The 122,505-nt window shown below is 35.1% G+C and overlaps 9 protein-coding genes across 12 annotated transcripts; 6 read left to right on the top strand and 3 right to left on the bottom strand.

The window, feature by feature from the left end:
• Positions 1–2,689: 2,689 nt before the first annotated feature.
• On the top strand, positions 2,690–6,861 carry LOC128180613 (leucine-rich repeat-containing protein 63-like). The gene is made up of 11 exons (XM_052848743.1): positions 2,690–2,776; positions 3,058–3,760; positions 3,932–4,166; positions 4,395–4,483; positions 4,641–4,726; positions 4,921–5,004; positions 5,114–5,265; positions 5,409–5,492; positions 5,625–5,769; positions 6,073–6,167; positions 6,330–6,861. The coding sequence occupies exons 1-11, from the start codon at positions 2,756–2,758 to the stop codon at positions 6,553–6,555; spliced, it is 1,920 nt and encodes a 639-aa protein (XP_052704703.1). The 5' UTR covers positions 2,690–2,755; the 3' UTR covers positions 6,556–6,861.
• Positions 6,862–7,419: 558 nt separating this feature from the next.
• On the top strand, positions 7,420–11,697 carry LOC128181342 (SPRY domain-containing protein 7-like). Its single transcript, XM_052849708.1, has 5 exons — positions 7,420–7,544; positions 7,631–7,747; positions 8,588–8,748; positions 9,765–9,867; positions 10,111–11,697. The coding sequence occupies exons 1-5, from the start codon at positions 7,433–7,435 to the stop codon at positions 10,206–10,208; spliced, it is 591 nt and encodes a 196-aa protein (XP_052705668.1). The 5' UTR covers positions 7,420–7,432; the 3' UTR covers positions 10,209–11,697.
• A 160-nt stretch (positions 11,698–11,857) lies between these two features.
• LOC128181343 (mitochondrial fission 1 protein-like) lies at positions 11,858–14,852 on the bottom strand. The gene is made up of 6 exons (XM_052849709.1): positions 14,754–14,852; positions 13,783–13,981; positions 13,144–13,276; positions 12,607–12,686; positions 12,396–12,501; positions 11,858–12,307 (listed from the first exon to the last, which is right to left on the bottom strand). Exons 2-6 carry the CDS (start codon positions 13,825–13,827, stop codon positions 12,219–12,221), a joined length of 453 nt encoding a protein of 150 aa, XP_052705669.1. The 5' UTR covers positions 13,828–13,981; positions 14,754–14,852; the 3' UTR covers positions 11,858–12,218.
• Positions 14,853–15,972: 1,120 nt separating this feature from the next.
• On the bottom strand, positions 15,973–19,109 carry LOC128181815 (F-box only protein 36-like). Its single transcript, XM_052850356.1, has 5 exons — positions 18,968–19,109; positions 18,631–18,742; positions 18,185–18,357; positions 17,820–17,954; positions 15,973–17,591 (listed from the first exon to the last, which is right to left on the bottom strand). The coding sequence occupies exons 1-5, from the start codon at positions 19,100–19,102 to the stop codon at positions 17,523–17,525; spliced, it is 624 nt and encodes a 207-aa protein (XP_052706316.1). The 5' UTR covers positions 19,103–19,109; the 3' UTR covers positions 15,973–17,522.
• A 1,550-nt stretch (positions 19,110–20,659) lies between these two features.
• Positions 20,660–26,355, top strand: LOC128180977 (heparan-sulfate 6-O-sulfotransferase 2-like). The gene is made up of 2 exons (XM_052849194.1): positions 20,660–21,239; positions 24,885–26,355. Exons 1-2 carry the CDS (start codon positions 20,752–20,754, stop codon positions 25,477–25,479), a joined length of 1,083 nt encoding a protein of 360 aa, XP_052705154.1. The 5' UTR covers positions 20,660–20,751; the 3' UTR covers positions 25,480–26,355.
• A 5,336-nt stretch (positions 26,356–31,691) lies between these two features.
• LOC128180051 (guanine nucleotide exchange factor DBS-like) lies at positions 31,692–62,577 on the bottom strand. Of its 4 annotated transcripts, none has more exons than XM_052847850.1 (26): positions 62,439–62,577; positions 54,988–55,074; positions 54,328–54,442; positions 53,960–54,050; positions 53,468–53,581; positions 52,896–53,012; positions 51,167–51,426; positions 50,686–50,800; positions 50,202–50,324; positions 41,067–41,258; positions 40,480–40,671; positions 40,008–40,232; positions 38,640–38,800; positions 37,994–38,060; positions 37,649–37,764; positions 37,413–37,482; positions 37,154–37,249; positions 36,847–36,939; positions 36,258–36,386; positions 35,721–35,924; positions 35,408–35,500; positions 35,216–35,294; positions 34,940–35,024; positions 34,381–34,582; positions 33,969–34,176; positions 31,692–33,599 (listed from the first exon to the last, which is right to left on the bottom strand). In XM_052847850.1, the coding sequence occupies exons 2-26, from the start codon at positions 55,061–55,063 to the stop codon at positions 33,523–33,525; spliced, it is 3,300 nt and encodes a 1,099-aa protein (XP_052703810.1). In that variant the 5' UTR covers positions 55,064–55,074; positions 62,439–62,577; the 3' UTR covers positions 31,692–33,522. The 4 variants fall into 4 exon arrangements, with proteins under 4 accessions (XP_052703810.1, XP_052703809.1, XP_052703808.1 ...); XM_052847849.1 differs by lacking the exon at positions 62,439–62,577 and adding an exon at positions 59,105–60,933 and having other exon boundaries at positions 34,940–35,021; XM_052847848.1 differs by lacking the exon at positions 62,439–62,577 and adding an exon at positions 59,105–60,931.
• Positions 62,578–62,598: 21 nt separating this feature from the next.
• Positions 62,599–69,975, top strand: LOC128180052 (dynein light chain Tctex-type protein 2B-like). Its single transcript, XM_052847852.1, has 5 exons — positions 62,599–62,755; positions 66,854–66,987; positions 68,787–68,856; positions 69,107–69,170; positions 69,726–69,975. Exons 1-5 carry the CDS (start codon positions 62,685–62,687, stop codon positions 69,771–69,773), a joined length of 387 nt encoding a protein of 128 aa, XP_052703812.1. The 5' UTR covers positions 62,599–62,684; the 3' UTR covers positions 69,774–69,975.
• A 766-nt stretch (positions 69,976–70,741) lies between these two features.
• On the top strand, positions 70,742–74,662 carry LOC128180698 (myosin, essential light chain, adductor muscle-like). Its single transcript, XM_052848827.1, has 5 exons — positions 70,742–70,912; positions 72,705–72,851; positions 73,256–73,423; positions 73,759–73,845; positions 74,300–74,662. Exons 1-5 carry the CDS (start codon positions 70,885–70,887, stop codon positions 74,356–74,358), a joined length of 489 nt encoding a protein of 162 aa, XP_052704787.1. The 5' UTR covers positions 70,742–70,884; the 3' UTR covers positions 74,359–74,662.
• Positions 74,663–76,668: 2,006 nt separating this feature from the next.
• Positions 76,669–115,369, top strand: LOC128180697 (cohesin subunit SA-2-like). The gene is made up of 33 exons (XM_052848826.1): positions 76,669–76,742; positions 77,393–77,476; positions 77,691–77,790; positions 78,114–78,236; positions 78,603–78,776; positions 79,136–79,340; positions 80,487–80,638; positions 80,770–80,843; positions 86,963–87,086; positions 87,283–87,381; positions 87,995–88,074; positions 88,332–88,554; positions 89,051–89,165; positions 90,162–90,265; positions 90,549–90,638; positions 90,733–90,822; positions 91,752–91,811; positions 92,053–92,196; positions 92,409–92,479; positions 92,662–92,749; positions 94,022–94,195; positions 94,925–95,081; positions 95,498–95,631; positions 96,034–96,204; positions 97,886–97,962; positions 98,134–98,262; positions 98,948–99,126; positions 101,165–101,324; positions 102,817–102,936; positions 103,301–103,418; positions 105,583–105,624; positions 113,339–114,408; positions 115,114–115,369. The coding sequence occupies exons 2-33, from the start codon at positions 77,394–77,396 to the stop codon at positions 115,367–115,369; spliced, it is 4,986 nt and encodes a 1,661-aa protein (XP_052704786.1). The 5' UTR covers positions 76,669–76,742; position 77,393.
• The last annotated feature ends 7,136 nt before the right edge of the window (positions 115,370–122,505 follow it).

The raw sequence follows: 122,505 nt of genomic DNA, 5'->3' as shown, positions 1-122,505 counted from the left end.
TGTCACTGAGGAAAATAATTAAAACACGGGTTACAACAAGGAACAAAATGAGAAATAACAAACAAAATTTATTTTTACTGATTTTAATGATCATTATTAAAAGGTAAAGAAAAGATAAAACATAATTGTATCTAGATAAAAAAAAACGGCGTTGTGTTTATCAAAATATTTTAATACAATGTAAGTCTGTTTAACATTTTATTAATGCTCAGTGGTAGTTTGTTTAAGTGTATAAGAGTGTCCACGGGTTGCATTTAACAATGATGACAGATGTGTGGTTCCTTCTGCGCTCGCCCCAACGGTCACACCGTAAAACATATTAGTTTTAAAAACACACACCTTGCTAACAAATTTTTCTTTACACAAATTAATAGCGAGCGCAGCTCGCCGGCGCGGACTATAGTTGCACATTCATTCAAGGGATTTTTTTGTCGTCAGTAAATCGGACCAGTAATGCATCGTTTTAATCGTCCCAGTAGTTCCCTGTAATCATGGCAATTTTTATCGCTTCACACTCTCACGAGAATCAGCAAGACAAATTTAGACAGTAAAAACAATAACGATGTAAGCGACATACAGTCAATGTTACCTCTAAAGTTCACCTCAGTACACTTTCAATCAAAAATAATCGTGTGACGTCACAAACGTTTACACATTGATCCGATATATTTTTTCGGAGTCAGTAAATTTTGACCCACAATTCATAGTACCAATGGTTTCCAACCTCACGTTCCAACATCACGTTCTCCCGAGAATCAAAGTAAAACCTTTGAAAAGCTTATAAGATGTGTAATTTTAAGAACATCATGCTTTTTAAGTAAATAAAACAGTATACTTCGCATACTTTTATTTCTCAGGGGAGTTTTAAAGAGTAAGACGACACTTAACCAACGTCAGCTTTGACGTCACAATAAGCACTGATAAGGGGAAATTACTCTAATGGAAGTTATTGTAATCTGCTGAAATGACCAAAATCCTCTTAAAATCTTGCAAAGGCTAAGATAAAGAACAGCTGACGAATAAGGACATTTCTTCAGATACAGGAAACAGTTGTAAATTGCACTAATTTGGATGAATGCTCACAAATATTTTATTCACTATAATTACGGTAATTTCCTGAAACGTAACGTTATACGTAGCAGCTCCTTTTTTTAAAGGGGGTGGGTGGGTGGATGGCAGCCTCATCCAAAAAATCTTTGCAAGCAAAAAGAAAAATAAATCATGAAAATTCTAATTCTTCAGCTCTTTGCAGTTCAATGGTTTCTTTATTTTCACTTCCATTTATTACATGCGGGGGGGGGGGGGGGGGGGACAACACCATGTTCTTTTAACATGATAAGCAAATATTTTTAAGTGTAAATTAAAAATAAAATTAAACATTAATTATTTTTTTTTAAGTGGAGGGGCAAATCCATGGTAAGTCGATTTTCTATGTATAAATTGACAAAAATGAAAAAAATTTTAGCATGGGGGGAGCTCTATGATGAGTCAAGTTTTATATGTAAGTTTAAGAAAAAATGTCTACTGCAAAAAAAAGGGGGGAAATCAATCAATCATAATCACAATCACTTTAAAAGAGGAGATGCAGTGCAATGAATATTTATATATTAAAATCTTTATTATTTAACAACATTGTATCTGAGATTAAACTATTGTTCTACATATAAATAAATAAATTATAACAAATCTTATGAATAATGAAAATTTACTGAAAAATAGGTATGTTTTATTTTTTGTTATTCAAATTTCACGTTGTTGATTTTATTTTATTAATTTATTATAATTCATTGTTTGATCACATGTTGTGCTCGCCCCAACGGTCGCACCGTAAAACATATTACGCAACTATTAAAAGCACATCCTTCGAATTGGTCGTGGTGAATAGTTAATTATGATTTTTAAATAAACATTATTTCTCCAAATAAACCTACAACAGAAAAAATACCAATTAATGTTTAACTCAAAGTCTCTGTTTATAGCCCTTCCGGGCTTTATGGTATTTGATCTCGTGACCAACCCGTATTTATATCCCGATATGCATCCAAAAATGAAACCTTATTTCTTAACTAATTACATAATATAAAAAAATGAATTGTATATATGGTTCGTATATGATATATATCACAGGATACGTATTACGTCTGCAGAGCATTTTCAAATCAAAATTTTAACATTTCTTTAGAAATTATAAAAATAACTTTCCAAGGATTTTTGTAATGGGACTATAAATTTTGTTGCAGTGTTTCAAAATTTTCGATAAATACGTTATTCTGCACACTAGTATTTACTTTCATTAACAATACATCTGTTAAAAGGGTGTTTTTAAAGATACATGTACCTATTGATAGTCTGAAAATTTTAAGTCATGAGTTAATGACAAAGTACAATTTATAGATAGATAAACCGAAACTGATTGATACATAAATAGTGAGATTGAACGTTTCAAGTCTAAGCTTATGTGTATGATATAAAACTTCCAATCTCTAAAACAAGTATCAGTGCATGAAGAAACCATACGCAAAAAGAATTATTTTTCGAGGACATATAGATCTTGATCTTATAAGTAAGTGGAAAAAGATAAACGATTATTTTGGTATTGTCAGAGAATTGAAATGTAGTATGCTATATTATTCTAAATGATAAATAAGAAGTTCTTGTATGTAACTAAATCATGATTAAAATATATATAGACCTACCTCCGAATAAGAAAGAGTAAGACCTACTGTGGGTATGTTGATATGGTGACAGCGTCAAAATGGCGGCTAATGGACCATCGGTAAATTTGTTTAGATATTTTAAATTGATCATTTTTGTGTTCTTTATCGCAGGAGTAACAATTTTTAAGATGGCATCTATAAACCAGTAAAATTTTTAACAAAAGAAAGTATAACTTCATTTGTGCTTGATATATCTAAATAATAAATTCCATCGTTTCACTTTACGCAGTTTTATATTGCGTCTAATGTACGTTAAACGACACGAAGATAAAACATATTCACTTTTAATGGTTTACATGCAATATAAAATCAATGAAAATTCCAAAATCTTTTATTTTAGTTGCTGGAATCAAAGAAAGACAAGAAGAATCTAATAATCAAGGGTCATGGCAAGGGAGGGGGAGGGGCAAAGCTCCTTCGCAGACCTAGGGCTCCTAAATTACCTCCCCTGGAACCAGAACTACCACCTTCCCCTGACAAACCTTTTTATGAAATTTATGACTTTGAGCAAGAGACTGATTTCAGTCACAGACATCTTCAGTCCCCCACGCCCAGTGTGGTACCTAGTCTTGTATCCCCTCCCCCTTCAGAATCACACCCTGCTGGAGGAGCGTACTACAGAAACAATTTTGGAATATCGCCACACAGTAATGGATCATACCTCCACAAAGATGACAAAAAGTTTGTGCTTGACCCCATTTACAGAGAAAAAACTAGTCTTGGTACTTATGTTGATGGTAAATCATTAGTAAAACCGTTTAAACCAAGAGGACCGGAGAGTTTTCCAACAAGACTTCCCAAAAAGCCAGGCGAGATTTTACAAATGGATAATGTAGAAGATATAAGGTATCATCAGCCACCTGCCTTTACTTTGGACAATTTTGTTTATCATCTTTCAGAACTACGAAACATACCTGTACGCAAAGTCAGGAATATATTCTATTCAAAGCATAACTATAAAAAGTTAACAAAACTATTGGCTGAGAGATATATTCATCCCACTGTTCAAGAGGAAGTGAAGGTGATGGAAATGACTCCAGAAGGTGAGTGTAAAAAAACAAAAATAAACATTGATTCAATGTGTAGTATATGGCATTTTGTTTATTCAGACTCAGTAGACAAATTTATCAAAATGCTGTGAGAAACAGTTTCTTTTAAAAAAAAAAAAGTTTTAACTGCACAGATATATGAGATGTTAAACTCTTGATTCATAGCTCAGAACATCCCTCCATCTGAACCCAGAATCCCGCAGAAGCAGCTTCTGATTGAAATGGCAGCCATGATTAAACAGCATGTACGAGACCTGATGAACACCGAGGTCAAGTCGGTTATCCGACCCCTGAGGAAGTACAGCCCCTCCTACGCTGATGATAATGTTCCCCACACGGAGATCATCTTGTATGAGGATGACACGTTCGATGTCGCCAGTCACTCGGCCCAAGAAAGACAGTAAGTGAGGTGTAATGTCAATGGTAAAATTTCCTGATGGAAATGTATGCTTAATGAGTTTATACATAATATAATGAGATAAATCAATTTAAATCATTAATCCCTCAAGTATAAGTATGTTGGCATTATGCCATGATTATGGATAGCCAAGAAATCTAATAGTGTTATTTTTTTATAAACATATATTTTTGATAATTATTTTTAAAATATTTATGTGGCTTATCGCAGGGATACAGAAATTCCAGGGATGGATTCAATGTTTCACTCTGCCCCATCTAGATATTTCCAGGGAGCTGGGCGAAGTCAATCCCCTTTTAGTAGGTTTTCACTCTGTATTAACATCCTCTTAGTCTATAAAATAATTAGCTCTTCTGTAATGGCTTATGATACAGAAATGCTAATATTTTGATCATCAACAACATCTATCACCTTCATATATACTGAGCTACAACAATCATATCTTTCTTTTTTAAGCTGCACCCTCAGAAAATGCTATTTCTCCATCTGAGTTGGCCATTCTTGATGCTCTGATAAATGGGGGGAAAGCTCTTAGTCTCAAGGTGGGTGAGATTTATGATGTATGAATATGTAAGGTGTGACTTAACTGTTAACTTACATGTAAATTATATTATTCATTTAAATCTCTCTAATGGAACAATTTGATGGTAATGAAGATATCATAATCTTCTTTCTTTTAATAGCCTGCTGTTTTTCATAAATATAAAAATGTTCAAATGGAATTCTTGATTTTTAGGCACACTTCATAGCAGAAATGCCTGACATCTCACCTTTGATAAGGACAGTCACATACCTCAACTTGTCCTTCAATGATTTCTCCGTGAGTTTATAATACACAAAAAAGTCCAAATTAATATTTTTCTAGAGAATATATTGCTAGAACATGCTATAACTTAACCGCAATTAACTCCTGATTTTTCATATGACAGATATTCCCACGGGAAATTCTGGAGATTCAACAGCTTGAAATCCTGAAACTTAGAAATAATCCTCTCCGAGAACTTCCCTCGGACATCCACCGACTCCGGAACCTTCGGATTCTAGTCGTGTCCTTCTGTCTTTTGACCAACATTCCCATGGGGTACTGTGTCAGATCAACAGTCAAACAGTTTTTCCTGTGAACATAAATGATACTGGACCTGTATTAGGGTCTTGCATATTTGTTCCTATCTGTATTGGAGTTGATTTATGGATGCATTGTTAAATCCTGGATGTGTTTTACAGGTTGTTTGCCTTGCCGAAGCTGATCCATCTGGATATTTCTTACAATAAGCTGACCTTCATTCAAAACGAGATTGCCAACATGAGGTACACCCAAAACCAAATATCAACAGTAAAACAGCTTGTCATTTAATGTTAGAGTTATTGAGATTTCTTTGTTGTGGACGTTAATCTTAGGAGAAGCAGTGTTGATTAATCCCATATATTTCTCCTCCTCAGAAACTTGCGCGAGCTGAACATGGAGGGGAACCAGCTGCCAGCCATGCCGTGTGGAGCCCTGCTCCTGGACCTGTTCTACCTCAACGTCAAGAACAACTTCATGCACCCGCTCTTTTGGAAGGAGCACACGCAGAACCAGCCACAGGTATTGTATTGTTTCAGTTCGTGCTTCACCTTAAATCTGAGCCGTAAAAAAGCTCTGAATAAACGTGTGTCATTATTTTTTCTCCTTTGCTCTCTTGTGTTCCCCTGAATTCTCTCCCTTGTACAGACAATTATTTGCTGTTTACAAGTGATCTAACTAACTGTCATCAAGACACATAATTCTGTTTTATGCACATGTAACATAGCTGACGTACATTACATGCACTGTAATGTAATTATTTACGGTAGTTAAATCCATTATTTAAGCCATTGGTTAATGTGATGTGTTTGCTTTGTATTTCAGCGTTTAATTGACATGTGTGCCTTGACTTTGGTGGAAGGGGAAGTAATCAATGACAAGGATGTCCTTCCAGAGTCTGTTAAAAAAGTCTTGGCAAAGTAAGTAATTCTTAGTAATAGCCGACAAATGTATTTCAACAATGCTTACAATTTACTTTATCTTTTGTCTGTATTGAGAGCTGTATATTGCTGTAACAGTAATTATAATTATCCTGAAACTTGAGTGAGTATGAGTTAATTTCTGATAAAATCTTTTAACAGTCGGTCGGTGTGCGATTGTTGCCATGGTGCTCTGTTTGGCCCAGGTCTCCGAATTATTCGTCCAGTCAGTAAACTCCATGGAATTAAAAACCTACCGTTCCTCTTTCGGGCATGCTCACCAAGCTGTTTACAGGTCTTCAAACACAGTAAGGACACATTGTCTGAGATCCTATATGGAGTGAAGTCTACTCCTAGAGGCGAAGAGGAGGAGGAGGAAGAGGAGTAAAGGGAGATAATTCTTAAAGATAAACGTCTCCAAAGGTAGACCACTCAAGTGGATGCTGCTGCTTGAGAGACCTAAGGCGCTGTTATAATCGAGGTCGGAAGGAAATAAAAAATGAAAAAAAAGACAAGGAATACCTATAAGTTAATTATTGACTATGCTGTCCTAGGGTGGAAATAAATTAAAACTTACATATTTCTTTTTGTGCAGTTTTGTGCATTGCTGTTTGAAATGAATTGTTGAATATATAGGCTGTTATATGTTACAATAATAAAAACATCTAAGACAATGAAGATGGTTTCTTAGAGAGAGAGAGAGAGAGAGAGAGAATTAAATTAAGAGAGCTAGAGAGCTGCTCATGTCATTGTCTGTCTAACTGGTATCCAACCGCACCACTACCAGAGTCGTCTATTGCAACACTGTATTTGAGGTGAATAGCTTGTTACTTGTACCATAGACATTAGTACAGGTGCTATGAACAAACAATATTATATAAATTGTATACAGGAAAATTTCCAAGTAAGGATCAAGACTGAAAGATGATTACTTTTGTTTTCTAGGAAAGGGGTCCTTTGGCATTTTTTTTCTTGGGGGGACTATACCATGTGGATTTGATTCATCAACATTTTTGGAGGGGGGTTGGGGGGGAGGGAGTGCACTGGACCCCCCCCCCCCCCCCTTGATCCGTTCACGCATATGAGGTTACCGTAATTTCTAGTGCAATATAGATGAATACGATAATTTTATATGAAGTTAATTAAAAATATTCTTAAATATCTTAATAGTTAAAAACATTGAGTTTTTATCTTCCCAGAGTCGGGCATTGAGAATAGTTTTATGAATGAGTTAATGTGTAATCACCTCACCGGAAGTACCAAGAATGGCTGCTTGTTTTTGCTGTTTTCGCTGTTGTTGGGATGGAACCGGCTTCAGCTCGGGACACATACCCTTAAAAGAAATTCCAACCGTAAAATTAGATGCGTCACTTATGGGTATCTACTTTTAACCATCCAATTCTTGCTGTATGTTGAAAAAAAAATTAAAGAATATCAATGTGCAAATGTTCAACATTTTGTAGGCAATGATGTCGTAATTGTGAAGAATGGGCGTAGAATCTGTGGAACAGGAGCAGCTCTTTCCAATGCGCCAATTGCGCAGGATAAAGCATATTTTGAAGTAAAAGTACAAAGCACCGGTAGGTTTTTAGGGGGGTCGATGCGTGTCATCAACAGCTGACCAAGTCATAAAAAAAGTTACCTTTGGCTTTGATGAACAAATCTCTACGAGGGAAGATATTTCTGGTATCAAAAGACCTAAGAATTTAAATTTTTAAATGTTATTAAGTATGTTGAGTAGTTAATATAAAACATATTGTATTCCCTTTTCTTTGTGACGGCCAGACCGGTTCAAATACTGGCGCCAGATAGCTCAGTTGGTAGAGCACCTGACTAGAGATTCAGAAAGCCCGGGTACAAAACCCGGTCTGGTCCGTCATTATTTCTCCCATCCGTTATATTTGGTGCCATGACCAACCCCTGGAACTGACAGGTGAACTCCTACCAGGGGAAGAGCCTGGGGTTATCTTGGGGACGAAGATCATTTAAGGGGGAAGGATTGTGACGGTCAGACCGGTTCGAATACTGGCGCCAGATAGCTTAGTTGGTAGAGCACCTGACTAGAGATTCAGGGGGCCCAGGTTCGAAACCCGGTCTGGTCCGTCATTATTTCTCCCATCCCGTTACATATTTTTGTACTTGACACTATTAAGGTTCAGCTCAACATTGATTTTATGATATCCAATTGACATATATAACATGTTTAGTATATATCCACCTAATATGAACTCTTAGTGATATTATTTGTACTGGCATGCGACCAGTTCTGGCCGGGTCCCATTTTTGTGCATTGTTTCGGGGGGGTTTTTCGTATATAATTTTATGTGCTGATAAAATGACATAACAATGCATTGGCAAGAAATGGTACTCAGCAAGAACTGGTCGCAGGCCATTAAGTCTGGAAAAATCTTGTATTAAAGGTGTATGGGGAGTTGGACTAGCCTCAAGAAGGTGTAATGTGAATGAAGTACCTCTCGGAGAGAACACAGAATCCTGGGTAGTTAGGCAGGATGGAGCAATGTATCATGACAAGCAGCAAAAGGGCAAGCTGCCAGAAGTTCCCCAGGAAGGGGATGTACTGGTAAGATCTGTCATACATGTAGGGGTGTACTAGTAAGATACGCCATACATGTAGAGGACGTATGGTTAGATACATCATACATTATGGGATGTTCTGGTAAGATCTGTCGTACATGCAGACCTTCCATCAAAATGTGTATGGTAAGTATGATTTCCATCAGCACATCTAGTGGTACATATAGAAGTCCCACAAAAAGGAAATGTATATGTTCAAGACCTGTGGACATGTCATTATTTTTGATTGAAGATTTTATTGGTATTATTTATAAGGCCCTGCTGTGCAAGCGCCCTATAATGATCGGTCTGTGCATTCGTCTGTCCATTCGAGATCACTTGTCAAGGGGACATCTTCCCATCTTGGCCCAAACTTTACCTACAGAGTGCCTTTGGGTAAATGTTATGCAGTGACCTTGACCAGGTTTCTAATTCTAAGGTTAAGGTCAAAGCAGAATTAGCCAAAAATCCTTGTCTGGATCTTATATTCTCTCCCCTTGGTTAAATCTGGCGTGTACTTCACCCACATAGTGCCATTAGTCAGAGGGTGTGCAGTGACCTTGAGTGACATTTCTAGGTCAAGAGTCAAGGTCATACCAGTCCATGCAAAAAAAAAAATCACAGCATATTTACTCTCCCTTAAGCCCTATCTGGCTCATACTTCACTTAAACAGAGCCTCTGGGTAAAGGGTGTGCAATGACTTTTAACCAAGTTTCAATGTCAAATGTTAAGGTCATAGCAGATCTCTTAGATATCCAGTATAAGACTTCAAATTAATTCTCATTGGCTTAATCTTGCTCATATTTAACCCCAAGAAAACCTGATCGTAAGAAGTAATGAGCTTGACTTAAAGTTCTATGCCAACCTAGGATTTCGAAGTCATAGGTCAATGTCAAAGCAAAATCCTCCAAAATATATTAATGCTTTTATCCTGTTTTTCCATTATTAGAGCAAGACGCTTTGAGATGGTAACTATCTCAATGATGTCTAGTTTTAGTTTAATGTATTGTTGTGTTTTGCAGGGTTTAACCTATGACCATGTACAACTGAACTTCTACCTGAATGGGAAACCTCTGCCCTGTCCATTCACAGGGATGAAGGGGACACTATATCCCGTGTTTTATGGTATTCCAAAGTATTAAACTTGTTATGTATACAAAGCTTCAATGCATGAACAAAAAGTAGATTTAAACAAATAAAATGAAAAAGTAACATACATGTACCTCTCTGTATGTACTATCGGCAATACAATACATATTTAAACTCAAAGGGGAAAAACATGCTTTTAAATACAAATGTATTTGCCATTCATCTAAAATTCCATTCCCAACCCTTCCTGACATAACTTACCCGCTTGTCTTGTTCTAGTGGATGAGGGGGCTGTGATGGACGTCCAGTTTGACAAATTCTACCACCATCCTCCTGACGGATTCGACAGCATCATGATAGAACAGTCCTTGTTGTGATTATACGTTTGTCTTGTTGACAGACTGAGAAAGTGGTGCTTTTAAGGCATGGACAATTACAAGGTTTTTTGTTGGACAGGTACATAGAGGAGGTTGTAATCTTAATCACTGTGTAAATGTGTGTCATCACCAGGAAAAGGGTGATGTTACAATGTACCAGTCATAGGTGACATTGTACATGTATATGTATTGTGTCTTACTGTATATTATCCATGATTGTATAGGCCAAATGTCTACCAGGCCAGAGAAACAAATACATTGTATATGTACTTCCTACATTAGAGTTTAATGACACATGCCATCCTAGTACTGTTTTACTGTTTTCAGGACCATTCCATTTGACAATGTGATAACAAGATCATGGAATTATTGAACAGTTTTCTGTGTATGTACAAAAGTGCAATATATGACGAGTGTTTTTAGGCTTCATCCTTGTACGATTTATTCTTTTTTGAGGACACATGTACTATCATTCTGCTTTGGTTACATATATTTTGTATATTTTAAGAACATTATGCTTCGGAACAAAATAATATTTTTGTGGTTTTTGTTTTATCCTGCAACTACCCCTTGCATTGACCAAATAAAGGTAATCCAATAAACCAAAGCTATATTCAGTCAATGCCTTAATATATTCTTGTGCATTTATTCGACGCTCAAATGCATTGTGACGTCTTTCTTGCTTCGTTTACGCCATGTCATCAACTGCATAGAAATTTATCAAAAAAAGCTTGTTTGAGGCGTAAAATGTGATTTTATGTTGCAGGATAAACAAAATACATATAACTGTCATGAAATATAAGCAATATTCAGGCAAGGGAGAAATATGGAATCATGATTGTAGTAAAGATAGATAACTCTGTCAGAGACCAAGCATTTTCACACTGTTTACCAGGATTAGATACTCTGAATCAGACATACTTCCACCTCTTCATGTCTGTTTTAGTTATGTGTATTTGTTAATTGTGGCATGCTGGGTTTGCAGGGCAGCAAACAAAGACAAACTATATAATTCATGTTCTTTAAACATCATTTCATATCATCAAATCATCTTTTGCGTTACATAGTATATCACTATATGCATCAAGTGTATTCCTTTTGGTTAGGATAAATGATATTCCAGAGCCCAAGCAGTTAAGTTTATTTAAGTTATTTTGTGACCCTTATATCCTTAATTTTAAAACGCATATTGGGAAATGACCTATGTTTTATTTGGCTTATATTTGCTTCTTTGAAGAAACATTGTAAACCTGGTAATGGTCAGAAACTGTTTGAAATCTGGCAAAACATTTAAACCAAATATTGTAAACACATTATATTTACTGGCATATTGTTGAAATTAAACTGTAATATGAATTTAATATCTGCCACATGAAGTGTTAAGAATCATCACCATTTTTGTTTGTTTTTGTACTAGTCTTGCATATAAACATCTGCTGTTTGATAATCTTCAACACTATTTAATAAAATAAATGCATAACACATCTTTTCTCATTCTTGTTTTTACTACAATCAATCAGTGTTATATCAAAGCACTGAGTTTTGATAATAAATGATTTTCCTTTTTGTTCATCAACATAATTTGTTGCTATAACATTTTTACCTGGGAATGAAAAATTTGACATGCACAAACAACAATTCAAATACCAGTAGTTTACATAATTTAATAACATACACTGTACAATTCATGTACCATGACAAAACATCTTAACAATAAATCCATTTTACCGGTAATCACTTTTAATACTTATAAAAAATAATAATCAAATCATTGTATTAAAACAATTAACTGAAAAGGAGTCTTCCTACCATAGCAACACTCATTACTTCACAGCATTATTTAAATTTTTAGATTAAATTCAAATAACAAATCTGGTCAGTCAATACATTGTAAATGATTTTCTGTCTTGTCATTTGAGCTTCTATTTATCCAATTAAACATTTAAAATGTGAACATCTTCTCTCAATTTCAGGCTGGTTGGCAACACAGCCTTGTTTTGGTCGGCAGCGTCATTTCTTGGCCAAGGCTATACCTAGACTGACCAGTCCCCCAAGCGCTAATGCCGCCCCACCCACAATCGCCATACCCATAATCCCTTCTGTAAAAGAAATCAAATCTTAGTCACATCATCAATAACACCATTGAACTGTATGGTTTCATAAACAGAAATTTAGATGAGATCATACCTTTGGTCATTTTCTTATTGATGAATTTTTCTAATTGTAATGCCTGATGATTTCCTGGTTCAATTTTTAGAAGAGCTTTAACATACTTTAAAGCTTGGGGATACTCCTACAGATAAAATGTAAGGAATTAAAAAAGATGTCTGTTTTGTAGTTATATTTCATATCACAAAATCTTTAGACCCATAAATAATTTTTCATGAAACAAACTTGCCTTAATCCTGGTGTAACCAACTGACATGTAATATAAGTAATCTCTACGGGCACCATCATCTGATGCTCTCTTGAATAAATCTACAAAATATTAAATGACCATTGAATTTAATAAACTACCAATCATCCATGGAATACTGGTATTACTGGTAGTCATGAGGAAAAAAAATGTCTTTCAAAGTTGTTGCTACATGAGGGATTTTCTTTTGACATGCAAATGAAATAATCAAGATTTATGTGTAATACAACCAAAATCATATGACATCCATGGAAGAAAAAGATAAATTTTGCATTTGAAGTTTTTGTACTCCGTAAATTTGGAAGTCTTTTGTATGTGAGGATCAAGAACTGTAACTCTAAAGCATGCGATACAAATTTTTCCATAGAGTAAGAGATCAGAGGACGTAAAGAAATGGAAAAGAATTGTCCATTGCATATGATACATGCAATGTAGGGGAGTGATAAAGACTTGAGTAAGAGATCTGCAATGAATGGTGTAATACACAATACTGATAAATTGGGCACCTCTTATCCGTACCTTCTAAAAGAGCCACTCCCTCCTTCATATCATCAATGTATTTGCTCCTCACGAGACACCAAGCATATTCAAACTTGGCTTTCTCACTCACTTGGCCTCGCCGTACTTGTTCATTGTACATCAACTCAAACCTCTGAATAAATTGAAAGAGAAAAGTAATTTATCAACAGCATCTGAAACACTTCAATTTTATTTTCATAAATCAGCTGTAAAATGAAAGTAAAAATAAAGTTTTTAGTTTTACATGAGAAAAAGATCTATATCTAGCTTAAAATCTACTAAACGAAGATCAATTCTATGTATTTCCCTTATCTTTTTAATGAACGGCGAGTATTAAAACTGAACAAGTTCACAGATGTAGGAGGAACTACCGGTTTGTTGAATTGTGGCGTATCCCAAAATTTTAAAAGATTTGCGAAGCCTTTGTTGTAAATGTGGGAGGGGGCATTAAACCTTTGTTACTTGAGAAGCAAACCTCGTTATGTATTGTATAGTGTTTTTCCTTCACGAAGATTTGAATAATGTTTATTTATATAAACTTGTATTGCGTAGGTCAGAGGAAATTCGTTAACATGGTTAACAAGGGTTTTTCAATTGACAGGATGTTGTCTATTTAAAACCATATTTGTTTATGTTTACCTTGAGATCTGCTGGATCAACTTCTTCGTTTAGAATCGATTCCATGAATACCAGTTATTTGCTGAGCTTTGTCTTTTTAATGTTTTCCCGAAATTATATTCGGCTGTCGGCTGTAGCCGTCATCGACTATCGGAATACCTTGGATTTCTACAATACCTCCATGAGGCGCCGTTCTAAGTTTGTCATCTCGTACTTCATACTATTCGTAAAGTAAATCAAAGAACTGAGAGGCTCGATAGTAAAAGTTGAATAATACATAGACCATTTCTTCCAATATATTGCGGTCACTGAAATATTTTGAACCAAATGAAGTTTAAAAAAAAAAAAATGATTATATGTTAATGTAGCAGGGGTATTTGTGAGTGTTAAAGAAATCAAACAAACGCCTGTTCGGGTTCTGGGCAACTCAAGTATTTACTGGGAAAGATAGTAAAAAAATGAATAGCCCTACAATGAATAACAACAATATAAATATACGGCATAAAAATATTGCAATAGGAGCAAGTTGCGCTAAAGGGGAACAACTCTTTACATTATTTCATTATACATGTATGAATTACGTTTATTTATCAGTTCATGTATCTAAAAAATAGGTTTACAATGATAAATGTCTATATAGACATCACTATATTATTCTGAATCATAAAACACAGTTAAACATACCATTCTATGGGAATGCGCACTCGTATAGTATTATGACTCTATGGTAGATATATACTATCTGGTATGGCAACTACAAATTATTGTAAAGTTTACATTAATAAACTTTTACTTATGTTCACAATATAAAGGGGTAAAAACAGTGAACATATTCATGTTATTCTTATCTATTAAAATGTTGATATCTCACAAAATTATCAACTCTTACTGTGCATGAGCTATTGATTTAATTTGGCAAAATTATAGAATTCACTGTTAATGAAATGTTGAACTATTAATCAAAATTATTAGAATTAGTACTGTTAACTTACCAAGAGGTAGAGTTTGTTACGTTTCAAAAGTCAGCTTTCAGATTACGGAAAAACTCCACTCTCTTTGATGTGACAAAGAAATATGACAAACCAGCTCCAAGAATTTGGAGGGAAATATCAACAACCAATAAAATCAAAGAAGACAAAACTAAAAACCAATTGAATACCTAGATACATTATATATTTGGCCAGAACCTTAATTACAACCCTAAAGCAATTTATTTCATGGTCAAGATAGCTGCCTGTTCTATTCAATTGACCATGACCAGATTTTTGAGTTTATTAAAGATTTTATTATATACTTTAGTATTAAGTTTATTTGTACAATATTTAATACATAATTATATTAATTTAATTATTAATAAATTAATTACTTTTATTTATAAATTTATTAATTTCATAATTAAATTAATTAATCTGAAACTCCGACATTAACACTAAATCAGGTATGAATACAAGTGAAAAGCTGTCAATGTGACAGCAAACCGGGTTTTCTTTTATGTGAACTGTATCCATAATCCATGTCAACCCTGAATTGATAAACACTACCTACCGTATCCAGTGAGATGGAGTATCCTACATGCAATATTTTGCCAAAAAATGACAAAGTTCAAAAGCTGGTATTTTTTTCATTAATTATCAGAAATCAATATCCTAGCAATATGCACACTTTTAATATATATACAATTGATCTACAAAAAAACAACTTCTTATCTTGAAAACAGTAGGAGGAGTTTTCCGTACAATGAGGGTACCTTTTTGGCAGCCGCCTGCCTGCCATTTTCACCATTTATTAATCGGATTTTTACGTTGGAAAACCCGGTCAATAAATTATTTGCATTTAAAATACACATTCTTAGTTTTCATTTGTCAAATATGACTGTGATTTACCCTAGGTGTGCGACCAGTTTTCACTGAGTACCATTTTTTGCTTGTACATCAATCGTTACATCATTTTATCAACAAATAAAATTATACATGATAAAAGTGACACGACAATGCACTGATGAGAAATAGTACTTGGCGAGAACTGGTTGCACGCCAGTAATTAGTTGATAAATATTAGAATGAGAATAATGTGTGACTGAGATTGTCATAGCATCATATTCACAAGTCAATATCAATGCATTGTGAATGCAATTACAGAGATACAGATAATAATGTAAGACCCTTATGCAGTCCTAATCTTTGCATGTTTATGGAAATAAGACAATTGACAAATGTTTTATCATTATTTATTCAATAACTAATGACAATTGTATGGTATTTTATGCACACGTGACCAAGTTTTATAAATTCACAGATTTGATCATATCAACTTTTATCTACTAGAACTTACATACACAAACAGAGAAATTTATTTCATATTCTGTACCCTGTGCTCTGTGGGAAAAGCCCCATATCGTAATGGCATTGGCACTTGACTCCTGACTATCTAGGTCACAACAAATGAAAGAATAAATAAACTCATCAAAACACTTTTAAACAAAATGTTTGGCATTTCAAGAATTTGTTAGCATGTACAATTATCTTTTCTCACTCATAGTTTTCAAAGTGAAGTACAGATTTTTATTTTAACTCAACAGAGGCTCTGTATACATTAAAGCTAGCTAGGTCGATGGAAACAGAGAGCAAGTTTAAATAAAGATATGTTATCCTATAAAATATATACATTTAACAAATTATGCAAAAGTTCTTACTACCAGTACAATATATTCTCCTTTTCCACCTGCATATACAGGTTCAAATTATTTTCACTGTGCCATGCTTGCTTATTTTGCTATGATAGAGAAAAAACCTCTTCCACAAGACTTATAATTACTATGGCAACCAATGGAGTCCAGAATAATTGCTCCTGCTATGATTTCACTTAATTTTTACTACGGTTATATATGCATATCATAGGAGCAACAAGCATCATTATAAGAGGAGAGAGTGCCATCATAGCTATATATCATCACTTCATCATAGCTCTATCATCACTTCGTTGAATGTACTCCACCAGTTGTTAAAATTAGCATATGGCACTCATAGCGTTGAGCAAAAAAGAGTAAAGAGTCTCAGGTCTAATAGTCAAGGCACAAAATGAAAGTTCTCAGTAACATGAAAAAGCACTAGGTAATTAAAAAAAATTAAAAGTAGCTAACAACATCAAACCCATATTTCATATAGAACAAAAAGTTTGTTGTAAAAACAATTGTACTGAATATAAAAACTAAGATAAAGCACTTTTTTTTTTTACATTAACATGTCCCACAAAACAAATGGAAGAATATTGAAGGCAGCAAAGAAGGGAGGGGCTTCTACAGTGTTACTGGTCAATTGGACGATATATGAAAACACCACAAAATACAATACAGTGAGGGTCTAATGGGGAACAACAGTGAATAAATGCATTAAATAATCAACAATGGCTTTGTATGCATGCATTATAATGGCTTCTAAACCACTAAAACCAGATCAAAATCCAAACAGATACACGGTGGAAGTTCACTCATAACATTGTCAACTGTTTCAACCTTAAATGACAATCAAGGCATAAGTTATAAATAAAACACTGAAATCACAGAGGTAATTGTTCATCACTGGAAAAGTGGGAATGAATTTGCAGTTTAAAAAAACCTTTTAACATGTGCAAACTAAATAAACTTTAAATTCTCCTGGATATAAATGGTCCAGAGTGGATAATCTGGCTTGATTGTAGAAGCTATCACAGCAGCTGTTGTTTTGGACGGTGTTAAACAAATTCCACAATGCTTCAGCTAAACTTTATGCAGTCTCCATCTCTGTGACAAAGGCATGGCCTCCTTCATGTTTCTTGAGCCTTCGCAGCTGCATCTGTAACCAGACACCCGGTCAATGGTGAACAAGCATTTACACAGATATGTAATTACTAAGCACAAAAATGAAATAATTTATGTTTTTTTTAATCTTATATAGTTTTATGGTCATAATTTGATATTCTAGTGGTATAACTGCATGTGCAGCAGCACTCTGATCAAAGGATAAATTGTTTATCCATTATAATGCAAAGATTCATTGCATGATTAGTGACCTTCCATTTACCTGTAACTGTAGTTTATTGGTGAAGAAAAGACGCCTCCAGCCTTTCTCTGCGGCAAGCATTTCGAGCTCTGGAGTGATGGGGGTCTCGCTGTATCTACGATAGATCCTCTCCCACAGTTCACATGAATGGCAGAGCTATGTAATACAAAAAGGCATTGATTCAGATGTTTCAAAGCTCAAAGAGCAAAGAAAAATAAAGTTTAAATCAGTCCTGGACTAAGTCAGACAAGTGTCATTGCATCTAATGAATTCATATCTATAAGACAATGGCTGGACAGTTATAAAAATGAGTATACCCCACCTTCATCAAATCAGAGTTTATCAGTGTCCAAGCTCTATGTATGTAAAAGTACTAAAAAACTAACCTCTCTGAACATTTTACAAGTCCTTCCCAGTCTCTGAATGTCCTCCAAGTCTAAGTTAAGAATAATGCGGATCTGTGCTTCACGGGGAATTCTGCAGATGTAATCTAGCCTACCCTCCTCTATACCCAGCAAATAATTCAATGTTGGTTCTCCAGCTAGTCTCACTATTTCACCTGTAATCATGCATCAGCAACATATTGCAGTCAGTAATTAAAACTCCATAACTTACTTGTAATTTTACTGAATGCTATTAACCTGACTCCCAAATAAATTACATGTTTGCAACAAAACATATAAGTATGGTTGTTCATTTATTATAATCATTGGTGTTTTGTGGGCATTTACATGTAAATATTTAAAAAATAATAGCGTTAATTAGCTTTCCTGTTTTTTGTGAAAGATGAAGGGATCACACCCAACAATAGGATGAGCAGTATATTACTCACTTTGACACCTGTCATCGTGTTTAAACTCTTCGTATGTATTCTTAAACTCGTAAGGTGGAACGTGCGAGTCTGCTCTTGTGGGAGGTACAATTTTCCACACTCGGAAAATAAACTGAAATCATCAAGGCTTTTTATTAAATACAACTTCATCGAATCATTTGCTTAGAAATGAAAATGAAATATTATTTGATTTTGAATTGACTAGATGCTAAAAACTGCGTCGCAAAAGTCGCACTTCATTCGTCCTTAACCTTCATAAGTCCGCTGTTTACTTGCAAGTCTTATCTTGCAGGGGAAACACATGCATAAAGTTTAACAAATATATGAATTAAATTACCTGCGTTGGGGTAACAAAAACGTGATAAAAGTCTTTCGAAGGAGCATTTGCAACGTCTGTATAGTCAACTAAGGCCTTGTGTTCATTTAACCACACTGGGGAAAACTTCGCCATCTTGACGCTATTTGTTGTCATGGGCCGTACGTTATTAAACAGCTCGCACGCGATCAAATTCGCGCTAGTGGTCTTGGTGCGTTTTGTCATCTTTATTTTGGTCAATCAGTTAGCAAACACTTTATCTCGTTTTTATTTTTGAACTTAATAAGATGTGAGTTTTTATTTGCTTTCATTGAAATTTACTGTAAGATTTTCAGTTATATAACAGCAGGAGCAGGATGGGGATGAACAGTGCTCAGCAGGAGAATAAGGGTGCAGATGCATGATGCTGGAGGAAGAAAAGTTGAAATAGCAGTAACACAAGAAAAAAAGAAAGTGAGAAGGAGGAGATGGAGATTGATGAGGAGGAGGGGGTGGAGATGGATATGGATGAGGAGGAGATGGAGGTGGACGAAGAAATGGAGGTGGACAAAGAGATGGAGGAGGATGAAGAGATGGAGGAGGAGATGGAGATGGACGAGGAGATGGAAGAATGGAGATGAAGGAGGAGATAGGAGGTGGTGATAAGGGAGAAAAAGAAGATGATGGAGGAGGAGGAAGAGGAGAGGAGGATGAAGAAGATATGCAGGAAGAAGATATGCAGGAGGAAGATATGCAGGAGGAAGATATATGCAGGAGGAAGATATGCAGGAGGAAGAGGAGATGCAGAAGATGAAGTAAGAGGAGGAGATTCAGGAGGAAAAGGAGATGAAGGAACAGGAAAGGAGATGGACGAGGAGGATGAGAGGAGATGCAGAAGAAGAAGATGCATGAGGAGATGCAGGAGGAGGAGAAAGAGGAGATGCAGGAGGCGGTGGAGATGCAGGATGAGGAGAAGGAGCTGGAGATGCAGGAGAAGAAGGAGGAGAAAGAAGAGATGCAGGAGGAGGAGGAGGTGTAGGATGGGGAGGAAGTATAATGCATGCAGAGTAGGAAAAGATAAAAACATCCCAGGATATACAGGAGAGAAATGAGAATAAGCTAAAAGGGAAGATGTTGGAGAAAGAGTTTTAGGAGAAGGAGGAAGGAGATAAGGTGGAAGAATAAGAGCGAATGAGAAAAATTAGAAAAAAGAAGAAGGGGCATGCTGCAAGGCTGAAAAGAATAAAGAAATGCATAAAATTAAAATGCAGGATGATAAGGAGGAAGAAAAAAGGTAGGAATGATGCCACAGAAGGAAGAGGAATAAGTACTAGGGGAGGAGAATGTGAAAAAATGCAGGAGGAGGAGGAGGAGGAGGAGCTTCAGACAATTGATAAAAATAGAAAAGAGACAAACATTGTTAGGGAGATTTGCAAATAGATGAAACTAATTTAAACAATATACATATACGTTATTTCTTTCCTTTTTCTTGGGGGGGGGGGGTGCAGAAATACTGGGGGGGGGGGTTATCCATTTATTCCAAAATCCAAGCATAACAAATATTATTTAGTTATAAGATCAATCTAAATTCTCAATTCATCATATGTTTCATCAATTTAAAACGCTTTATTAGGAGCTAGCTCAGTGTTTAATTCAAATCGAAAAATTCTGCAAATGTTATAAATAAGGTGAGACGAATAAATAACGTACGACTTTACCAAAATACATCGAAATTGTCATATCCGGTTTGTAAAGCAAATTGTGTTATTGTTTGTCAAAGTGCATAATATTCTATTCAGATGACCTTCTAGAAGAATGAACTGGCAATGTCGAGGTGCCAGAGGAAGTGGATAGTCACAGGCGTGGCCATCGCTGTAACCACCACCTTTCTCTTCATTGTCTACACAAACAACACATACCAATCTAATGGCACCAACAATTTGCTTTACAAATACGTGCAAACGTACAAAAACGGGGAACTGATACCTAACAATTTTGCTCCTTATGTTATCAATCGTGAATACACGCTGGACCTCGAGGATGAGGATGTGATCGTGTTTCTACACATACAGAAGACCGGCGGTAGTACCTTTGGGAGACACCTGGTGAGGAACCTGGACACAGGCCTGGGCAAACCATGTAACTGTGTGAAGGGGGTGAAGCGCTGCGAGTGTCTGACCCCCAAGAAAACTCTATGGTTATTTAGTCGCTACTCCACGGGATGGGTGTGTGGTCTTCACGCGGACTGGACAGAGTTGAAGAGTTGTGTGGAAGAACAGATGGACAAAAAGGAGAACATGCATCGGAAGAGAAAGTATGATAAGCTTTCTGTTATACAAGTTGCTTGATTCTAACTTACCATTTATAACTTACCATTTATAAAGCTTTCAATTAATTTTACTGAATACATGATTAGATCAGGCTAAACTTTGCGAGGTAAATAGGTCTATACAAAAGAGTTTTAGGAAAGGAATAATTAACAATTTTCATGTGTCATGTGTAAAACAATGTAAAATATGGAAAGTATAGCTAATGCATATTTTGTTAGGCCTTCCACCATGATCATGATCATTAATCTATTGGGTTGATATCTACAATCCACTGGAATTGCAACAGGATTAAAACCAGCAATGCTTACATTACTGGTGTAGTAGTTGGGGTTATAAGAACCATTGATATTGGCCCAGATAGCTCAGTGGTAGAGCTCCTGACTAGAGTAACAGGGGTCCCGGGTTTGATTTCGGGTCCAGCCTTATTCACACAGAGTATAGATAGTGCTATTGGTCTTAATATTTTTCAAGCAATAGGAATATATAAATAAAATTCCTGGCGAGGTGAACTTGTGTTTCTTCTTCTGGATCAATTTAGGGTTCCTCCTTTCTATTTATTACACTATTATCAAGCTCCTTGGACAAATATCCATATATATTTACATTTTCCAGTGTCTTTGCCTGTGATAACACTACATATCGATTTTGTACTATATAACTCATAAAGCCAAATTGAGGCGCCAGCGCCTGCAGGGTTTGCTTATTTATATTTAAATATTTAATCGTACGATGGTTTTAAATTATATAAGTATAAGTAATAAGGAATCATTCTTTGAATATTATGAGGTGATTATTTCGGTTGGGGCGTGATCCAATCTATCATAAAGCCCTTCTGGCTTTTTTGGATTTGATCACACCCCGACCGAAATTATCACCTCATAATACTCAAAGAATGATTCCTTATTTATTTAGCCCAATCATTGTAACAACATCAGTGATTACATTATTATTTATGTTTTTTACATGTTGTTAAATCAGGGACAGAACTGAAGGTCATGGTGGGACATTTGTGGCCTGGATCTGTCAGGGTTTTTGTTTCAGTAACCCTCATAAAAAAACAGCACACCACCTTACTTAAACATATCACGATTGACTAGTATTCTAAAAACACTATTTCAAAATGTTCGCATACTGTATAGGGAAATATTTGCCCCCATTTTAATTTATCCTTTCACCTTCGTTATCAGAAGATGAATTTAAGGCTGGGTGAATTTCAGTGTCTCGGATTATCTTTCATGAAACACAACAATGTCTTGGCGAATTCATGATAGGGCGAAACTGTTTGCAAGTGAAGAACGGCAAAATTATATGGGGTGAAAATAACCTGTGTACAGTATATAAATATGTATGGTAAAAAAGACATCTAAAAGTGTGGGAGTAAAAAATGTGGAAGATTTGACTAGGGCATTTTATTTCTCATGACTCTGTCTAATATGTATGCTAGGTATTTTTGAATCATGAAGATCAAAAGCTATTGTATCACAGCATGTTATTTCTTTGCCAAACTGATAGGATCAACTTAGTACATGTACCGTATAACTTAATTCACTTGAAAAGAAGCATATTTTTATTTAATACTGCATACTTGACTTTGCAGTACACCCCAGAAGTGACCTCATAGAAGTGTCTGATGATTAAAATTGACAGTTTCTGTACATGGTACTTCCTTAGTTTCAAAAATAAATACAGTGTATCTCTACACTGGAGGCGTTGACTAGAGGTCACCTTGCTCTATTTTAAAATTTATGATAGTTCGTTTATGTTTTTTCTGCATTATACAAACCACACAGACTGAGTTATTTCCCTATTCTGTAATAAATAACTGGTAGTTTTACAGTGGATTTTCCCATGTTTTTTGAGAGAATTTTTTTTATCTATGACATTAAACAGTCTTACATTTCCAAATTGAAAAATGAATTTCACAATAGAAATGATGAATTCTTATATAAGTTTTTTAGACTAAACACATTGATACTTTATGCCTTGTTCAAGTAGAACGTGTTCTCTGTGAGGAGATAGGTAAATACTTGGTGGTATGTTCAAAAACTGATACTAAGCGACAGTATTATCACCACAGGCGTAAATCAAATTTTATTACATACACATGATGCAAGAGAGAGAATGTTTTTATGCCAAGTAAGGACTGACTTCACTTGACATTTCACATTAATTGTAAGTTGGTGTTCAGAAGTGTCTGCATTATCAGTGAGATTTGAGTGGCTCTTAGTGAATTGTAAATGGTGTAAAAGACAGAGTGTATTATAAGTTATCATTGTTATCACAGGAAACTGCTCAGACCGATCCCCCTGATCCTCCCACACTCATCCTCAGTGGACGAGCTTTCACTTTGAAGCCGACACTAAGGCTCTACAGACAGAAGTGAATTTATTAGCAAATCAACATTATCTCTCTCTTATCTCTGAATGTTAGGAAACATGTCCCTTGTAGTACAGTAATTGAACTAACTAATGTTTTTAGTAACTGCTGCAGAAACAAGAAAAGGGGTTTAATTTTACAATCCATGTTAATATTAACAGGAACAACAAAGTTCCCAAGATTTGGCCCTAGGAGGAACTTAATCCATTTGGTATTGTAATTTTCTGAATCAGATATAATTATAGGACCAAGTATTTTAAATGTCAGATATTGTATAATATCTTACCACCTGCAAATTGTCAGGAAATTATTGGCTAAAAGCAGTCACATGGAGACCATGTAAATTCCATACACAGTCATTACGAAATATATCTCCCCTTGAGCATTATGGGGTCATTCTTAGAGTATTATGATGTCATATTTTTTACCCAAATCAATGCTTATAAAACCTTACTTTTTAATGTTATTATTCATAACTTGCCATTTCTATAAAGCAGCAGGTAATATTTTATTGTAACATGGTTTGTAGTTAACCTAATATGGTTTATACGTGGTTAGTAAATTCCATATTAGGTCAACTACAAACCATGTAACTAATACATGTAGTATCTTCCAGATATCATAACATCCATTTATTTGATTATTTATGTTTCCAGATATAATCATGTTCTTGGATATCATTTCATCCAAATATTTGATACATGCATTGTTATCTCTTTATATCATTATATCCTGTATTTGATTTATTTGATATTGATATACTGTAGAAGCACATATTTTCGTTGGGTCAAATTATGGTTGTTTTTAAACGAAAAAAAGATTTCGTTGGCATTCAATTTCGTCATATCGTAATCTCTTTGTATTCATTAATACTTCTGTTAAAAATTTGTCATGGATTTAATTTCATTGATTTATACTGCGAATGAAATCATAGTAAATGAAAATAACAAAATTAAATCTCCAACGAATATTTCTGCTTCTACAGTATCTTCCAGTTTTCATTATGACCATATGTTTAATCAGTCTAAAATTTTAGTATCTTTCACATATCGTTACTATCATACATTTTACCAGTCTTTTATTTTGATATCTTCCAGATATTAATAAAAACGATCATAATTTTGATCGGTCTGATATTTGATATCTTCCAGATTTTATTTATCCATGTATTCAATATATCTGATATTTTTAGTATCTTTCAGTATTCTTTATGACGGTATGTTTAATCAGTCTGATATTGTAATATCTTCCAGATATCATTATGTGTCCATCCTCCGTGACCCTGTGAGTAGGTACTTGAGCGAGTGGAAGCATGTTCGTCGTGGTGCTACATGGAAGACGGCCCGACTCTACTGTAATGGACGACAGGCCACGCTGAAGGAGGTTCCGTTTTGTTATGAGTCGGAGAACTGGCAAGGAGTGACGCTGAACGAGTTCTTAAAGTGTCCTTTCAATCTGGCCAATAATCGCCAGACGCGAATGTTAGCCAACCTGAGTAAAGTAAACTGTTACAACAGCACAGGGATGTCAGAGGAAGAACGCAACGCCATGATGTTAGAAAGTGCCAAAGAAAACTTACGCAATCTCTCGTTTTTTGGTTTGACTGAGTATCAAGTGGAGACTCAGAAATTGTTTGAGCATGTCTTTCATATACAGTTCATAAAAGATTTCTATCAGCTGAACGAGACCCACAGTATGAAGACCAGACCAACCTCGGAGCAATGGAAGAAGGTCATTGAACTAAACACGCTGGACATTGCCCTGTATCAGTATGCCAAAGATCTCTTCCTGCAGCGAGTCAAGGCCATGAACGAGGAACTCAACGACAAGTCCCTCTTCCCAGAGTAGAAGATCGTGTAGATACTTGTTGCTTAAATATTTTTGTATAGAAGAAAGCGAGGTGGTAGATATAGGCTTACTGCTGTGCTGGGCTAGGGTATTACTGAGACCCTGGTCACCAAGATAGAGCTAAAGCGCCAAAAGACTTGACTTTTACAGTAGATTGACTTATTTGTGAGATTGTTCATGCACTTGATCAATTCTGCCAAAATTTTGAACTAAAATCAAAGTAATTTATCATTTTTCAGGTATTCACAACTGTTGAAAATAACCTATAGCTAGAATTTACTAGACCAATATGGAAACATGAAAATACCAAAGGAAAATTTTATTTTTATATTATTTGGTTAATGTAACATACCGATACATTTTTTCAATTTAATTTTGGACATGTTATTTTTTTTTTTTAAGTAAGTTCTTTTTACTTGATTCTTTTAAAGAGCAAGGGACATGAAAAGGTTTTTATAAAATCTCTTAAAAGCATCTGCAGTTTATAATTTTACGAGACAGTGATTTTTAATGGATTGAGCGGATGAACGGATTTACTTCTGGTTATATAAAAGAGTCTTGTTTTTTTGTCCCAATCTCATGAACTTTTTAAAATCTGTAATAGCTATGAAAATGTGTTTGCAAAGTTTGTATGTTATCTAATAGTGAAGCTTGTTTTACATATGTTATTAGTTTTATGTGTAAATTTGTATTATCTGATTGGAAGAGATTTTTGCTTGCCATAGTATTGTTTTCATGTGATATGTATATTTCTACAAGTTTAGTGTGAACATAAGCTTTTAAACATGTTGTTTACCATGAGCCACTATTTTGCTTAGAACATCAGTAGATTATTTTATCTATCATAAAACTTACAGGTTATGTGTTCATACTTGATGCACTTAGTTTTATTATGGCTTTTTTTAGTGGGCTGATTTTAAACGGAGATTTTATTATGACGTTAGTGACAATGGTGTTGATATGTAATTAGTGTATTAGGTTGTAAATGTGCAATTTTAAAATATGAATTATTGATTGTGAGAGTGTTCCACCCTCTATAGTGTAGCATCAGTAATTACAAGAGGTTGGGGGGGGGGGGTAGGTAATGCAAATCAAATCTTGACTGCCAGACCTCCATTAGAACAGTGATCTATTGTTTTGTCTAGATGTTAATTAGCTTGGAGCAGTCAAATGAGGGGCCAGTCATTGATGGGGCGCTTGGATTACGTCAGAAAGTCATGGACTCATGGCAATACACATCAGGCCCTGGGGCCATAAAAGTTAGATGAGCTCACTTTTGATCTTAGTCTCACTTTTAGGAAATGAACATATACTGTGGAATCATTAAATTTCGTGGGGGCCAATTTTCGTCAATTGCTGAAATTTTATAGGTTCGTGGGGACGTAATTTCGTTTATTTTTTTATGCCTACAAAACGAAATATGACTTTATAACCCTAATATTTAATTCGTGGAGGATGTTAATTCGTGGATGAGAGGTACCCACGAAATTTAATGATTCCACAGTAGTGAAAAAGTGAGAATGAGGTCAAAAGTGAACTCGTCTAAGTTTTATGGCCCCGGAGCCAGTTGTATCTTTATCAGTTAAAGGCGTCATTTTATCCAAAATTAAACATATCAAAACTTTGTGGGGGATTTACTGTGGATTGCATTGAGTTGATGTAAGGGAGTAAAAAAGGCATCATACACATAAACTATGATATAATTTGCAGAGATGTGTATATACAAAGTAATATATACGTGTATATATCAAACCTGTGATTGAGAATGATCTGACATTATTGAGATTAGAGAGAGAGAATGAGAGAGGATCATGAATGAAGTCAGAGAGGAGGAATTTAAGGCATTAGTTGAGGAGACATTAGAAATGGCCTATATTCTACATTATATTTACCCTCATCTTCGCTAGCCAAAGGGTTTACAATCCACTCTGCTCCTCTAGAGTGGTCGTAAACCCTTGGCTTGGGAAGATGAAGCAAACATAAGAAAACTGAATTGCAGATTCACTTTATATGGGTGGCATATCTCCCTCTGTGAATTGGGATCTCAGATTTATACGATCAAGCAGGGACCATGACGCTTCATCAGTCATTGCTGCTTTGGCGTTTTATCCTACAGACCTTTGTCAAGGGGAAAAGCAAATTCATTTTAGTTTTGCATTTCATTTGTGTGTTATTTTTGATACATTTTTAATATATGCATATTCCACGTTGTTTAGGTGCTTTCAAATAATTTGTAATGACAGTTTACTGCTGTTTTCATCAAAGAGCAATAAACCTACACATGTACAGTCAGGGGGCTATATATCATTATCATTAGACTCGATGGTCTGTCAATTTGTAAGATTTTTTAAGGTTATTCATGATCAAAACTGAAAGAAAATTGTTTTATACATACCGGTGAGTGAATTAAGGTTGATTTATTCATGTAAAATTGAACAAACTTTGTGAATGTCAGTATGACTTCTTTCTAATATGTAGAAATAAGTACATGTATTATAGCACTTCTTTCTATGTAGAAATGAGAACATGTATTGTAAACGATAAGAAGGCTGGATGGCAGTGGTTATATTTTTGGACCATATCAATCTCCATCAGAAGGAGAGCTTTGTGTGAAGATATAGAAAAATATCTAAATTTAAGAACTTATTTTTGGGGGGAATTGTACTTTATTAAATAATTGTGTATGGCTTTATATTAATCATTCTTTAAAGCTTTGTGTGAAGATATAGAAAAATATTTAAATTTGAAAACTGATTTTCGGGGGAATTGTACTTTACTAAATAATTGTGTATAGCTTTATATTAATCATTCTTTAAAGCTTTGTGTGAAGATATAGAAAATTATTTGAATTTGAAAACTGATTTTTGGGGGAATTGTACTTTACTAAATAATTGTGTATGGCTTTATATTTATCATTCTTTAAAGTTTTAAGACAGATCTGATGATTAATTTGTTGACCAACCAGCCTCCTTAATGTTTTACTTCAGAAGAAATTACAGAAGTCGAGGAAGAGTATGATGCACAAAGCTAAATCTGTTACTGTAGATTCTTAATTATTCCGTGATATTACTGTTTTGCATATAATAAGTCTCGAGAATATAAAATCTCAAACGCCAAATTTCTTGTCATAGTTTCATTTGGTTTACATCTCTTTGAAAAATAAAAGCGAGATTTTAAAATTTGAAATGCTAGTACATATACATGTATGTGCTTCTTGCGATTTTACATGGATATTAATTCTTTGCTCTTAATTAGGAATCTGCAGTATATGATACTTTAATTCACGCTTCCTCTCACTGCTTGTCATGACATTTTGTTTACTGTGCCAGTATGATCGATGTTCATTTACTATGTTAGTATAAATAGGTGCTTTGGTTTAACCCACATAGGAATTTGTACTTCTTCAATGTTAAGGGCATTGTCATGTGTCTTATTGCTTTGAATACTGTAAACCAACCCATTATTTGCGACAACTTTATTTTGTGATCTGCTGGAGAAAAAACTGGTTTGAAAAGACTTATTTCAACAATCAAGATATAGAGAATCTGGAAATTAAAAGACCAGGGAAATTTGATGACTTTCACTTAGCAAGAAAAATTCAGATCAATGATGTTTTTTGTGATAATTTTTCCCACACGAATAAAAGTTGGCTTACAGTATTACAAAAAAAAATTGTCCTTGGGGTCCTTGTTCCATTTCCCAGCCAGTTTTAATTAGATGATGTTCGCTGCTGTAGCGGTTTATGTAGTTGTTTGCTTCTGTTGGAGCTATAATTAGCATCAAGCCACCATTTTAACTTACTCAAAAAAATATTTATATGGAGCACTGTACAACCAACAGCTGAAGCCATAAAACATCTGTCAGTATTACACAATTGGTGTCGCTGTATACAACATCCAATATTTATTTTGATTTTATTGTTTTTTACAGATGTAAGGTTGTTAAAAGTAATGCATTGATTTTATTTCGATTGAATCTTGAAGTAACTTCCGTAAAACATTTTATGTAAAACTGTTGTCACAGTTTGTTAGTTGGTTAATTTATTGTATATTAACATCAGTACATGTAGATAATGCTACATTAACATTGTTCCTTAAGATATTGATGAATAAAATATAAAATGAGCAACAAATTATCTTCTGGTTTTCTGCTTGAGAAAGATGACCCGTGTTCAGGTTCTATACATACCAATATCCTCCACCTGGTATCACCTGTGTTTCTGTTTGAGATGAAGATAACAATCTATTTTATGATTGCCTAATGTTGTTCAGGTGAGCAATGTGACCTATGGACCTCTTGTTTTGTTTGAGATGAAGATGACCAGTACAGTAAAACTCAATTATTGTGAAGTCCTAGGGCCCAATGGATTTACTTCATTATATCCGTAATTCCTTATATCCGTATAACGAATTTGTAATACCCGGTAATAACTATAGCGAATTTCTTTTATACATGTTTTCTTTCACCAGACTATAATTTTTGCTAATTTAGGCTTAAAATAAAAATACATTCTTGTGTTAATTACCTTTAATAATTGGATTGTGAATTGAAAAGTTCATATGAAAATAAATTCATTAATTGACAAACTATTATGTTAAATAGTAGTGCAAACGTTTTAAACTGTAAAAAAAAAACCGATATAAAAGTGCAAAATTTCGTTATTATTAATCTCTACGGGACTCAAAATCATTTGCTATATCCGTAAATTCATTATATCCGAATTCATTATAAGCGTAAAATGTTGCAAAGATTTGTTAAGAATTTTACCGGGGACTCAAAAAAACTTCACTATATCCGAGAATTCGCTATATCCGTGTTCGTAACAAACGAGTTTACTGTACATTTGTATTTTGTTCTGTACACACAATATATACCTGGTCCCACCATCACCTACTTTCCTCAAGTCTGAGTTTTTACCTCCAGTTTATGCGCTTTTCTTTCAGGCATTCCAGTTGAGGACTGAGTTGAATGATTTGAATATTTTGGTGACTGCAGGGCCTGTAATCTCAGCAAGATTTGTCAAGACTGAAAAATTTTGTCTGATGAGATGTCTGTCAAAATTTTTCAGTCTTAAAGAATCTCGCTGAGATTACAGGGCCTGGTACCAGGTTATACATGTACCATACGTGGTCTCCTCAATAATTGATCTCATAAATCTACATGGAATATCAGAATTGACAGTTTAATGGATGGCTAAATTCATGGACAAAGGTCGTGATGAGATGTGTCGCATGTATTTTACTGCAACGAATATTCAATTTGAAATTCATGGATTTTCTCATCAACAAAATCCACAATAATTATTATTCAATGAATTTTGATTACTAGTTGACCCCAGTTTGTATATGTTATATGGTCCCTGTGGTACAATTTTTGGATTTAAAGCAGCGATCACTGTTGTACATATATATATATATATATATATATATATATATATATATATATATATATATATATATATATATTATATATTATATATATATATATATATATATATATATATATATATATATATATATATATATATATATATATATATATATATATATATATATATATATATATATATATATATGGTTATTTCTGTAACTACAGTAAAATCACGCTTGACCTGTATCATTGGTTAACCCCCTACCCCACCCCCGTTCTCAAAGACGGTAAATGAGACTAGTGTTAACAATTCATACCATGGTAAAACACGCTTAAAACGAAGTGCCAGGGATGGGCGATTTTGCTTTGTTATAAGCGTACTTACATTTGTCAAGTTAACAACATGTAATAAAGCCACTGGGAATGTAGAACCATTTTAACATGAGCTTGGACTTTGGGTAGTTGTGTCAAACAGCAATGTGATGTAGGCCTGTCTATTTCTGCATGCAGTGATGGCAACTCGGCTATGGCTCATTGTATTCAACAAGATTTGTCTGGCTTTTGAGATAAGACTATGCAATCCGTGCATATTTCGCTTGAAACCGCGTCATTTTAAACTTGTTTTGATGCAAGAAATAGATAGCTATGCCCTACTGAAAGTCCAAGGTTTTGTTAAAATGGTTTTAAATCACTTCGCTGTGACTGTCATTTCATTATAAGGGTGTTCGCTATTACCATGTTTTACTGTAGATGTACAGTGATAGTTGATTATATATTACTGGAGTAGCTTTTCTTCATCAAAAATCATTGCTGTATTAAATACAGAACAACAAACTCAAATGTAAGATTTTATCAATTTTACTTTCATAATTTTAGAAATAATGAAATCTCCATAACAACTGACATATATTCTATATATATCTCACTGGAAACAGGAACAATGCAATAAATAATTCTACAATAAAAATACACATATAACAGTTTGATAAAAACTCCTAAAATGGAATGGTTCTAAGTTTTGAAGCAAACACCCTTGGGTTTTTGGACAAAGCTTAATTTGGTTTTTTTTTTACCATGCTGAAAAATTGAGCCAATAAAAGTAAAAGTGCTTGTCTTTGCAACAAAATAATTCATCCAAAAATAATGGCCCGATTTTTATTTAGAAAGATAAGAGCAAAACAGGATGAAACAAAAATAAATTCCCCCAAAGATCGATTTTATAAAAATAGTCACTTCATCGTAATCTTCCTCATGATAAATATAGATGTCCAACCTTCACGGAAAATAAAAAAGTTGATAACTACATGTATATTAAAAAAAAAAAAGTATTAACAACCATAATATAATCATAGAAAAGATATGCAATAATTTTTTACACAGCAAATTAGCAAAAGTAGAATATGTAATTTGTAGTAAATATATATAAAATTCAATCGTATAATTTCTTCAGCAACCATTTTTGAAATTTCATGGCACTTTTTTCAAACTCCATCATTAAATAAGATTTCACTATGGCTTTTTTAATCTATTTCTGTGTTAAGCTGTCTGTCTATTTGTCAATCTGTCTGTCTGTATGTCTGTCTGTCTCTCTTTCTGTCTGTGTATTTTTATCGCAAGACTTACGGCCATAAACATAATTGTCATCTGTCGTTTGTTTTGCTGCTACAAGCACTTAATTACTAGGTATATATAATATATCACAGAAAAAGGACACGATAATGCATAGTCTCAGGAAAACAGTACACTTCAGGCCTAACTCTACCCAGCACAGAAACTGACAGCAGCAAGTACAGAATAATGCATACCGGTAGTACTACAGCAGAGAGAGAATGGTAAGCTCTACGTAACCAAGGATACACTGGGGGCAGAAATGCGTTAGAATGTGTAAAGATTCCATACTGTTGACCACGTGGTAAAGGTGGCCTGCAGAGCAATATGAACAAAGACACACAGGCACAAAATGCCACAGATTTCTTATAAAGTAGACAAACAGGCATAAGATGATTTCACATTACATTCAGTGTCTATAACATTCATAAAATCTGCTATCTAAACAATCAATAATGTATAACATTGGTTATCTTAACAGAGGTAAAATTCTATAAATAAATAAATTGTGGAATGCTGTTTATATGATGAAAATAAGATAAACAGTAGGAAGGACTTCCTTCCAAACAGACATGAGATTAATAAGATTATCTCCATCCATAACAGCAAGAGATTATTGCAGACAAAAATTGTAAGACTAGAAGAACAGGAGGCTCCCCATTTAATCTCCATGGAAACTGGAGATCAAACGCAGCCTCCTTATAAATGTCACTCAGATCATCAACAACCCGGGTCCTCCCAACTCACAAACAGCAGCTCTATTGTGGATAAATCAAAGACTTGGTTCATAAACATAATTGTTTGTATATAAAAACATGGTTGATCCAAAGCACAGGAATGCTCCAAGCTACAGGAATGTTCCATTGTTCTATGAATATTTCATAGGTCAAGGAATGTTTTTAAAGTTAAATAAAATTTCTCTGATTAGAGCCAAGCTCCAGGAATGTTGCTGTTTCAAGAAGCTAGCTCACATTGCTTCACAAACTACAGGGAAGTTAATAAAGAAAATCATGGTTGTATTGAGAGACCGCTGTTGCCAAGCATATCCAAGGGCAGCAACTCCTGTCAGACTGTGGATTCATCGACAGGACTAGCAGTGTATACACTGGTTAGACTTGATTTGTAGTCGTGGGGACTCGAATCTGTAAAAAAATTCAATAACTTAAAAATCATACATATTTATTTACATAACTAAACAGTATTGGGTTTTTTTTAAAGGTAAAAGATTTATAGTACTTTGTTTTCATCCATATTATTTGAATACCAATTTTCAAGATTTTGTTGTTCACTTGATCTACCAATGATATTAAAAACGTTAAATAAACTACAATTAACATGTTTATAGGATCTTTGGCCACAAATTTACTGGTAGCAGTCACAAATTAATGCAACCCTGTAATTGTGATTTTAGAGAAAAAAATCCATGAAAATTTACGCCAAGAATATTTAAGCAACCACAGTATTCTTTTATCTGAGGTTGGTTTATTTTCCTATAAAGGGAGTGAACTCACTGATACTGGAGAGAGAGTTATCTGTCACAGGCTCCATGTAAGTGGAGGGGACCCACCCCTCTTGCTGAGTGATGGTGTGCTGGGCGTACCACCAGCCTGTGGACCCCATCTTTGTAACCTTGACCACGTCCCCCTCCAACAAGGTCAGCTCTGTAGGGTCGCTGGCCGTATAGTTGCCAAGGGAACGAAAATGCTGCATGTAGACTGGCTACAAAAGTCATTAAATAAATGTTCAGTCTTGTTACTTAGAATCTATTCTACAATAATATAAATCTCCAAAAGATACCAGTTTGTAAAATACATAAATTAACAACATCAGTCTACATTGAAAACAAAAGGATCTCAAGATATTGGCGTAACAACTGATATACCTATTAATAGACAGGTGAGGAGTAGGTGTGATGAGACTTACCTGTTTATAGACAGGTGTTGAGTAGGTGTGATGAGACGTGGTTTCCTCCCCCTCAGAGAACTCGTCCGTATCCCAGCCCCCCTCGTCCTCCCGCGTCCCTCGGGGTGGGGACTCGGGGGACATCATCTCCAGCCCTTGGGGTACAGTGGGAGCATTATTGTTGAATATCATGTGGTTATGTGTTCTCCAGTTGTCTACATACCTAGACATACAAAATAAAAAGTTTATTCTATTTGAATAAAAAATTGTGTAGAAATTACTGTAAACATATTTTTATCTAGAGTGTACGACATCTAGTGGAGATTAAATTTTATAGTAAGCATAGATTTATCAATTTTTTTGCATTTGTCTTTCCAATAATTTTCATTAATGCAATTAAGCATAGGCTGCTTTAGGCTAAATAGCATACACAGCTAAATGTAATGATTAAATAGAATGGTGTATTCTAACAAAATATTAAATGAAAATCTTCGCATCTGATAATTTATATGTTTATTTTTTTATAATATGGCAAAAAAAAGATAAAGAAACTTTCAATCAATGAGTAGCTTCCCCTGACCTGTGAGAACTGTGTCCGTTCCTTGGTTCCTGGTCCGGGACACGGTAATCATATCCTGTATTACCAGGATGCATGTGATTGACTGCTAAATAAAGATAAAAATCCTTAGCAACAGGATATAAAACTACACCAAAAACCAACAGATCATCAAATATTAGGCTATTTCACTGTATTTTACCATTAAAAACTACAGAATGATTCCTCATGCTATTTTACTGTATTTTACCAGAAGAAAAAGTTGCAATGGTGAAGAATCTAAAAACATTGCCAATTTACCTTTGATTTCATCAAACTGGTTCATTAAAACTCTTTTGATTTCTTTAACCCACATTTCTTTCACAGCCAAACTAGGGGCCTGGAAGTTGAAATAAAATCACCAATCATTAACGTGTTTCCAAATACCCATATACATATTTCTAAAACTGATATTCATAAGTATTCATATATAAACTTGGAATACGGTCTCACCTGAATGATATACACTTCTTCTCGCCCCCGAAGCCACAACTCAAACTTTCGCTTATCTCCCTTGACATTTTCTGTTAAGCCTACCTGGGACAACTGTGAAAAGGTAAAATAAAAATTAAAAATTAAATCAAAGTCCACCAACTAAACATTTCCTGTATTGTTTATGAATTATTGTTATCTGTATAAAAACTGAATAATAAATATTATAAAAAAAAAAAAAAAAAAACTAAACATTTCTGGTTATATCTACTATCCTTTTTAAATAGCCTGTAACCAATGACACTTTGCTGGGTTCATGACCCCTGACCCTGACCTTGAGGAGGTTCTTGAAGCTGTAGATGACCTTGTCTGTACTGTTGAGGTCCTCCCGCCGCTTACACAGGAGGATGGACTTCTGGTGGAGGAACATTTGTCGCTGCATGGGTTTGAACCGCAGGTCCTTCATCTTGCCCTTGTGTTCTGTGGACATCTGGAAACTCCCCTGCATGATCAACTTTCCCTGCTCCGACAGGTTACCCTGGATAAAAGTGAACAATGAAAATGTAGCCAGATTTATATCTACAAAGCAAAACTGCAATCTTTGAAATTTTCTATGTGCTTTCAAATACTGTGGTTTTATCAATAACCATTGGTCTAAAAAAAAATTTTTATGTTAAGTCATTTCAAGAAATTAAATGCTCATCAAAGTAAAATCAATGACAACAGATGCATTGTTAGAACCACTGACCACAATTATACAAAAATAAGTTTCCTAAAACTTGTAAATATTACTAAATTTACAAAATTTATGCCCACAAATCTTGATGAAATCAAAGTAGACCTATGTTACAGATGATTTGACAGAACTTACAGGAAATCCCTGTATAGAGACTTGGTGCATGCTGTCATTGACGTAACGGACGACCTCCAACATACAATCCAGGGCCTCCTGGAGGTGGGCCTCGCAGACCTTGTCATGGTCACTGAACCGTAACATCTCCTATAAATAGAAATCACAATAACTGAACCGTAACATCTCCTATAAATAGAAATCGCAATAACTGAACCATAACATCTCCTAAAATAGAAATTATAACAACTAATATAAATATTATAAAACATTCCTTGACCTATTTTATAAAAGAAATCATGATGATAGCTAAACAGTTTTATTTCTAAGACTCTAAACTGTCATTGAAATTTCTTGTGATGTAGAGTGGAAATACAATAAAAATCATGGAACTGTTTTTATGAAAGTCCATATGACATTCTTTGATGCAAAACTTATTACCAAGGTATCAAGGTCTGAATTACATGTATCTTGTTGATTTAGACGTCATATTCACAAATGTCAGTTTTGAAGCTAACTCTTCTTCCACAATGAACCTGATGGATTCACAGATTTCATAAGCAATGTGATTTATCAAGTTTATGCTATGCAGGTTATTGCTTTGTGTTACCTTTAATAGCAGCTGGTACTTGGTGATCCTTTGTACAGGCTTCAGGAGATAAGCTCCCAGTGGAAGTTTGTGACCAAGCCTTCTCTGGCATTCCTGGAATTTACAAAATAAACTGAGTCTTTGGAAATTACAATGCAGTAGTTAACGAGGCGACTTTGCTTCAACAGTATATGAAATCAATACAATTTGCTTCAAAAGCATATGAATTCAACAAAATATCAAGAATACAGATAAGCTGTCTGTGATGGAAGATTAACTGTCTGTGGGGTGAGGAGAGATTTCTGTGGGTGATAGGGTGAGAACTCACCAAAAAGAAGGGGTTCTGGTCGCCGACCTGATTTCTGAGCGTCTCTGACCGAGTCTTATTCTGACAGTACACACTGTATAAGTGGAACTCTTCTTTCTGGAAAATAAAAAACTCAAGATCAAATGATGGTAGCCAGTTGTTTTAATTGTCAAATGAAAAAAAGGAAGAAATAATTTAACTTGATCATAATAACAGTTCTTGCTAGTTGTTTGAATTGTGTGACAGTGTGTAGTTATTGGTATTGTAAGGAGTTACTGACCCTATTGGTAAAACACTGCCCTACTTTGGCCGGAGCATCATGGCAGTCCTCTAGTTCATGTAAAAACTTACTGTGAAGAGAAAAGCAGATATCATGTATCTAAGAGTAATCTCCCTTTTTCAGTATGATAAATTTTAGGTAATAAAAAGACATCTTTAGTTTCTAAGACTAAAAAATCAAAAATATAATCACCACGCAGAATTCAATTGCAATCTGCATGAATCTAGAATACTAACTCTTTATGAAATCTGTAAATGTCTTTCAAGTTTCCAAACAGGATGTCCTTTTTGCTGCGGACTGCGTCTGGAACTAAATGCCTCATCTCCGGCTCATCGACTTTATCCTGGTAACCCTGTCATAGAAACACATAGAAACACATCACAAGTCATATAAAATGTTCTCTTGGAAATAGCTTCCTTAATTGATTGTTCCAACTGATATTTTACATTTACTATCTTTTTACTTTAAACTGCAAGATTTATTAATTTATTTCTTCACAAGTATTTGTAACTGTTGACAATAAATTCAAACTAGAGGAAATGCATATGAGAAAGTTTTAGACATGAAGCAAGAGAACTTACATGGACAATATCCGCCAGTTGTGACACGTAGGTTTTCTCTGTTTCTATCAGCTCATTCAAAACATGCCTGGAAAACATTCAATAAATAATTACATTCTTACTGTTAAAATAAATATAACATAAAATGGTCTTAGAATTAACTAGTCTCCTGAAGCAACTCCTTTTGAATCCTCCATCAAAGATCAAGGTTCCTCAGTGTCTAAAAATTTTTTTCTGGTATAAAATCTGCATGAACAGTGTATCCAGTGATAATGATAAATTGTTGAATTGACAGAAGCAAATGATGGAGTATAAATAGTTTCAAATTTCATTCTGAATCTTGACAATTTTCTCAAGAATAATTAACTCAAATTTCCTTGCTGGCTCTTTGTGGAGATTAATTTAATTTTAACAAAGTACAGTAAATTCTGTGGATAACCCTTGTTAACAGTAAAATGGCTGATAAAGAACTCTGACTGATACACTGTCATGAATGGAAAATTTTCAATATTTACCCAAAATTACAATAAATAATTGTAAAACCCACAAACCTCCGCTTGGCAATAATTACAATAATGGTAAAAACAATAATTAAAAAAACCCACAAACCTCCGCTTGGCAATAATTACAATAATGGTAAAAACAATTATTAAAAAACCCCACAAACCTCCGCTTGGCCAGCAGCATGTCAATGTCTGATATGGAGGATCCAAGAGACATGGAGGACAGCGAGCTACGAGTCTGCTCACTTCCCGAGTCCGAGATGTTACTGACACTACTCGCCGGCTGATGAGACATTCGAGAATGAGACTGTGCCTCGGGACGTAACTGTAACACAGAAATCACATATCACTTGAACTAAATTTTTTTCATAATTCACTGGAATTCAATTCTATCATTTTAGTGCAGTGTTTAATAGAAAATTTCGCAGAAGTCATGCAACATTATAAGTGTTTCTCCCACAGAGTCATTCATACCCAAGTACCAACTCATATATCACAATTTCTCTGATATTTACGACTATATCTGTAAGGTAACGAACCCATCATACAGTCTGTCTGAGTGAGCATTTGTTCACACTAACCAGACAATGAGTTTTAAACCACTTTAATGGCTGATTAAGTTTTCTTTCAAAACCGTTATTTCACCTCAAAATAAACATCTGGTAGATATAAGGAATTTAATAAAGCTGTTTGTTTTAGATATCATTAAGTGATCTGCTACATAGATCACGGGTACGTGACCCACAGCTCGGGAGATTCTGTGGGGCGGCATTAAGAGGCTTATCCTTGGTCCCATTTACCTCCCTCTGTCACTGACCAGTTAGACAGGTAACAATAACTAGGTACGCTGCCAAGTCACTTTAAACTTCACCTGAAGAAGTTTTATTACAGACCTACCACAGACCCCCCAAAAACCTGCTACCTTGTTCGCTGCCCCCTGAACAAGCTGTCTGGAGTCATGAGAAACTTTATGACAGTTCCTTATATACGTAAATCATTTTAATGAGTAATTGGTAATTATCTGGCCTTGCATATGGGAACAACCTCTTAAAGAAAGTTCAGATCTTTTGTGGAGACATGGTTTTATAAAAAAGAGTTCATGAATTATGTGTTGCGATGACAAGTGTAATAATTATTACAGCTTAATTTTCCTGTTACTCCATGTTTTACTCAAATAACATGAGATTATTATAGTTGGTTTGTATTGAAGGTTTAAATTTCATGAATATTTTTTTAAAAACCTATCATAAAATATAAAATTTCCTGGCATATTTACTGTTTTCTTACAATTTGAATATTGTCTATATAGTACTGACATATTATTTAATACTGACAATATACTACGTTTAACAGTAAATATGCACTATACAGTGTATACCACTGACTCAAGATTCAGTATGTCATACTAAGAATTAATAAAGTACTCAGTTGCAACCAAAAACAACTTAGAAAATACAAAGAACTTGTCTTTGGTCTGTGTTTTGGAGACTATAACAAGCTATTACCACAAGGTTTAGCTGTCAATCACTTACCCTGGCAGACTTGTGGTAGATATCGAGCGGTTTGTTGGCAGTGTCATTGTTGACCTTGGCTTTGATTTCCGGCCTGTCGGTGGTGCTTCTGTCCTTGGGGTGGACAGCACGGACCGGCCCGCTGGAGGGCTGGCGGTTATGGATGTCGGCCTGGAAACTGTGCCGTCTCCTCTCACACATTGCGTTCACATCCTCCATCTTCTTCAACACTTTCTGAACCACAGTCTAAAAAATACAGAAAAATCAGTCAAGGTAAACAGATTCTTAGCAAAAAATACAGCAATTTTGAAAATCCTATGTGACTTAAGAGAAGACTTTATAGCCCTAGTTCACATATCTATCCCTTCAACAATCAAACACCTAAACTTTTATAAATTTTGAACAAGGTTCTGATTTGAAATTTTTTTAAAAATTATTTATTGGCAGATTCTATTTTGTGATATTCTGTCTATAGGTAATAATATAGGCTCACTCTGGTTTCGGGAGTGATCATGCTCTCAAACAGCTGCCGGAACTCCTTGGGGTTGTTCAGTCGAAGCTGATTGGACGTGGACATGAAACTCTCGATGTCCTCGATGGCCGACCGTGTGTCCTCGGCCGAATGGCAGTGTTCTGGGGGGAGGTTAGACAGAAGCTCCACCCCTTTATTGCACCACTTGTTGGCCTAAAATGGAATTCATTGATTTGTTATTCATTTAAATAAAAAAACCACAGTTACCGGTAATTTAAAATATGTACACAGATTTTACATCTTGCTTTTATTTTTCAGACAGTTGTGAACTTTTCCCTCCAGTTTATTTCTATATTACAGTAATTTAAAAATTGTTTTGGATTTGCCTGCTGACAAAGAGGGAGAAAGGGGCGAAAAATAAAGTTGGGGTGAATATATCCCTGTTTACAGCATATGAAATTACAAAAAAAGATTGACACTCATGATTTTTTAATATTTTGCCATTTAATTCAAAATGGCAGAATCACTGAATTCACATAAAATAAGAAAACTGGTATACAACTAGAACCAACTGTTAGTTGGAATCGTAGAAAACGTTGACCCCTGACCTTATCTATTCTGTCCTGGAGATCATGTGACTTGTTCAGCATTTCCCTGCGACGTCTCAGCAGTGATTTGTACTGGTCACACATTCGCTGGAGCTCGATGCACTTAGGGCGAATTGAATCGACTGCATAGCTGTCCTGGGTTATTAGCTGGTCCCCTGTCCCGCGCATCTTATCTGCCTGCTCCAAGTCCTTCTGTGAAGAAAAAAAAATTTAACCTAAAAATATCGATAGATTAATTTGTAATTAAAGTAATGGACCTCAACAGAAAGAGCTCAACTGTTCTGAAATAAATCTCATTACAAGCTTCCAATTCTTTATGAATGAATTTTTTGCTCATTTAATTTCAAGTGTTTTATACTTTTTGTTACTGTGATAAAAGTTAAATAGCGGATATTTGGATTTTTAAAGACAATAAAAATTTGACCAAAAAGGAAAAAACCAACATATATGCTTTACAATTCTTTCTTATGGCATACAACACCTAGTTTGAGTTTCACAAAAATCTGAATTAATGCACTTTCATAATCTGTTAAAAGGACACAAAGTTTACATTTCCTAAACACAAAGTAACGGAAACATCATTCATGAGACTCCTATTGTGCCTTAAATTGTAAACACTCACAAATGAAAGAGAATACCTGATTTCATAATGCTCAAAATTTTATTAATAAAGAAATTCTGAATCCTAGTCCTCAAGGAACTTTGTCCCGATTTCCTGCTCAGCACAAGAATTCCATTGACAGGTTGACAAGGACTTAGTGTGAGAAATTTTGAGTTGAATATTACAGTGTACTATCAAATCTTCCTCCAGAATGGAATAAAGCTTGTTTTTGTTCCATCAAAATTATTTTCACATTGTAAAAATTTGGTAATATCTTTGTTTTTTTTAATAAGGAATATGGTAAATATGATTATCTGCTATTCATAAGTTTACCAACTGAAGTTAATAATTGAATTCAACCTCAATTCTATGAGAAGAAATGGCCCAAGGTATAAATACACCACCAACCTTAGATCCAGTTACTTATGTCTCGCTGAATTCAAGGATATTTTTGTTCTTGTTAAGATCCAATTATCTTTAAGAAATATTTCTGTTAGAGATTGCTGTAAATCCTCCCAAAATAATGCACATTATTTGTAACAAAGCCAGACACGACACAGTAATCACGAACACCGTTAATGACACAACTTAAAGAAATACGGCTAACAGAACTACGCAGTGTCGGGGGGCTCCCTCTTCTCTCCAGAAACAGGAAGTTAAGAACATGGACAGTCCGGGAATCCACACACAACGACAATGCCGAGTAATAAAAACCTGGTAACCCTATGACCTTAATTCACAACTGATGTCACCATTAATGGGACAAGGTAGGGATGTCAGTGTTACATCACGGCTACAAATGAACTCTCACACCTTTGCAAGATCACCTGAAGTACACAGGTACAAATTAACTCTCACACCTTTACATAATCACCTGAAGTACACAGATATAGAGGACTGAAAATAAAATGGTAAAATGTTCGTTATGTCTTTAGTCTGTTTACATTTGGTCCCTTTCCCTGTTTCACTACTCACTACTTAATATTGGTTTAACTTTTAAATTATCGAGTGTATCAACTTCTGATCTTTTTGAGTTTCGAATAAAAAGAAATGCATTTTATAACATGATTATACCTGATTATCGAAACTCTCCATAAACTGTGCACTATAATACCAAGGTATTTATTTATTGAGGAAGATTTCTTTCAAAGGAAGTCAAAAAAGTGAGAGAGAAATTGTTCCTTCATACCAATACATAAAATGGAATATACTGAAAATTGACTTCGGCACTTGATATAATTGACTGTTGTTCTCCAAGGAACCCAGCACTATGGCACACCATCCATCAAACCAACTTACTTCACTTAATAGACAACAACACTCTACACTGAGTAAGTCCTCAGATCTATATGTCCTCTGTCAGGTCCCTTAACTCTGCACCATCAAACATATTATCTCCCTTGAGTACCAGGGAAAATGAATTCTACATCATTAAATCATCATTTGTACGTAATTAAATTGTCTACACTGGCTAGAAGTGGGTATACTGAGTGGGACCTAATTACTGTTAATTACATGTACCAATCAAATCTTACTAATTAAATAAAGTTTTGTCATTTACTGATAAAGCGCAATTGTTATTTCCATGTACTGCCAACTGAGGTCTTTGGCATTGGTACCTCTTGGGAGACTGGAGCTTTGATGAATGACCAGCATCTAGTCTTTTTAATTACATTAATAGATTAGATTTGTATGCAGCATTATTACAACTAATTCTGAATCTACTTACACAGAACATTATGCAAAAAGAACAACGATGAACACATATGCTTTAGGCCATTGCAGAGAGCTCTCTTCACATAGATAACTTCGGTGTCCAATCAGTGCTTTCATTGGAGGATTATGCCTGTGCACTCTTTATCACCACACTAACTCACAATATTTACAGGGATATATATGATGTAATATCTGATATAGAGTATAAATTAACCAAAATGGAAAAACCTGCAGTTTCAACAACCCTTGGATAACTAATCATAATTGTAAAACATTGCTCCAACACTCCCTGTTTCTGGACCCAAAACTGTATAGACCACAGATAAACTAAAGAACAATTTACATAAACATGATAAAGAACCAAGCCCTCAAGATATTGTTAATTTGGTTAATGAATGACTAAAGGTTTCAGGGACTGCATGGGTGTACCATATAATGGAGAAACTGCCCCTGATTTATTCTTGCGAATTAACAGAGTTTTTTCCCAGTACAGGGTAGCTTTGTTTACGTTGAGGGTAAAACAGAGGGACCACTAGGTGTCAGATTCTGGGTTAGTGTGTGAATCATTAACACATCAAACATCCTAGCCCCCAGCCAGGGTGTTACAGAGAATGCTACCTATCAGCTCTACATCTGTACATCTCTTTGTGTTAGCTAAGCATTGGTGACAAATTAATTACAGATTCCCTTCAGGGCTCAACTAGGGGTAAGTTTAGGTCAGTATTAATGGACCATCTAAGGGAGATAATCATGATGGGCCACCATGGGGAGATAATCCTGTAACATAACGGACCCTGCAGGACCTATGCCCAGTGACCATCCCGATCACAACCAATAGATCAGCGTGTTACAGGATATAGATAGGTTAGTTTACACCTGACCTCTGGTCAGTTTCTCTCTGTTACCTGTCCACAGGTAGGCTTCCAGGAATAAAAGGACCAAGGGATAATTGGTCCACGCTTGACCCCTCTCTCCAGCACTGCCTGACTGGTCAAGTACAAAGTTATCTCCCTTAGATTAAGCTGATTATGGAGGCATCACAAACACACACTTGACGAGAGAAACAGACAAACAGTGGCATGTTCATGTAACCCACCTCCGAACTTTATGTATACATAACCACTCGTTGGTGTTATCTGTGTAAATGTCCCAACTTAATGGGGCCTGGTCCATCAAAACACACAACAGATTTGTATTATAACATCAAAATCCTGTATCTGGGGGTCTGGATTTAATTATCATACACTGTCCTTCAACTGCCTTAGGAATATATTAAGACGGCCATTCTGTATTTTTAGATAAAAGTACAGGTGTATCATTGATAATGAATGAACTCCCTCTCCCCCTATAACAAGAAGATTACTGGTCCCGGTCTAAGAACCATGTGTTTTTTATCTATCAAGCATGCTGTTGCAAACAAATGAAAACACACAAACTAAGACAAAGTCAACCCCCTTATAAAATTAAGTCCTATGTCATATGAAACTATACCTGAGTAGTCCTATGCCAGCTGGGCAACATAATATTCCAGCACGTGTAAATTCCCATGCAACACAAGAAATCTCAACATAACGAGTTCCACAGTCTGAGCAAAGTATTCTTAGTCTGTGTGAGGGACGCTAGCGTTTTCTACCCTGATGACTCAGAACAATACACGGCCTCCCCCTTCAAACTCAGGTGTATTATTTTCATTTCCGTTTTATAAACAGGTCACAGGTATCTCAGGTAAAGACTACCTGTTTCTTTTATCTGCACTAAGCACATCACATCTGATTCAATAGGGTTCCAATGACAGGTAAAACTCTCACTTCACATCGACTTTAAACCGCTGAATTTGTGGGATAATCGATCACAAAGACCTGACTCTGACTGTATATTCCAGTCCAATTTGATGCCTTCTTTGCATGTCTGAGCAGTTTGAATTACAAAGTCTGAATGACAAGTGACAGTGACTCGGCTCCTGGTGAAGTTTACCAATTGAAACCTCACCACAGAGTTCTCCGCTTACTGGGATGGGAATATCGTCAGTGCAGACAGCGAGCAGCAATGACAGGGGCAGAGAACGGGACCAGAGCTGAGTGGGCTGGAGTTTTTTAGTATACAGGAGGATGGTATACACATAGACTGACAGGAATGAGAAAACAAAGTCACAGGAAGTGATAAGCAAGTTCTCGTAAATCTGCTAGGAACAAAAAAAATGTTGTGTGGTTTTTTACTTTACAATTAACTTACCTGATACAGGTTAGGAACACAGGACGTGGACCATCTCCATCGGCGATACAGAGGCATGCTGCACTCTACTGCAACTACCACTGGATAATCCAACAAATCCCAACTCTACTGGACTCAGTTATCCAACAAATCTCAACTCTACTGGACTCAGTTATCCAACAAATCCCAACTCTACTGGACTCAGTTATCCAACAAATCTCAACTTCACAAAATCCAGTTGAATGTTGGATAATCCAACAAATCTCAACTCCTCTGGATCCAATTAACCACAGGATAAATCAAGAAATCTAACTTCTTCACACTAAGTTCTTGAGCAGTCAGATGATCAAACACCAACACATAACTTTATTTTATGCACCTTAAATTCCAGTACATGCCAGGGTTAACTTCATACCTAAGTCAATTATAACACGCAATGACTAACTGTTGCCACACGTCGACACTTAATTGTTTAAAAAAACACAGCTATTAAATCAATATCGACACATGATAAATATTTAAAGAAACCTGTCCTAATACAGATGATGTTACACAATCCTTTTTCAGCAGGACTTGCTTATTATTCTAAATCTATTATTCGATCAAAATACAGTTGTTTGAAACTGCATAAACGGCAAAAGCACAGCAAATTATTGAGTATTTGCTCTGGTAGCAGAACATGTTGAAACAACCAGTATGTAATCCTGACGCCTTTTGTCCCCAGTATGTGATCGGCAGATTGTGTATATATATACTGCCGTAAATTTTTTTGTTTCCTTTATTTCTGTTTGTGCAGTCGTACCTTTAAAATGGATGATTCTTCTACTGGTTACCTGTCTCTATGTCACAAAGGAGAGCTGAGAACACGACAACTCCACAACACTCCCGATAAACCAGCACACACAAAAAATCACCACCACGGAAGATTGGATCAATTTGATTCATAAAAAATCTGACTAGTGAAATAGCCTGTCCGAATGTCTATAGAGGACGCTGTAAAATACAGTCTAAAACACAAAATGTATAAATCCTAAATCACAGTAGAAAATAAAATACAAGCTCTTCCAATTTATGACCCTTCTCAGGCCCAGTGTTTTATAAAATGATATAACTTGTCACATTCTCCAGAGGTATATACATTATTATATACAATTAGTCCTATCACCTCAGAATGTATAGCTGTCCTGAAGGCAACTTCACTATAACCACGACTAAAAACTATTATCGCTTCATCTCTGAACTCACTGAGACCTTGTCCGCTGACTTCCAGCCAATTTATGACAGGCAAAAAATGGAAATTGAATTAGGTTCATGCATATTGGATTTGTAGCGATGTGTCGGTGATTATATCCCCAAGTCCAGCGAATCTCAAGCAGTGATTGATCAGTGAAAAGTCAGTAGAGGTAATGTTACTCCATTGAGGTAATGTTAGGCCGATATGTAGGTCCTTGTAAACTGACAACTTTATTGCTACATGGAATTATGTCAGACTCTGGCATTATCCCTGCAGTAACTGATTTCTCCCAGTGTCCTTAGGAAATCCTGCCGATCATCGAACTCCGACCCAACCGTTATATAGGTCTAAGTAACAGTAGTGGAAACTTGACACAGAAGATTTTAAGTCACCAGATATGCTCCATTGGAAAAAAATCATTTAAAGCAACAGAACATTTAATGTTTTATGAGTATACACAAGGCAAAGCTGAGAAATGTATTTTGACAGGATAACAAGTTCTGAATGGTCGAAACAATTAAAGCCCCAGGCTGTCCAACCTATTATCTTTAATCACATCAAAATACAATTAGTCCTTTACACTCTCAAGTTGCCAAAACACATATAGACCATCTCAAGCCCTGACCAGGGAGGGGGCCGTTACACAATCCCCAGAGCACCTAATCTCACAGCCTTTTATTCTTAGGAAGATAGATATACCGGCGATATCTTGTCCAAACATGGAACATAATGGGCGAAACGTTTCCCGTAATCTTTTGGTATTACCGAAAGGGAACTCAATTATCGCTGAACAATGATTGAAGACCCATGTCTCTCGCATGCTTATACTTGTCTCTTTAATGAGCGCATAATCAGCATCAAAAAAAGGGTGTCAACCCAGCCCCAAGGATAATGAGTCATTGATTACATAACTCGTTAGCATAACCTATTCCAATTATAATGTGTTGTATATCTATTCAGCAAAGGAAAACCTGAATGAAATGTGATTGTAGTTAATGACATTATGATAAAAACTGAAAGGTTTGGATACCATTCATTAATATTCCTGAAGAGCTGTACATGTACTTTATAGGAACTCGATTCATGATGACTTTAATAAGAGCCGCTATCCATCTATCATCATTTAGTGTGTTTTGAATTTTATGAATTCTCTCAGATTTGTCACATAAAGTCCTTCATTTTCACCAAGATCAATCAAAGCTTATTCATGTAGCTTTTACCTTTTAATTATGAAATGATACCTACTTCACAAATTATTTAATCAATGATTTGATATGTATGTACATTTGATTACATTCACCATTCACTGAAGTAATTTATATATAATCAATCATTTTTCATCGAATATAAATTCCCTTTCCCCAAAGTAATAAAAAATGTCAAGAAAAAAATAACAGAAGCTACCCAGTGCCTATTCAAATTCTTGATGAGATTTAAAAGCCTGTCAACTTAATGACAGACACTGACAGGTTGTTCTCCAAGTTTCTGTCCTATATTTCGGCAGTGTTCGTTTTTTGACCCAATTATTGCATTACTTGGGTACTGGTCTGTGAAAAGAACATATATGATAATAGTGCCAAGTAAGTGAACCTGATATTATGTAGAAAACTGTTTATGTATCAAGGAATTCACATTTAATTGGACCATACTTTGTGTGTATGCTATTATAGCAGAAAGAGTGCTTAATTAAGATTAGTTACACAAAGCTGCTGTTATTCTCTTTGGATTTTGAGAGAGAGAGAGAGAGAGAGAGAGAGAGAGAGAGAGAGAGAGAGAGAGAGAGAGAGAGAGAGATTTACATCTGGCAATAGACATTTTCTCTGAATCAAAGAATTTTCAGGATCAACGCTAGATTAAGTGGGTGGATGGGGTGGGGGGGTGTTAGGATGTAGGGGTTGACAAGAAACATTTTCCCTGTATATACACTGGATAAGAGACCTTAGAAAGAAAGGGACTTGTTTCCTCCTGATGATAGCCGGCAGGTGAAAGTGAGACACAAACACGAGATAGCTGAGATAGCCGAGATAACAGTGTACATACAGATACCAAACCCAGCTACTGGTGAGATAACTACTCCTAGTGGTATGCAAATAAGGACATGAATGAACTAGGGGGTGTCTTTCCTTTAAATCATCTCTTATAAAGGGGAACTTGTATTCATACCAGATTAATGATGTGCATTATTGCATTTCAATATAATCTAAGACGTCAGTTCACACTCTACCTAGGTATGTCTCTTTAACACCTGTCCCAGATAGGCAGGTATCAACAGGTGTTTCTTCACTTACCTGTTCGGTTAAGAAAACTTTCATATGTAATATAGTTCTAATAAAAAAATGGGGATAAAAGATAAGAGAAACAGTATCCAGAAACTCAGGGACAATATATACATGTATGTCCTAGATATAGGCAATGTTTTACTGTTTGTGATGGAATACTTCGGATAAATGGTTTAAACTTCTGAATTAAATTTGAATTAATTCATGATAAGCATATTGAAAATGTTATTCATCACCAATGACATCACCTTACACTGCTGAAAATATGCTAATTTTTTGGTTGTATATAATTTATGTCTTCCCACCCACACAGTTCAGAACAAAAAAAAATTGGGATAAATATATTTCAATGAAAATATCCACATCTACCCATCCACTTTTATTACAAAATCCAAGTGTAATGATATTTAAAAAAACCCATGAAGAATTCACAGATTAATTACTTTTATTTGAATTCATCTACAGTATTTAAAATAGTTTAAAGTGCATATTCAAATTCATATCAAGTGATGTAAAAAAAAAAAAAGTCAATGTGAAATAAAAAGAAAAATAATTCTGTACTGACCTAGAACAGAAATATTCTACATGCCATTATTCAGAGCTAAGTCTGTGAAAATCTTGTTGATAAGTGGCCAAACTCATAAACAAATTCACAGGTAATTCAATCAGATTAAAGCATTAAGAAATCAACAGTAATCCATAGAAAAGAATGTATTGTGTACATTTCACTTGGAATTCATTCAAGTCCTCGGGACAAGTGTTTGGGGTGAGAAACTTTAAATTTCACACACATCTCTCACTGTAATTACTTAATGAGTTTTCAGGAGCCAATTTTCACACAAGAGATTGAATGTTTATAATAAATCTAGAACTTGTGTTAGGCTGTGGTCAAAGAAAGACTTAATGGGAACATAAAATTTCAGCCAAAGATGTGAACAATTCAATGATGAACTGATTGATTACTGATTGAAAACCAGATCTCAGTTCTGACATCAATTTTAGGCTTGGTATGAGTATCATTCTGTACAAAGGGCAATAACTCTGACAGAGCACCAAACACCCCACTGTCACCCAGCTTTCACCTGAGATCTTACCTGTGCTTGCTGCTCAAACTCCTCAAATTCCTGGAACAGTTCCTCTACTTTTGAGAGGGAATCCCCAATGTCAGACATTTTGTTCTGAAGCCATTCCAGTTTCCGCTCCATTCCAAACTGGTACTGAAACAAAATTATCCAGGCTTTACTTCATGACAGTGTTTTACTTTTAGTTAGGGAAAGCACAACAGGTCTAAATCTTAAATCATATGTATTCTTTATTTACTATCTTTATATGTTTTGCTCATGTACTTTTACTTTAATTTCTTGATTTATTTTTTTTTTTGGAAAAATCAATAAAATCATTCTATTGATTGATAAATGGAAAAACAGGTATCTGCTTCCCTTCCCTTTTCTCTTCTCTTCCTCAGCACTAATTTGTTTGGATGGTGAATCATCTTTTTTAAACAGTACCTTGCAGACACAGGTAAGTGTCTATTTACCTATGACCTGTTGTCATAGTTACACATCCTGATCTACCTACCAGTTTAAATTCCTCCTCAAACTTCCGTAGCAGTAAAGCCTGCTTCAGTCTCTTCTCATGTCGGCCCCAAAACACGTCAACTTCCGTCTTAATATCTTCCAGTTTCTTAAGAAGCCTGAAAGAGCAAAGGTAAAATGGATAAGTTTGACTGCATATACCCAAACTTTGTTGTGTTATTGGTATTTATCTCATATCAAATGTAATATTATTTAATATTTGCATGCAAAATCCAATATTTATGGTTGATACATAAAAAGAAATATCTAATGATTTAATAAGGAAATGATGAGGCAACCATTTCTTCTTAATCAAAAACAATCCCAAAGCATAAACAAATCAAAATGTTTCAGATGAAATAATATAATTTGGAGATTTTTTCACAAATAATCATCTACTAACGTATTCAATTTCAAAAATAATAGTTTATGGCCAAATCTAAAAGTGCCAATTTTTGTTGGTAGCAATAGTCCAATAAATTTACTTTTCTAGGTTCCTGACATGCACAGCCTGTACAAAGTGTATATCTGAGTTGTCCCCCTTGATACAGCTGAGCAGGGTCTCCCCGTGGGTGACCGTGGAGGCGAGGTCGTCAAGGACTTCCTTCCGGCCCTGGATGTGGTCTTGGATCAGTTTTTCCATCCCCGGGACATCGTTCGGAATCTCCACCTCTTCATACTTCTTGACCAACACCTGCACCGCGGCCGCCATCTTCTCTGTGTTGGACACAAACTTCTCCACTGCCTGTCATCAGATCAACCAATTAAAATCAAGAACTGATCTTTTTGATGTTTACAAATACCTTTAATAACCTACTTCACCATTCACCATTTGATTCAGTAAAGTAATTGACATTAACCAATCAACTCAGTCAAACTCTGGACATTAATAATTAGATTCATCAGATCCCCACACATTAAACAAAATCTCAAAAGTTGTAAGAATAAAGCACATTGATTAAATTTCATTTTATCTTTCATCATGTCTGTCTGTGTTGTTAAAAATGTACTTATTACATCTATAGAGACCCCTTAATCTAAATGTTATTTTGAACTTTTTTCAGATTAGAAACATTTCTCATCAAATCCTTTATTCACATAGTTTATACATCTTGAAGTCTGAAATAATTGTTTTTTGTGAGATAAACCGGGCTTCAATCAGCTATCATAAATCACATTATGTTAGGCCCTATCTTTTTTATGTAACCAATATTCTGACAGGATAACTAGGTTACGGTACTATATATATCAGTTCTTAAGAGTTTAATTTTTTTCTCATAATTTTCAATATCTTATCATTTCAAATGTTCAGATATATATATATACCCTCAGCACCCTGTGTGTTCTATATTTAACATCTTTGCCGTGTATTCCACAAATACCACAAACAGTTTATAACTAAGGATTATCTGATGTTGTCTTAATGAAAAAATAATGTGTTTAAGTAAAGCGCAGGTGTTTATGGAAACGAGGTGATAAGATGAATTAGGACCAAGGTCGAGGATGCTAGGGGTCATTGAATCTACATACAAATAACACATAATCTCAGGCTCAGATATGATGAGTTGATACCGAGTAATGGTAAATTACCCACCAAGCCATGAGTATATTCTTCATGACTAGCCATATCATTCATGAACTGTTATCTGCTTTTCTGATTTACAAGCCCAATTCCTAATGATACATCTCAAAATTATTGGGGGAGTTGTAAGTGATAACACTACACAGGGCACACACTAAAACCCGGACTGGTCTGATGAGTAAAAACTAAAACCAGGTCTACACTACAACCAGGACTGACCTGATGAGTAAGCCACTGATGAGGATTACACTACAACCTTGGCTGGCCTGATGGACAATCTCTAGAACCAGGACTACACTAGAACCAGGACTGGCCTGATAAGCATACCTTAGAACCAGGACTACACTAAAACCAGGCCCAGCCTAATGGACATACACTAAAACCAGGACTACACTAGAACCAGGACTGGCCTAGTGGACATACACTAGAACCAGGACTACACTAGAACCAGGACTGATTAGACAACTAGTCTAGCTATATTCCTTGCCTTTTACCGTCCAGGCTTAGATTTTCTCTTATAATGTTTTTACTTAGTGGGATTTAATTTGTGTTCAAAAGTTAAAAAATTGTATTAAAAATGTAGAATTTGAACTGTGTTCTTTAATTACAAGTTGTAATGTAGATATACGTACAGATTTATGTTGAGTCCACTCGTTGGCATCAAACTCGAGTTGACCGCCTACATCAGTGGTTATCTGGTCCTCACTAATATAATCAAACATCTCCGCCGGCTCGTTACACAGCACAACCTGTACAAAAACAACAGTCACCATGGTGTACACACCTTCACTAAAAAACTAACGATTTTACAAGATACTGTGGTTTCATCAATATTCGCTGAATACCAATTTTCATGGATTCCATTATTAAGTTGATCCACGAAATTATGTGTTCATTAAAGTGCAATTTCTATTAACATTTTGTATTGATAGGGTCATTGGCCACAAATTTAAGTATCCTTGAAACTGTGATTTTTACTTTATCCACGAAAATTGATACCCTTGAATATTAATGAAACCACAGTAGATATTTGCCACTCAGTCAACTCAATGATAACTGGAAGACTTAGCTGGTAAGACGAATGAATTTCAATAAAATAGCTTCTTTCTTCTGGTATACTTTGGTGCATTTAATGGTGCATTTAAAACTCGGCACACTTTGGTGTACATACAGCTGACCTGTTCTGAATGAGCCCTCAACTGACCTTGAACTCCAGTTCCTCTTTCACAAACTTGGACTTCATGTCAGCAAATGCTCTTTGGAAGAAGCCTTTTGGTTGAAGTAAGAATACAACTTGGATGTGTTTTGGGAAAAATTCCTGTCAATAACAATTTTTAATAAGACTTTATATGAGATGATTGAATAGCGACATCAAATTATGACATTAAACTTTGATCACCATCATTTCTGTGTTTCTGTTAAATAGACACAAATCGTAACATTTTATTTCATGAACTTCATGAACATTTTATTTCATGAAGTTGGTTTTTCAATAAGGCACCACTTACAAATGTAAGAGCAGACACATGCAGGTCTAATGTTTTAACACAATAAAGTCTTTTTGTTATAACATCTTTTAGAACGCATTAGTAACCAACATTTTGAGAAAAATATAAACAATGGTATATTTAATCACTTTTGCACCTAACTACCAATTTAAGTGCTACATCATTAGTTTTTCCTTAATTTCACTGACCGACATTTTGAGTAGCAGGGCCCTGACATCGTTCCAACTCGCCTGTCTCCGGTCCAACACGATCACGAAGCCTTGCTCAGACTCGGCTACTCTAGAAACAAGGAAAACTAATACACATTACTGAAAGTACACTTTAAGCAAAATACATTATATAAAAGTACCTTTACTTCACGACACATAATTCCTTTTATGGCACTTTTAATTCATGACGCATTATTCTTACACTAATCTTGATACATGTATACTAAATACTAGTGAATTTGTAATACATCTGTACAAGGAATCATTTCTTTTAATTTTTTAATGGCTCAAGCTTGATAACTTATAGACATAGAGTTGTGTTCTGTTTAGCAATAGATGGAACATACGTTGGAACACAGCACAAGAAGTGAATTAACTTTCGGTACTCCTCGTCCGGTATCTGTGGGTGCTGAGGGTTTTCAGGAAATGTTAGAATTAGTGCACCATTCTTTGCTTTTCCACCTGAAGTAATAAAAAGATACCTAGATCATTGCTGCCTAAAGATATAATCATATATAGAATCTGGCAGCTGAAACTCCCTACCATAGGTATAAAAGGGTACTGTACATGCATAATATCAAGAATGCATCCAGAAATATAGATTTACATAAGAGATATACTTTCTTGCTTGATTTTTATATATATTTGTAAAACCTTGTAAACTGAAGTGTGACTGAATATATAAGATATACAAGTTACTTGTCATATATTCATATTGGGACAGATTCAAACACACATGCCACCTGTGATAAATGTATACATATCAGTACTGAATCATATAAACAAACTACCATAGATATATCAGGTTAACTGTGATAATTGCATATCAGGACTGTATCATGTTAACAATTTATCTGTGATAAATGCATATCGGGACCGTATCATGTTATTAATAACAAGTTACCTGTGATAAATGCATATTGGAACCATCATATCATGTTATTAATAACAAGTTATTTGTGATAAATGTATATCGGGACTGTATCATGTTATTAATAACAAGTTACCTGTGATATATGCATATCGGGACTGTATCAGGGAGGCTACATCTAACACACTGTAGGGACATTCTTGTTCTCCCATTAAGTCACCCTCTGAAAGGAAAAACAATGAAATCAATTATAAAGTCCATAGAGCATTTTCTCTTTACTGGAATTGCCTACATTATTTGCTATGCATTTCTCTCTGAGTCAAAACCCATAAACATGTCTTTGTCTTTATTCTCATGACAATTGTCCATCCTCTTAAACACACATCTTCATCCACGAAACATGTCAGATTCTCCATCATTTTAGAATAAAACTCTCTATAAAGATTTGACATATTAAAAGAAGGTGTTTTGTGAACATAAAGTAGCACCAAAGATAATTGTACAGAGCAACTAGAAGAATAACGGGCCATCATTCACTGAGCTTGAGTAGACAAGGTTTCTATTGAGTATATAATTAATAAAGTACAAGGCCACCCATAGGCTATATGTAACCAAGAAGTATCGGCTCAAATTGGTATTCCTGACAATATCAGTGACACAAAAGCAGACTGGCAATTTCCATCAGACTTCCAAACAAACCGATTGATAGAACAATCATTGAATCCGACCAATATCCCAGTTATTTCGATTCCATAATGAGACAATTTATTTTTCTTCCTTGGAATCTGGACTGAACTGGTGTATTGATTCTGATGGAGAAAATAAAAAATGGAATGGAAATCCCAGACATGACTCATAGATTGGAATATGTACAGATAAAAAGAAAACATATAACTATCACGGAACAACAAGGCAGCTAGCGGAATCCAGGACTTATTCTTAGGTCCGTCTGAGAGACTTGACAAGCTGTATATATCTTATCTGTCGGGCCCGAGCCTGTAGAGGTTACGTAATTACCATTTCCAAGGAAGTCGGATGTCGGTATATATTTACCACTAGCATCTTTAACGTACAGAGTCAGTTTGTCTGCAATGACCTTGACCTGGGATATAGCAGTCTTTGACCTAATACACAAAATCTATATTGTGCTGAGGATTAACAATCACTTAGACCTAATTATACAAGAAAAACACAAAATTATGAGAAGCTTATAAGTAATTCAATTCATATTCATTTTGAAAACAATCAACATTATTAAGTTAAGGAGGAAATATCTTTACCATAAACCTTCCATATTCATTTTATATATAACTGAATGTTAAACTATGATATAAAGACTTTCCAAGCATGTATACATTTATGCACCAAATAATGTATCACTGCTGAATACAAAAATTTACATAAAACCCCCAAAATTTTATTCTGTATAATTTCTCACATGGTGAACTTTAAAAACCCAAATTTCACATCCTCAATCCACATAAAAACAACCAATATAAGTAATCTACCTGTCCGAGTAAATATATTCCTCTCACACCTGAACAAGAAGTATGAATAATTTCCTTCTGTCTGGGTATTGTTTACATCTTCCTTGTAGGTAGATACCCTGTGATTTTTATATCTCGGTCAATCATCACACCTTACATGTACCAGCTAGGTTAATCTCAGCGATAAGCATCTACTGTCAACGGACAAATTTCACCCCTCAAGCCACTCAAAAAATGTTAAAATGGCTTAAACAAAATTCACACGCGGCCAATAAACCACATCCCACCACCAAAGCCAACAAAAAACTAAAGCAGATGTTGTAACACCTCAAAGGTAAAAAAAGATCATACTGGTGTGCATTTACCTGTCACACCTGGGGTCGGAGCATCCCGAGGAACCTATCTCACAGCAAAGAGTCAAAACCAAGTAGATGGCTGGTGACAATTATTGAGATGTATGCATTAATTAACAGTAATCGTTAACATGGTGTTTTACAGGTTTTTTTGCAGGTGGGGGAAGCTAATGAATTAATCTGACCCGAGTAATGACAACCTACAGCCACATAGTTACCAATCTTTGACATTATAACAATTATCGTCTATGTGGCCTACATCTCTCAATTTGTCCATCTTGACAGATTTAACAGACTTTTAGCATATACTATTCATTAATATAACCTTTAGTTATGGAATTTTTGCATTATTTGGGTGCTTATATTTTTTCTAATAAAAGGGAAAAACTCTGGATATCATTTGATAATAATGCCAAAATCATATTTTTTTAAATTCAATTTGAGTACATTAATATTTCATGCAAAACTCTTGCTATTTATAAATGTAGATATAAATAAAGAATGATCACGGAATAATAAAACATTAATCCGTGCAAAGCTGCGAGCCTATATAAGGCAGAGTAGATTAATGTCATTAAATATACATCACCTCAATACCATGTACCATCCGACACAAAATTTACATTTTATTTTGTCAAGAAACAAACTCTGGGGTTTTCTTCACTCCAAATTTTTTTACCAAGAATCATGAAATAAAATGCATTGAACAACAATAAAAACCTTAGATATCTACCTTGGATAAGATATACCTGCATTTTCATTCAGAGGATATTTTTAGCATCTGACGAGACCTAATTAATGGCAAGCTTAGCTATTGATCATCGACATCATTGCTGAAATCCCACATTGTATACATATTTTATTGCCATACCAGAAAAACAAAGCACTTGTTTTTTCCCTTGTGTTTACAAGCGTATTTCATTGACTTCTGACCTTTCTGCAAAAAGCAACAATACGGTTCAAAGAAAACTCATTAAATTTAAATTTCTTCCGTTTGATGATAAAATTTTGTACATGACAGTTTGTCACGTTTTGAGCTTTGCGACATGGCCATTTGAAGACTTTAGGCGGGGATATTATTACCAGACACAGCGGAACAGGATCCATGTCCCAAGATAAATCCTTTACAAAATTTTGTATATGAACCTCGCCAGGCCTAAAAGAAAATGCAGTGACATGTTCTTCCCACCGAAAAAATTTGATGCACATATAAAGACTCTATAAGGATAATGTTGTTGCATTATTGTCACCCTATATATACAAGCAAGAACTGTTTGGCCATCTGCTCTTGATGTTTTAATGGTTCAGACTTCAAACACCTGTTGTTAATGGTACCAGGAAGTTTAGCCACTGATCCTAGCGTGTAAATATTAGCTTATTTTAGCTACATATATATATAGGGTATACCTATGATAGCCTGCCCTACATAGCTCTTATAAGATTTAAGCTGATTGCTATGAGCTAACCAAACTATGCTGTTCCATGCTGTGTTACAAAGTATAGCTCTTCATTTCCTTCATATAGCAAGACAAAACCCTTTGACACAGTGATTACTGAACAAGAAAAAATATCAAAGTTTTCGTCAGCTTCAAGTGACTTGATTCCTGCTGTTTGTATTTTTTCCTCATCCCTCTGTCACCATCGGATCAATGTACATGTAATTCCTCCTCAATAAAACTCAAGGAGAGGCGGCTGTAACTTCTCATTTATACACAGAACTCTGTCAGCATCAAGAGACCAACCACCAAGAGGAAAACAATAAACACCAGTTTACAGGGACCAGATCATCTCTAATCGTCCTCTGAGCTGCCAATACACTTCAGGAGCTACTTATAAGCCATCTCCTCATTACATATAATCCAGTAAATCACTAGACAGCTTACCATAATTGTTACATTGTAAAATATAGTTGGAAAAAAAATTGATCATTATTGGAGTTTGTAGTCAACATACAATTAATTAACAAATGAAAAGATATGAGAGAACCTCCATTTGACTCCAAACAAGGCCAGAAGATTTACATTAAGATTTACATGGATTTCATGCTGAAGTTACGATCATTCCAAGGTAAAACAGATATACAACTTCTACAGTAAGGACTCAATACTCTCTGTCATTTTCTACACAACAATAAGGAGACTCAGTCACAGCTTGCAGCACAAGCTTGTAGATCAACTTTGGGGGGTAGAGGAGATATGGTGTATTAACCACCCAACATCTTCTGTCTTTAATGTTCTATACAACTCATTCAGATAATAAGAAATCAAATAGATGCATGATATTTGAACATGGTGAACCACCCCAAATATCAGGTACCGCTATATTTACAGGTGGAAGAGTTATTTTTGGACTTAAAGCTTCACACCTCTGCGGAACACAGAGAAATTATCTCCCCTTTTGCAGAATACAGTACCTTGCTCAGGTTTGGCTGTTTCTGTCTCTATGAGCGCGGCTCGTGAGTTAAGTTGTTGGATTCTCTCCTCCTTGCTTATTTCCTCATCACAGTCAGGCCCCCACTCGGACTCACTCGTAGTATTGCTGTGTTGATGCCGATGACCCTTCACGAAAGGTTTCTGAGGCAAGAAGTACGCCCTGTCTGGACTCTCGTCCGTGCATTCATCTGTGGAACACTGGGAAGAACTGTAGCTCGCGTGAGGGAGTCCGAGCGAGTCGCAGAGCTCAGTGCTCTGTGGTTGATCCAGGGTGGAGCTTTTCCGACGGAAGTTCTCAAGGAACTCATCGATTTCATGCTCCACTTTGGAGACCTGTATCACCCCAGCTTTCTTGGATTTGGAAGATTTTGATTTAACTGTATGGGCATCCCTTTTACCTGTTGCCATAGTGATGGAACTCAGGAAACAGAAAGTGGAATGCTGTTCCCCATTATAAGTTTTGATTATCCTACATGCAAGAAATGTTCAACATCCGTCACAGAGCAAACAGTAATGCAAGACACATAATCATGGAGTCTGATGCTAATAATGCAGTCAAAGGCTGCTCTTTGCTTTTTATAAAGCGCGCACTATTGAACACAGGGACAAAAATCAATGACTGCAATAACAGCAATTTTCTGTAAAACAGTTGTTCATTAAGACCTATTTAGCACAACCATCTCATTGTACACACCACTCTAATCCTTTGGTAGATATATACGATTCCAGCAAGTAAAGAGAACAGTAGTTGGCCGCTGATGGGGGATGTAGACGGCTGACTGCTGGAGCCCTTGTTGTGATGAGTCATCTCTCCGTGCGCTGTCCCTGTGCACAGGTAAACTTACTGTAAACTTGACAAACCAAGCATAAAATTCCACAGCATCTCCATATCACCATATAATCCCTTCCCCTCACATCACAGCTCCACAGTGTGGATATCACACACAAATACTCTATAAGGAATTTACTGCGACTCCAGAAAAGAATGACAAATGGATTTCCAGCGTCTTGTAAATGACGATGTCTGCACTACCTGACTACAGTGAAGGTGTGATTGTAATGCATTGCATTCTCTCTTTTACAACTCCCCAGACATGGAAACTCATGTTTAAATTTAGGGACAAGTTTTTCTGGACCCAGACAGAGGGACGTGAAACTTCGGGGCCAGATTTATGCTCCATCAGCTGACGATCGGATCAATATGGCCTCGCTAACGCAGGAAGCTGTTTATATCATTGATCCATAAGTATCAGCATGAATCAAATCCGATTCCAATGTAAAAGCTTTTGTTTCACGAAAACTGTATAACATCATCAAAAATTAAAATTGTTGACATCACATGTCCTTGTCAAGGATTGATTTGGGATTTCAACCTTTGAGGCAACACTCTATTGAAAATGATTGCTTCTCTTTATAAGTTTTCTGATTTGAAAAGTTTAACAAAGAGTTTTAATGGTTGATAAAATGAGATTCAGAAATTGTCATGCCAAGATTTCAGTCTCAAACTTTCCAGATATTTCATACAACAATAAACTCTACAGAACATTACAAAGAATCAGACGAACACCTTGGAAGACCAGACTTTCCTTTACTATCAGTTGGTGTCGGTGCTGACAAATCACTAAGTAAACTCACCACTGATTACTGGCAAGGGACTTTTTAATAATGACTATTTCACCTGACAGAATGTGTATTTTTAGACATTATCTAGATAAGTAACGGTGACATTACCGAAGAAAAATGTTGATGACAAATAAAGATTAGCTATATTTAAGACAAAATTGAATGACTTGGCTGTATTTCAAATTAACCTATCACTGTTTTAATCCCATAAACAGCTACTTTTTTCTTCTACTGTCACCAGACTCTGTCTAAACATTGATTCATTGTAGGGACTCTCTCTCTCTCTCTCTCTCTCTCTCTCTCTCTCTCTCTCTCTCTCTCTCTCTCTCTCTCTCTCTCTCACATCCCTTACACACCAACCCTCTACATCTTTGAACATAAATGTTCAGATTCTACTATACACAGAATGCCTTTGAAAGTTGATGACCTTAGGGAGCAGGTAACTTCAGGTAAATATACAGGTATCCTACAGTACAGGTGACATTGCTTCTTTAATTTCCTGTCAACAGACTGTGTATAAATAGTCCACAGAGCGTGCATCACATTTAACAATTAAATAAAAACCTAAAAATATGTATGTAGGTCTTCGTAATTAATGTGACTTCACGTAGATTGTAGCTGTGCTGTATATATACACTCATTTCAATGATAATCTGTGTGTAGATTAGCTGTAAGGTGATAATATTGATGTTGAGGAACCAGTTCTCCCCTTTGCTTTAATTGGCGGTTCATGAGCATATCTTTATTATAATATTATATGATAATCAATATATTATGCACTGTAACAAATTATCACAAGATCTGAACCTACATGAGTCTACATGGATAGTTGCATAGGTTTGAAGCTAAAAGTGGATAATTTCATACCATAATACTCTCCTAAATAGCTGCTATACGCATAACATGCCAATTCAGATAGCTTTGGTACATGTATCAATGAATCTTTACCACTCAAAAGTCTCTCCTCTTTATTTTCTTTAACGCAAATCTCACATCCTTGATGGATCATGTTGGATGCCTTATAAATATGTCCCAATGCATGCAATTTATTTTGTTTCTATATGGCCCCAAGAGTTTTAAAATTTGACAAGAGAATATCTTCAGGGTTATAATTCTTATAAATGTGAAGTCTTTAATTAGAACACTCCTGGATCAAAGCTAAACAGCTGATAATTAACAAATTATTATACAACTGATATTGACATAAACCCATCAATAGACACTTATCAGCTGCTTTTTTCTATCATTGCTTTTTTTTTTTAATTAATTTAAACATTTAGATCTTTCAAACAAAATTATCAGTTTTACTTATATCATGACAACATTTTGATGTTTCAAGAAGTTTATAACCATTCAACAAAATATAAGTATAGAAAACCCTTACATATTTATCGTCATATTATAGTTCATCATTTATCATTAAAATCATCATCAGCTTATTAATTAATTCATTCTCAGCCACATTTCATTAATTTTCATGATACTGGCTGTATATATGAACTTTTTTTTATTTATAACAACATAAATATTCAACACTGTTTGATAAAGAAACACGGTAGCAAATTTTTACAAATTATTCACTGATAAAAATAAGTAGTGATTCACAGCATCCGAGAAGAGATACCATTCAACGGTAGCGGGAAAAATCAATGCCATACCTGGTAAACAAAATACTCATGAATGAAAACTCACCTGTGTGTACTATATTTAATCCAGGGTACCGTGGAATAAACAACAATTATCAAATGTTATGTTTCTTCTTATATGTGTCATCTATCCTTGTACACACACATTACACACCTTCCTTGATCGCTGTTTTAAAAACACCTGTGGGTCAAAGTTGAAACGTCACACTTCCGTTTTTCCCACAATGCAACGTTGTCAGGGACTCCATTTTACATGTTTTGATGTGGAGGTAACTTGGAACACGCTGTAAAAATGACTGACACTGTCGTGGAAGAGAATACATCCAGCAATACGTACATTATACGACCAAACTTCCAACACAAGTTAGTATCGTTGGAATTTTTGTTTAAATATTACCCACAATAGCCATCAAGCGGCAAGTGCTTGCTGTTCAAGAATGTTGATTATCAGAAAAAAATACTCAAAATGTAAACATCAGTAATTCATTTTAATATATCTCTGTATCAATATTTTTCATTATAATAGAAATTTTGAAATTATCCTCTTCATGTTTCTTGTTGAGAAAAAATCACTCACAATCTGCATGTACAAAAGCAAGACATTTAATTAATTACTTATAGTCTGTCCCAAGATATTTTTGCCGCACATTTTCTTAAATTATTCAATATTTATAAATACCTCATGGTTCAGACGATGTTTATTCAATAGTAGGAAAAAATCCCAAGATTTCCCCTTTGAAACGCCCTCTCTAGCTTGTCGGGTATCAGTACACGGCTAAAAATAAAAAGTCTACGAGGTTTTTCCATTGCCAAGGAGATGAAGACGCCCGGATGATAACCGTTTGAAAAATTGCGCGAGGGGTCCCGAGTATTTCCGAATGGAGAAAAGATGTCAACATTCCCCATTATAAATCTCCGTAGGAAATCTGTTCTCGTTCCTGTGAATTTTTACGAGGGAAAAATGATAATGTGTGAATGAAGTTATCTTGGGAATTTTCCCTTCCATCGATTTTAATTGCACTTCAGTCACAGGTATGTGTATTTTTATTAAAAATCGTTCAAATATGCAGCAAAAATATCTTGGGACAGACTATAATTGATACTATGAATGAGACAGCACATATTGTGTCTATAGCTACGGTTTTAAGTCATCATCATCAACTGAACATCATCATCATTAATCTCACAAAGATTCATTGAGCTTGAAAACTTTTGTTGGACATCTCTTCCGAAGAGAAGTCTGTCAAAATTTTTCAGTCAGGAGGAATCTTGCTGAGATAACATCATCATCATCAAATACACATCCACTACAACAACAAAGCTTCTCCACTCCTTCCTATCATGGGCCAGCCTATCGTCAACCATTCCCAGGACTGTGGCCTGGATTTCATTTCATTCTCCATTCCCAACTGTTCTCCTCTATGTTGCTCTTGGTCTAACTCTTTCCCTTGTCATCTGGGGTCTGGAGTTTTCTGGGGTCCAGTCAAGAGCAGTGGCACTGTGGCTATTGTTCTTGACTATAGGTGTCTTTTCGGAGCATGTGCCTTATAGACTTATAGTATATCCATTTTTATTGGCATCTGGTAATGATTGTGCCTAAATCTTCTTGTTTACATCTACTCGGAAGGCCTTCATTGTAGATGTTCTTTAGTGACAGAAAAAAGTGCAATCAGATCAGTATGATTAAAGTAGAATTTGTAAATCTCATTATCCGTTACTCTACTGGCGCGCGACCAGTTCTCGTCGAGTACCATTTCTCACCAATGCATTGTTACGTCATTTTATCAACATACAAAATTGTATACGAAAACTGACATAACAGTGCACTGGCGAGAAATGGTACACAGCGAGAACTGGTCGCCCGCTATTACTGCTATACTATAGTTCTTGTTTAGCTCATAGAGGAGTGACTATTTAACTCAAATTTTTAAAGTGTTTCAGAATTTTCTTTTTGCCATCATTTTTTGCTTGATGTTTTGATTTTCATTACTTTTGTGTCCAATCTACATGCATTCACTTTAATTTAAAAAAAGGAAAGAAATTTGTTTTGAAATGCTTCAGGTCTGCTAAAAATGAAAATTCTACAGGAATTGCAAACAATATGAAAGCACTGGGCAGTTAATGATAATGTTGATAAATTGTGCAATTTGTTCCAATAACTTCAGAATAGATAAAAAATGTCAGATTTTCCATTATGAATCCTTATAGGAAATTTGTTTTCGTTCTTGTCCATTTCTCCTGGTTGAAAGGGGGGGGGGGTGCCAAGGAGGATATTTTGGACTTCTTTCTCTGGAATGATTTAAACTGTTTTTCACTATTAGATAAACATGTACGAACTAAATTTATTTTCTCAAAAAATTTAAACAAAATGACGTAAATATAACTTGGGACAGACTATAATTAGGTTGTCTGAGCTAGATTATTTTTACAATTGAATAGAGAATATATCAGTTATTTGTTACAGCTTTTAAGGATTCATAATCTGGACTAAACCTGGCCGTTTTTACATTAATGGTCTCTCTATTGAAACTCTGAACTAGGCAAACTTTTGTAAGGAAACATTTCCAAGATTCCTCTTTGAAACAAAAGCTTATTTATTTGCTCAGTTATGTAACAGCTAGCTAAAACAGGAAAAATTACTGAGATGAATAACTTTTTAAGAAGAGTTGGTAAGGACTGTTAATTTTTGAGACTGTCGACTGGTCATGCAGAGATTAGACATGAACTCTGAACACGTGAGGCTAATGCCTCAGCTGTTATATTTCAAAACAACATTTCTCGACCTCGGAGGTTATTCTGCAACATTTACAAAAACTCGTACTTTATTTCTTAATTAAACAAACCCTGAAACATGCAAAAGTTACATTATAAATGATATTAGTATTTTAATGAGATACAAAATATATCATCAAATTTATAAGTAAAAGTCTCTAGAATACATCTATTAGTAACAAAGTAATGAAATGCATGTATTATCAAACACTAAGTAGCCAAATAGGTGAAATTTTCTTGATCTAATAAGTGCCTACTTCACTAAAGTTCAATCTTTTTTTCTTTAACTTTTTACTAGCTGTGTGTAGGATTAGGCCTTTAGAATATCTTTGGGGGGGGTGGCGAGAGTTAATACCCAAGGTAGATTACTCTGCTGTCGGATTTTGCTCACTGGTATATAACATACATGTTTTATTATTTCTTGTTGTAAAAACCTGCAAACCAATCACAGCCTAACTTTCATATCTTTCCTTGTATGGATCACAATCTGTATCATCAATATCTTTTTGTCTGATACTATATTAGACTCAGTCTAAACACTGTAAGGATTTCTCTCTCTCTCTCTCTCTCTCTCTCTCTCTCTCTCTCTCTCATCCAAAGTATGGCTACAATTTCATAAACACTATAAATCAATGAAATCATCACCATCATCAGGGTGTATATACATTTTTAACTTTCTATATCCAGCGTCTATCTAGATCAGGTATCTATCTATCAATCAATACAGTTATGTAAATGAGGAATTTTAAACAGAGAATTAAATAATAAAAATCATGCAATTTTTATCTAATGGGAGATTCAATGTCAACATTAATTGTCTTTTAACAACAAGGTTGGCATTAGAATGGAATCTAAATGGATAATGTGGCTTTTAAGACTGTCAGCCTCCCAGTTTCTACAGGTTACTGACAATTCAAAGCATGTTGGAACGCTGCATCTTTCTGCAGGTTTTTGGAATATCTGATTTAATGCATCTCTTTGAGCATTCACTGATTTAAACAAGATAAATGTTCAAGGCTGTTTACTCCTCCACTGAGTGGAGATAAAGGCTGACATAATTGTACAGCCTCCGATATTCGCTCATTGATTTTAACTTAGCAGCTTGCCATGTATACAATGTCATGTAAACATGTTCAATATTTATTGTATGCCTTTATGAAAATAATACATGTCGAAATGAAGTCATTAATTATTAAATATTTGTGGAAAGTCTAAAACCTGTAACTTTCGTTAGCTATAACTGTAGGTCTTTGTTCTATATGGCAGACCTGAATTTTCACATAGAGTTGTGCATTATAAGAGGTGTAAAATTTTTAATTCCCAATCTACGTGTATATTGTCAATCAATGTATACACATGTACTTTCACCCAGTAAATAACAAATGCTTACGCACAAATGCTTACATTTGACTAATTATATTTCCTAATTTCATACTTGCGCCTTACATTGTTATAAAAGTACATCTGTTTGTACCGTCAATCTCTGTCGATTAAAGGCTTTCCATCTTATGCCTGCCTTGCTGTGGTTATGTGTCAGTTATAATAAAGGAAGCTGAAAATTTATTTTTGTTGTTGTATTGATAAAGCTCCAGCATTCTACTGCACGTGATGTCATGCAGTCAATATGTGTATGTTTGATTCATATGTAGACTTGTTTATATGTGTATGTCATTATTTTATTTTAATTAGGTTCAGACAGGTGATAGTCAAAGAAACCATACACAATGTATTGAACGAACATCTCAGTGGGAAATCCTACGACGCAGAAGAGACAACGGAATGGACGAGGCGGATATCTGATGATATCAAACTCAAGTTAAAAGGTACACTCTGGGGGGTGAAACAAAGTTACAGTTATCAAACTCTGGTTAAAAGGTACACTCTGAGGGTGAAACAAAGTTACGGATATCAAACTCTGGTTAAAAGGTACACTCTGGGGGGGTGAAACAAAGTTACGGATATCAAACTCTGGTTAAAAGGTACACTCTGAGGATGAAACAAAGTTACGGATATCAAACTCTGGTTAAAAGGTACACTCTGGGGGTGAAACAAAGTTACGGATATCAAACTCTGGTTAAAAGGTACATTTTGATGGTGAAACAAAGTTACGGATATCAAACTCTGGTTAAAAGGTACACTTTGATGGTGAAACAAAGTTACGGATATCAAACTCTGGTTAAAAGGTACACTCTGAGGATGAAACAAAGTTACGGATATCAAACTCTGGTTAAAAGGTACACTCTGGGGGTGAAACAAAGTTACGGATATCAAACTCTGGTTAAAAGGTACATTTTGATGGTGAAACAAAGTTACGGATATCAAACTCTGGTTAAAAGGTACACTTTGATGGTGAAACAAAGTTACGGATATCAAACTCTGGTTCTGGTTAAAAGGTACACTCTGAGGAAGAAACAAAGTTACGGATATCAAACTCTGGTTAAAAGGTACACTCTGGGGGTGAAACAAAGTTACGGATATCAAACTCTGGTTAAAAGGTACATTTTGATGGTGAAACAAAGTTACGGATATCAAACTCTGGTTAAAAGGTACACTTTGATGGTGAAACAAAGTTACGGATATCAAACTCAGGTTAAAAGGTACACTCTGAGGATGAAACAAAGTTACGGATATCAAACTCTGGTTAAAAGGTACACTCTGGGGATGAAACAAAGTTACGGATATCAAACTCTGGTTAAAAGGTACACTCTGGGGGTGAAACAAAGTTACGGATATCAAACTCTGGTTAAAAGGTACACTTTGATGGTGAAACAAAGTTACGGATATCAAACTCTGGTTAAAAGGTACACTCTGAGGATGAAACAAAGTTACGGATATCAAACTCTGGTTAAAAGGTACACTCTGAGGATGAAACAAAGTTACGGATATCAAACTCTGGTTAAAGGGTACTTCTTCATACTGTCATAAAGATACCTGTATCTGACAATATCAAACTCAAATTAAAAGGTAAGCTGTAATTTTAAAGATAATGAATAATATTAAACCCGCACTTTGAAGCTGTAATTAAGATATTGGATCATTTCATTTTAACTCATTTACCGGTAAAAGGTTCACTGAAGGTGTAATAAAGATATCAGATTTCAGTTTCTAAACAAGCTTTTAAAAAATTCTGTATACTACAGTAGAATCATTTGATTTAGTGGTGGCTCAGTTTTGATGGAATTTGTGGGTACCTCTCATCCACTTAATATAATCCACAAATTAATAAGAGTTTTAAAGTCATATTTCCTTTTGTAGGTATAAGACAATATACGAAATAATATCCCCTCAAGCTTGTACGTAAAATTTAAAGCAATCCACAAAAACTGGTCCCCACCAAGTTTAATGATTCCACAGTGTTGTAAGTTGTAGATAAAAACAGAAGTTGAAAACTTCAACATAATCTAGCATTTAGTGATTCACTGTAGCATTAAATAATTCTAAATTTAAGCAGAATTTACAGATTGTCTGTACTTCTCAATTTTAAATGTTCCAGTATTAATTTTTTGTCACAGCAGTGGATTTGAAGGAAGTCCACAAATTGCAGATGTTTTAATGATAGACAATGCGCGCGTCTCGATTAATTAGAGTATTCATGTCTCAATGAGTGTTTTCTTTATTTCAGACCTGGGTTATGACAGATACAAGTTTGTGGTACAGGTGGTCATCGGAGAACAGAGGGGGGAGGGGGTCAAGTAAGTCCTCACCCTCAGCTCTATACCTTTGACAATTCAATTCAGTTTATTAACATCACCATGTGGCATACAATCAAAATGAAATCAAATGACAGACAAAAGAATATTATAACATAAAGGCGATAGCATGAAACACAGTTTTATACAACTTTCATAGTCCTTGGAACTGTTTTCTCTGCATCATGTTGATTCTCTCCGATGTGATTGGACCTTAAGGTTCACCTTTACAATGATTGACCTTCTGTTATAGGATGGGGTGTCGCTGCTTTTGGGACTCGGACACGGACAGTTACGCTCAAGATATATTTATGAATGTGAGTCCTAGTTTCTTTTTTCTGCATGTTCATGATGGGTGGAATGAAACTTGATAGAACCATTTCAACAAGAGCTTGGACTCTCGGTAGTTGGTGTCAAATAGCAATGTGACGTAGGCCTGTTTATTTCATTGTAGGCCACTCACCCATTGATCTTTGAAATCAAGATTTGTCTGGCTTTTGAGCTAAGGCTACGCAATCTGTGTATATTTCGCTTGAAACAAGCGTCATTTTTAACTTGTTTTGACGCAAAAATAGAAAGCTACGTCCTATGGAAAGTCCAAGGTCTTGTTAAAATGGTTCTGATTCTACCCTTATAATGGCTATAAAGTTACACTTCCTTTCTCTAATTGATCCTCAATCTTCATAGACGTACATGTAGTTTATTGAGAAGTAATTTTATATTTTGAAAGTAAACCTTTTTTACTGAGGTTATCTAATTACCAAAATTTGATGAAAGCATCGTTACAGAAAATGCCAAAAACAAATTCTTGTTAATATCTATCGACTTCTGTAGTATGTTTAGAAATGAAATTGATTTGTAATTGTTTCCAGGACTCTATATTCTGTGTGGCTGCTGCGTTTGGATGCTTCTATTACTGATTGTTAGAACTGGACTATGGACCCCCCGACTCATCAACTGTGATACAGGGCGCCATTCTGAGAGAAGTTGACAGTTTGTGTGAGGATGAGAACAGAGATCTGCCAGGCTTCTACTGTGTCACTTCATTATAAAATCACTACAACCCATTATACATTGTTTGTTGATAGTTTACTCATTAAAAATTAATATTAAGTAAAAAAAGTATCTGGTTGTGTTTGATTTTACTTTCTCTGGTGAAGCGTTAAGTGGATGGATGAATAATACAAAAAACTTTGAGTGGATGATTCAATTATTTTTCAAGCTATTTGATGAAAGATATGGAAAAGCAGCAGATGAATTCAATGTTGGCCATGGCCTGAAGTGGTTTAAACTGCGCAGTTGTGACTGAATTTTCTTTAACTCTGTGATATATTTAATTCTATTAAAGAAATGGAGAGAAAATTTGCAGAGTACTCTGTATTTAATAAAAAAAAAATTATCAATTGATGTAATCTTTGTTCAATTGGTTGAAAATAAAATGATTAATTCATTCAGGAGAGGGGAGATTCCAATCAATAGAAAGAACAACCACCAAAAAAAAGGGGGGGGGGGCACCGCAAATAACACATATCGCACATATTTATAAAATCTTTGGCAAATGAAACACATTTTTTTTAACTTCTAAATATTGACCAAATTCATTTTTATGGTGAAAAACGTATTACAGATAAGTTAAAGATAAATAGTTTTAAATCATGGGATGGCTGTCATATTCAAAGAGTTGGATTGATAGTAAATTCCATGGAATCATTGTTAGAAAATTTGTGAGAGATTTGTTTATTTGTCCGTAAATCCAGAATTCAAACTGTCTGGTTTACAACCCGTACACAGAAACGAGACGACCGACTTTTCAATGTGTTGATATTTTGAAGCAGATGATTTTAGAACATTTGAGAAATTCTGCGTGGTTGAGTAATTTGGGCTGCTATCCCTCCCGGCGTGAGATGCTGGGGTTCCGGTTAATTAAGCTCGCTCCTTCTCCCGCGCGGAGGGGTTCAGTGCTACTACAGAGGGACTCAGTGGCGGTAGGAACGACAGACTCAGACTCACTCAGACTCGGACCCAGGCAACATGAGCGCTGATCTCCCCGACATAGAGGGTATGTTAATCGTGTTCTAATTTATTTAAAAAAAAATATAACAATAGCTGAAAATGATATTACGAATTGAAAAAGGATTCTTTTCTTTTCTTTTTTTTGGGGGGGGGGGGGGGTTATATTTAAACACTTTAGGAAATTATAAATAAAAACTATTAAACATAATGATATTTTGTAGTCGCTTTTTAATTTACGTTTACTTATTATGTTGCAAAAAAATGGTTTAAAATGAGTATTTCTTAAAAGAAAAGACAAAATATAAAGAGGCAAAAATATACCTAGCTATAAAATCTTACCATACTGATGGAGGACTCTATGTTTTATCCATGTTTTTAAATTTGTTTTTTAGTTATAGAGATATATAATTATTAAATACTGAAAGTTATGCTATAACAAAGTTGTAAATGCAATTACGTCTTAAACTTTTCTCACAGTGATAAGATTGTAAATGAAGGGAGGTCAGCTCATACAAATTCAAATTTTAAAATGTGATAAAATATTGGTGAATAAATGATAATTAGGCGTACGGATTCTGGGGGCCTTATCGAGATGTGTTTACACTTCCAGCAGATGTTGAAATAAATCGTCCATTAACCATCAATAGATAAACAGTTTTTTGATAAAACCCCACTTCCTGCTATATTCCGGTCCTCGGGGGTCAGGAAAAAGTCTGGATATACAGACAACCTACCGCCTGGCTTGTTACCCCCCCCCCCCCCCCGCGGGCGCTGAGTCGCCGGATTCGGCTGCCTGTTCTCTACCAGGGCCTGCTGGCAGACATCGCTGTCTTTGATGGACCCTATTCTGTTTGCAAATTCAAAGAGTTAGAAATTCAACATACATATACAAAGTTTCTCTCCTTTGAACTTCAAATAAAGCGTGGTCGATTTTATCTGTAGAATCTGTGAGCTGCTTTCGGATTCAAGATGTGGTTAGTGCTCTGGGGATCGGGCATTTGGTTGTTAAAGTTTTATTATTTTAGAGGGAGGTGAGGAAATGAGGTAGATATATACTTGTGTCAGTTTTTGTATCGTCTGAGAGCTCTTTGTGGAGTTACATAATATGCCCGTTAGCGGAGAACGTGCTTGAGACCCCATCACTCACTCCCGTCGTAAATCAGAAGTCAGATACAGCTATCAAACATGGCAGAAAAAAACGAATCTGGTTTAAATCTTGTTATTTTCATCAAATTTCTGACATTATTTGAATTCTTCAAACTTGAAATTCATGACGAACTGATCCGTTCACAAGGAGGGTAGGAAGTCGTAGTTCGAACACCACTGAATCACGGGAAAAAGGAAACTTAGCAATTCATGGGAAAGGACTGACCCTGTACCATTTTCTTTTGTTAATCATAGAACAATAAACGAACGAGCCGATTAGCTACTCATCTGTTTGTCTGGTCCCTCCATTTTAGTATGGGCTTTGCATTTAAAAATGATAAATCGTGCATGTCCCTTATTTCAAAGTAGTTGCAATTATCTGTAATTTCGATCAATATTATAGACTAAGGTACATATAACCACCCCCCCCCAAAAAAAAAATAAAAACAAACAAACAAACCCCCCCCCCCAAAAAAAAACAAAAAAAACAAAAAACCACCAAAACACGCAACTCTGATAACCTCAGGACCAACATCTTCCTTTCTATATGCATTTACTATTTATTTCAACGATTGCATTGCATGTTGTCATACGATAAATCAGGATGGCCAAGCACTCTCCCATCATCAGCAATGTCTTCACGAATAACCTAGATCCACGCCCCATATAGCCTACATTATTGATCGTTGTAGACATGAAGGAGGTGTTCGATTTGTTCGACTTCTGGGACGGGCGGGACGGACTGATAGACGCTGTCAAGGTGGGAGACCTCCTCCGGTGCTGCGGACTCAACCCAACGAACGCACTCATCTACAAGAACGGGGGAACCAAAAAATCCGGTAATCTACGGACGGCGGTACACGGAAAAGGACACATTCTTGTCTCTGATACAATAGTCAATCCCGTATATGCTCACGTGTTGCCAGTATATTTTCTAATCGACATCTACTACGGGATACAACTTTATCATGCGTTTACTGAACGTGTTTTAACATTAAAATGCTGCCCTATTTTTTTTTTAACTTAACGACTATTTCTATCTGGGTTTTTCATAGATATATTTACATTTTAGCAATAAAAATGAGCATTGAAGTAGTCATAATGCATGCGTTTATTGTTAAGATTAAAATATGTCAGAAAGACATGTCTACTCCATACTATTTGATCCGTACCCCTACACAGCTTACTTTTCACGCAGTGCAAGTTTGATCCGCTCCTGCACTAGTCTGGCTATAATTTTCAGGTGAGAAACAGTACAACATGGAGGAGTTCCTGTCCATCGTGCGACAGGTGGTGAAGGAGCGAGACACGGGCTCCTACAAGGAGTTCATGGAGGCATTCAAATCTTTCGACCGGGAGGGACAGGGCTACATCTCCCTGGGAGAGGCAAGGCACGTGCTAACAGCCATGGGTAAGAAAGGGAGTACGCATAGGTGTAATTGGTAATATCCTATGTGCATGTTAAAAATCTGAAAATAAAGGTTAATCAAGATGCAATCTAATATCAACAGGCACAGATAGTTATAAATATGTGTAAAGTTTGTTACGTTTTGTAGAACGAATTATCATAAAAAGATTGAAAATCATAGTTATCCATTGCGTAATAATTTGTTATATATAGTTTGATGATTATCATAATGTATATTATATATGTATGTAATGTATTAAGAGATATCTTAGAAAGTGCCATAACTGTGTGATGAAACCAAAAAATACAGTTAATGCATTGTGTAACGTCAACTGTAGGTGACCGCCTGACAGACGAGGAGTTGGAGGACATTCTACAGAGCATCGACTTGGACGTGGACTACGAAGGCAACATCAAATATGAGGGTAAGGTCAAGTCCAAGGGTAAGGTCAAAGGTAAAATCCGAGGGTAAGGTCAAAGGTCAAGTCCGATGGTAAAGTCAAAGGTCATATATAGTTCAACGTCAAAACTAGAAAATCGACCGCATATAATTCTTGAAAAAGATTCAGAAAGAACAATAATGTACCATGCTACATGTACCTGCATCAAATAAAAACAAGAAAGACGTAAAGCCATGATATTAATAATTGATAAAAGAATTGACCTATGAAGAAAGTTAACGTTGTTGTTTTGGGGGGTTTTCAAACGTCAATTTTAAAGTATGCCTGCTATTCCATACTGTTTAATGAATACTTATAAAACAAAAGTATTTGCTAATATATCACAATCATAAATCAAACGTACTTTACTGGCTATAAAAAGAATATCGCATAACACATCCAATGTATTTGTTACTAATTACAGACGTCGCTATTTCAGACTTTATCAAGAAAGTGATGAAGGGGCCACCGGAGGGGAAACCTGAGTTCACATATTGAAGAGAAACGGTCTTGGGGTAAAGAGTCGAACTGCGCCACTTCATTCACCAACAAAGCACGTGCATTCTGTAGTATGACGGCGGATTTTGTGTGTATTACACCAGTACATTGTTCTACAGTCCGTGTTTCCACGTATTGCCGCCATTGTTTCAATCGTGTATCTCTGTATCATTCTAATTTTACCGGTATATGTAAAGGATTATCATAGGACCATGTGACAAATGTATTTGTATTTTTGTATATGCTGTATGTTGTACTTTGTTTCATATACATGTATTTGTTTAATATAAATTCATACACACGTGATCAAGTGTTGTGCGAATTCCTGCTCGGTCTCGTTGTCATTGACAATCAATTTTAAAGAAAATACTATTTGCTCAAGTTCCTAATATACCTTCCATTCTTCAAATCCCAGACATATCCCCAGGAATAAAATATATGTTGAATGATTTTATCGACAGAGGTCGGAGACAGGGGTCCTTTGGCGAGGTAGCGCTTTATACGGTTCATGGGTCTTAGTGGGGAAGCTGACGCCTCATGTTTATACATGTATATATTTACTCTAGTATATATATATTCACGTACGAGACAATTTTGCAATGTTCGCGAGAACTTCGTGGTCGGACCACAGGGGCATCTTATCCGCTCTTCACTCTATTTATATATATGTCATAGAGTGTAGAGCGGATACGATGCCCCTGTGATCGGACGGGGGTATTTCTTGACGCAAACCAATTATTTTGTATCTTTATTAAAAGTGTTTTTTTTAAACAATTGCTTCGCAAAACATTCATTATTGTCTACGCAAACTATGTTATCACTAAGATAAAAGTTGATTTACAATATTTGATAGGAGAAAATATATATGCTTTTAAAAGCATTATAACTAAATATTGATCTTGATTTTGATGTTTGAAGAACCACCGTTTGAAAAGGGGAGGGACTGTAAACCTTCCTGTAAAGAAATAGGCTGAAATTACACGAGATTTTAATAGCAATGAAACCGTTTCTTGATGCCAGAATTACTCAATTCAATTTAATTCAATTCAATTCATCTATTCTCTCAAAACCATGTAAATGGTACAAGAGGTACATTATAAATATATATCATATATACATTTATTACTATGACACAAAACATATGTTATTGTGCGATCATTCTTTCAAAGGTGATAATACATAAAATAGATTAACACCCAACAAAGACCGTATATGTACAAACATGTTGCAGACATACACATACTCAGTTCATGTATATAATATACATTTACTTAGATCAGTAGTAATTAATATCAGCAGTTAAGAGCGATCACATAATAAATATTTAAACCAGAAATATGACTGTTATGTAATGAATGTCATTATATGACAGTTACATAGTTATTTACCATGTAATTCATAAAACTGAGCCTTCTGTGTGAATCACCATATATATATGACCTATATCTTAATATGAAATCATTCCATAATGATAATCAAAGTACTGAAGTACTGACGGGAGTTGATTTTATCGATTATCATTTATTTTAAAATTAACTTATCTTGCATGGCAATTAGTTTCTAGTTTGTATTTGAATTACGCACTTTTTTATTATATGAATTTTAGACTTTTCCGACAAGAATTTCGAGAAACCCCATATGAATCATGTTGTGTAATATTTAAAGATAGATTTCAAACTATGTATAAGTATTCGAAGCAATTCTAAAAATTTTATGGATCCAAGCACTATTGATATCGAACTCTAGTCTTTTTCAACCAGACGCTCGACTGTCTCCGTTAATCTCCGACAAGCAAGAGAGCCTTTCTGCTTGTCGGAGATTTACGGAGTCAGCTGAGCGTTTGGTTGAACGAGGCTATAAAAATATCTTAGTTGTTCATATTATATAAAATCTGACTATTTTCAAAGTGTTTATTGAAAAGTTTCCTTAAAAAAAAAACAATGCTTCAGCATACATTACTTTGAATTTTTCTATTATTTTCAAGAACTAAGTCTTGTCAGCGGTGATGATTTGTGCTTAGGTCCAAACACTGTTTCACTTTCGGTTTGCCAGAGTAACTGCATAGAAGAGTTGATTAAAATCAACTCTTCTCTTAAATTTAGAAGATATTTAGATTATTTTATATGCTTCAAATTGTGGAACATGAAAAAAAAATGTAAAATCAACGAAAGTAACATGATTTGAAACTTGTGTAAATGTGAACTTTAATGTGTTATTGTATTTTCTTTTGGATTTGAACAAAATGCACCCACCCCCCCCCCATAAAAAAAAAATCCGGAATGCATAAGCATCCGTTTCAGAAATATTTTGAAGTCACGTGACTTATTGTTTACTTCCGGCAAGCTGAACCAGATAGCTTCCCGCCAAACAAAGAGGGTATTCAGGTAATTTATTATGTTAATTAAAGCATTAATTGCAATTATTTTGATTAAGAATTACAATATTTAATTTCTTGCGTCCAATTAGCAGCAAAAATTGATGTAAAGAGGTTAAAATGAACTCCGATGCGTCGGCGTCGGGTATCATGCATCTGTGTTTACATCGGGCAGTTGAGAATAAGAATACGAAATATGTGATCTATTTCAAATTGAGTAGACTATCGAGTTGAAAATTCAATTTCGGATTTAAATCTAGAAAACTAAACTGTGTACTAGCATGATATTATTCTTTATGATAAAATATAACTGGTTTTCTATTGCCAATTGATGTGAAGTTCATATCAGATCTTATGAAATCAGCTTGCACCAAAACAGCTGTATACATCAGTTTTTCAATTTTCTTTTCAACATATGCAGCACATTTTGTGTAACATTGATACATTATTTGATCAGACACATATGCAACAATTGCATGGCATGTGTGCTACTCTATTTATGAGTTTTAATTTTTAAAACATCTAATTTACCAAACTTTTCCACAAAGCACAGTATGTTATCTTGATATGAACCTTTAAGCAAATGTTAACTGATTATTCGAAATTTTGATTATTGATTTTTATCATGTCTATCATTTGACTTTATATTTTTTTTTGTAGGATGCGGGGAGCAAGGAAAGCAAAGTCAAAGGCAAAGGTCACAGTTCAAGGGGCATTTGTTGAGGCAACCTCAGACTTACCAGTGTAAGATATAATATATGTACATTTGTTGAGGCAACCTCAGACTTACCAGTGTAAGATATAATATATATACATTTGTTGAGGCAACCTCAGACTTACCAGTGTAAGATATAATATATATACATTGAAAGAGCTGGTGGGAATGATTGCATATTGAAGCCGAGTGACTTTGATAGATTAGTTGTTTTTAAGTATGGTTAATGTGTCTCAATTACAGACCAGAGAATGACTCTGACAGTGACTTTGAGGAACCAATGTCTGTGTCTGGTGCTGGCAGTGGGCGAGGACGCAAAAGGGGGTCAGGGAGAGGGGGCAGTGTAAGTACAGAAAGGTCACAGCATGTTCTTTACAGTCAATCGAATGATATAATATGGCAATAAAGCTTAAATTACTTGTAGACACAAAGGCCATACCAACATTAACATTAGGGTTATAGTCACTTTCTTAGAGTGAATGCACAGCTGTGTAAATGTAACATGTCCTCAATGAATTGTTTCAAAAGTAATGTTCAAAAAGTTATACATTGCTGTGTGTAAGAAATCGATGATATAGTGCATAAAGATTAATGTAAATTATTGTATAGGAAGTTGTGAAGTAAATAATTGGTCAAGATAATTAATGACTACTGTATTTATAACAGGCGGTGAAGCGCCCCCGCCAGACTGGTGCAGCAGCCAGGAACAGAAAAAAGAGTGAGGATGAGGAGGACTCCGGAACTGGTTCTCTGTTTGATGTCGTCAAAAGTGGAAAAGCCTCACTGCAGGTGGGTAATACTGTTTAATGACAAAAGTGGAACAATAAACTGCAAAGATGATCGTAAAGTTTATCTGTTACAAAAGTGTAACAGCCTAGCTGGTGATTTTAAGTTTTATGTCAGATGTGTTTGAAATCGCTGTACAAATTTTACTATGGGTATGGGTAAAAAAATAAAAAGTTGATATTGTTAATACTGGAATAACACCACTGCAGATGGAACAACTGAAGATGATATACATATTTCTTATTATACTACCTTACTTGGCGCGGAATGTTAACAAAAATTAAAAGATACAACAGAATCAGTTAGGCTAAGAAATAAACAGGGTGGTACAGTTATGATCTTCAAGATTTTTTTCCTTGTGATTTGCAGAGCACTGTAGATGAGTGGATAGAATCATACAAGAACGACAGAGACACAGCGCTCGTGGAGCTCATTCAGTTCTTTATACAGGGCTCAGGGTGCAAAGGAACCATAACTCCATTCATGTATGCCAACCAGGAACATGCAGAAATTATCCGTAAAATGACCGAGGAATTTGATGAGGTACGTTATTGTTAATGGAAGATTATGACAGGTAATTTTTTTGCAAGAATTTAATCTAACAACTGAGGGCAGAGTTTTAAGGGAACTTCACTTCAGAAAAAACGGAGAAGTTCGCTCACGTCGCCCTTTGGTTGGTTATGTACTCTCATAATCATTTATTGATTCTACAGAAGTTTTGTTTGATTAATTAATGCATGCTTCATTCATTAATTTTATTGATAACATTGTTGTATTGCACAGACTCTGAGATTTCTGTACAGCACAGTGAGGGGTTCCTCTCCTAGTTATAAGTATAATTCATTGACTTTACAGAGAACTTTGTTTTGTATTGCATTAATCACTCTGATATTTGTATGTAGGACAGTGGAGACTACCCTCTGATCATGTCTGGTCCTAACTGGAAGCGTTTCCGGGTGAACTTCTGTGAGTTTGTGCAGGTGCTTGTCCGACAGTGCCAGTACAGCATCATCTACGACCAGTACATGATGGACAATATCATCTCTCTACTGACCGGTCTCACTGACTCACAGGTCCGTGCCTTCAGGCACACCAGCACTCTGGCAGGTATGTGGTTGGGGCTCAGACTGCTCAATAAAATCTGTGTGTTGGATTTCATCTTTTAAAGGCACTCCATAAAATATATGTGTGGAATAAAACTAATACTTTTAACCTTTGTGGAATTAGTTCTCAGACTTCTTAGTTAGGTTTTGGAGTAGTATTTTTTTGCATAATTAAGAGTAATGAAAAAAAATGATGGAGACATTTTTAGATTCCATAAATTTCTTAGACTCCTAGTATATAATAAACTTGAACCCTGGCAGGGATATGTGTTGGATCAAACTTCTCAATTATGTCAGTATGAGATTGGGGCTCAAACTACTCTATAAAATCTAATTAAGATGGTCTTGAATTTTTTTTGTTTAAAAGAGGAGTGATAGATACATGCATGTATGCCATACAATAACCGATCCCGAAGTGTGTATCCAAAACCATTAAAAGAAAACTTTGTATAAAGTGTGGTTAAAGGGGCATGGTCACAATTTTGGTCAAATTTTATTTCTCTGTTTTTATTATTTGCAATGCTTTAGAATGGCATTTCTAATGATGAAATGGAATTTGGGTGCCAGTCGTTGAGTTTTAAGCAAGATACAGGGCTCACAATTCTTCGTCACTTAAACAAGGCTCGTGCCCTGTTTTTGTTTACATAGGTTCAATATACCAGTAAAAAATCTTTTAAATGCTGGTTTATCTATCTTATTATTCATTTTAAGCATAAATAAACAGTTCTTAGCGGTTAACACATTTATTTTAGGTCTAAAACTGGAATTTTCACTTCAACATTTGAAATTTAAACAAATGCTTTGTTTACATAGCGAAGAATTGTGAGCTCTGTAACTCGCTTATAACTCATTAAATGACACTCAAATTTTGGTTGCCTATTAAAAATGCCTCAGTGAAGCATTGTAAACATTAAAATCGAAAAAATAATTTTGACCAAAATCGTAACCATGCCCCTTTAATTTTTGGATTTAGTAGAACTAGGACAAGGTTATTGATCTCTGTGTTTCTGTGTTGATAGATCATTAAAGGCTTAGGGATTTTGAAATGGTTATGTGGGCATATAGATGTGTTTAAAGTTAAGTTTAAAATAAATCATCTCAACTGGATATTTTAGAAATTAGAGCTTTAACCTTACTGTTTCTTTGGTAGCCATGAAGCTGATGACAGCTTTGGTGGATGTAGCTCTGAATCTGAGCATTAATTTGGATAACACACAGAGGCAGTACGAAGCCGAGCGACAGAAGCAGCAGCCCAAGAGGGCCAACGACCGACTGGAGATGTTGTTACAGCGCAGGCAGGAGGTAAGGGAATGGGAAAAGGAGGTGGACGAGAAGTAAACTTATGAAAGGTCCATTACCCAGCAATAAGGTATTAATTACAATATAATGATATGAAATGATTTTTTACTGTATGTGTAATTTCTTGATTTCAGCTGGAAGAAAACCAAGCAGAAATCAGGAACATGTTGACCTATATCTTTAAAGGAGTCTTTGTCCACAGATACAGGTTGGTTTCTTGTACTCAAGTGAATTTTATTCATCTGGTGTAATGAACAGTCGCATGATTTCTGCTGCAGCAAATGTTCAGATGTGACACTTAAAGCAATATGAGCTGTATTTTATAGAATTTTATTTTGCTGCAAAAACCTGCTAGTATGATAAGTCTGCATATAACTTAAACTTTAATGATAAATAAGATTTGAAAAAAATCATTAATTTTTGTTAAAGGAAATATTTCTCTTCTAAGGAATGTATAGCAAATCAATTTTTGTACAGGATGACAATAATTCAATTTTGCTCCAAATAAGGCTTCTTAACGGCCTTTTCTACAAAAATATGGCAAACAGAAATTAAAAAAACATGATATTTTTGTCATTTTAGTTGAAAAGAACATTTTAGTAAAAAAAAAAATTCAACATGAAAAGTGCAGCTAATATTGCTTTTAGGTAACTCCATACTCATAAAATTCTATGATGAAAGTTGAAAAAAAAACAGAACTTATTTCAACGTAATAGATTTAAGTTCCATCAATTATTAGAAAAAATATACATGTCATCACACTTTTTGAGCTGTCAGATAAAAATGAACAAGAGCATATTTTAGCATCAGGAAAGTGTACTTTTTTTGTTAAAAGTAAAATCTTTGTAGGATCAAACTTGTTTATCTTTTTTTGATTTTATTGTCAACTGTGTTAGGAAACTTAAAACTACAAACACATTTTAAAATTAGTTGTTGGGGTTAGAAAAGTTATAGCATTTAGACATACAACTAAGAGAAAAGTCAGAAAAAGAGTTATTTCCCCTTATCATAGATAAAATGTATAAAAAATTGGAAATTTAGGATAAAATTAAGCTGCAGAAAATTCTTGAACTTTACAGTATTTCTAATTACATCCATGTGATTACATTCACATAATATGAATAAAACCATCTTGCACAAATTTTAAAGAACTCAAAAGTTTTACAATAAAGTATGACATCACAGAACACTGGAAAATGTATTACACAGGTCTGGGCATTGATAAATGAAAATCTTTCTACACAACATACGATTATATGCACTTAAACTTTCTACACATGTTACTGGTATAAGGTTATACTTATAAAATTGAAACCTATAATTTCTTGTAAATTGATTAACTAATTGAAAAAGATTAATAAAACATTATTATGCAAAATTTTTTAAAATTAGGCACCTTGCACAATACACAGCTTAATATTTGCATGACTTGTATATCAAAGTACATACAGTAAAATTTTGTTATAGCAAATTCTTAAGGACCATTGGATTTACTATAGATACCTTATTTTATGCGAGTACTAAATTTTGTGATTAAACCTTTTTGCAAATGTGAGAATTTATAATTGCAAATGCAGAATTTTTATCATAGTTTCATTTTACACAGATATTAATTCCTCATGTTAAATTAGGAATCTACAGTTCTTTGCAAAAACCATAATTATAAACATAACAAATTCATAGTAATAAACATGGCAAAAGTGTTGTATATATGTTGCCCTTCACATGACCACCATTTGTGTTTGTTTAGACATTAAATATAAATACATTTTTAGGAAACCTAAAATAATTGGACTGTGAATTTGAAAATTTTAAAACAAATTCTTTCAAACAATTATGTTGATTAGTATTGCTCACTTTGAACAATTTAATTGAGTTTGTAATAAAAAAAAAAAAACCCCTGTAAATTTCATTATTTTTTAACCTCTACAGGGCTCAAAATCAGTTTGATATATCTGTATATTTTTGGGAGTTTATTTTAATCAACTTTCCTATGCAGTTACTCTGGTAAAGGGGAACTGAAACAGTGTTTGGACCTAAGCACAAATCATCACCGCTGACAAGACTTAGTTCTTGAAAATAACAGTTAACTTCGATGTAATATATGCTGAAGCATTGTTTTTAAGAAAACTTATTTCTTTAAAATATCTTGAAAATAGTCAGATTTCAAATAGTACAAACAATTTAGCTATTTTTTGCAGTCGTATGTATTCCTACGCCAGAGTTCAATATAGTCTCGTTCAACAATCAGGGGTCTCATTAAATCTCTGACAAGCAGAGAGTCATTCTATATTTAGAGGTCGGGACATCAAGCTATCATGTGACCTGGTGTACCCATTGGCAGAGAGTATCTCTTGCTTGACGGAGATTAACAAAGACAGCTGAGCATCTGGTTGAACGAGACTAGAGTTCATTATTGCTTGGATCCATACAATTTATGGAATATTCCAATTACTGATTTATAGTTTGATGGAATCAAATCTATCTTTAGATATTACACAACATGATTCATACGGGGTGTTCTTGAAATTCTTATTAAGTACAGATTATAAACTACTTGCAAAGTAAAACATATTGTTGATTTAAAAATGTAAAAATAATCAATAAAATCAACTCCCGTCAGTACTGTCTTCAGTATGTTGATTAAAACTGAGTTTGTTTTAACCATAAAATTTTACAAGAATTTGTTAAGAATTTTGCCAGAGACTCCACAAAGCTTTGCTATATAAAAGAGATTTTGCTATATTCATGTTTGTACTAAATACTGTAAACCAACTTCTATTCATGACGACTTGATTTCTGATAAACTGGTTTGTGACAACTGATATTTGCGACTAAGCCTATCCAGACCTGTGTTTTTATAAAAACCATATGACAACGACTGGTTTGCAGCAATGAGGTTCTCGCAAACCTTGCGAAAATGTCTCGCACGTGAATAAAAGTTTATTATTTACAGTATATGTACAACAATCATAGGAACTGTAACAACATTACTTATTCCAATGTTTCAAGATTTGCTGAAAGAATATTTAAAAATAAATAATGCAGTCCAGTTGTAAGGGCTACCTACTCCTTGTGAAACAATGTGAGTGAAACATAAATAAGGAATAAGGAATCATTCTTTGAGTATTATGAGGTGATAATTTTGTTCGGGGCGTGATCAAATCCAATAAAGCCCGAAGGGCTTTATGATAGATTTGATCACGCCCCGACCGAAATTATCACCTCATAATACTCAAAGAATGATTCCTTATTACTTATATTTATATAATTTTAGGCTATCGTACGATTAAATCTTTAAATATAAATAAGCAAACCCCGCCGGCGCCTCAATTTGGCGTAATTTGTATTAAGGGTTATATAGTACAAAATCGATACGTAGTGTTATCACAGACAAAGACACTGGAAAATGTAAATATAGTAAAATAAATACACTTCACTCGGGCATCAAGAGAATGTAAAATATGGAAGGTGAGGTAACTGAACAGTAGGGACTATTTTGCAATATGAAGCATAGAAACTTGAAACTATTAACAAATGCCAACTGATGAAGTGCTCTTGTACTGGTACACTTTGACAATCCCTTCAGTATTCCCCACCCACAGTGTAGACTTGTTCAGGGACAGTGAGGAGGGTTCATCTATGTCTCTCTGGGTCAGCAGGAACCGAAGGAACCCCCCATCTGGACACAGGAGATGAACACAGTGGTTGGACTGGTCAGAGACCAGGATGTTATAGAGGGAGTCACACACCACATCCTGGGCGATAAAGTTCTCCGCCAGCCTCTGTCCATGGTAGACAGACTTCAGACATCCAGAAGATGACAGAATCACTAATTCAGTGCTGGATTCACTTGTTGCATTCACTACACAGATATCAGTGTTGCCATTCTGAGTGACTATTAGAGGCCCGACAAACAGCCTGGTTTTACCATCCTTCTGATATTCAAACTCACGAACTGTTTCCCCTGCCAGTGTCAGCTGTCTCAGCAAACATCGACTTTCTGGTGTTAAATCAAAGGCAGTCTCTGATTGGTCATCTTTGAGTGTTACCAAAAGTCCCTGATCATCCAGGACCTGACAGATTGCTATAGGTACTAGAGGCTTGGTACTGACTATGGTTGTCACAGTTCCTTTGGGGTTCAGGCACCCAATGGACTTGTTATTGTTGTCTGTGAAGTATATTACTTTGTTTTCATTCACACAGAAATAAAATGGATTTAATCTATACCGTTGGGTTGTTTTGCCTTGACAACTGACTTGTTCTATGATCTCTGATTCAGTTCCTTGTATGTAACATTCTTCGTCGTTGCAGGCCTTTAAAACCAAAATTCCTTCCTCATATTGAAATGAATGTGTTTCGATAACATTCACATCAATAGTCTGTCCTATCATACTCTTTAATACATTTTCATCGATTTTTCCCTCCTTGAATATGACAGAGAGTTCACAATTCTCTGCATGGTTGCTCTGTTCAGACAACAGCCGTGTCAGCTGTCTATAGCTGTCAATCAGCATGTGGTCGGACATGACACTGTTGTTATTCTCCAAACTCCCCACCATCTCTAAAACACGTTTCATTTTGTCCTCTGACTTAGATTTTTTGCTCTCCGCTTTCCCATTTTTCCTTTGTAGGTCATCTCTCAGAACTTGTCGGTAGCTGTTCTTTATTTCATTGATCCTGGCTATGATTTCATCACAATGTTTATCTATTTTTTGTATCTCAGTGTCACACTGGCTTTCATTTTCTGTCTTCTGTTTCTCTGACTGTTCAATCTTTCTGTGCATTGCAGGCAGTTCTTCCTCTCTTACTCTCTGTAGGTAGGCAGAGAGTTGTCTTCTCCTTTTGTTGGCTGTTGCTGATTCTGTGCTCCAGTTGTGATCCCTGTGGTCTGTTTTAGCACAAGTAGAGCATATGAAGCAATCACAGTCCTCGCATGTCAAGTCTACAGGTGAATTGTGACTGTTACACACCTGGACAACCTCTTGGGGAGAGCCCAGTGGATAGGGAGGTGTAAAGGCTGCCATTTACACAAAGCTTTAGGGTCTTTACCAATATATTTTATAGAACAGTAAAAATCATGCAATAAATCCCACTGGTCTGATGAAATCAAATTTGGCACATCAGTAGCATAGACCTACTTGATCAGCATATCCAAAGATACGACCCTTTCCATAATCTCTATTCTGGAAAATCCAGTTTCGGTTTGGGTAAATTGGTAAACTCCTCTTTACACACTTTATGCCATTTAAGCTTAAAGTTCTCGCTTATCTCTACCTGATATTTTTCAGACCTTTTCATCCATACTCAAAAATTGATCGAATTAGGCCAATAAATAATCTGAGATTTAAAAAAAAGTGCCATTTTTAGATCAAAACTACTTGCATAGTCAATGAGCACAAGGTACAAAAAGGGGTATGTAGCTTAGTGTAGGAGATTTGAAATAAAAAAATGTTTGGTATGAGGGCATGCACGTGACATTTAAATACCTGTAAATGGAACACTCCTATGTTGTCAGTTGTCAATAGACAGCTGTTTGTTATTTAGATGTATTAGTCTTTTTTAGGTGGATTTTAAAGCTCTAATATTTCTCACATTGTGTGACATCTTGCTTTCAAATTATGCTATTATTATCTTCAACAAAGAGGCCAGATCTTCTGACTTTCATACTGATTAACTTTAAACATACAAACAAGATTGTACCACGAATAAAAGTCTTAATACAGTTACAAATTCCTTTGTGCTTTTGACACTTCAAGATACTTTATACAGGGAAATACTGTCCCCATTTTATTTTCGCCCCCTTTGCCCTCGTCAGCCAATGAATTCAAGACTGAGCAAATTCTAATATCTCAAGAAATCTCTCTTAAACTCAACTTTGTTTGGGCGAATTCAAGATGGGATGAAACTTCTTATTTAAAATTGCACATGATTTACAAAGTTTCACTCATTTATTCAGTCCCCCCATTAATTTCCATATCAAAAAGAACAAAATAATTTTATAAATCTGTAATGACAGGTATCTATTTACTTTCAATGTGAATATTGAATAATTGTAAAATGAATTCAAATGGATTTAAAAATCAAAACAGAAAATTTTTAATTTTCAAGTCGAAAACAGTTGATTATGTGAACTGTTAGTACATGTACTTTAAACATGGATAATTTTTTAGAGGGAAATTTTTGGTCATTGATTGTTGGGGGGAGGGGTGGGGGATATTCTTACCAATAAGAAATTCTTAAGCTATATTATAAATACATTCTTCGGTCACGCTAAAATTTGAAGAGGATGAAAGACTGTGATGTGATTTTAACTTGTGATTTCAGGGATTCCCAGCCGGAGATCCGCTCCATATGTATGGCAGAGATCGGTACCTGGATGAAGAAGTACCCCAACATGTTTCTGGACGACGGCTACCTCAAGTACGTGGGGTGGACCCTCTATGACAAGGTAGGTGTCTCTCCACTGTTTTTACACAACAAAAAATTGTGAGCTCTGTATCTCGCTTTTAACTCTACGACTGACTCTCCAATTTTGGTTGATCATTAGAAATGTATTACTAAAGCATTGTAAACAATGAAATAATGAAAATAAAATTTGACCAAAGTCGTGACCCCTATAACTTGTAACTATTTGTCTTTTACAGAGTGGAGAAGTACGCTTGTGCTGCCTCAAAAGTCTGCAGCCATTGTACGACACAGAGGAACTCGCCACAAAGCTGGAGCTGTTTACCAACAGATTCAAGGTATGTAATGAAATAGTAACAAAATGTAACAGGTTCCAGGTATGTAATATAACAGGTATTTAACAGATTCCTACTATCTAATGTAACAGGTTCTGGATATGTTTTGTAACAGATTCAAGGTATCTAATCAAGCATTGATTCATTACACAAGTCACAACCATCAGTTTTGATTTTCGCTGTGATGTTGCACTTTAACAGAATTACTATTGTGACATCAGAATAAAACATATTGACTTTTAAGCACACTGTCTGTATAATCATGTTTGAATGTGTTTTTGAAACACTCTATATACAAAAAAATGTATGGAATGTAAATATATTGTAAGATTACAGATTCAGAGAACCTAGTGTAACAGGTTCAAAGTATGAAATGTAGCAGTAATGTAACGGGTCCATGGTACCAAATGTAACAGTGATGAAACAGGTCCATGGTACCAAATGTAACAGTAATGTAACAGGTCCCTGGTACCAAATGCAACAGTAATGTAACAGATTTGAGGTACCATGTATAAATGGAATGTAACAAGGTGCTCAATGTTGTATAAGTGTAACAGTCACATGGACTCCGACCAGTAAAGTCTGATGTTAAAAATGGCATATTGTGTATTTGTAGGATAGGATTGTGGAGATGACTCTGGACAAGGAGCATGAAGTGGCTGTGCAGGCAATCAAATTGGTCATCAGTATACTACAGTCAGTATTATGCAACGGTCTTACTTATTAAAAAAATATAATCTTTTAAAGTTTTAGTTCAATGATGAAACTGTGCTGAATAACTGGAATAAAATAAGTTTGAAAATGCAATAAAAAAAGAAATTTTTGTGAGACATCCTTTTAAATGTCCACCAGAATGTCATAGGTTATCCTTAATTATCAGAGATTGACACAAATCCTTCAACAGTTGGACTTCAGTTGATCATGTCAACATCTCATTCACGTGTTTGTTTTAGGTTCAATGAGCAGATTCTGGCAGACAAGGACTGTGAGAATGTCTACGAATTGGTATACTCCTCTCACAGACACGTGGCTCAGGCTGCTGGCGAGTTCCTCAACGCCAAGCTGTTCAGGCGTGACGAGAACAGCACCAACAAACTCAAAATCCACCGCGGCAAGAAACAGAGTTTGAACACACCCTTGTTACGAGATCTCGTCCAGTTCTTTATTGAGAGCGAGGTAGGTAGAATCTGAACACACCCTTGTTACGAGATCTCGTCCAGTTCTTTATTGAGAGCGAGGTAGGTAGGTAGAGTCTGAACACACCCTTGTTACGAGATCTCGTCCAGTTCTTTATTGAGAGCGAGGTAGGTAGCTGAGTCTGAACACACCCTTGTTACGAGATCTCGTCCAGTTCTTTATTGAGAGTGAGGTAGGTAGCTTCTGATTTTTAGTAAAAATTGTCTTTAAAGATAAATATTTCTGTTTTGGGCCTTATTTATAAATGACCTTGTGTAAAACTGTAGCCAAGGTAAAGATTCATCCATATTATCAAGGTGCTGTGAAACAATTGTGATGTTGCAATATTTTTATTAATTTCCTGTCTCAACAGATATCTATTTAACATTACACATTTAACAAACGATAAATATTATGGTAATCAAATGGTGATGAAACTTTTTGGTATTTTACACTTACACAGTTTAACAACATAATAACTGTTGATGTTTGATAGTTACACGAGCATGGTGCGTACTTGGTGGACAGTTTGTGGGAGATCAATGACATGATGAAGGACTGGGAGTGTATGACCGACCTACTTCTGGAGGAACCTGCCAAGGGAGAGGAGTGTAAGTCAATGTAACAGCTGGGGGTGTTTGTAGGTAGTATGAGTCAGCAACTCTACAGCCTAAAGGGGGCAGGGCAGATGTACAAGTCAGCAGTCAAGGATTGCATATTTGAAAAGTTTAGAGTTGATAGTATATGATTAATTCAGATGGTTTAGTACAAGTCATACTTAATTTTCAGAGGTGAAGAAGTTTGTATACTTGAACAAAAAATGCTTTTTTTGATGATTCATTCGGGTTATGAAGGTAGCGATCATTGCAGAAAAAATTTCCATAACCTGCTAACGCGGGTTATGTATTTTTTCTGCAATGATCGCTACCTTCATAACCCGAATGAATCATCAAACAAAACATTTTATTGTTCATATTAACATCTATCTTTTAGCTAATTGATAAATTGATTATAAAAAGTAAGTAAAATTCACTAAATTACTGTTAACTAAGTAAGTACGTTAGATAAAAGAAACACCCAAATCGTCTCCTGTGAGACTCGGAGTCTGACATCGTCATGATTATTTCGTGCAGTCCGTGATTTTACCTAGGTCGCTGTAGGTTTGGACCAATCAATAAACAGGGCGTGTTGATATCTGTCCTGTCAGTTTCAGCCGCTGTGGATTTCAACCAATCGATAAACGGGATGTGTAGATTTCAGTCTGGCTGTTTCTATAGAGTTATAAATTAACTATAAGTTTCCCACAAGAAATAGAGGGAATAATACTTGGTAGATGTAAATATACATCTATAAGTATTTGTAACGAGAAAAGGCTGTTATGAGGATTAATATATATAGGAAATAGGTTTAAATGTATGCTTCCTGTCCCCAACACAGGACACAGAGTATATATGTAAAAGGAATATTAAGAAAGCAGCAGGGATGGGGATGCTGAATTATTTAGGAAGGTAGATTGTGTTACTTTGAATAAAAAATTTATTTCCATTACATGTACCTCATGTCATAGAATTGTATGTACACGCATTAATCATACATTTTTTAACTAGATATGGACGACAAACAAGAGACCAGTCTGATAGAAATCATGGTGTGTTGTGTTCGTCAGGCCGCGACTGGGGAATCCCCTGTAGGAAGGGGCACCAGCAAAAAGGTCAGGCCTGGTACCATTTTATATGTAGATTAATAATAGAAGTGGTCTGTGACTTTCATTGTCACTATACATGTATGTCAATTTGAAGAAAAATTTAATTTCAAATTATTAAGTAGGACAGTTTACTGGAAATTTTTTATATTGAATGATATTTGATATTTACTTGCATGCTGTAGCCTTTATGTTACAATTTTCTTTTGTCTGTCATTTGATTTCATTTTGACGGTATGCCAACATGGTGATGTCAATAAACCATTGAATTGAATTGAATCATGTTTTTCAGCTGACATCCAAAGAAAACAAACAGGTGCTTGAGGACAAGACCAGGCTGACCGAGCACTTCATAGCAACCCTACCACAGCTCCTTCTGAAGGTCAGGGGATACAGTGTTTCTCTCTCTGCCACTGCATATTTCTGAGAGAGAAATTTGACTTTGTTATTCACTCTTTCTATCTTTGTGTTTACAGTACCTGATGGATGGAGAGAAGGTGGCGAACCTGCTTCAGATCCCTCAGTACTTTGATCTTGATATCTACACCACCAGCCGACAGGAGAAGGTGAGAGACTGACAAACAAGTCTGATTAGTCCTAAGGGAAAAAAAGAAAGTTTTGAAGTGAATCAAGACGTCATATACTGCCCCATTAAAAAATTACTGTTAAAATTTTGATAACCGTGACTAATGGTTGTCTGATTCAACTTGAATAATTTTTAACCGGGTTTTCCAACGGAAATATCCGGTTATTAAAATGGTGAAAATGGCGGGCGGGTGGGCGGGCGGGCGGCTGCCAAAAGGGTACCTTCATTGTACGGATAACTCCTCCTACAGTTTTCAAGATAGGAAGTTGTTCTTTTGCTGATCAATTGTACATATATCGGAGGTGTGCATATTGCTAGGATTTTTATTTCCGATAATTTATGAAAAAAATACCAGCTTTTGAACTGATTTATTTTTTGGCAAAATATTGCATATAGGGTACCCTCATTGTACGGATAACTCCTCCTACAGTTCTCAAGATAGGAAGTTGTTCTTTTGCAGATTAATTGTACATATATCAAAGGTGTGCATATTGCTAGGATTTTGATTTCCGATAATTTATGAAAAAAATACCAGCTTTTGAACTGAGTCATTTTTTGGCAAAATATTGCATATAGGGTACCCTCATTGTACGGATAACTCCTCCTACAGTTCTCAAGATAAGAAGTTGTTCTTTTGCAGATTAAATGTACATATATCAAAGGTGTGCATATTGCTAGGATTTTGATTTCTGATTATTTATGAAAAAATACCAGCTTTTGAACTTAGTCATTTTTTAGCGAAATATTGCATATAGGGTACTCCATTTCACTGGATACGGGTTGACATGGATTATGGATACAGTTCACAAAAAGGAAAACCCGGTTTGCTGTCACATTGACAGCTTTTCATCTTAGGTGTTGTAATGTTATATTTACTCTGTCTTTATTGACTATTTGTCTTCTGTCTAGAACTTGGAGCTGTTGTTGAGGTACTTACACGAGATCATGGAGAAACACACAGACTCTGAGGTTTGTCAAAAAAGCCATCTGACACATCAAAGATGTTAACTGCGAAAACAGTCTGTTGCATTATTGTTTTGATGTTTTAGTTATGCAAACTTTGACTCATTAATGTTAATGATAAAAACCAACAAGGAATGTGAAACATCCTCATTTACACTTGCTAAAACCGAAATTGTTATGTAGACTTTCAAATGAATTAATGTAGTGAAAGCATGGTTAAGTGTTATGAATACCTGTTTTATTATAGGTTTTGGAGGCGGCTTCTAAGTGCTACGAATCTCTATGTTCCGAGGAATTTGCCATCGCTGGAAAGTGTGATGTGGCAAGGAAGACTTTGATTGACAGCCTCATTGCCAAGTTTAAGGAATCCATGCACGATTTCTTTGCAGAGGTTGTTTAATGTTTCTTACTTTCTTTCTTATTCTGTTTTGTTGTTGACAGTACACAATTATTTTGCAGAATCTCTTTCTATGTGTAAGACTAAAATCAATGGATTTTAGTAATGGAAAACTCTTTTACACTCTGATTGATTTACTTTGATATTTTTCTTGGGGGAAAAGAGAGATGATATGAATTTGATTACAATCTGCCTTTGTCCTGTAGGGTGAGGAACCAGATGATGATGAGATCTTTGCCCTGCTGGCCTGTCTCAAACGTATTGAGGCTCTGTACAGGTAAGTGCAGGTTATTCTAAGTTGTAAACTGTATGCTTGATGATTTACTAATTACGAACTTGCAGAGATCAAAAGAATTTGTTTGTCAATAAATATGTATTAAAAAACCTTTAAAACTGCTGTCGTTAATTACAGGTGTTGCATACATTAACACTAAAGAATAATGTTCTGGTTATTTTCAGTTGTCATGATTTAAATAGCTGGGACATCTGGGATGATATATTTCACATCATAAAGTCGGGGAATGACAGCCAGGGAATACCTGAAGAGGTAGCTATTTATAGATTAAGTTATTTAGGTGCTCATTAAAGAAATAGCATGTAATAGAACCATGTTGAAGCACTGGCTTAATGTAAAGAAATTTTTATTTGTGACAAAATATTTCAGAATTATCTGGTGTTTGCATTGGTATTTTTTGTGAACAGTTTAAATACTGGTAAAAGATAACAAATACTGGTATTCACAACATTCTTATGAACTGTGTGAAATTTTCTCTAAAATCGAGTTAGTTAACAGTATATTCCTCTGCAAATTTGTTCTCTTGTTTACAGATAGTGTGTAAGGCCCAGGCTTGCGGTAGTAATTGTACTCACTATCTTTGGTGTGTTTACAGATAGTGTGTAAGGCCCTGGCCTGTGGTAGTAATTGTATTAACTATCTTTGATGTGTTTACAGACTGTGTGTAAGGCCCTGGTCTGTGGTAGTAATTGTACTCACTATCTTTGATGTGTTTACAGATTGTGTGTAAGGCCCTGGTCTGTGGTAGTAATTGTACTCACTATCTTTGGTGTGTTACAGATTGTGTGTAAGGCCCTGGTCTGTGGTAGTAATTGTACTCACTATCTTTGATGTGTTTACAGATTGTGTGTAAGGCCCAGGCTTGCGGTAGTAATTGTACTCACTATCTTTGATGTGTTTACAGATTGTGTGTAAGGCCCAGGCTTGCGGTAGTAATTGTACTCACTATCTTTGATGTGTTTACAGATTGTGTGTAAGGCCCAGGCTTGCGGTAGTAATTGTACTCACTATCTTTGATGTGTTTACAGATTGTGTGTAAGGCCCTGGTCTGTGGTAGTAATTGTACTCACTATCTTTGATGTGTTTACAGATTGTGTGTAAGGCCCTGGTCTGTGATAGTAATTGTACTCACTATCTTTGATGTGTTTACAGATTGTGTGTAAGGCCCTGGCCTGTGATAGTAATTGTACTCACTATCTTTGATGTGTTTACAGATTGTGTGTAAGGCCCTGGTCTGTGGTAGTAATTGTACTCACTATCTTTGATGTGTTTACAGATTGTGTGTAAGGCCCTGGTCTGTGATAGTAATTGTATTCACTATCTTTGATGTGTTTACAGATTGTGTGTAAGGCCCTGGCCGGTGGTAGTAATTGTACTCACTATCTTTGATGTGTTTACAGATTGTGTGTAAGGCCCTGGTCTGTGGTAGTAATTGTACTCACTATCTTCGATGTGTTTACAGATTGTGTGTAAGGCCCTGGTCTGTGATAGTAATTGTACTCACTATCTTTGATGTGTTTACAGATAGTGTGTAAGGCCCTGGCCTGTGGTAGCCAGGCCCTGCTGTGGTATCTGAACAAGCTGGATGAGGCGAACCCTAACAAGAACGAGATGAAGTCTCTGAGGAAACGTCTGAACGACATGATGAAGTACTGCCATGATCTGTTGTTCCACCAGCAGGACAAAGTTGGAGAGGAGGTAAGTGAAGGGTCATAGTACCATTCTTACAGCAGCTTGGACCTTCAGTTGTGCCCAACAGCAATGTGACCTTTTTTAGTTGTGTCCAACAGCAATGTGACCTTGTTTAGTTGTGTCCAACAGCAATGTGACCTTGTTTAGTTGTGTCCAACAGCAATATGATGCCTGCCTGTCTATTTCATTGTTGGCCACTCGGCCATGACACTTTGAAATCAACAAGATATGTCTGGCTTTTGAGTTAAGACTACACAGTATATGCATATTTCACTCAAAAAAGAGTCATTTTTAACTTGTTTTGATGCAAGAAATAGATAATTATGTCGTATTAAAAGTCCAAGGTCTTGTTGAAATGGTTCTAAGCACTCTTATTCCTTAATACACAAATGTTAACCATCTAACATAAAACATACTCTGGAATCTGGTTCAATTTTTGTGGCTTTCTTTGGTCACCCTCTCTTACAAATTGATATCCTTGATAAATTATGAAATTTATCCATTTATCATACAAGTTAATTTAGACCAGTAAGCAATGAATTAACATTCCATGAAAATTAATTATTTCACTGTGGTCAAATTAATGTCAAACCGATTTGTATTTATTTACTTCTAAGAAATAGCTATGTTATATCTTTACATTAGGGGATAAAACTAAACAGATATAGTAACATCTGAGTGTGTCTGTTAGGTATGAGACAGTCAGTGTGGTATCACTCTGTGTTTGTGTTGTAGGCCTACATTACAATTTGTGACCTACTGGTCATGTTCAGCCGCCACCTGGGGGAGATTAATGAGGTCATGCGGCCGCTGGTGTACGAGCCGGACAAGAACCTCCAGCAACAGCTCAGTAACTTCCTGACGGAGAAAGTCTTCATCGAGGACGACGACGGTCAGTAGGCCGGGCTGAATAGCTCAATGATAAATCCTACAAATGTATACAGTCAACCAGAATTAGCGTAGTTTATATGATAATTATTGTACTGAAGAATTACTTGTTCTATTTCATAAACTCAGGGTTGTCTCTAAGACCCGGGAGGTGACGTAATTATCCGGCTATTTTTTCATTTCAAACACAATCAAGCTATGAGCTAGACCTCCAGACCCCCTTTTACTTTTTTTTTTCTCCCTTCTACATTAATTTTTTGAGACAACCCTGTAAACTTGATTTTATTTCCGCCACTATTCTGTTCATGTTAGTTTTGATAAATGTTCTTATCTATTGGAGATATTTGGACATTTATTGGGGAAAGGGAACTGAGAGGAATTTCCTTACCACAAGCATAATGAGTTTTGTCTGTTTTACAGATGACATTGATGAAAATGTGAAGATTGAGGAACTCCACAAGCGTCGTAACTTTCTGGCTTCATTCTGTAAACTGGTCATCTACAACATCGTCCAGATCCGAATGGCAGCCGACATGTTCAAACACTACATGAAGGTAGGTCGTACTATACAGGTACACAGAAAGTAGGTAACACTACACAGGTACATTGAGCTATTTAAACATTCAGAGAGGTAAGTCTTATTACACAGGTAAACAGGTATACATGTAGGGATTTATCTATTTGGAAATATATCTGCTTATTTTTTTTCCTTTTACATATTTTTTTATTGATCAAGATTTTAGATTGTTTTATCATGTTTATAGTTAGTATTTCTTAAGTTAAACCTATGAACCTTTCCTTTAAATGTTTTTGAAAAATGATATCTTTAGCATTCAGTTTATTTATGAATTAAAATTGCTCTTCCATTCATTTATAACACTAAGAATTGACCTTGAATTTCTTTATTTTACATTGTAAATGTTTTAATTACTGTCTAATCACTTTCTTTTTTGCAGTTTTACAATGACTATGGAGATATCATCAAAGCGACTTTGGGTAAAGCTCGCGAGATCAACAAGGTGTCCACGGCCAAAACACTGGCACTGAGTCTGACCCAGCTGTACAAGGAGCTACAGATGGAGATGGGGGCGGTGGACCGGTCGTCAGAGGCCTTCCAGTCACTCAAGGTCAGTGTATCTAATATCTATCTAGTACTAGTAGTAATACTATACAGATGGGGGTACTCATACCTTTACTATATAGTGCTTATATAAAGTGATCAATGTTTCTCAAGGCCTGTATTATATCTCAACAGTAGTGTCATTTCACCAACCAAGGTGGTTATTTCTGGTACCTTTTAGAATGATAATATGTAACTTAATTGTTTACTGTATTACATGTACTTTACTGTGCATATGTGGTGAATTTCTAAAGAGTACTGTACACAATATACATGTACCGTATTTTCCCGACGACTCGTCGATGTGGACGACTCGTCAAATTGCTCATTTTTAGCCAAAATTTTAACAAAATCCTACGATACGTTGTTTCAGACCATACGTCGATCTTATCACTGCAAAATGGCGTATAAAACTCCAGTAACATTATCAGTGTATGATGCCACGATGTCCCCGATATTGCTACCAATTATTATTAATGATTAACATTCAAACAATTACACTTTATACTTATGCATCATATTTTCAAATACCGGTGACACCGGCAACATCTACATCTACGTCGCTTGCATTTTAAACAATTCCTAATATCGCGTGTTATGCAAAACTAAACTTACTTTGTCAGAAATATTTTATTCCCATGCATTAATATAATCACCCAATCTGACCATCGCCAGTGAATTCGCCATTACGTAACCAGCCACCTGTTGACTTGGCGCGTGGTCAATGTTTGTTTAACAATTTCCAGTGTCAGAAGCATGCACCTGTCTCCTGTCGGACTTCAAAGGGGGATCTCAAGTGCAGAAAGCTTAGCAATTACTATGATTTGATGAAACTTGTTTACTTTGTATCCAGTAATGCAGTTACACGCTTTTGTTTTACATAGACACTGTTAGAAATAGATCGATCATTTGTACGACTTGATAATGACGATATACGACATACATATATCCTAAAAAAATTATCTAACAATAATCAAAGAATTGGACAACAATTAATCAATGAACTTTAATTACTCTTATAACGCTACTCTATATATACACAGGGAGTGAAATTGCCGTAAAAATCTCAGCCTTAAGGCAAGATTATTAACACAACCGGTGTCAGCCTATTGTATAAAAAGTAGTATTGATAATTGCCGATTACGTATTTTAAGATTGAATTTGACCATAAGATATTTCTGATTTATCTTTCCACTAACAACTCTCTACTAATAAAATAATTAAATTTAAAAAACACCCCCGGACCTACTGCAATATTTTCTTCCATTCAAATTTGGTTTCAATTTTACTGCGCAATGTTATCTTCCTACTAGTGATACATAGACGATGTGTTTATACATTGACGATGTGTTTATAAAAACAGAACGGTAAAACTTTTAATTGATTAAAGACAATGTACCATTTTTAATAACTGTTATTATTATGTATTTTGGTGTTAACAGATGAGTGAAAATGATAATTATTAAAGATGAACAGTGAATTCAACAACGTAATTTTCAATCACACAGCCAACTCAAGATGATTAAAACCAAGATTTTTAATGCTATTTTTTTTAACAATTTTCTGACCTCGAGCCTACGACAAGTCGAACAAGACGATAAGTCGGGTGCTCTGCTTCAGAGATAAAAAATGCCGACTAATCATTGGAAAAATACGGTATATCAATGATGTAAATTTGTGTTTGACAGGAGTTGTCCAGAAGATTTGCGCTGTCGTTTGGCTTGGATCAAGTCAAGAACAGGGAGGCTGTGGCAGCCATGCACAAGTGAGTCACGATTGATTAGATGTCTGGATTTTATTTCCTGCTCAAGGAGAATTTTTAATAAGAAGAACGATTGAAAGGATATAGATAAGGCTAAAGATAGAGATAAAAAAGTAAAGGAAGCAAGACTATTTTTCTAGTTTATTTTTAAACTGATGTTAATATGTTTTACAGAGAGGGCATCGTGTTCAGTCTACATGTGGATGAACACCACGACCTCAGCACCCCACCCCCAAACCTTTCCTTCCTAGAGGTCATCTGTGAGTTCACCAACAAACTGATGAAGCAGGACAAGAAAGTTGTGTAAGTCATTTCATGCTCAGTCAGTTCATCAGCTGTCTTGGTAAATATTCAGTCAAACGAATAATCTTTGTACAGAATACGTAACCAATGTTTACTATAGGCTACAGCTCACTTGTGTACTATTCTTGTTGGTCTCTTACAAGCAGTTTCCTAAGATGCACTATATGTTTGTCTGTTTGTAGGTTATAGTACCCATCTTTATGACAATTAATTTTTTGTGTAATGAATGATTTCTTACAAAGAAAAGTGTATGGTATTTAATCATTTACAGCTTTAGAAGTGTAGGTACATGAATCTGGTCACTTACATTGAGTTAACCGAGTAACTGACAAGAACTGTTGTGTGTCTGTAGGTTACATTACCTGACAAGAACTGTTGTGTGTCTGTAGGTTACATTACCTGACAAGAACTGTTGTGTGTCTGTAGGTTACATTAACTGACAAGAACTGTTGTGTGTCTGTAGGTTACATTACTTGACAAGAACTGTTGTGTGTCTGTAGGTTACATTAACTGACAAGAACTGTTGTGTGTCTGTAGGTTACATTAACTGACAAGAACTGTTGTGTGTCTGTAGGTTACATTACCTGACAAGATCTGTTGTGTGTCTGTAGGTTACATTACCTGACAAGAACTGTTGTGTGTCTGTAGGTTACATTACCTGACAAGAACTGTTGTGTGTCTGTAGGTTACATTACCTGGACAAGCACCTGCCCGGTGGGATGATGCCCCAGTCTCGGTCCGAGGAGTGGCAGTCCCTGTTCACCTATCGTAACAGTCTGTCCCAGGGAGACGGGGAGGTCCACCCCATTACCCTCAAACAGGCCACCCAGAGGCGTTACGCTAACAAACGCAAGCAGATCGATGGTGGGTCTCATTAACAGAGTTTTTTAAAGAAATTTCTTTGCAATGAAAACATATTCTTAGTATGTTATTGTAGTTAAAACTTGAGGATTAATAATTGAGAAATATCTGCAATAATCAGAATGCTAAAATTAATTTTATTAGAAATATACATGTAGTTATAAGGCCAAAAAAAATTAATGATTTGTTTCTCAGGCACCGCCGCATCAGTAAAATTATCGCCGCATCAAACTTTTTTATCGTTATTTTTCCGGATTTTTCATATCTTATCATTATCGGTTTTCTCTATTATTGAATCAATGTAAACAAACGCTGAGAATAAAGCTTGTCTCTGTCAGTGAAAACGTTATTTTATCTGAAACATGTACCCAGTGACCAACATAGGGGGCTACTTGGGCTAAATACAAGTTAATGTAAATATAAGTACTCGCATTGTGGTCGGTAACTTCGCCAGAATTTCCTCAGAAAGTGAGGTTGAAGTTGCCCTGTATTCTGATTTCACGATCGTGAAAGTTAACCCCAAATGCAATAAAGTGATAATTATCTAATTCAAAAGACATTTTCATAGCCTAAATTAACCCCTATTGTGATTAATAACTAAGCGACTGTCTTATCTTAAGAGGTTATAAATACGGTTGATGCAACCACATACCTGTGCACTGAAAATTACAACCGATGTTTATAACTTTAGGTGCTGATATTATAATTAGTTGGTAACTTGTAATTAGTTAATAACTTTGCCAAGTTAATGCTAAAATAATCATAAAACCGTTTGTCTACAGTTATCTTTAAAATTAAACAGATTCAACTAAATGACGGTTGTAATTGGTCCAAAGGGTTGGACTAATACCTCCAAAATACACTGAAACACATAGACTGGTTTTATTTGTCATTTAGCCAACACAATTACGAAACATTTCATCTACAAAATGTATGAATACACATAATAAATTAAATTTAAAAAATTGGATAAGATTTTAATTTTTAGGGGTTATTTTTATAATTAATTGACTTGCTTCCAATCCAATTTAAATTAAGGTTGAATCTTTGTTTACATGTACATGTATTATCATTAGCATTATGCCATTGTCAAAGAATGGAAGTCCACCTGATTTCTCAAACTTTTCCCTATCTTTCTGGGAGGGAAAATTTCAGAAGTGAAGTCTCCCTAAACTGAATTTGCCCTATGTTGGTCCCTGTTAACACTACCACTGAAATTTCTCTGTTATCTTCAGAAATTGAAGCCTCTGTGATATTGCCTAGAAGCAGGAATAAAGGACAATTCTATTGTTTGAGAATTTTTTGATGACTTATTTACTTTTCCTTGATTTCTGTCCTCAAGGCAATGAAGATTAAAAAGAATGCTTTATTTGATAAATTTTTATATGGCAAATTCAACTAGTGAAATGCCATAAGAAGTCCCCTATTTTAGTTCAGACTTGTGTTATTACTGTGGAGGGGAAAGATGGGCTGCAAAATGAAGCATAAAATGCCCCATAAACCATTTGTCATGTTTGTTCATCTGCAAAAACTCAACTTTTGAAAAGGAAACAGAGACAGTTTAAACTAAAAAAACAAATTTAAAGAAATTATTAAACTTTGCCAATGTATCAGCATGAATAAAATATGGGTTACCGTCTCTGTAAATTTTGTCCTTAAAAAAAAAAAAAAAAAAAAAAAAAAATCCCTGCCTGCCTCATCAATATTTCAAAATTTTGGCCTGAGAAACTAATGATTAATTTTTTTTGGCCTAAGGTTCTAATACTTGTTCAATTAACAATGAATGTACATGTATGTTTCAAAGGGGTTTCCTCTGGAAATGACTGTCTTATACTTTTTTGACTTGATGATGAGTACAAGTATTAATTTACAAATAATGTTGTAATAAAGCTACCTGTATACCAGTAATCCAAGGAATGACATCCTGAAGAGTTCTCTGTTTAATGCATTGACAAGACAGTATATGTTGTTTTTGGATATGAGTATAATACTGGTGTACAATGTAATGACCTCCTGATCTGATCCCTCCATTTGTTTACAGTGTCTGACCACGACTCTAACATGAGCGACTGGGTGGACATGTCGGTCGGAACACCCGCCCCGGGGGTCCCTGTGATGGCCTCAACCGCCATCAAACGACGTCGTATGGATGAGGAGAGCGTGGGTGGGGCCTCGGAGCAGTCAGAGGACTTCCAGGAATCGTAAGTCCGTCGTATTCCATGTGTGTGTGCATGATTCTCTTATACCAATAACTCTGGTCAGGAGAATTTCTGAATTTTTAGTTACTTTGATATTTTTGCTAAATTGTTTTGTTATAAAATATGATTAATTTTGAATTGGATTCTTTGATCTTTATTCTCTTTATTTTTTATCCCCTACCTTCTTTATTTTATGCATGCTAGGTTTTATTTTATTTTTTCCATTTTTTGTTGGTGTTGTTTACACTATTTTTTCCTTTTGTTTTTATTTTAGATTATGGTGACATTCTGGAGTTTGATTCAGTTATGTGATGTTGTTTTCTTTCCTTGTGCTTTTTTCTGCACTTGGGAATTAATTAAGGCAGCTTCGTTCTGCACCTGTGAGTTAATTAAAGGCAGCTGTGACATTTTTAGACAACACCTCCTTCATGTGTTCTGTTGGATTCACAGCTTTAAGGCAGTGAATTTTTATAAATCATGATAAACACTTTGAAATGAGTAACGTTTCATGTGTAAGGGGCTATCAGGTGGAGAGAGGCCATGTCATGAACTTCAAGGCAGAAAAAACTGTTGTGAATATTCACTGTATATAATGTATATAGAATCTCAATGTACAGATACGCACATGTTTTAAAATGTGAATAAAATGTAGTACAACTTAAGCATTGTCTGTAGTTGGTCTTTATTTCTGGGAGATTGAGAATTACCTTGTGAATGAATATTCATTGTTACCGTATGTATGCAAACAGAGAGTCTATCATTGGTATGTTGTATTAAATAGGACACCATTAGTAATTCAGGAGGTATACAAGTGTGTATTGTTCAACATTATCTCCTCTTACACTTTAGATCATATGTTTGAGAGGAGAAATTATTGTTGTCAGAATTGTAGGAAAAGATAAAATCCTAGTCTTAAAATTTTGTTAAAATAAAAAGAGCATTAGATTTTCCAACATTCAGATTTATTATGGTTGGGGGAGGGCATTAGTCATTTAGTGGTATATTTGCCAACAAATACTGTGACATGAACATTATTTTGCAAGCAGCAAATTGTTAACATTTTGTGTTATCATAAATATGCGGTGAGTTTTCAGGGTTATTATCAGTTCATTGATACAGAGAGAAGTATGCCATGATTTCAGCTACATTGTATATTGCCTGTCATTCACTGTAAGGAAAGACATCTGTTCTAATTCATGGATAAATGTAGCTTCCTTGTAGAAAAACCTGAGAAAAATCACCAAATGTGTTACATGAGAGTTGTTGCCTTGTATGTATAATTATAATACAGGAAACGTTCTATCTATAAAAAGAAATGTTTTTAAATGCGTGTGCTGTATGGTTATATACTTTGGTATCTAATATTCAACAAATATTTTTAAAAAAAAGGTACATGTATTAAAAAATTGGTAATAATGATTTATTTGATAGATGGATGATGTCTGGTTATGTTCAAACCTCCCTAGTACTATTGTCCACTGTTGTTATCTTTAAGGTACATTGGTGGGGCCCCTCCCACACCCCACATGTCATGGATGACTGCACAGAAAGGACAGACCGGTGCCCAGAGGCAGATGGAGGCCGCGTATGGACACTACAGACAGGGCGGAAACTTGTATGTAACAAACCTGTCGTAACAGGAGCACAGATTAGTACAGTTTACACCTTAACAATCAGTACTTATAGAATCCCAAAATTATGGACACCACTCAATTTAATTGTTATTTTCATGGATTTCACTTGTATCACTCATCTAAATATTTACATCTTCAAAGAGTTGTTAAATATTATTTAATGATAATGGATATTCATAAAAATGAAATAAAGTTTAGATAAAGATCTTTCAGTCTACAAAAATTTTCCCTCACAAAAATTAAATAATTCAACAATATTTATCAAGTTTTGAACACAATGTTAATCATCTACTGAATATAAATCAGATTGTGTTATATATTAAGTTTATAAATTTGAATGAATAGACCTCCAATGGAGACAGAAGGAAGTGAGGCCAGCATTGGCGACTTTGAGAGTCCAAGGTCACATGTCATGCCTCCTGGTTACTATGGTGACGGCACACAGAACATTGAGGATCCGTCTGTAAGTAGTCCTAATATGTTTTACGGTACTACCGTTCTGGCGAGCGCAGCAAGAATTATACATACCTTGCATCATTGTCAACTTATAGTTTTATTTCGGTATCAACAAACGTCAAAGAATTTTTGCTCTACAATAAGTATGCCAAAGGTACTAATTTTAATGGTTATGATACATACAGCACAACCCCCTACCCAGAGAGAGAGAGAGCCCTGTACCTGTTTGTAGGTGTGTAATTTCCCACTTTTAAATTTAATTGTCTGACTATATGCAATATCTACTTAATTTTTTACCTGTTTATTTTTTCATTTTATTCCTTTTTATTTAGTTCTAAATGTCCTATTGTTTATTCCCTCCTTACTCATCAGAGGCGGATACAGGATTTGTAGTTAGAGGGGGGCGTGGATAAAATTATTGAGGCAGGGGGTCTGGGGGCCGCCTGGAGGCCCCCCGTGGGTCCAGGGCAAAGCCCTGGTGGGGGCCCATGGGGCGAAGCCCCCGGAAGGTCCTGGGTTTTCGTGTATTTTAAAGGTAAAACCAGGCTCAAAATAGTTGTATTTTTTTTTATTTATGTACACTTTTAAAAGATGAAATAAGCAATAAAAATAAACAAACAAGATAAAGTTTTCATTTCTTTTAATCACCAGACTTCTGCCATCTACTATTTCCCCTTGGTGCTTACTTCCTTTACAAAAAAGCCTATAACATATATATATAACAATTTGACACATATTGTTACTTATACCTAATACATATATTGGATTAAAAACAAAATATTTTAGGCATTTATGAACTCTCAGAATTAACCAGGTTACCAAAGTTACAAAATTCTAATGACGTTACGGTATCCGACCCCCTATTAGCTGTTAGAAATATCTGATGCATCAAATCTTCAGTATTCTTATATTAAAATAGTCTATTTACCTAGAAAAAAATTCAAAAATTATACAGTAATTAGTTAATGATTGCACATAGGCCATCTGGTTTTAAATGCAATTATATATTTACCTTCGACCAGCTTTTAAATATTCAGAAATTTTAGCTTGCATCGCAATAGGGAAATGGCAGCGCAGTCTACACTTGAAACAAAACTGCTGGGATTTCCAGTCGATTCTTGGTAGAAGCCCCAAGTTCAGGGCCCTGGGGAATTTGATGCAGCCACCATAATGAAATGACCAACACTGCTTGTTTAAATTTTAAACACAGTTTATAATTGGTTTGTTATCAGAACCTGTCAATATGCATTAGGATCAGATGTTTATAGATGTTTATAGAGCAGCAGAATTACATTCAGCATAGCACAGCTGGTGTATCAATGAGGTGTAACATTGAGTCAGGCATAATTATAAATAAAGTGAAACACAAAATGCTAACTTTAAGTAGTAAAATTTATCAAATCATCTACAGTCATGCATACTTTGAAAATTTTAGGGGGGGGGGGGGGGGTGCGCCCTCCACGCCCCCCCCCCCCTTAAATCCGCCAGTGCTCATATACTTACCTGCCTACTGTACATGCATGCACAATTAGCTTAAAATGGGTCGATATGACAGTAAAGTATGGCTTTTGCTAGTTTATATATATAAAATCTCTATATAAAAAAAAGATTAAAAACAAATCATATGTCAATAAGCAGATAAGGCAGGTATCGCAGTCTATACGGAAATAGCCAGTACACTCATTACAGATGTTTGATCCACCTCTAAATTTTTCGCGGGAAATATAGCGCGAGTGCACTGTGACGTCATCCATGACTTTGTTCGTCTTTGTTTACGTTTCTCGACTCAATACGAAGGTATGGAAGCATGCAACAAATCTTTTGAGTCTCGCCAAAGCATATGCGGTACTCAAAATGTGTCTTCAAACTTAAAGTCACCGTAAATTACGAGTTAAAAGTCGGCCATTTTTGGCATAGCACCACGGGTGAAAACATTAGAGAGCATTATGGGACGTAGACAAAAAATTTTGTTTGATGAACTGTAGGTTTAGCTCGTTCTTTTTCCCGCGCACACTGGTTCTTAGAGCTCGCTTCGCTCGCCGGCGCTGCGCGCCGGCGAGCTGCGCTCGCTATTATTCACAAAAATTTACAGATGGTTATAGAGTTGTTTTCATCAACACTTCACATGATATATTGGCTGTTCTGCATTGAATGAACTTTTATTCTGCAAGCATTCCGGGGTCATTCATCACCTGCCCCCCGTACAGGTGCCGGTAAGATTCGTGTTGTCCCCAGATCGTCCACTGTGTCTCTGTTGTCTCTCCAAGATTTCTGATCTTGTTGTTGTAGACTATTTTCATGTAACCTTAAGGGAGGGTGGATTATTCTTATGTACCCTAAAGGGAGGACAGATAATTTTGATGTACCCTGGAGGAGATTGCATTATTTTTAATACCCTAAAGTTAATTGGATAATCTTATGGCATCCTTTATTTTTATTGAATTATTCTGATTTACCCTGTAGTAAGTTGAATTCTTGTACGTACCCTTACAAGAGGGTGGATTATTTTGAAGTACATGTACTTATAATGAGGATGGATCTTGTGTTGTAATTGTTATTTATACAATCAGTTCTTAGATTCATCAGAATTGATGCTGTGTTTTGTGTTTTTTTACAGTCAGAAATGAGTCACCATGGATACTAGAAGAATCAGAGCTTCAGTTCCAACGTGTTTCCATGGAAACCTGATGATCTCACAGGATGGAAATAACCATTAACAGGGATGGAAAATGTCATAAAATCCATTCAGTTTAATTTTAATTTATTTTTAATACTTAGAAGAGGGTACTTTCCATTATGATTTTTGATGGATTTTAATTGTTAGAGCATAGAAGGAAGGAAGATCTCTTAGTGAAGTTAGATGTATTTTTGAATCAGAATAGTTGTGTGTTGTGATTACAGCAGGGATTGTTTGACCCCTATTCAGAATTATGAAGACAATATTCCATTCTTTTTATTTATTTATGTCCAATGATCTCCATGTTGTTCAGAGTAATCATGTTCCTTTTGTATTTCGACACCATTCTTAAACTGTCATTCATGGAATTGACAAATTTTATAATAGTTACCTATGCTTAAATTTTGCAGAAAATCAATGAATAATCATAAAATTGGTGAATATTAATGCATATGCATTTATGTGTGTGGATAAATGTGTTATTTCCATTTATATAAAGCATGGTACACAAAACATGACATTAAATGATGTTCATTTTGCAAATTTAAAACGTATTAAAATACAGGAAACAAAATGATGATGACTTGGAGTTCTCTTATCAACCCCCCCCCCCTCCCCTCAGATATTGGTGTTTACTTTGAACTGATCAAGTAATCAACAGAACCTTGTGAATTTGGTTTAAGTGAATTGTTTCTATGAATGTAATATTTAAGCAAGAATGAATTTTGTTTTACTTTAATTTTATGAGATGATCACAATAGTCAGGCACGGGGTCAAATCCATCAAGTCCGAAGGGCATTATGATAGATTCGGGATCTCAGATTAAATGATCAAGTTACCAGAAAATCAAAGAATGATTCCTTATTACTTATACTACACCTTTTTAGCTCACCAGAGCCAAAGGCTCAAGTGAGCTTTTCTGATCACAATTTGTCCGTTGTCTGTCGTTGTCGTCGTGTTAACTTTTCACATTTTCATCTTCTTCTCAAGAACCACTGGGCAGATTTCAACCAAATTTGGCACAAAGCACCACTAGGTGAAGGGGATTCAAGTTTGTTCAAATGAAGGGCCACACCCTTTTTAAAGGGGAGATAATTGAGAATTATTGAAAATTTGTTGGTATTTTTTAAAAATCATCTTCTCAAAAACTATTTGGCCTGAAAAGCTAAAACTTGTGTGGAGGCATCCTCAGGTAGTGTAGATTCAAGTTTGTTCAAATCATGGTCCCCGGGGGTAGGGAGGGGTCACAAGAAGGGGATCAAGTTTTACATAGGAATATATAGAGAAAATCTTTAAAAATCTTCTTCTCAAAAACTATTGGGCCAGAAAACCTCAAATTAAAAAGGGAGCATCCACAGGTAGTGTAGATTCAAATTTGTTCAAATCATGGTCCCCGGGGATAGGGTGGGGCCACAATAGGGGGATCAAGTTTTACATGGGAATATATGGAGAAAATCTTTAAAAATCTTCTTCTCAAAAACTATTGGGCCAGAAAAGCTCAAATTAAAATGGGAGCATCCACAGGGAGTGTAGATTCAAATTTATTCAAATCATGGTCCCCGGGGGTAGGGTGGGGCCACAATTGAACGATCAAGTTTTACATAGGATTATATAAAGAAAATCTTTAAAAATCTTCTTCTCAAAAACTATTGGGCCAGAAAAGCTTAATTTCAATCGGAATCATCTTTAGGTAGTGTAGATTCAAGTTTGTTCAAATCATAGTCCCGGGGGTAGGATGGGACCACAATTGGGGGATCATGTTTTACAAAGGATTATATAGAGAAAATCTTTAAATAGCTTCTTTTCAAAAACTATTAGGCCAGAAAAGACCAAATTAAAATGGAAGCATCCTCAGGTAGTGTAGATTCAAGTTTGTTAAAATCATGGTCCCCGGGGGTAGGGTGGGGCCACAATTGGGGGATCAAGTTTTACATAGGAATATATAGAGAAAATCTTTAAAGATCTTCTTCTCAAAAACTATTAGGCCAGGAAAGCTCAAAGTTTGTTCAAATCATGGTCCCCGGGGGTAGGGTGGGGCCACAATAGGGGGATGAATTTTTATACATAGAGAAGATCTCTAAAAAATCTTCTTCTCAAAACTATTAGGCCAGGAAAGCTCAAATCTGAGTGAGCGCATTTCCAAATCGTATAGATTCAAGTTTGTTAAAATATTAGTCCAGTGGTTATGGTGAGGACACAGTGGGGGATAAATTTTTACATATGAATATATAGAGAAAATCTTTAAAAATCTTCTTTTTAAAGACCATTTGGCCAGAAAAGCTTTAACTTGTGTAGAGGCATCCTCAGGTAGTGTAAATTCAAAATCACAGTCCCTAGTGGTAGGGCGGGGCCGTGATGGCGGTTTGAATTTTTACATAGGAATATATAGAGAAAATCTTTAAAAATATACTGGGAAAGTTTTTCGGTCCAAAACTCACTACTTAGTGTGAAAGCACAGGTTATGCAGATATAAGTTTGATGAAACCATGATACCCTAGAGAAAAGTGGGGCCACAAAATGGGGGGGGGGGGGTTATATAGGAATAGAGAAAAATCTTCTTACATGTACAACAACAAAAGGGGCTTGGTATTTACCAAAAGAAAGAGGTGGATAAAAATTGGCAGATTTTCAATTTTTGTTTGTAAGATCTACTGTACTTAGTTGTCAAGATATTTTGATATTGTAATGCTAATTTGATCAGAATTAAGGCAATTGTTGCTCAGGTGAGCGATGTGGCCCCTGGGCCTCTTGTTTTCAATAACTCGCACAATTAAAATTATTGATAATTTAAATTGTGTTTATTATGCTTACACTATGGAACGCCAAATTAACATATATTCAAACATTTGTACCTATCTTCAAATAATTGTACCTATCTTCAATTCAATTGTACCTATCTTCAATTCAATTGTACCTATCTTCAAATTGAATTTGAGTTAGGTACAATTCAATTATACCTATCTTTAATTCATTTGAAGATAGGTACAATTGAATTGAAGATAGGTACAAATGCAATGAATTGAAGATAGGTACAATTGAATTAAAGATAGGTACAATTAAATTGAACCTATCTTCAATTACTAAAATATTGGCAATAATGTATACTCCCTGTATAGTACGTCATTTCCGTTACGTCACAACTGGCGCGAAAATTTATCAGTATCTTCATCCGGTTGCCAAAGGCAAAGCCATTCTTTGATAAAGTTATGGAAAAAAATAAAGCCAGTTTTTTATTTAGGTATATAGTGACCCTAACTACGTCACTACCCTAACTCCGTCACTTTTGGGGTATTCGGGTACATGTTTTTGGCTTACTTATTGATATACATGTATACATCTTCGTTGTTGGTGCTTCCCTCGTTTCCCTCCATGTTGAATGTCTTAAAGGGAGCGTTCATTATACCCCCCGCAAACGAAGTTTGGGGGGTATATAGGAATCACCTTGTCCGTCCGTCCGTCTGTCCGTCCGTCCGTCCGTCCGTCTGTCCGTCTGTCTGTTCAATTCGTGTCCAGTCCATATCTTTCTTATGGAGAAACATTGGAAGTTCTTACTTCACACAAATATTGCTTATGACCTAAGGGTGTGTCATGACCTTGACCCAAGGTCATTTGGGCAAGGTCAAGGTCACTGGCAGAAAAAGTTCAAAATTCGTGTCCAGTCCTTATCTTTCTTATGGAGAAACATTGGAAGTTCTTACTTCACACAAATATTGCTTATGACCTAAGGGTGTGTCATGACCTTGACCCAAGGTCATTTGGGCAAGGTCAAGGTCACTGGCAGAAAAAGTTCAAAATTCGTGTCCGGTCCATATCTTTTTAATGGAGAAACATTGGTAGTTCTTACTTCACACAAATATTGCTTATGACCTAAGGGTGTGTCATGACCTTGACCCAAGGTCATTTGGGCAAGGTCAAGGTCACTGGCAGAAAAAGTTCAAAATTCTTGTCCGGTCCATATCTTTTTAATGGAGAAACATTGGTAGTTCTTACTTCACACAAATATTGCTTATGACCTAAGGGTGTGTCATGACCTTGAATCAAGGTCATTCGGTCAAGGTCACTGGCAGAAAAAGTTCAAAATTCGTGTCCGGTCCATATCTTTTTAATGGAGAAACATTGGAAGTTCTTACTTCACACAAATATTGCTTATGAGGTAAGGGTGTGTCATGATCTTGACCCAAGGTCATTTGGGCAAAGTAAAGGTCACTGGCAGAAAAAAATCAAAATTCGTGTCCGGTCAATATCTTTTTAATGGAGAAACATTGGAAGTACTTACTTCAAACAAAGATTGCTTATGACCTAAGGGTGTGACCCAAGGTCAATTGAGGAAGTTCAAGGTCATTGTTTTAAAAAAAATTGGGCTCAGTATACTTATAATTCAAAATGTTTATATTAAATGGCTGCTTGACATGTGGAATTTTGTTTGATTCGAGTCATGTTTGTTAACATAAGGATACAAATGTCCTCATGCATTAACAGTTAACTTGAACTAAAATGGAATTTAAAGAATAGAAATTGGTTTGTGTACTCATATTAGCATTAACAGTTTTATTAAAAAATAGAGCAGTTGTTATGTATATATAGAGAATGGACAGTGAAATAGATTCATCCAATGTTTTCTATAATAGAAAAAATACATGAGTTATGATTTTCTTAGCGGGGGGTATCAATTGTGAGCTTGCTCACAGTACCTCTAGTTATTTTCAACAATACACAAAACGAATTGAACCTAGGTATAATTGAATTGTACCTATCTTCAAATCCTTTGTAGATATGTCTGAATTGAACCTATCTTCAAATCAATTGTACCTATCTTAAAATGAATTTTACCTATCTTCAAATGAATTAGAAATAGGTATAATTCAATTGAACCTATCTTTAATTGAATTGAAGATAGGTATAATTCATTTGTACCTAGGTATAATTCATTTGTACCTAGGTATAATTATTTAGAGATAGGTATAATTATTTACACCTATCTTCAATTCAATTGTACCTATCTTTAATTCAATTGTACCTATCTTTAATTCAATTGTACCTATCTTTAATTCAATTGTACCTATCTTCAAATGATTTGAAGATAGGTACAATTAATTGAAGATAGGTACAATTATTTGAAGATAGGTACAAATATTTGAATATATGTTAATTTGGCGTTCCATATAACACCGGTTGTGCTCCAAAAGTGTACGTCATTTGACACGTCGAATTTCAATAAATGTAGACAGTTTATTTTCACCCGGTGCAAAATAACTCAGAAATGCGGAGGCGTGTTCAACAGAGCGAGCGCTCAACAAAATCCCCTATACCTTCAACACGCCTCTGCTCAACACATCTCTGTTAAATGTCCTGTTTAGGCGATGTGCCGATAATAGAGTTACTGAAAAAGAAAATGCTTTTTTTGGGTGATTTATTCGGGATATGAAGGTAGCGACATTGCAGAAAAAATACACAACCCGTGTTTTATGGCCATAAAAGCCATAAAAGAATTTTGATGGAGGGCTTAATGGACATTGGAATCATGCATTCAGCTTATTCTTACACTACTTAGAAGTGGAGAAGATTTTTTAAGATTTAATACATTATCAATATATGGCCATATCGGCTCTGCCCTAGGGCCCGAATCCCTAATGCAGGGACCATGAATTTCCTAGTTTAGTTAGGTGGCTATATTTGACATCATAACCATGCATTTGGATTTTCTCAAATTTATATCAGTGGCGTCTGAAGCAATTTGAAAGGGGGGGGGGGGGGGTTGGCTAGACTAATCATCAGAAATCTTGACAAGCAAAAAAAAAATCCCCCAATTCCCAAAGCCTTGCTCTATGTTTCAAAGGCGCCCATTATGTACGAGTGAATAAAAGTATATTGCAATCAAAATTTTAGATATTACCGTTTTTGAAATTTCTAACTTTACAATATTTGATAAAAAAAATTGTTATATGAATGTTTTGAAAGATAAAAGTTAAAAACGCCCCAACAGGATGACTTACAGATTCATGATTAACGCTCTATACGATTGGTAATTAAAAAATTCCAAAACTGGACCACAGCTACTGATATTTGGCGAAATCTAAGAGTTTTTGTCATGTTTATTCTAATATTTCTACAAGGTCGCATACATGAACAAAAAATTCAGAGGCACAATTCAAATGTGCTGATTTTAAACAAAACCGAAAGAAAATATGTACTAGACTGCGCCACTTGAGGCTGAGTAATGACTTAAGGAAAGTTGATGACTGTGGGGGCTTACAAACTTTATATATCTATAATTTATATATAAATAAATATCTATGAATTTGAGAGTCAAGATTGGTGGATGTTTTTTTTAAACCTATTAATAGATTGTAATAATTAATTATTTCCACAAATACAGATTACAGATTGCCTCCTTAAATGTTTTAAATTTGATATTTCTGGTCTTAAATTTTTTTTAGTAAGACAAATCCACATATTTAGATTTAAAATTTGAACATATTTCTATATCTTTTTACAGAACTCTTTATCTTATATCTTATGTTAGGTAAATATAGCCTAAAAATGGCCACAGCCTCTTAAGGACTGAGTTGAGTGATTTGAAAATATTGGGAACGGCGGAGCCTAGCTGTCTTTGACGTGTATCTATTAAACTGTATTGTGCATCAATTGATACAAATTTTAGTTTTCAAATATTCTTTTTTCAGCAAAATCGATGTTTCCGGTTTCTATTAAAGATTACATGTTGGTATCGTTTTTTAAAATGATATTTCAAAAAAGGTTCTTTATCATTGCATCAAATAATATACTGGTGTGTCGAGCATTTATCATTGCATCAAATAATATACTGGTGTGTCGAGCATTTTTAATTTTATCCACGTATAACAAGGAAGGAAATTGTTGGTTATAAACAGAAATATATAGTATTTATGAAAACAATACGATGTCACCTAACAACTCGACATAATTAACGTATTGTTATGACTCATATTTAGCATTTAAATGAAATTCCAAAATAAATAATGAAACCAAAAAAAAACTACAAAAACCTCAGCACCTGTAAATAGTAGAACATTATCTCCACAGTTGTTACACAACTTTACATAAAAGATGGAATTATTTTCTCTAAGAAAGTAAGTAGATTATATCTATTTATTTGTTTTATCAAATCTTGATATTACTAATATTATACATTTTTATTTGCTGATATATATAATAAAGAAACAAAATGAGAGGAGTTTTTCCTATATTTTAAAGATAACAACAGATTTAAGGGAATGCAGCACATGTCGGAATCAGTGTTTGTGGGACTGTGTGAGATAGTGGGGACCTCACAACTGGTGGCCCTTAGGAGGGAGACAGAGGCCATCAGGGAGATGGTGAAGAGACGAGTTACACCTAATGATGGGCTCATTGAGATGTTGAGTGGAAGTATGAGAGAAGGATTCAGGCTGAAGGGATCAGATAGGGACATCATGTTCTGGTATAACAACGACCGAGTGATCATGGACATGTCTCAGTCTGAGAATTACAACACAGCCAATACAGTCTTGATTCTCTCTGACAGTTCCGAGAGTCCCCCAGGATTCACTCTACTTCAGTTACTGACACCAAGAACAGGCAGATATGTCTTCTCAGCATGCGTCAGAATGAATGACAGAGTCTTTATATCTAGTTCTATATGGAGACAGTTAACTTGTTCTGTAATGGTGCCTAATACTACTGTACATGGACCCTGTGGTACTGGTATACTGGGAAGGGTGGAATATGACACTGCCATCTGTTTTATTTGTGACTTTTGGCCTTCGTCTGCCTCCTCGTGGATAGACAGATGTCACGCATGGCCTAATCCTGAAGTTGTTCATGATATTGTGAGGAATGGTTGTCACTTTGTAGCGATAGGACACCCATTAGGAATTCATGAAAATGAAGAGTGGAGAATTTCATTTTCTCAAGCAGAATATAAACTTGTGTATTCAATGAACCACTGTCAATTTTTGACATACGGATTGTTAAAAATATTTTTAAAAGAAGTTATAGATCAACAATCAGAGGAAACCAATAAACTGTTGTGTTCCTATCACATGAAGACAACCGTTTTCTGGGTGATTCAAAATAACACACTACCTTACTGGTGTCCACAAAATCTGCTGACCGGTTTCTGGGTCTGCTTTAAACTTCTCCTTAAATGGGTGTACAAGGGGATTTGTCCTAACTTTTTCATCCCCCAAAACAACATGTTTCTGACAAAAATCAATGGATCAGCACAAAACAGATTGTTCCTACAGTTACATGAATTGTACAAGAAAGGTCTGGCCTGTCTGTTACATAGTTCGTCTATCAGGTCATACATCATTGATGTCCTGTACAATCCTAGACTTTTTATTTGTACAGATGAAAGACACACCTTGTCTGAATCTAATCATGATTATCAACTTGTCTGTGAGTCCGATTTTGGTGCTTTATTTTCACAAACAACACGCCTTACCAAAGTCATACAAACAGAACGGTTGGTAAGAACAGTTGAACAGTTGGTAGAGTTACCCCTGACACACTATCAGGCTATTATATTACAGAGACTTACAGTCGCAATATTTCAGAGTCTTGTGTTTATAACATCAAACAAGTACACTAACACGGGTGTCAACAAACAGATGTATATTGCAGACAAAATGTCCTGTCATATGCTGAAATTAGCAACTAAGTTTGGGCTAGTTTCTGATATGTTGTACATTGCCATGTATTATTACAAGACACTCAGATACAGGGAAGCTTTATCTGTTCTAGAGATGACAAAGGTCAAGTTAGCACAGCCATATCTGATGCATAATAAACATGTAGACAGAGAGAGGTATACTGAGGCTGTAGGGGGACAGTCCTGGTCTACAAAGATCGGACAGGCTGTAGCAGAGGATATCACACTTCACAATGATATCTGTTATATCAGTGAACTAATACCAGAACAACAGTCTGCTATACAGAACAAACGGTCTGCATTAATTATCCCTTTGTTTTTATTGGTACATTTCCTAGATTTTTTGTGTTACAGACACATTGATACAACATTATCAAAAGCAGCTCTAGATGAGCTGCAGGTCTTAGTCCACCATGATCAGGGAATGTATATATATGATCTATCCAGAGACATCTCCTGGGAGATTCTGGGGATCTGTCAACAGATGGCAGGGAACCTCCAGGCTGCTCTATATTCATACCAACAGTCACTCACACAGCATCCAATTAACAGAATACAGACTGCTACACATATGAGAATACAAGATGTTGTCAGTCAGTTGAACAATTGATAGTAATATTTCAACCTATCATACTCAAGACGGTTTTAAAATTTATAGTGTATTTAAATTGGTTTCCAGCCTTAATTTCAAGAAAAGGCATTCCATTTTATATATTTTCTGACACCAACGTTTAGGATGAGATTGATTATAGTAAGTTTTCTGTTATTTTGGTTTGATAAATTTGAAAATATATTTAATTGATATTTTCTTTTTATAGCGCGCCGGCGCGAAGCGAGCTCTACCGGCAAGGCGTGTGTGAATAGAAAATTCGGACTATTTGCATTGCACATTCATTCAACGGATTTTTTTTGCGTCAGTAAATCGGACCAGTAATGCCTTGTTTTAATCGTTCCAGTAGTTCCCTGTAATTATGGTTTCCCATTTAACACTCTCACGAGAACAAGATATGAGACTATGTACATGCATTGTAAATATACTGCTGACACAACGCAAATTCCATTACATAAGACTAACGGAGTTATCGTCCTTTCGTATGACGTCACAATGGATTTCTTACACATTGATCCGACAGAATTTTTCGGCGTCAGTAAATTTCGACCCACAATGCAATTCCTCAATGTCGGTCGATCTCACTAGACTGGATACCATCTCGCGAGAATTTGAGAAACAGAAAAATTATGTAATTTCAAGAACATCATGCTTTTTAGTAAACAAAACAGTATATTTCGCGTAGTTTTTTTCCAGAGTGTTTTCAAAGAGACAGACGACACTTGACGACGTGAACTTTGACGTCACAATAAGGGGCGAGCACAGAAGGAACCACACATCTGTCATCATTGTTAAATGCCCCTATCCAAAAAACTTTGGCTTTGTCTCGAAAGCTTTTACCACCGCAAGGAACCCGAAATTATCAAACTTTTATTCCAATGGCCCCTTCCTAGTCTTATACACTTAAACAAACTACCACTGAGCATTAATAAAATGTTAAACAGACTTACATTGTATTAAATATTTTGATAAACACAACGCCGTTTTTTTTATGTAGATACAATTATGTTTTATCTTTTCTTTACCTTTTAATAATAATCATTAAAATCAGTAAAAATAAATTTTGTCTGTTATTTCTCATTTTGTTCCTTGTTGTAACCCGTGTTTTAATTATTTTTCTCAGTGACATTAATTTTGTTTTAAATCTTTTTAATTTTTGTACGCTATATAAGCGTTGTAGACATGTGCCCTCACCCCTTTCTTAGTGTGTGATATCCAATATTATTTGACCACATATGCAACTATATAACAAATACATGTACCGGTAGATATTTTAACAGTTTAATTCTTTTCATTTATCTATTCATTACAAAATGACGTGGCTGCACGTAGATCTAATAATGATTAGACTTTTCTTTCTTAATAATTTTTTGTCACCTACCTAACGTATGCATATATGATTGGATCAATATGACAATAAATTTAGCATGGAACTTGCATGTGTATTTACGAAGCAAAAAAAAAAATCATCAAAACAAAACTAATCAGCCAAAGATTCACCGTTAACACTGATACTGAGTACTTCCTACATGATCCAGTACATATGCTTGATCCACCTCTAAATGTATCGCGGGAAATTAAAACGCGAGATCTTTGTGACGTCATAGTTAACATTCTTTTCCGCTTGACAGAATTCTGTTGTTTACTGTAATGTTTTTAGAAGGATTTTTTTATTGTTAAATGAAAATGATGTATGCGATGTAGAGGTAAGAATTTTCCGTAGAAACACTTTCTGTTCCACCATTTTGCTATGCACCGCAAAGGATCACTGGGATAGTAGAACGTTTTCACGTGGCCTCATAAAATTTTCTTTGAACAATGTGCAGATTTCAACTCGAATTTCCTCCGTTCGTACACGTTGTCTATGGAGCTCGCTACGCGAGCGGCGCTTTGCGCCGCCTCGCTGCGCTCGCTATTATAATTCTGGTGAAATATAAATACCAATTAAAATCTTCTCAAAATCTCGCAGAGCTAACGAATGGGGACATTTCTTCAAAGATAGGAAACAGGTGTAACTTGCTCTCATTTGGATGAATGCTCACATTTATTTTATTCACTATATTTACGGTAATTTCCAGGAATGTTTTTTTAAAAGGGGGCGTGGCAACATCATTTCACTTCCGTTTATTACATGCTCCCGGAGGATCCATTTTCCTTATATGATTAGCAAATTTTTTTATACGTAAATTTGATTTTTTTTTAACGGGGGAGGGGGGACTCTGTGATAAGTCAATTTTTTATATGTAAGTTTAAGAAAATTGTCTGCTGCAAGAAAAGAGGAAATAAATTGTAATGTACATTATGTTAAAATCTTTATTATTCAACAACATTTTATCTGAGATAAATTCTATATATAAATAGATAACAAAATCTTATGAATTATGAATAATAAAAATTTACTGGAAAAATAGGCATGTTTATTTTATTCTGCATTCAAATTCATTTTTTACTTTACGTCGCTACTTTTATTTTTATTGTTTTATCATAATTCATTATTTTATCACATGCTGCGCTCGCCCCAACGGTCGCACCGTAATACATATTATGTGAAAGAGAACTATTTTATTCAATTATTTCCCCCAAAACTCAACAAACATTAAATATCTGTATATATAATCATCTTTATTCTAGTCAGTCTTTGTATTTGTAAATATATTGATATCATATTGTGTCTAATTCAGTTTTCCTGAACTTTAACGTTTTATGTTGTATTATGACGTCATGGATTTATTCCTTCCCTGAAAAGACTCTCGTTACATCATGATGTCATAGTAAACGTTTCTAAGGAAAACAATTTCATAACTTATGTACATTCACCAGAAGAAGGATGTAAATCCAGAAAATCCAGAAAGCGCTAGTGAATACAAACTTTGGAACTGTTCATTTTCTTTTTCTTTTTTGATTACACACACACACACACACACACACACACACACACACACACACACACACACACACACACACACACACACACACACACACGCGCGCACGCACGCACGCACGCACGCACGCACGCACGCACATGTATATATATATATATATATATATATATATATATATATATATATATATATATATATATATATATATATTTCCATTGTTCTTTCCCACTGTAAGCCCATACGGAGGAGCTGCAATTATTTCTCTATAATCGCAATTGCTCTGTCAGTATACTATGACGTCATAAAGGTGTAACGTTATATATACTTTTCCGTGACGTTACAGATTTAAACCACTATACGATACATCATGTGTTTTTCTCCAATTCGATTTAAATTGACGTCTTTACATGTATTATTAAAACATGTTTTTGATAACATTTTAAAGGAATTACTGTTATAACATATCATTGATTCTGTTAATAAATATATGTGAATTAAAAAGATACATTACAGTCTGAATGTTTACTTTTGATGTAATAGCTAAATGTCAAGGTCTAGGCTTATACAGGGTATTTGCGAGTGGTAAAATGCAAATATAAGTAATAAACAACGATTATTTAGTGAACATGGCGTTATGAATAGCAACTGCTCTGCTGGCATATTTTCCATGATGCGCTAGCGCGCATCATGGAATATGCCAACAGAACAATTGCTAGGATGTAAATCCAGAAAGCGCTAGTGAATAGAAACTTTGGAACTGTTCATTTTCTTTTTCTTTTTTGATTATATATATATATATATATATATATATATATATATATATATATATATATATATATATATATATATATATATATATATATATATATATATCTCATACGTGTGGTGTATATTACCCGTGTGATAAACCTTTGCTATATCACACGGGTGATGCTATATCAAATACTTCTTTCGGAACTACTTTTGACACAGCCCCTCGCTTCAACGCTTCAGTGACCTATTTTCGAAGATTTGCTAGTACTTTCAATATAACTATATCTACTACAAAAATAATTAATATAAAATTGATTTTGTCAAAGATTTAAATTACAAATATGAAGAAAAACACATAACTGCGTATCACAGGCGTCGGAACCGGGGGGCTATTGTGAGGTGGGGGGGGGGATAGTTAGCCCCCCCCCCCCCCACCTTTTTTTGTTATTCATAACCGTAACCACAAGACCCTTTTTTCTTGTTTGTCAAGATTTTAGCCCACTTCCAACTTTCAATTTGCTTTGTGAAGTTTATAAAACTACAAATTACATTAACTATCAAGAGTTCATACTGACGACGCGATGAAAACGGAGCGCTCTGGTTGTGTTTATATACAAGAACTTACCGAAATAATGTTTCATGAGACTTTTATTCCACCACCAGTAAGCATCCTTATTCACTATTTTCAATTTTGAATCATAAGGCTAGCCTAGTGTTTGTTTTATTAAACATCATGCATCAACAACTGTTCCTCGTTCGAGTCAATTCAAACTAACGAGCATTCGCAACTTTGTGTATCACTGTATAGTCAACAAAACTGATTATTCAAGTCTTCTAATCGGAATTTTCATTTAATCAAGTGAATAAGCTCTAAGAAAAATTATCTAGAGCTAAAAAATTATTTTAAGGTTTATTTCAGTGAAACTTTACATTAAAACAGTAAGATTTATCTCAGGAATGACGTACTAAATTGTATTGCGCAAGGTCACAATAGCCGCATAACACAACGTTGCATCATCGTTTTTAATCTTTGAAAAAAAAAACAATTTGGGTCACACAAGGGACTGTCTCAGGGACTCGGCAAGCCTCGCGAATATATACACCATTTCAACTCGTTGGATAAAGCAAATATAAAATCACACAATATAGATATCCTCTATATATATATATATATATATATATATATATATATATAACCGAATCTCGTCACATAGTGGCAAACCGTCTGAGGTGTCACATACAGGCAAAGGGTTGATTTTATGGGGAAAAAGCATCTTTTAAGAAATGATTCATGATGACATCGGAAGTTAAGAAGAATTTAAGCCATGATCATACAATTTTTTGTAAGGAAGAAAATTAATTAAAAAATTATTTAACTTAAACAATTTTTTTGCCACTATGTGATAAGAAGTTTTTACGGAATTTTTGCCATTAAGTTTAAGTGTCACATAATGGCAAACGAAGGGAGAAAACCACTCCGGCCTTATTCTTGACTGACCATTTTTTTTTCATTTACATATCGGAGGGGGGGGGGGGGGAGGGGGGGATAAATCTATTTTAAGTAGGAATTTTCACTTGTTTAAAATAAACTAAAATAGTTTCTAAACGATAAGTATTTATTCATTTATTGAATGATTATTATTACCAGCAATTAATGTCAATACTAATTGAAATCTTTGTTTTGGTCAACTTATAATCATTGTGGGCCTTTTTAAACAATGTGTTGAATGACCACTGTGTAACTATTTGTTTAAATTTAAACGTATGTCGAACGCTGAACTATAGCATAAATATCGCAATATGCATGATCGATTTGATTGTGTCTTGCGATGACCAGCATCGACAAATTTAATTAGGAGCACACAGAAAAAAATAATTATGCTAATATGTCATGTATTCTAATTTTTTCCATTTAGTTTCTATATAAATGCATCAGTTTATTCGACTCCAAGACTTCTTCGATAGATCTATTTGTGATCATCATTGTTTGCTAAATATACTTCAAAACAAAACACGTCATTTCCGACTTGAATGTGGGTCAGATCTCAAAGGCTGCGTCGGGAGCGGATCGAGTTTCCTTTCATGCAAAGAAGATATCTAAGCACATTTATTAAGTGATATTTTTTTTTTTCAAACAGATGAGTTAACTATTGTTATTAACTTCTTTAATTGGTTAATAAATTAATTCATTAATCAATGATTTTTTTATTGATAACTAATTAATTGATTGATTAAAATATTTTGATGAATAATTGTTTTAGGAATCATAATATTAAGATATCATTTTTTTTTCTACTATTTTTGCGAAAAGATTCGTGCCTTTTTTTATTTCTTCAATATTTTTCAAAGCAGAAGAAAGATTATATTTTATTCGTTTTTTAAAATCAATTTGAAAAGATACAAATGATTTTGGGAAATGCAGAAATGTTTTACATTCTTATAATATCTTGCTGCTTTCAAAGCAGCTGATATAATGCTGGAAAATAAATAATCTGTTTTTCAAGGAATGTGTTTAGATTTAACTTTTTTAATAACATTAAGGTCATTTATTTTTCAAATAAGAGAGTTTTTTAACCCTCGCAATAAATTGTTTTATTTACCCGAATATTCGAGTTTGTGATTATCTGAAACAAACACAATTTTCTACACAAAAAGTTTACTGTGTTTATTTTTTTTCCTTTAATTATTCAAAGCCTGCATTTGTTTCTTAAAAAATTCAAATTATAAAGTTAAACTGGCTAAATGTCTAGAGTAGTGGACAGAAAAAGAAGACTTGCAACTGATTGAATAAAATGCAATTTATTTTCGACGTTTGATTGTTTGTTACGTATGCAGTTAATGGATGCAGTTAAGATATTTTCACTTTTTGAATATTTTTTATGTTAAATGTAAACCATCAGGCGCATATTAATCTTATTTCCCGAACGGATTCTCGCAAAAATAAACATTTATATATTTTACCGGGCAATTATGAGATCCTCTTAAGGGACACATGTAGAATTTACCCGTGTTTACCTGGATATCAATATGCAGTAAAAATATTGTGAATTCAAATTAAAAATTCATGAAAGTTTCTATTTTAATAAAGGGTTTTAAGCAAAATACAAATGGAGTTTTCAGTCATTTTTTTTTAAAGTTGAAAAAACATTGTTTTACACGTGTATACAATGTCATGTAGTAACTTTATAAAAACATTTTTAAATTCAAAATGCTCTGATCTAATTCCTGGTTTTCATAGATATTTTATAATATATTTTAAAACTTCACCAGATGTATTTTCGTAAGCCATATACATGTATACATATTTGAAACTGTATGGAATCATTTGCTTCTCTTTTACGGATTACCACTCTGAAATATCTGGAGGAAAAACAATCTGTAAAATTTACTTTAGATGGATAACATACGTAATTCGGTATATACACAGAGAGAATGATACCACCTAGTCAGGCTTTCCATTTAATTTTGTTTTAAAAGCGGTGACATAATAATTGTCTGGAA

Source organism: Crassostrea angulata, chromosome 4 (genome assembly GCF_025612915.1).
Source record: "Crassostrea angulata isolate pt1a10 chromosome 4, ASM2561291v2, whole genome shotgun sequence".
Taxonomy (NCBI): domain Eukaryota; kingdom Metazoa; phylum Mollusca; class Bivalvia; order Ostreida; family Ostreidae; genus Magallana; species Magallana angulata.
This window is presented reverse-complemented; position numbering and strand designations above follow the sequence as displayed.

Bases quoted from the DNA above. Each gene is read 5' to 3' on its own strand.
- LOC128180613 (XM_052848743.1), top strand. From the start codon at position 2,756: ATGGCGGCTAATGGACCATCG. The intron at 3,761-3,931 runs GTGAGTGTAAAA...CTTGATTCATAG, and splicing joins GATGGAAATGACTCCAGAAG to CTCAGAACATCCCTCCATCT. The intron at 5,770-6,072 runs GTATTGTATTGT...TTTGTATTTCAG, and splicing joins ACACGCAGAACCAGCCACAG to CGTTTAATTGACATGTGTGC.
- LOC128181342 (XM_052849708.1), top strand. From the start codon at position 7,433: ATGGCTGCTTGTTTTTGCTGTTTTCGCTGTTGTTGGGATGGAACCGGC. The intron at 7,748-8,587 runs GTAGGTTTTTAG...CTTGTATTAAAG, and splicing joins AGTAAAAGTACAAAGCACCG to GTGTATGGGGAGTTGGACTA. The intron at 8,749-9,764 runs GTAAGATCTGTC...TGTGTTTTGCAG, and splicing joins CCCAGGAAGGGGATGTACTG to GGTTTAACCTATGACCATGT.
- LOC128181343 (XM_052849709.1), bottom strand. From the start codon at position 13,827: ATGGAATCGATTCTAAACGAAGAAGTTGATCCAGCAGATCTCAAG. The intron at 13,277-13,782 runs GTAAACATAAAC...CAATTTATTCAG, and splicing joins TTGATCCAGCAGATCTCAAG to AGGTTTGAGTTGATGTACAA. The intron at 12,502-12,606 runs GCAAGTTTGTTT...TTTTATCTGTAG, and splicing joins TTGGTTACACCAGGATTAAG to GAGTATCCCCAAGCTTTAAA.
- LOC128181815 (XM_052850356.1), bottom strand. From the start codon at position 19,102: ATGACAACAAATAGCGTCAAGATGGCGAAGTTTTCCCCAGTGTGGTTA. The intron at 18,743-18,967 runs GTAATTTAATTC...TGATGATTTCAG, and splicing joins TTTTTGTTACCCCAACGCAG to TTTATTTTCCGAGTGTGGAA. The intron at 17,592-17,819 runs GTAAATGGAAGG...GTCTGGTTACAG, and splicing joins CCAATAAACTACAGTTACAG to ATGCAGCTGCGAAGGCTCAA.
- LOC128180977 (XM_052849194.1), top strand. From the start codon at position 20,752: ATGTCGAGGTGCCAGAGGAAGTGGATAGTCACAGGCGTGGCCATCGCT. The intron at 21,240-24,884 runs GTATGATAAGCT...AATATCTTCCAG, and splicing joins AACATGCATCGGAAGAGAAA to ATATCATTATGTGTCCATCC.
- LOC128180051 (XM_052847848.1), bottom strand. From the start codon at position 59,531: ATGGCAACAGGTAAAAGGGATGCCCATACAGTTAAATCAAAATCTTCC. The intron at 37,250-37,412 runs GTCAGTAACTCC...TTTATTTTCCAG, and splicing joins GGCAGTGTTTTACCAATAGG to AAAGAAGAGTTCCACTTATA. The intron at 35,295-35,407 runs GTGAGACCGTAT...TTCAACTTCCAG, and splicing joins AAGAAGTGTATATCATTCAG to GCCCCTAGTTTGGCTGTGAA.
- LOC128180052 (XM_052847852.1), top strand. From the start codon at position 62,685: ATGACTGACACTGTCGTGGAAGAGAATACATCCAGCAATACGTACATT. The intron at 62,756-66,853 runs GTTAGTATCGTT...TATTTTAATTAG, and splicing joins CGACCAAACTTCCAACACAA to GTTCAGACAGGTGATAGTCA. The intron at 68,857-69,106 runs GTAAGTCCTCAC...CTTCTGTTATAG, and splicing joins CAGAGGGGGGAGGGGGTCAA to GATGGGGTGTCGCTGCTTTT.
- LOC128180698 (XM_052848827.1), top strand. From the start codon at position 70,885: ATGAGCGCTGATCTCCCCGACATAGAGG. The intron at 70,913-72,704 runs GTATGTTAATCG...TGATCGTTGTAG, and splicing joins TGATCTCCCCGACATAGAGG to ACATGAAGGAGGTGTTCGAT. The intron at 73,846-74,299 runs GTAAGGTCAAGT...TCGCTATTTCAG, and splicing joins AGGCAACATCAAATATGAGG to ACTTTATCAAGAAAGTGATG.
- LOC128180697 (XM_052848826.1), top strand. From the start codon at position 77,394: ATGCGGGGAGCAAGGAAAGCAAAGTCAAAGGCAAAGGTCACAGTTCAA. The intron at 88,555-89,050 runs GTAGGTAGAATC...GATGTTTGATAG, and splicing joins AGTTCTTTATTGAGAGCGAG to TTACACGAGCATGGTGCGTA. The intron at 90,639-90,732 runs GTCAGGGGATAC...TTGTGTTTACAG, and splicing joins TACCACAGCTCCTTCTGAAG to TACCTGATGGATGGAGAGAA.